The following is a 120016-nucleotide window of genomic DNA, read 5'->3' on the forward strand; positions in this document are numbered from 1 at the left end:
GAGGGTACGGCCAGCCCGATGGTCTGCGTAAAAGTCACCATAAGGGCTGGGAAGGGAGACGGTCACTCTACCCCTGTAAATGTCAAGTGGAACACCCAAAATGAAGCAGCTGATATGCTTCATGCACAAGCCATGTGGGATTGGCTAAGGTCATAAGGGGGCAGGGGATAGGAAGTTAAGGGGATTCTATAAACTGGGCCTGCTGTGCTGACCCCCACATGCTTTCTTTTAAAAAGCGATTTACCGGCAGCCCTGCTTAGCTTAAACCAATAGGAGATGTTACATTCTTCAGAAAACAACTTGTTACCTACAGGAGAAATTCAGGCCCAAAAGGCTTCTCCCTGCAGATAAGGAGAGCACAAGTTAGCCTGAAGGGTGGACTTTTGTGATCTTTACACAGACCAGATTGCAAAACGCAAGGAGATAGGATGATTAGGAGCAAAGCCCCTAACCATAAAATCTGTAAGAACAAGTTCCAATTAGAACAGGTCTGCGTGGGCCAAAGTGACTCAGAGTTAACGTGGATCTTTTCTCTTTCCATACTTTTTATGGGTGCATGATAGTTGTACATAATGGTGGGATTTGCTGTTACGAATTCATACATGCACACAATATAACAATACAATTTGGCCACTACCACTCCCAGCACCTCCCCCTCCCTCCCTTCCTCTCACCCCGGGTCCCTTTCCTCTGCTGACCTCTCTTTGGTTTTCATGAGTGCCTTAGATCTTTACCATGCACCAAGTTGGAAGTCTGATGCAATCCTGCTGTCGGTCAAAAAATCAAGAGGTAGACTTTGCCAGAACTCTCTGGAAAGTTCCCTGGGATCGCCTATAAAACTGGAGAACAGGAGAAGTGCATGTCTCCTCTCCTCCTTGAGAGAACCCACTCTCTCCCCTAAAGTGTTCACTTTCCCCCTGTCCTTTCTAATTAAACTCACGCCTGCTTCTCTGAGCCATATGTCTGAAATCTTTCTGGAATGATCACAAGAACCTGTAACCCTGGACGGTGGTGGCTGCCTCGGCTCGCAGCGCAGCTGGCCCTTGATCTGCAACAACATGGACTCCTCGTGGTAACTTACTGCTGCAAAACCGAAAGACTGTTCAGAAAGGCTTGCCAAATTCGCTGTCTCTGCTTCCCTTTGTGGATCTTACACACATTAATGAAAACAAAGGTTAGTTAACAAGAAAAAGGGAAATGACAAGGGGAGAATCAGGGGACTCTCCAGAAGAACTGCATGCTGTCTTCCTAGCAGTAAGGAAGAAATGAATAGTACTGAAGCCTCTGTGGTCTGGTTTCTAGAGACTCAAGGGCAACAGTACATGACCTGACCAAATCATCAGGTAGGAGGACAACAGAAACCAGCTAGCTATTTAAGGGAATGCCCAGGCCAGGCATGGTAGTGCACACCTGTAATCCCAGCAGCTCCACAGGCTGAGGCAGGAAGATCGAAAATTCAAAGATAGCCTCAGCAACTTAGCGAGGCCCTAAGCAAATCAGTGTGACCCTGTCTCTAAATGAAATATTAAAAAGGGGTGGGATGTGGCTCAGTGGTTAAGCACCCCTGGGTTCAATCCCTGGTACCAAAAAAAAAAAAAATGAGGGAAATGCCTAAAAGAGGGGACAATCCTGTGGAAATCACTGTGGAACACTGAGGATTATGTGCTGATAGGACATGTGGATGCCCATCCAAAGGACCCCGTTCCAGGTTCAGAAGGTGATTAAAAATCAACAACCAACCCGACCAGGTGCTTACCATCAGAGTCCATGAAATGAGTGCATAAATGCAGAGACGGGCTCAATCTACCAAACCTATTCCACTGGCCCCTTCATAGGCACAAGAGGCCAGTAGAAAAGTACTCTATCTGCAGATAGCTGTGTGGCAGATTCCCTGCCTGGAAGGTCTTGAACATACCTGTCAAGGCAGACTGATATTCAAAACCCTGAGGGACTATGTGGCTACAAATGGGTCCAGACCTGGGCTGAGCTTTGCTGAGCTTTGCTGACCTTTGGAACATGCATGTGCTCAGAGTCTACCAAAGAATCAGAATACAAGATAGAGTGCATGGATTTGGATAGCTGGCCTTCATTTCTTCAGAATGCACTGTACAACATGCAACGTCCCGTCCCCCCACCCCGCCTCCCGCCGCCAAGGCAGAGAGATAACCTCTTCAGAGTAACAGTTTGATGGGAAATTGGAACAGGCGACTATAACTTTGTCCCAAACAGGGCAGTCTGGAGGAGTGGTTGAGTGGTTGAGGAGAGGTTGAGCTTGCCTAGCATGCATGAGGCCCTCAGCATGATTCCCAGCACCATAAAATGTAAAAAATAAAATGGGGAGATAAAGGCAAGGGTTGTGGGATCCTCTGAATTGTAGCAGAGAGAGTGGGACAGAAGTCACGGGTAACCTGGGAATCTATTATCTGTGACTGGCACCTGAAGTGTGGGACCAAGCCCTAAGCCTACGAGATCTTCGCTAACTCTGGGTAGTTAGTGTCCACGTTGAACTAAACTGAACTGAACTGAATTGACAACCAGATGGTGTCAAATAAATGTTCAGTGTGAGAAAAACCCAACACACCCTGTCACAGAACTGGAGTACTGAGACTGATGTGGGCAGCAGTGGGAAACCAGCTGTTTTCTTTCACTGTACGTTGCTCACACTCGCATGGCCACCAAGGGGCAGGCAGGGGTCTCATTTCCTCACCATGCGCTGCTTGAGGGGCTTCATGGCATGCTGGTGGCTTTCCTCAGGGGAAGCAAGGCAAGATGCCAAGAAGAACCTGCAAGGCCTTTCCTGGCCCCTTTTCTAACATCACACACTGTCATTCTGCCAAGGTCCCTGTGGCCAGGCAGGCCATCTATGATGGGCTGGGGAGGAGAGCAGGAGGTGAGAGCCACCAGGGCCATCTCAGAAGCTACCTCCCACAGCACTGACCAGCTGTGTGATCTCAGGGAGGTTCCTCCAGGTCTCTGTGCCTATTTGTCCATGTCCATAAAATGAAGGAGATGGAGACAGATGTGGTAGCACACACCTGTAATCCCAGCAGCTCGGGAGGCTGAGGCAGGAGAATCGCAAATTCAAAGTGAGTCTCAGCAACTTAGGGAAACCCTGTCTCTAAATAAAATATTTAAAAAGGGCTGGGGATGTGGCTCAGTGGTTAAGCATCCCTGGGTTCAATCCCTGGTACCAAAAAAGGAAGAAGAAAAAGGAGGAGGAGATGGAGGAGGAGGAGGAAATAGAAACTTCAATTTATTCAAAAGATTCATAGAGAGAAGCATTGAATGGCATTATTTGCTTGATCCCTATCTTCAGTCAGGCTCTCTCAGAACCCGTCTTCCTGTCCCTAAAGGATGCCTTAGGCAAGTATCCAGTTTAGGAAACTTAGGTTTCATATCAGATTCATCACTGGTTTCCTTGGTCCCTGTCAGCCCAGGCCACGCCGCTGGGCCCTATACAAAGGTAAGGACAGATCTGCCACTTCAGCCCCCACTTCCCCTTTGCACAGTTTCTGTCTCCCATAGGACTTTGGACTGGGAGGAGACGGAGGGAGAAAGGGACGACGGTCACTTACCGTCTAAGTGCTGCTGTGCCTTCTCTTAGTGGTCACTGCTTCTCTGGGGAGGCCATCTGTGTGACCACCCTTCGGTGGCTCTCTGGAGCATGGGATTTCTGAGGGCCATGTGGCTGCAGAGTTTGCTGACACAGGCCAGTCCTGCCTTGTACCCTCTCCTGCCACCTGCTGCTGTCTCCTAGACAGACACAGGCAGTAGCTTAAACCAGATCATTTCTGCAGAATCCTGACCAAACCAAACATGGCCGGCTGCTCCCTGCCAGCGCCTCTCCACCTGCTCTGATTCCTTCCCTGCTTGCAAACACCCCAGCACGGAGAGGCCTTCTCCTCGGGCCCCCGCATGGCTTCAGAGAGGCCAGGACCCCCTTGCCCTTCCCCTGAGGAGAAGCAGGACAGCTGTGCTGCTTCCCCTGGGCCAACAGCTCTCCGCCCGCCCTTTTCTGTCTCCTCTGCTCACCTGGTTTGGGGGAAGCTGTCAGAATAAGCTTGTCCCCTTGTTAGTTTGATTTTTTTGTTTGGTTTGGGTTTTTGGTACCAGGGATTGAACTCAGGGGCACTTAACTACTGAGCCACATCTCCAGCCCTTTTTTATTTTTTTATTTTGAGAAAGGGTCTTGCTGAGTTGCTTAGGGCCTCGTTCAGTGGCTCAGGCTGGTTTTGAACTTGCGGTCCTCCTGCCTCAGGCCCCTGAGCTGCTGGTATATTCCCTGATTAGTAAGCCCTACAGGAACACGAGAGTCCGCTTCCCTTGTGTTTTCTGATTTATTTATTTAGTTTTGTATTTATTTTGCAGGGCTGAGGATGGAATCAAGACCTCGAGCCCAGGAGGCAAGCACTCTACCACCCAGTCACATTCCCAGCATTTTCTGTTCTTTGGATCACTTGGTGGGCGTTGGTCTTTGGCTTTTATTCACAGGAGTCCTTTGTGGGGTGGTGGGGAGCCCCATAGAGTTCGGTAATGCACCCTTACCTCGGGAAGCCAGTTGAGGGGAAGTGGGAAGCAGGTGCTCAGGAACACCTGGCCCCGCCCGCAGGAGCTCCAGGTTAAAGACATTAACAGGTGAAGATGGCAGTGGGACCATATGAAAGCAGAAGGTCCTGGACTCACCTGTGATTTACCCGAGGATTTCTTCAACTTTGCAATAGTGCCAAAGCCAGAAGCCCTTGGTAGAAACTGTACTTCAGAATTGGGATCTTTCCCCAGGTCAGCAGCATGCAGAGCATTTCCATCTCACGATGCTGCACAGCCTGGGTGAGCCAGGGCTCCCAGTCAGCCCCGGGGTCACCAGGAAGAAGTGAGAGACACCACAGGGCCCCGTGTGGCTAAGCTAGGGTGTTCTGGGAGGTTACAAGGACTCCACACACTTTTAACTTACAGTGGCTTCAACTTGCCACAGGTTTATTAGGACAGCGCCCCATTGTGAGTGGAGGAGTGTCCCCACAGGACACTGCACAAGGCCCACATGGAGCAAGCAGGAGGAGTGGGCCCTGCTGACAGGGCCAGGGGAGGCTCTTGCCAAGCTCAGGGCAGCTGGATCTGGCCGGTGCTCAGAGGATGGAGTCGAGTTTTTCCTTCCCTCCCTTGGCCTTCCCATCTTACCCACAGTACTGGTCATAAGGCTGCATCATGAGAGGAAGTCTCTACCGTAGGCTGCCAGAGGAGAGCAGCAAAACTACCTTAACAATAATAACACCACATTCACCACGTGCTGAATACGTTCCAGGTGCCTCTACATGTTTTATAAATACTAATTTACTTAATTTGCTTTAATAACACTGTGGGATAGATGCTGTTATTACACCCATTTTATAGATGAGAAAAGAGGTTCAGAAAGGGTAAAGAATTGTCCGTGGTCTCATGACCAGTGTGCAGAAGCAGGATATCAACCCAGTCAGTTCAGGGCCAAGTCTTTACCTTTCTTTTAATGGAAAGATCCAAACATATACAAAAATAGAACGATATAACGTGACATCCTGTACATCTCCGCCCAGCCTCAACAATTATCAATGCACAGCGTAACTAGTATCATATATACTGCCACCCATTTTACTCTGTTATTTTGAAGGAAATCTCAAGACATTATTTCATCCCATTAATGTTTCCGGAATATTTCTTGTAATGCCAAAAGGACTTTCCCCCTCCTTCTCTGAAGGCTCAAGTCATCTGAAATAAACCAACAATAGTCTAATAGAGGGGAAAAAGGACTCCCAAGTTTATTGCATGAACGTGGGAATCACAGGAGAGTGAGGGCTATGCCCCAGTGAGGTTCAGAAGTGTCTGTACCCTTGGGCTGGGGCAGAGGGAGCTCGGTGGTACAGTACTTACCCAGCATGCACGAGGCCCTGGGTTCCAGCCCTAGCACTGCAAAATAAAAATCTGAAAAGTTCAAACACTGTCTTCTTAGGGCAGAGGGATATGGAGAGGATAAAGGAAATTTACAGGAGTCATAATGATTTTTAAGAGAGTTGAATGGACCTACGTAACAGGTGACAGCTTGTGGCTGAGACTGTGTAGGTATGGTGACTGACATTCCTTAGTCTTCCTTCCTTCCTGGAATAGGATTTTAATCTTCCCCCTGAGGGAGGGAACCAAGGCAGTCAAGTTCCTTCTAGGGACCTTCGGAACTTTAGAGAGTGTTCCACCCTGAGCATGGGGTACAGGAGACGGGCAGATAGTCCTCGGTCCTGAGGCTACCTCTAAAACCTTTAACTTCCTTTACTTCAAGGTTCTCCCAGTGCCAAAATGCCATAGTTTGGGGCATCATTTTCTGGGCCCCAACTTTCTAAAAGATTAAGAACTCCTTCTAAAACTAACATAGGCAGAATACTTTTATCTTGTCTAAGAAGATTAACAGTAATTGCTCAATGTCATCAAATTTGGTCACTGTTCAAATTTCTAATTGTCTCATAAATGTCACATTATTATCACAGTCAAGTGAGTCAGAAACAAAATAAGGGCTTCCAGGCACATGCCTGCAATCTCAGTGACTCAGAAGGCTGAGGCAGTAAGTTCAAGGTTAGCATGGGCAATTTGGCTAGACCTACAGCAACAGCAAGACTCTACCTCAAAATTCAAATTTTTTTTTTTCTATAAAAAGGGCTGGGATAAAGTGCTCCTGAGTTCAATCCCTGGTATCAAAAGAAAATAGAAAAAAAAAAGAAGAAGAAGAAGAAGAAGAAGAAGAAGAAGAAGAAGAAGAAGAAGAAGAAGAAAGAAAGAAAGAAATCCAGGGGGGAAAGCAATGAAATAAAGTTCATGCAATGCTGCTGAATAGGTTTTGTTTGTTTGTTTGGTACTGGGAATTGAACCCCGGGGCACTTAACCATTGAACTACATTGCCAGCTATTTTTTTGTACTTTACTTAGACACAGGGTATCAGTGAGTTGTTTGGGGCCTTGCTAAATTTCTGAGGCTGGCTTTTTGAGTTTGCAATCCTCCCGTCTCAGCCTCATCAGCTGCTGAAATTACAGGTGGGCACCACTGAGCCCAGCTGAATTGGTATTTCTTATGCTTCTTTCAATCTATACATTCCCCTCAATTCCCCTTTTCCCCTCTATCCTCTTCTTTCTCTTCCCCCTCCTCCTTCTTTTTCTTTCTGTCTCAGCTCTGCAATTTAATTGCTGAATAACTGGAGTGATTTTCCTCTGAAACTCATCACAGTCTGGATTGTGTTGATTGCAACACCACGGTGTAGATTACTCATCCCTCTATGTTTCTGTAAATTAGGACTTGGAACTGGATCAGATTAGGGTTAGAATCTTTGAAAAGACTGTTTCAAGGCTGTTTCTTTTCCCCAGAAAGATGCATTTTGTCTACTTGTTCCTGTTTTGTGATGATAGACTGGTGCTTGATGCTCAGATCTCTAATTCTCTGGCTGTTGCTAAATGGTGATATTCCAATTCTATCCTTTCTTCTTCATCTGCTTTTCTAAAGAGAGCTAGTTCCCCTCCACTACTATTTGGTTATTCAGTGGTACCATTTAAACAGCAAAGGATGTTACTCTTTCCCTTTATTTATTGTTATTATCAGTTCATTTATTTTCTGCAGTGCTGGGGATTGAATCCAAGTCCTCTTGCACGCTAGGCTAGTGCTCTACCAACAAGAAACACTCCCGGCCCTTATCCTTGCCTTTATTTACCAGTTTCAGTGTAAAACACTAGTTTATTAGCATCCTCTAAAGTGATCAAGTAGGTTGGGGTCTCTCAGGAGATTTGCTGGTATCGTTTCAGTTTTGCAAGATGGGAAGTTTCTAGAGGCCTGCTGCAAGGTAATGTGGATTTACCCAGCGCCACTGAACCATGGACCAAAAGCTGGGCCAGTGGAGTTAATGTTGGCTGTTTCGTTGCACAATTTTTAAAAATTTCACCTCCATGATCCCCTCTGGACTCTGCAGATCCCTATCCTTTCCCTGAGGTTCTGTGTTTGGTGGCACCTCACTCTTCACATGGACGCTGTGTCCACCCTCCTGGGAATCCGACCCACTCATGCACACGATTGGCCCATGAGCCTGGAGTTGGCTCTCCCACAGGGCTGTGCCATGGTGTCTCTGAGGCCCTGGATCTTCCCTGACATGATCCAGGCTGACACTGAGACTCCCCACTGGCCAGCACAGTGGGTTCTGTGGTCCCCAAGAGGCCAGGCCAGCTTGCTTGGGATACAAGAACAACTTCCCAACAGAGGGTTGAAAATAGATGGGAAGAGAGAAAGTGGAGACAGGGAGTGCCGAAGAAACTTGGCTGGGTACAGCAGGAGAGGGATCAAGTGCAGCAATGGGGAGATGCTTGTTTCATTTTATTTCGGAGGTAGGGAAGAACCCAGGGCCTCACATGTGCTAGGCAAGTGCTCCACCGTTGAGTCAGACCCCAGCCTGATTTTATTTTTAATTTAATTTTTTTTAAAGAGAGAGAGAGAATTTTTTTAATATTTATTTTTCAGTTTTCGGTGGACACACATCTTTATTTTGTTTTTATGGGGTGTTGAGGATCGAACCCAGCGCCCCGCGCATGCCAGGAGAGTGCGTTACCACTTGAGCCACATCCCCAGCCCCCTGATTTTATTTTTAAATGAGACAGTGGTGGAGGACTTAGAGATCCACATGGAATAGAAACGCTGAGGGGCAAAGAAGCTCCAGGTCCAGGGTGCTCCCTACCACCCGCCCCCCCAGCAGAGCACACACTGGGGGAGACGGTCCAGGCATTCACTGCTCAACACCTCCCCAAGCTCCCAATACCAGAGGTGCCCACCTCTCCCTCAGCCAAGACTACACTCCTAAAAGAACCCAATTTTTATTTCTATAAAAGACATTCCACAAATACTGAAAGTAAGATTACAACCTAAGAAATAGACAAAGGGCAAAATGGGTTGAAAACAATTATTAACACAAAAAGTTTCCCATCTGCCACGTGCAATAATGCAGGTCTGTAAGACCAGTGGCTCAGGAGGCTGAGATAGGAGGATCACAAGTTCAAGACCAGTCTCAGCAACTTAGAGAAAGAAACCTTCAGCAATTTAGCAAGACTCTGTCTTAAAGTAAAAATTTTTAAAGGGTTGAGAATGGAGCTCAGTGGTAGAGCACTCCTGGGTTCAATCTCTAGTACTAAAAACAAAAAGTTTACCCCTTTACCATACTGAAAATTAGTCTTCTCTAATTAGTCTCCAAATAAACCATCAAAAATTCTTGTCTTCCTAAGTCTATAATAACTTGACAAAAAAAAAGAAAAGACCAGGCACAGTGTACATGCCTGTCATCTCATAAATTTGGGAGGCTGAGGCAGAAGGGTCACAAGTTCCAGGCTAATCTAAGCAATTTAAGAAGGCCCTAAGAATTTTTAGCAAGACCCTATCTTAAAATAAAAAAAAATTTATAAAATATATTATAAATAAATAAAAGGTCTGGGATGTAGCTCAGTAGTAAAACAATCCTGGGTTCAATCTCTGATTCCAAAACAATAAATAAATAAATAAAATAAAGAACCCTTGATACCTGATGCTACACATGCACATCTATGATCCCAGAGACTCGGGAAGCTGAGCAGAAGGATTGAAAGTTTGAGAGCAAAATTTAATAAGACCCCATCTAAAAGTTAAACATAAAAACAACTGGGAATGTGGCTCAGTGCCAGAGTACCCCTGGATTCAATCCCCAGGACTGGCAGGGAGCAGACAATGAGTTGTGGCTGGACACTTGGAATCTCACAACTCAGGAGGGTGGTAAATTTGAGGTCAGCCTGGACAACTTAGTGAGATGCTGTCTCTAATTTTAAAAATTAAGAAGGCCTGGGTGTGGGTTCCAGTTGTAGAGCACCTGCCTAGCATGCACAAGGCCCTGAGTTCTATCCCCAGCACCACAAAAACAAATAAAAAACACGAAGTGTGTGTTTGCATGTATATTCATGCATATACATAATCTGTATTGAAAGTCACTGACTTACTTTGGTTCAGATTTTGAGTTTTTGAGTTTGCTGTGGTATGGAAGGTATATGCACTCACTCGGTAGGAATCTTAGCTGGAATTTTGAATCTTGGTCTGTTCCTAGGCTAGAAATATGCAATATGCAAAATACAGATTCTGAACAGCAGCAGCAAGCCACAGTTCCCAGGCACCCCTGAAATCAGGAGGGAAAAGAACAGTCTACAGTGCACTATTTTGCCTAAATTCCTTCAATACAGTATTCAATAAATTCTGTGAACTATTCAACACTTACAATAAAATAGGCTTTGTGTCAGATGATTTGCACAGTTGGAGGCTCGTGCACATGTCCTCAGCAAGTTTAAGGTAGGCTAGGCTGAGCTATGCTATCTAGTAGGTTCACGTATGAAATGCATTTTCCACTTCAGGATATTTTCAGTTTAAGATGGGTTTATCAGCATGCAACCCCGGCAAGGGAGAACAACCTCTGTATCTGTACGTGTGCGCGCGCTGGGTATTTCTAGAAAAATGGACAAGAAACCAGTGGTATTTGTTGCCTCTGGGAAACAGATCGAAAACTGGTTGAAGGAGACCTGGCTTTTCATTATAAACATTTTGGAGTGTGTTAATTTTCTTTCATGTGCATTATTACTGTTTTCCTTTGGAAGGGATTTGGGTTTTGTTGGTTTTGCTTTGTCTGGGGAAGCAAGTTTTAACAATAACAAAATCAAATGACACTGACATTCATTCCTAGTCCCATCTCTCTGAATGACTCATATTGGCTGATTTACAAGTAGATTAAATAAAAATGAGGAGTGGCCCCAAAGTGGGTTGTTTAGCAGCTCAACAATATGACCAGTGACCTGGTCCTTTCTCCTTCATCTCTGCCACCTCAGTTTGTGGACTTTGTCCTTGGGCTTCCTAATCTCCAGGTTAGGGTCAAATCAGGACAACAGCAGAGGTAGAGAAGAGGCTCTCTCTTCCCCCTTTTTAGTGCCAGAGATTGAACCCAGGGATGCTTAACCACTAAGCCACATCCCCAGCCCTTTTCATTTTTTTATTTTGAGACAGGGTCTCACTAAATTGCTTAGGACTCAGAAGTCACTGAGGCTGGCCTTGAACTTGCGATCCTCCTACCTCAACCTTCTGAGTCATTGGGATTGCAGGCATGTGCCACTGCACCCCACCTTTTTCTGTCTATTTTTAAGGGTAAATATCCCGAAAGTCCTCCTCCAGACTCACTTCATGCATCTCACTGGCCAAACCAATCACTAACAAGAGAAAGAGGCCACCTGGACCTTGAATTTCTCAGAACAAACAGGCTCCTCAATCCTGTCAGAACAGCTAGCTTTCTTGCAAACCAGTAACCTTTTTCTTTTCTTTTTTCCTTCTTAAAAAAAAAAAAAAAAAAAAAAACCTCTTATAATTACCCTCCTTCCAGGTGCCGTGGTACATGCCTGTGATCCCAGTGGCTCAGGAGCCTGAGACAGGAGGATGGTAAATTCAAGACCAGCCTCAGCAACTTAAGAAAACCCTGTCTCAAAATAAATAAAAAGGGCTGGGGATGTGGCTCAGTGATGGAGCACCCATGGGTTCAATCCCCACTACATCATCATCATCATCATCATCATCATCATCCCCTCCTTCATTCTAGAAATGAAATTCAGAAATAACATAATTAACCTACAAGTACACATTTCAAGAAAAAAAATCAAAAAGACTCTCTGGCAGCGGGAACACAGGATGCACACGTGTAATCCCAGTTACTCCAGAGTCTGAGGCAGGTGGATCACAAGTTGGAGGCCAGTCTGGGCAACTTAGTGACACACTGTCTAAAAATAAATAAAAAGGGCTGAGGATATAGCTCAGTGGTACAGTGCCCTGTGTTCAATCCCTAGTACTGAAATAAAATGCTCCAGATGTAATGAAAGGAGAATTAAAAGCAATTTATGATAACTGGGAACATGGCTCAGTGGTAAAATCCTGGCCTATCATGCTCAAGGTACTGAGATCATCCCCAGTACCACAAAAATTAATAAATAAAAGAAATTTGTGAGCTAGGGATGTAGCTCAGTTTGTATAGAGTCCAGCATGTGGGTGAAGCCCTGGGTTCAATCCCCAACACTATAATATATATATATTCCATTTGGGTCTTCTGTCCTTTAAATAAAGCCTCTTACTTTCTTTTAATTTTTTTAAGAAAGTAAGAGACTTTATTTTATATATATATATATATATATATATATATATATATATATATATATATACACATGTATATAAAATACACATTACATACATATATAGGTTATATATATATAAATATATGTATTATGGGAAGTTCAAGGCCATATTCTTTGTATATTAAAAGAATATGTCAAGGGTAAGGAAAGGGAAGGTAACTAGAGAATGAGATGAGATTTGTCAAATTATGTGACGTGCAGGTACAGATGTGGCATAATGAGACCCACTATTGTGTATAATATAATGCACCAATAATGTTTTCTTAAAAACAGAGGGAAAATGAAAAACCAAAACGAACCAGAAAAAAGAATCTGTCTCTTAATAAGCAAAGGTTCAAGCCACGTGCTCTGTAGGACACAATGAAGTAGACCTGTGGAACTGCACAGGGAAATGCCCAGGCTGCTCTAGCCCCTAATGCAGATGGATAAGGGGGTGACTCACTCATAAGGGGATGACTCACAAGGCCATTACCACTGACAACACCATTCTCTAAAATGGTGAACCCATGACAAAGTTTCGAACAAAACACAATGCAATCTTCCCCGGACTGAAACAGCGCTTCCGTTCCTAGGAAACTCAGGGTATATTATAAGCATGCAAAAATGTAGTTGGAGCTTGTATGTTGAATGGAATGAAGCTTCCAGCTTAGAAAGGTTTTCCACTCACATGAAGGTCTCATGGGATGTCGACGAGCCAGGTGGGTTAAGGGGTCATTTTCTCAAAGACGCCCCTCACATTGTAGGGCATTTAGCATTCCTAGACCCCACTCATCAGCAGGGGCCTTTCCCCCCAAATGTCCCAGCCTCCATTGATTTCAGAACACCTTCTCGCAGTTAGGAAATGGTACTGTCTCCTTGAAAACAACTGGCTTGGACCACGCGGCTTCTCCCTGCCCAAGTGACTTCACAGAGTTGGCTGGATGCCTGCACAAAATTGCGATTCTTGTAGAATCTGTGCAAGGCGATTTGAGGTTGAATAATCAACAATCTCTTCACCACAAGAAACATTTGGAAGCTGGGCTTATTGGCATACACCAGCAACTTGGGAGGCTGAGACTGGAGGATCGCAAGTTCAAGACCAGCCTCGGCAAAATAGCAAGACCCTAAGCAACCTAATGAGACTCTGTCTCAAAATAAAGAGGGCTGAGAATATGGCTCAGTGGCAAACAGCCCCTTGGTTAAACCTCCCCAGTACCAAAAGAAAAGGGGGGGGGGATATATTTGCATCTGGCTTCTTAATATATACTTTTATTTCATTGTTCATTGATTTTTAAAATTTATTTGAGACAGGATCTCACAATGTTGCCCAGGCTGGCTCCAAACTCCTGGACTCAAAAAAAAATCCTCCTGTCTCATTCTCCCTAGTAGCTGGGACCCCAGGCACATGCCACCACAGCCAGCTATCTATATAAATATCTGTTAAATACATACCAGGACACCTGGGCTCCCGGATGGCAGAACTCCCTGGGCACATGCAAGAAAAGGCTTTATCTTTCTCCCATCACTGTTCTTCAACTCTGTGCAGCCAGCCCTCCTCCCCAGGCCCTGAATGACAGCTGGGGCAGTCGCTTTACATTTCAGTCCCTCTGTGCTGTCACAACCGTGGTAGTATTTCAAGCATGGGAGCACAGCCTTGTTGAAATCAAAATTCAGTCTCACGTGAGTGTCTTCCCTCGCCGGCTCAGTCCTACCCTGTGGACAGGGGGAGGATGGGTCCACCTGTCCCACTCCCTCCCCACACTCCTCCAAGTTCAGGGTGAGGGAAGAGGTTGGTGGAAGGAGACACAACTCAGAGGATAGGCCAAGGGTAATCTTTGCATATATCAGTTCTGTCTTGGCCTCTAGCGTGCGTTTTGAAGGGGCCTCCTCCCCACGAGTGTTTCTGCACCCCACAAGCAGTGCCTGGCTGTGAAGGAGGTGCTCATCAGCGAAATCATCTTTTGTGACACCCTTTCAGGCCCTCTGAGATTTGTTCTCCCCACAGACTTTCCCTAGAGCACCCCTTCCCAAGGCAGGCAGGTCTCTTGGGTGGGCTTCTTTCAAATAGCTTAAGCCTGACTTCTGTGGGGTTCATTTGGCTCCTAAGAAACTCTTTGCATGGACCAAGAATGGCAGGGTGGCTTCCAGAACACTGACCCCTGGAGAGAGAGGAAAAGTCAAGGTGTGTTTCCTACTCGCATGCCACTCAACACAGAACTTCCAACACAAGATGTGCTGGGGTGTTTCCCTGCATACCGAGCAGTTCCTTCCCCAGCTGACACCAGCTGCTTGTCCTCCAGTGCCACCCTGACCCTTTCCATCTGGAGATGGATCAGATCTCACAAGTTGTGGGTTCCGTTCTCAAGACTGCCCCCTTCAGGTGGCAACGTAAATCAGTGCTTTTGACCAACTGCCTACATGTTGGGGCTCCCCCAACACCCCTTTCGGATTCAATTAATTTCCAAGAACAGCTCACAGAATGCTGTACTTCCATTCACTGGTTTACTAATTAAGGACACAGATGAACAGCCAGATGGAGAGGTGCTTAGGGTGAGGTCTGGAAGGGTCTCACTTGAAGGAGTTTTTGTCCCCTTAATGTTGGGGCATGCCCTCCTACCCAGCACGCAGATGTGCTCACCTACTGAGAACCTTTCTGGACCCTATAGTTCAGGGATTTTTATGGAGTCTTAATGGATTACTAAGTCTCTTCCTGCCTCTCTCCCCTTTCAAGAGAATGAGAGAAGGACTCAAAGGTCCAAGCTTAGCTGGGCTGGTGGCACATGACTGTAATCCCAGTGACTTGGGAGGCTGAGGCAGGAGGATTGTGAGTTCAAAGCCAGCTCAGCAAAAACCAGGCACTAAGCAATTCGGTGAGATCCTGTCTCTAAATAAAATACAAAATAGGCCTGAGGATGTGACTCAGTGGTTGAGTGTCCCTAAGTTCAATCCCCGGTACCCTCCTAAAAAATGTATGGCTTTGTCTATCTGGTGACCATCTGGGCTCCACCCAGGAGTCCACCAAGAATCTCCTCATGAGAACAAAAGGTGTTTCTAGAACCCCATCAGTTTAAGTGACAAGAGTTTTAGGAGCTCTGTGCCAAGGACTCAGGGTAGAGATCAATATGTGTATTTTTTATGATTTCACATCCTCCTGCCTCCCCTGATATCATAATCTGCTCCAAGTCAGTGTCCCACCTTGAGAGTTCTCCACAGAGGAAGAGTTTTAGTCTTTTCATAGCTGTGACCAAAAGACTTAACAAGAACAACTAGAGGAGGAAGTTGATTTTGGCTCAAGGTTTCAGAGGTCTCAGTCCATGGATGGCAGACTCCATAGCTCTGCACCTGAGGAGAGGTGGAACATCATGGCGGAAGGGTGGGGTGGAGGAAAGCAGCTCAGGACATGCCACCAGGAAGCAGAGAGAACTCTGCTCACTGGGGACTAAAATATGCACCTGAAGGCACACTGCCAGTGACCTACTCCCTCCAGCCAACAGTTCACTTCACCTGCTAACAGTTACTACCCAGGGAATCCATATCAGTGGATTAATCCACTAATTAGTTCAAGACTCTTATGACCCAATCGCTTCACCTCTGAGCATTGTTACATTCTCACACATGAGCTTTTGGGGGGATACCTCACATCCACACCACAACAGGAAGCAGAGCTCATCTCTACTCATCTTTAATCCCAACTCAGGACCCTTGCCACATCATCCCCCATATTTTCTTATTGACCAGTCCCTCTGGTGCCCTGTGGGCAAGCACTCAGCTAAGGGAGAGATGCCAGTGTCTCCCTCTTATAGTGCTTTGATTAGGCTGTAAGGGCTCTGCTTTCATGACTGTTTAGTGTCTTATGAAAGGGGGGAAATTCACTCCTTTGTCCCTTCTGCCATGAGTACTTTTTTTTTTTTTTTGAGACAGAATCTCACTAAGTTGTCCAAACTGGCCTTGCCCCCTATGTCACCTTACATGGCCAGGTATCTGCCATGTCAGGAGGATGCTGGAAGGCACAGTAGTAAGACACCATCTTGAAAGCAGAACGTAATCCTCACCAGACACCAGACCTGTTGGTGCCTTGATCCTGCGCTTCCCAGGCTCCATACACTGGTGTGTGTGTGTGTGTGTGTGTGTGTGTGTGTGTGTGTGTGTGTGTGTTGGTGGAGGGGTCTATTGTTTATAAATAAACCAATATTGGGTATTTTGTTATAGCAGCATGAATGGACTAAGACGACGAAGGTACCCCAAACTCTACAAGCCATTCCCTTGAAGTCCCTTTGATGAGCATGATGTGAGTCCCTGTCTTGTTCCCCAGGAAGAAAGGGATGAGCAGGCAAATGCTATGAATTAACTTCAGGGAACTCTTTTAAATATCGAATCTTCAGTTTGCACAGGTTGAGGGAAAAAGAAAGTAGAAAATTACAGAAAAAAGTTAGCATTCTCTTAAGTGACCCACACCTCCAAGCCAAATCTCTTCCCTGGAAATGTATTATGTGTTAATCCAATACTTTTAAATACATGTACACATGTATATGTATTTAACATATTTGCAAATGTAAATACATGTACATACACACATGTAAATGATACAGTGTATATAATTGTAAACAGGCATGTGTATACAGTCGTGCATGGCTTAATGACAGTGACACATTCTGAAAAATGTAAAAAATTCTGTTGGTGACTTTGTTATTGTGTGACTATCACAAAGTATGCTTACACAACTAAAATGGCTACAGTGGCACTAGGCCATATAACCTTATGGGACCACTCTAGTATGTACTGTCCTCCCTTAATCCTACATTGTAAGGCAGTGCATGAAAATACATATTATTTTAGTGGTTTTGATATTTACATAAAGGATGTTTACTATGTGCATTATTTTGGATCTTGGCTTTCCCACTCAACGTGTTGGGCATCTTTTAGGTCCAGGTATGTCTTCCTTCCTGTCCCTGGCATCTGGAGCAGGGACAAATCTACAAGCCTCAGGGATGAATCCTTCCTGGACCAATTCTTGCTGTCTAGGAGATGGGAGCCAGTATATAAGTACCACACACTTCAGGTCTCAGGAACACAGTTCTAGGCAACTTCTACAAGATCTCTCTGAAGGTCTCCAATTAAATGATTGCCCTCTGCTACAACTGGCTTTCCTCTGCTTCCCTGACTCCTAACTTCTGATCCCCGGAATCACTTCCCATAATAAACAAGCTGAATACAACCCCTTATCCCGGGTTTTTGGTGGAATCTAAGCTAAAGCACTAAGCCTAAGACAATGTTAACAATAATCTACATTGATCAATACCAATATACTTGAGTGGTCCTCCAAGTGATTTGGAACTCAGTCCTTAAGACTGTTTCTGGGGGTCTACAAGGTCAAAACTATCCCCAAAAGCACACAAAGAGGCTATCTGCCTTTTTTATTCTCATTCACTCACAAGTATACAATGCAATTTTTAACTATTTATTTATTTATATGTGGTGCTGAGGATCAAACCCAGTGCCTCACATGTGCTAGGCAAGTGCTCTACCACTGAGCCTCAACCTCAGCCCTACAATGCAGTTTTTTTTTTTCTGTTGGTTTGCAATGTTGAGGATTGAACACCCAGGGTTTTACACATGATAGGTGATCACTAAACTACATCGCCAGCTGTCTACTTTATTTTATTTATTTTAGACAGGGTTTTGTCAGGATGATCTTGAACTTGGTGATCTTTCTCCAGATCCAGTGGGATTACTGGTATGGGCCACCATATCCAGCCTATCTCTTAATCTGAATGGAAGCCTTAGAGTTCACCTGTAAATTGTTAGCACACAGCTTGATAGATGCAGAACTTCTTTCTCCATATAAGATATCTCTATATTCCTCAATGCTTAATACCAGTCACCATGCTTGAAGGCATGCAGTAAATTTGAAGCAAGAAAACACTGCATAGAAGTTGGTCATGGTAGCACATGCCTGTAATCCCACCAACTCAGGAGGTTGAGGCGGGAGGATTGCACATTTGAGGCCTCAGCAACTTATGAGGGCTTAAGCAACTTAGAAAGAGCCTGTCTCAAAATAAAAATTTAAAAAGAGCTGGGAATTATTCTCAGTGGTAAAGCACCCACAGGTTCAATCTACAGTATCAAAAAGAGAAAATAAAATGTGCCTAGACTCTGGGTGAGCAATTGCTCCAAACTGCCAAGGACCGTAAAGGTACCAGCCTTTGGCAACGTTGGGAACAACCCTAGTGGAGAACTGAGTGCCTTCTGCTTAGCCAGGGGAGTCCCTGGTACCAGCAGGTCTCCTCCATCCAGAAGTGGGTTAAGGCCTGGCACACATCTGCAATCCCAGCAGCTCAGGAGGCGGAGGTAGGAGGATAGCAAGTTCAAAGCAAGGCTAAGCAACTCAGTGAGGCCCTGTCTCTAAATAAACTACAAAATAGGGCTGGGGGTGTGGCTCAGTGGTGGAGTGCCCCTGTGTTCAGTCCCCAGTAACACCCTCCACCTCCCCAAAATGAAGTGGCTTCAGAGATCCACTCTGAACAGCAGCCACATCAGGGCCCTTATCCAGTATCCTGGAGCTTAAAAAGTAAAAATAAGAAGAAGGAAGAACACACCAAGCACACAAGGAAACCATCACCTGTGTGGTCCACCTCTTGGAGACTGCTGTGGTTTAGATGTGGTTTGTCCCCAGGGGTTCCTTGTGGGAGGTGTGGGCCTCAGTGTAGTGATGGTGAGAGGCGATGGGCCCAGTCAAGCTGACACCTAAAATCAACCATGACAGCACGTGTGTCTGTCTGTGTGGGAAAAATGGGAGGCAGCATCTTCCCCTGGCTGTTCTTTCCTCTTCTAGGAGAGATGGCTGTGGAATTCCCTGGACTGAAAAGAATGGAAGTTACCAGAAAGGAGGGTGAAGGTGACATGGAGCAGCAGAAGATGACACTGGCCCAAGCAGGTTCTTGTCTCAGGAGGCAGGATTTCCAGGAAGTAAAGGTATCCTGCTCGAGCTGCGCCTGGGCATCCCTGGTGTGGAACCAGACCCTCTTTTTTGGATGGCAGCTGAAGAAAAATCCAGCACACAGGAAGCCCTGGGGACAAACCACAACACACTGATGTGTGTGCAAAAGCTTTGATTTTTCCCTCCTTTAAAAACATTATTTTTATTATTTATTTATTTATTTTGGTACTGGGCATTGAACTCAGGGCACTCAGCTCCTGAGCCACCTCCCCAGCCCTATTTTGTATTTTATTTAGAGACAGGGTCTCAAGGAGTTGCTTAGCGCCTCACTTTTGCTGAGGCTGGCTTTGAACTCGCGATCCTCCTGCCTCAGCCTCCCCAGCCACTGGGATTGCAGGCATGCACCACCATGTCTGGCTACAATTATTCTTTTTTAAATAACTTTTTTTTTTTTTTTGTCTGTAGTGCTGAGGATTGAACACAGTGCCTCACATGGGTGAGGAGGGTGCTCTACCACTGAGGCACACTCCAGCCCCTCCCTTCCTTTCTTCTTTCCTTTTTTTCCTCTCTCTTGCCTGACTAATGTTATGTTTTGATGGACATCGAATAAAAATGTAAGGAAAAAATGATTTTATGGAAAGTTCCCCTTCCTCCATTCAACTTTCATCTCTACTAATAAGCTGTTTGGCTCTCAATGTTGAACAAAACAAAAGAAAAAATCCTCGCATTTCTTGTTCAGAGAATTGCAATGTTTTTATTCTTTTGTAAAACCAAGGACAATTTGTAACCATTTCTGCATATAACTCTTTCATGCAGGGTAACCTATGTTTGGGTAGAGGTAGAGCACTTTACTTTATTGTATTTTCTTGCAGTGCTTGGGATTGAACCCAGGGCCCACACTGAGCTATATCCCCAGCAGGGAATATGGCACATTAAAGAGAGTTTTTCCTTCAAGTCAAGCATCTAGTTATTTCATTAAAGTCCTTGATTGTATGGATTTTATTTCCGTGACCCTGGATGAAGACCAAGAAACTTGAAGTAAGTCTGATGCTACCGCCCTCCCCCCACCTCCAAGCTTCCTGGTTTGCTCTTCCAGCTTAGAATGGGGAAATGGAGCACAGTCCCACTCACATGTTTGACTGAACTTGGGAAGCTTCATTTGGGACTGACCCTGACCTTTTAGAAGAAGAGAAAACTTTTTAAACATTAGCAGGTGCCTAATACAGTGCTTGCTGCCATGAAGTCACAAGGGGAGGAGAAAGCACCATTTCTATTGGTGCATTTCACAATCAGGTGTAGGGAGGGCTGGGGGTGGGCATTAAGATTGTTCCCCTTGAGTGCCCCTGGGGGTGAGGGGATAGATCTGTAACATCCAAATTTCCTTTCTCCACCCCCAATACTGGAGATGAAATCACAGGGTATTCCACCACTAAGCTATGACACCAGCCCTTTTTGAATTTCTTATTTATTTTGAGATAGACTCTTGCTAAATTGCCCAGGCTGCCCTTGAACTTGCCATCCTCCCGCCTCAGCCTCCCGAGAGCCACTGGGTTTACTGGTGTGCCCCATCGGGTTAGCATCTTTGTACAACACCATGAATTCTTCATAAAGCATCTGGGGAGACGGGAAAGAGGTGGGTACCCATCCATCCTACCCATACTCTCTTCTTCAGAAAATTCATTCTCCCTATCCCCAGGTCTGCATCCTAGGTAACCATCCCACCTTTCTGCCCACTGTGGTCCAAGGAGCTCCATCTGGTTGGGTGGGTGTGCTGAAGGCTGAACATGGGATGTCCACTGCAGAGGCCATGGCTGGGTAGAAGGACTTGCAGGCAAAAGCACCTGCAGCCCACACAGCCTTCTCCAGCCTGGGGCACTCCTGTCACCCCCGCCCCCTGGGTCTGGATCCCCACCCCCACTCCTTCCCGAATTGCTGGCCAGTGGGGACTCACTGTAACCATCTTCCTCCCACTCCCAGGGAACACTCAGGCACTTTTTCCTCCGGTCGGTCAGGAAACAAAAGCTCTTGTTACAGCCGCAGGTAATTTCCGGTTCTTTTCAAGGCACAGTTTCTCTTTGCTCTTGATCCTGACGTCCTTTTTTTTTTTTTTTTTTTTGCCTGGCTCAGGCAGATTACTCAGAGAGCAGGGCACGGACAATAGCCCAGGGAACAATTCCACTCCTTCTGGACAGGGATCCATTTTCCAATTATTTCTTTATCCCATTTACTTAATGACCAAATCTTCCATCATCCCGTATTTTCCAGTCATGAGCAGACCTGTGATGAGAGAAAATGGTTCATGCAGCTGGGCCCACTCCTGCCAGTCCGGAGGAGCCCAAGGAAGCTTCCAGATCTCCCTCTCCCTGCACCTGTGCACCAGCCATTGCCTCCAGGGTCAGCTTCCCGATTCCCCTCAGCCCACTCCTGGGCCCTCCCTTCAGAAACAAACCCCAGTGGAATGGGCCCCAGCCTCACAAAGCTCTTCCTGCCTTCCCTTCCCGGCAGTGACAGCAACTGCAGGCTACTGGCACTCCCAGTGGCCAGGCAAAAAGCACAGTGCCATGCAATTTTTCAAGTGTTGCATCCTTGTGTCACAGGCACAGAGGAGTCCATTACTCCACAGTTACAGAGAGGCTGCAAGTAAATGAGCTGCAGCCTGAACCCAGCACAACTCTAATCCTTACACCAGGGGTTTGTGCTCTTATACCAGGGACCAGGAGGCAGCCTTGCTAAAAGGGCTGACTCTTCCCTCGGGTCTACAGAGGTCTGATAGGTAACTAAAAGCAGGATAAAGCCGGACATCTCTGCCTTCATTCTGCATCTGTCCCCTTTGCCTTCGACTTTGGTTCAGTTCTCTTTCAACTCTGCACGTAGGCATGTTAATCATTTAAGGAGTGTGCATCTAGAGCAGGCCATCCACCTGCCTCCAGGCTGAGCCTGCAAGAGCAGCTGGGATATTTTCAGGTTTGCAGGAACCTTCAGTTGCCAGTGTTTACAATGTCCTCTTCCAGACTCCTGGAGTGGCACCTGGAAATCTCCAGATGAAGTAGGATAGAGAAGTTTAAAAAAAGGGCTGGGGTTGTGGCTCAGTGGTAGAGCACTTACTTGCCTAGCATGTGTGAGGCACTGGGTTTGATTCTCAGCACCACATATAAATAAATAAAATAAAAAGGTCCGTCAACAACTAATAAAAATTTTTTTAAAAAATTTAAAAAAGAAGTTTAAAAAAAGGTAGAAAGAAGACATAAAGGGAAGGCAAGGAAATATGCACACACACATGTATGTGTGTCTCTCTCTATATATACACATACACATACATTATATATGTGTGTGTGTGTATATATATATATATATGTGTGTGTCTGTGTAAAAAAAAATATATATATATATATATATATATATATATATATAGTACTGGGAATTGAACCCAAGGGCACTTTAACTCTAAGCTACATTCTCAGCACTTTTAAAAATATTTTTACTTTTTATTTGGTGACAAGGTCTCACTATGTTGCAGAGGCTGACCTCAAACTTGCTATCCTCCTGCTTCAGCCTCCAGAGGCTCTGAGATTATAGACATGCACTCCCATACCTGGTGGAAATATAATTTTAGTCCAAAATTCCACAAAAATATTCCAGGTCCATGTCTCCCTAAGCCGGTCTGTCTACCAGGCCTGTCACTCCCAAATCTCTGGGAAATCTGTAAACCATAAAGTCACTCACTGATGATAATGTTAATTAGCCCACCAATAAATAAATCAAGCAAAGAGAAATAGGCTATTTTGAAAAACCAATAATTTAGGGGAACTTTCCACCATTATCTACCAATCAGATATCTACCATCAGCCTCTAGGCTGAGCATGCAAGAGCAGCTGAGATATTTTCAGCTTTGCAGGACAATTGCCAGCTTTTACAATGTCCTGTTCCAGACTCCTGGAGTGGAACTTGGGCTAATGGCCAGACTACCATAAACCATCTTGTAATCACCAAACTGATGTCGTCCCTACGTACCTTCCCTTACCCAACCCTCACCAATTTTCCTTTCAAAGTAGAGCCAGGAACCCCCAAAACATTGAGACGACCCAGCTTCTCCCTTGAATGTGTACCCGTGGCTTTCCTAAATAAATCTCTGGGCCTCTACCGACATGTGCTGAAATGATTTTCCGCCACATACGTCAAGGACCCCACTTATCTTGAGTCAAGAGTCCCCCCTCTCTGGGAACTCCTCAGGACCTTCTTCGGGGGTGTCTCTTCTCCAGTGACACAGCCATTGCCCTTCACCTTCCAGGAACAGCACAGCCCTCCAGGCCGATCACCCCACCATGACACTGTCCCCCTAAGCAGGAGTAATCATCTCATGGGAACTGAATTGTCCCCTCCATAAGCACAGGTCTGATGATAAGCATGCTGTGAAGCACAAGGAGACTGTCCCCTCCAGTGAAAAAAAACTTCCCTGGAGCCACCTGCAGAACCGGAACCGAGGTAACAATCAACCAGACCTGTTTGACCAGGTGTCCCCTCACCCTCTACCCCAGTCCTTCCTCTGCATAACCCTAAAGCTCTGTCAGTCTCTGAAGACAGGGCTGAGAGGTTACTCCCGCTCCTCTTCTCAAAGTAGCATATTGATTCAACTTCCTTTCCTGTTCTTTGCCATTACTTTTTCCAGTTGGCTTTGGGGTGAGTGGCTGGACCTGATTTTTTGGAACCCTCAGATTCAGGCCTGTGGCCTGGGATTCCAGTAACACTCCCAACTGGTGCCCTAGCTAGCCTCTCAAAGCCACCAGGGGCCTCCCCACCAGGCTCCTTGTGGCCCAGGCTTCCTTGACCTCCAAGCAACATCGACTCCCCTAATGGAGACCACATCGGCCAAAGGAACTTAGGCAGGTCCTCCCTAATGAGCCCTCCCTCCCTGTCTCACAACCGCTGACTCCTGGCTCTCCTGTTCTGTCTCTGTTCCCCTACCTGAGTTGAATCAGGCTGTCCTCTCCCTCCACATTATCCAGGTGACACCTGAGGTTTCTTGTTTTTCCCCCCTATACCTGCCAAGTCTGTGTGTCCATCCAGCCCTCCCCAAACTTCTCCCCAGCTCCAGAGATGGGTTTGCAAGGTGTGTTTCACCCATTCTCCATATGCTCCGTCCACCAGAAGCAGCATCATGGACCACTGTTCCCCATCCTCCTGCCCACTCAGGCTGCAGGCTCCAAGGCCAACCTTGGCTTCTCCTACCCTGCCAGATTTCCCACTGAGGGACTCAACTACCCCCACTTTTCTCTGTGGATTCTCATCCTCACTGAAGCTTAGGAATTCCCTTGCAAGGCATTGGGAATTCATGATGGCCACCCTCCTTGAGAGCCTGATGGACACCAGTCTTGGAGTCCTTCACCTGAGCCCCTGTGCATGGCTATCCAGGCAAGTGGGTACATGCAGGGTGAGCTCTGGTCTCAGCTCTGAAGCCACCTCCACCAGGAAACCACTCTTCCTAGCTGGCCCATTCTTCTCCGGACTACCTTCATACTCTGTTGTTCTGGGCCAGGTGCTGAGCACCTAGTAAAAACTCATAGTCCCTGCCCTCAAGAAGTTTCTAGAACTATTGGAGGATGCAAATAAATAGTCAGATGTGGAGGAAATGCCCAAAGTGTATCTTAGGTGGGATTTTCATGCAGGGGACAGACATTTGCAAGGAAAAGACCAAAGCAAGACTGGGAAGAGGATAAAGCTAGACAGAAATGTAGCCACAACTAAGGCCTCAGCCGACCCCATGAGGTGCTCTGACACTGGATGGCCTTTTAGTGTTGTCCCAAATTGAGGCAAGTGGAATGGCCCCAACCCACTGCCAGAAGGTGGGCTGCCCTCAGAGGTGGGATAAACTGCCACAAGTCATCTGCCTTCAGAGAGGGATGCGGCCATCTCTTTATCCGTAGCTAATACCAGAGGCAGCTGGGAAATGTCCAGAAGGAGGGTCTGGGTGGCACGCCACAGCATCCACCACAGGGCACATGCAAGGACGCCCAAAGGAGGGACTGGTCAAGTTTCTTGCCTGAATGCTTCCCCAGGGTAAGGCCTGCCCTGAACCTGACAGATGCAGGTTTCTCATCTAGCTTGACAAATGGGGGCTTGCAGCCAGTTTAATTTGTTTTTAAGTAGATAAAATACTGTGACATTCTTTCATTCCCCCAGCAAGAGCTAACCCACTTTCTCCAGTGCTTCTAGAAAGTAGAAGGCATTTTCCTGATATGGGCCCTTTGTATGAATCTCCTTCCTCCCTTGAGACTTCAACCTCAGGGGAGACATACTGGGATTTTCAGCACGTCTGCAGCCCAGATGAGGCTTAGCAAGGACCCAGAACCCAGTGAGTCTGCCACAAATGATATCTATTGCAATCAACCTCCCTTTACGTCAGCGCATAAGACACTGAAGTGTTGTTCTTTTTTTTTTTTTTTTTTTTTTTTGCATTTCTGCATCCCCCGCCTTTCCCTCACCTCACAGGTCTCCAGGCACACATGAGCAGGTGTTCATTAATGATGCATGAAAGAAGGATGGATGGATGGACAGGTGGATGGATGGACACATGGGACAGTAAGCCAGTGAAGGGATGCTTGCCTCATAGTGATCTATTTGGGCCACTGCCATTTCCTGTTGGCTGAGCAATGAGCATGCCACAGGGCCAATCAGCTCCAAATGCAAGGAGTACATGGTCAGGGGACATCTCCTGCCACCCCTCAACAGCCACCACCCCGGGGGGTGGGGGGGGCTAACGGAGGCCCCTGAGACAGCTCTGCCATCAGGAAGGAAAAGGCCTGGCACAACATTTTGCATTCAGAAAATTAACATGTATAACACAGGCAGAGAACTATGAAAAGATCTCTGCAGCCGAGCACAGGGCAATGTCATGCCGATGGGCTCCAATAAGCACCGGCACACTTCCTCCTGCTCCCACCACCCCTATACCACAGGTGGCCACAGAGGCCCAGGGGGCGCAGGATAAATACACAGAAGAGGCTCAATTTCAGGAATGGGCCTTGGGTGAGTGTGGGGGAGGGGTGGGCCCTGTCTCCTTGAGGGGGGATAGGGAGGCCCTCCCTGCCTTGTTTTCCTTGGCCTGGGCAGCTGGGCAGCTGGGCAGCTGGGCATCAGGCCCACATTCAGAGAGTCAGATATTCCAGCCAGGGCTTGGGGTCTACAGTGACACCTAACAGCAGGGCAGGTCAGAAGTCCTGCTGGCTGAAGTAGTGTCACAGACCCTAGCTGCAGAGGCAGCAGGGCACATGGTGGCACCTGATGTCCAGGTCAATGGCCACAGTGCCCTTGCCAGACAGTCCCTGCCCTGTAACCTCATCTGTCTCTCTGACTACCTCGAGTACCTGCATGTTCCCTAGGTCTCCCTAGATTCTCGGAGGAGTCTAGGCAGGTCCCCTGTAGACAGAGCCATGGTGATCATTGAAGGGGCACAGGGAGGGGCACATGAAGCTGGCAGAGTCACTCCCTGTGGCACTGGGAATTTAAGGCTGCTTTCAGCCCAGTTCCCCATCATCTGAAGCTTCCTGGACAGACTTTGTCACACAGTTCTTGGGAACACTTGGGTTCCTGAAATGTACCTCTGCTGTAGCATTTGTCCTCTGGTAGTGGTTACACATCTGCCCTCTTGATTTGCTGGTGGGTGTCTGGAGGGCATGCCATATTTCCTCTCTGCGTGCCTCTGTCTCCCCATCTTTACAGAGGAGGTTGGGCTTGGTTATCTGGAAGGCTGCTTGCACTGTGGCCCTAGGGGCTGGCCCACGATTTCAGCCTGTCAGTCAAGGAGCAGGTAGGGCGAGGCTGTAACGGGGGTTATATAGGTGGAGAAACTGAGGCCCCAGAGAAGAAAAATCAATCACCCAAGGTCAAAGAGAGAGAACAAGAGGTTAAGGGCAGGAGTGTTCATGTTACTGTAGCTCCAAATTCTACCACAAAACTTGATGCCTATTGTCTAAATGGAACCCATACTTTTTGCATTTCAGCATTTATTCGCAGATCAATATCCATTAATAATTGGAGGAGATGGTCAAAGACTTTAACAAAGGTCCCCAGAGGTCTTCTGAGATGTGTCCAAAATAATGAGGACTCACTCACGAGTGGTGCCCTAAGTCAGCAGAGGTGTTTTGGAAGCCCGCCTCGCCCACTCCCACCCCATCACATCCAGCCACACTCACCGGCCCTCCTAGGACCTAAGCGTTCATCACACAGGGGCCAACTTTGGAAGCTGCTGACCTTCTCTCCCTTTTCCCTGTCATAAAATGTTGAACAAATGAATACATGTATTACCAGAGGGAATCCATTTACCTCTCATTGCTCCACTAAAGCCCTGGAGGCAGTTTGGCATGAACCTAGGTTTATTCATAGCTGACTCTGAGCAATGTGCAGCCCACACCTATAATCCCAGCAACTCAGGAAGTTGAGGCAGGAGGATCACAAGTTCAAAGCCAGTCTCAGCCACTTAGTGAGAACCTGTCTCAAAAGATTAAAAGGGCTGGGGATGTGGCTCAGAGGTGAAGCACCTCTTTGTTCAATTCCTGGTACCAAAAAAAAAAAAAAAAGAAAGAAAGAAAAAGAAAAAGAAAAAAAAGAAAGAAAGAAAATACTGACTTTGAGGAAGGTAGTAGAAATTTTTCTGTCACAAAGCTTATCTTTGAGTTTTTTTTTTAATATTTATTTTTTAGTTTTCGGCAGACACAACATCTTTGTATGTGGTGCTGAGGATCGAACCTGGGACGCATGCATGCCAGGGGAGCGTGCTACCGCTTGAGCCACATCCCCAGCCTATCTTTAAGTCAAGGGCACAGAAAGTTTTTATAAGAAAAGAGAAAGCAAGCCCGGTGCAGTGGTGCATGCCTGCAATTCCAGCTACTTGGGAGGCTGAGTCAGGAGAATCCAAGCTTGAGGCCAGCCTGGGAAACCTTAGTAAGACCCTGTCAGGCCAGGAGTGTAGCCCTTCAGCCTCTACCTTCAGGATAAGGAAACACAGAGGCAGAAAAACTGTTATCAGGATATTGCCTTTAATTTCAAAGAGACTGTTTCAAATGGATCTCAATTTTCCCAGGGGCACTTTGCCGCTGACCCACATCCTTTTAACTGTTTATTTTGAGTCAGGTTCTCACTAAATTGCTGAGGATCTTGCTAAATTGCTGAGGCTGGCCCCCAACTTGTGATCCTCCTGCTTTAGCCTCCCAAGTTCTCTGGTTGAGACACCACACTTGGCTCAATTTTCATATCTTGAAGTGAGAAGATTGGACTAGAATTAACTAGAGGATTCTTGGAATTCCTTTCAAGTCAGGCAAGTAGCATTCACCTCTAGTCCCACCTGCTAGGGAGGCTGAGGCAAGAGGGTCACTTGATCCTAAGAATTCAAGACCAACCTGGGCAACATAGCAAGACCTGACCAAAAAAAAAAAAAAAAAAGAAGAAGAAGAAGAAGAAAGAAAGAAAGAAATTCCTTTCAGCTCTGGCATCATCATGTACTGCTAAGTGGTTGTGAAACTGGATTTGGTAAGAGTCTCTGGCCTCACCAATTGTTTGGCACCTTCAGGCTCTTTCCTCAGCCTGATGGTGAAAGATGTGCCCAAGGGCAGGGATTGTGGTATCTGTGAGTTAATCTGGATGATGTGGTCCTTCTGGGACTGTCCCTGGCTGTATCAGATGTATTGCCCCATCTCACACCCCCTCAACCACCCTCTGAACACAGCCAAGCTGCCTGCAGGCTTTATTCTATTATTTTTATTTTTGGTACTAGGAATTGAGCCCAGGGGTGCTCTATCACTGAGGCACATGGCCAACTCTTTTTATTTTTTATTTTAAGTCAAGGCCTCGCTAAGTTGACCAGGCTGGCCTTGAACTTGTGATCCTCCTGCCTCAGCTTCCCAAGTCTCTGGGATCAGAGGCCTGGGCTGAGCGCAGCTCCTACAGACTTTTCACACAGCCCGTGCTTTCTGCATGCTTTCACTCCCTATGAGGCCCCAGAATTTTTCTGGTTTTGTGAGGCGTCCCTGGCAGCATGCAGGACCATCGAGGGTCCTTGTAGTAGCCCTTAGTCCAGGTGTGTGGCTGCAGGGTGAGGGGCAAATGCCTACACCCTCCCCAGAAGCTTCTAATGGAGCAGAGATTAACTCAACAATGCACCTTTGACTTGACTCCTTCATCTAGCTCCCCAACCTTCATGCTGCACGTATGCGCATGTGCACACCTGCCTCTAACTCAATGCACTGGGGCTGGGGCTGTGGGCTTAGTGGGACCACTGAGAATTTGGACTTAGACCAGAGAAGAAAGCTGGGTGTAGGGCTCCAGCTGTGGGCCTCAGCCAAAGGGGCTTGGGGAGCACTGAGTGGGATCCTAGGCTGAAATATGCAAACAAGAGATTCCTCTCAGACAAATTGAGAGGTGTTCTGAGTCACCACTGAGGCTCCCAGAACTCACACTCCGCATCCTGCCCTCCTAGTGTGGACACAGCCTTTCCCTGTTCCTCCCCCTCAGAGGACAGGGAAGGAACCCAGGAGGACCACAGCTCTAGGAAAGGCTGGCACCTGGGTGCAGAAATGACATGTGGGGCTGGAAATAACTCCTCGCAGAACTTCTCACATCATGGTTTCTAGAAAGAAGTGACCGGGTGCCCCGAGTTTAAGGGACCTCTGTGTCACAACATCCTTCTATCTGGCTTTGAGCACTAGCCTCTCATTCTTTACCAGATAGCCTGAAATTCAAAATCCCTGTCATTTTGAGATGCAGGACAATTTATGTTCCATGTGTCTGGCTCTCTACCCCAGGTATGGGCTGAGGGCCTGGAGGGGAGTCTGCCTTTTTCAGTTAAATGACTCCTTAGAGGCCTTGTCCCAAAGGAGCAGTTCTACCATCTCTCTCTAAAGGATCCTGCCATCTGCCTTCCTCCCAGACCCAGGAGCTCAACTTGCCTTTTAGAAAGAAGATTACAGCTGTCCTCATTTCAGAAACATCCACCTGGACCAATGCAAACAAGGCAGAGTGGCCGTTCAGTGGTGACATACTCTGGGAAGAGCAGGACAGTTGGGACCAAAGCTAGGGCTGCTGACCATCATGTAAGTGGCAACTTGGGCAGGTCTTTGCCCAGGTCAGGTGCTGGATTGTGTAAGTTCTGGTGCTGACATCTGAGGGGCTGGAGACGGCCCAACAAGGAGGGGCATGGCAGGTGGTAGGGTACCCCCTCCTCTGCATCAGGGCTCCACACCTGTGCAGCTCCCACTGAGTCCCCAGAGTACCCAAGGCAAGCCTGCCCGTCCGTCTTCTTCACCCAGACCCTGGCCAGCTCCAGGCAGCCCTGCCACACACACAGCTCTCTAGCCTCTAGTGGCTCATCCCTCTAACTGGGCAGGGTATTTTATTTTAAATTATGAATTCTTTCTTTTTTTTCCATGTATTTCTAAGTTACTCTGGGCAGGATATTTTAAAGATTGGAAAGAAAAATGGAACATGTTAAGGGAGAAGGAAGTCAAGTCCAGGTTGGGACAATCGCAGTGTGCCCTGGTTAGAAGGTTCATGATGTTATTGGCTCCACATTCCCAGTATTTAGATAAGGAGTTTGGAGTAGTGTGGCTAAGTCAAAGTGTGAGGATGGCTTTAGGCCCAGTGTGGCCTCAAACAAGTCACTTCCCCTCACCCTGATAACAGAGAGAAGCCCCTGGCAGCTGTCCTCACCTGGTAAGAGGGAAAGGAGAGAAGATCAGGGCGGAGACCACCAGACCAGGTGTTTCTGACCCCAGGGTAAATGATGTCTCTGAAAAATCCAGTGGTAGCTGATAAGGATTGAAAGGGGGGTCAAAAGCCCCCAAATTTATTATAAATGATAGAGCAAATGAACAGGGATTCAGGCAGCCGAAACAAGGATGCCCTCGAGCTGGAGAGCCTGTTGAGGACCTGACATCCCATCACTTGTCATGGTTTCCTGAGCCTCTGCGTGAGCCTCACCACTCCCAAAGTCTACCTCCCCGCCTGAACCTTGATGAGAGCCACAACTTCTCCCTAGGACCCTCTCCTCAACTGGTCGTCCACTCCACGCCAGGAAAAGCCTGCCTTGGTTCGGACCTGATCACTGTGGTCTGAGTGAATGTGCATCTGCTGGACTTAAAGCCTAAGGTTTGAGACTTTTGATCTGATATTTGAACTTAGTATAAAGAGGAAATGCCTGTCATTAGCCTGTCATGATTAAGTGTGTTTTACAGTGCTTAGAATTCATCTAGAATTATTTGCTGTGAATTGATTATGTCTATTACAGTGCCTAGCATTAAGTATCGTCGTTTTCTTGATTAAGAACCTATAGAGTGAAACTGTATTGAGTAATTTGAGTGAATAAAGCATTGAAATGGGCAGAAGCACGTGGACCTTCTTTATTTCTCCCCTCGACTGCGTACGTCACAATTTTGCCCCCTCTCGACACAGAGACACCAAGCCCTTTAGGGAATCCTGGATCCCTTCAGGATGCAAAGTGGATACCTCTGACCTAAGTGATCATTGTGTTAGCTTTTCATGCCAGAAGACCTGGCACATAGAAGAGGAAGTTTATTTTGGCCCACAATTCATAGGTTTCAGTCCATGGTCCATGGTCAGCTGACTGTGTTGTTCTGGACCCTAGGTGAGGCAGCATATCAGGGTGGAAGGGTTTGGGGGAAGAAAGCTGCTCAGCTCCTGGCCTCCAGGAAGCAGAGAAAGAGAGAGCAAGAGGCATCGGGGGAAAAAAATATAAACCCCAAAGGCACATCCCCAGTAACCTATTTCCTCCTGCCATGTCTACCCACCTACAGTTACCACCCAGTAAGTCAATTCAGATTATTAATCCATCAGATGGATTAATCCACTGATTAGGTTACAGCTCTCGTAATATAATCATTTCAGCTCTAAACATTCTTGCAATAACATGAGCTCTGAGGGATTGTTGCATATCCAAACCATAATACACGCCCTAGGGGTGCATGTTCAAAGAGAGTGTGCAATTGGGACTGGGGCTGTAGCTCAGTGGCAGAGCACATGCCTAGCATGTGCAAGGCACCAGTTCAATCCTTAGCACCATGTATAAATAAACAAACAAAATAAAGGTGTTCTCTCCATCTACAACTACCAAAAAAGAAACAAAGAAAAGAAAGTGTGTAATTGGCCCAGTGGCTCAGGAGGTTGAGGTGGGAGGATCATGAGTTCAAAGTCAGGCTCAGCAAAATCAATTCACTAAGCAACTCAGTGAAACCCTGTCTCTAAATAAAATACAAAATAGGCTGGGGACGTGGCTCAGTGGTTGAGTGCCCCTGAGTTCAATCCTGGGTACAAAAAGAAAGAAAGAAAGAAAATGTGCAATTGGGAAAATTCTCCATCTCTGCTTCTCATCCACCCAGGCTCCAGTATACACAACCAAAAAGCTAGAACCAACCCAGCACCATAATAACCATGATGTATGTCAAGGTGGCCACAAGCTGGATATGCAAACTTTGGTAACTATTAGAAAGTGTGACTGGTCAAAGCTGGGTGAGGTGGTACACACCTGTAATCCCAGCTATGCCAGAGGCTGAGACAGGAGGATCACAAGTTTGAGGCCAGCCTCAGCAATTCAGTGAGACCCTCAGCAACCTAGTGAGACCCTGTATCAAAATAAAAAATTTAAGAGAGGGCTGAGGTTCTAGCTCAGTGGTAAAGCACCCCTGGGTTCCATCCCTAGTATAAAGACAGAAAGAGAAAGATATGGATTGACAAGATTTCCTTTTATTGAAAAAGACTAAAGTTTTATAGCTGGGCTAATGGTATATGGTACTGGCATAATCCCAGTTATGCAGGAGGCTGAGGCAAGTTTGAAGCCAGTCTCAAAATTAAAAAATTGAAAAAGGCTGGGGATGTGGCTCAGGGGTAAAGCATCACTGAGTTTGATTCTCAGTACAGGGTAGGGGGGAAGTCAGATCATATCACACATCATAAGAGTAAATGTGTCTCATAGTGCTTTTTATTTTGCTTAAAGGTACAAAACATTTGATTCTGTACATATAGGATCAGGTTGTGCAATCACATGACACAAGCTTGAAAACCATAGTTTTATGCCCATTTGATAAACCAACCATCCAACAAAGGATTTGTGCGTGTGTGTGTGTCTGTGTGTGTGTGTGTGTGTGTGTGTGTGTGTAGAGAGAGAGACAGAGAGAGAGAGAAAGAGAGAGAGAGAGAGAGAGAGAGAGAGAGAGAGAGAGAGAGAGAGAGAGAGAGAGAGACACCCAGGGCTTCATGTATGCTAGGCAAGTACTGAGCTAAATCCCCATCCTGTTTATTTTATTTTGAGAGAGGGCCTTGCTAAGTTACCCAGTTGGCTTTGAACTTGCAATCTTCTTTCTTGAGCCTCTCTAGTAGCTAGAATTACAGGCATGAGCCACCACGTCTAGCTCTAACTTCCATTTCTTTACTGGTTGCAGTTCATGTTCTGCTACGCCATCATTTTTAATTCATGTTTCTTTAATTCATTAGACTTTCCTGGCTGTATAGTTTAAACAACTGAAAATCTCCTTAAAACTGTAGCAGCAGGGCTGGGCATGTGGTAGCGTGCCTGCCTGGCAAGCACGAGGCACTGGGTTCGATCCTCAGCACCACATAAAAATAAAATAAAGATATAGTGTCCACCGAAAACTAAAAAATAAATATTTTTTAAAAACTTAAAATTAAAAAAGAAACCGTAGCAGCAAGTCATAGTTCTAGCAAAGAGGAAAGTGGTGGGATCAAACTTTGGATTTTCTTTCTTGTAGCTTATGACAGACTATTTTTATATGGTCCTTTAAAAAATATACTGTGTACAACATTCAAAGCATCACTGTTGGGATCAAAACAAAACCCAGCTCATTTCCTGTTGCTGTGAATTAAGGAAACATTCTTAAACCAAAAACCATGATTTGATGGTTCATAAGGTGCCACCCATCACATGGCTTCCTTCCAGTCTCACTGCAGGAGATCAGTATTCACAGCTGCAAAATGGGCATAGGGAAGGGAAGGTCCTCCCTTACAAGAGCACAGAGATGTTAGCGACGATGAATGTGCAGCCTCAGCTCACAGAAGCGGTAAACCCACGAGGAGCCCAGGGTCAGTCAGAGGGAGAACGAGAGCCTTCAGCCCCTCACCCAGCATGTTTCCTGCCTCTGCTCCTATGGGGCCTCTGTAGTGCTGCAAGAAAGAGCATTTTTGAGGCTGAATGGGGACTGTGGGCCTGTCAGGAGGGAAGCCCTTCTGGTGAGAGATCAAAAACTGGCTCCCAGGCCTGAGACTCAAGTGGGTCTACACCAGAGACCCCCAGTCCTCGGGGTCACTGCCCAAACACACTCTTGAGGAAGTCTGTGTAGGGCAGGCTTCTTGTTTTCCTCCCCACTCTCCTTTTCCAAAAGGCAGAGAAGCCCTGGCTGCCTTATGCCCGCTCTGGGGCCACTGGCACCGTGTGAGCCCCCGAGGGGAGGCCCTTGTCCAAGGAACGTTCGAGGCCTGCGGTTCATCTGCCAGCACTCGCTCACCTCCTCAGCACTAATGGACCTGGGAAAGGACTGAGCCTCCCCCCTGCTAAGTGCTCGGGCCTCTCTGCCCTGCAGCCCAGAGGGCCACACCGCCAGCAGCTCTGGTTTGCCCTCTGCCAAGGACTGGAGCGTCTGCTGTGGGGTTTGGCGTCTTATTTTACTGGTAATTGTACCTGCTCCTTGTCTGATAGCTCCGGGAAGTGAGAGTTATGCCTGTTTCACTAGGGCCCAGTTGAATCCTGAAGTACAAGGGACTGGGAAAGATCCGCAGGGCTCAGAGGTCGGCGGTGGAAGAGCCTGGCTGCGGGGTCTGGAGACCCAACCCACCCTGGGGATCCTAGGTCCCTGGCCACCTTTGGCCATTTCTGCCCACCACACTGTCCTGAGCTGTGTTGTCCCACCACGCTCTGCCCGGCTGGTCCTTGAGACAGAGGGAAGTTGAGGTGTGTGGGTCCCTGAGCCTGTCACCTTGTGATGCCCTAATGAGATCACTCTTGCTTTCGAGGCTGAAATCTCTATAACACAAGCCCTTACCACCACCTACCCCAAAATCCATCCCCTCCCAAGGGACATAGGCCCACCCGCCCCACCACTGTGATTTCTGAATATTTCTCAGAAAACGGTCTTCCAGGGCTGAGAGCAGGGAGCCCTCCCCCTGCCTTGCATCTGGCCACTGCAATGATGTCTCGTTGATGTTGATCACATGAGATGAGTTCTATCCACTGGGGACCACTGATGTCCCCGCTGGCTTTGGAGAGGAAGGAGATGAATCCCTGATTGCAAACCAAGCCCAGCTCTGACTTTAAGCAAAACACACTCGAAACTGTACTTAGCCGAGTCCAGTCCTCTGGGCTCACTCAGACCTCAGCCTGCTTCCCTCAGTCTGTGCCTGTGCCCAAGTGGTGACTCCTGGGCCTGAGGACTAAATGATGTGAGCAGGAAGTAGGAAGGTGGCAGCTCCATCCCATCAGAGTGTTCAAGCCGAAGCTCTCCAGGCCCCAAGGGACCTCACTGGACAAGTCCAAGGCTCCCCTACCACCACTCCCACACCATTGATTTCTTTGGTAAATGACCGGAATACCCCTTCCCTGGGTGCATTCTGGCCTGGACCTGGCCAACTTAAGAAAATAGCAACAAAACCAACCCCCTACCCCACCCCCACACCTTTGATAGGCTTTGTGTACCTTGAAGTCCAGCTTTTGAGCATTAACATTTACAGAGCCAGGCACTAGGGGTCCCTGTGCCCAGCTGTATACACACACTCGAATTATTTATTTCCAACATTTATTTATTTGTTTGTTTATGCAGGACTGATGATGGAACCCAGGGCCTCAGGTGTGCTAGACAAGTGCTCTATGTACCATGGAGTGATAAGCCCAGCCCACGTTACTTATGGACCTGGTAGCACAGCGGCGCATGGCGAAGGCTGCTGGACTTGCCACCACAGGAGTTTCCGGAGAGAACCTCGACTCAGGACAAGTGGGGTTCTTGGCGTATGTGATGGAAAAGAATCTCAGCATGAGCCAGGTAGAGACAGATTTATTTAGGAAAGCAGGTACACATTTGAGAGAAAAGGTGAGCTATCTCAAAGGACGGACGGATGTCTTGGGGAGTAAGAAATACAACATTCAAGGGAGAATCTTCACTGCAAAGGAGAATGCCAGCCATCTTGAGAGTGAGAAGCTTTGGGTGTAAATCAAGAAAGAGGGGGGCACCTCCAGAGGGAGAGGCAGCAACCCATGGGTGTGGGTGTGTTAATATTTATAGAGGAACAGTTGCAGGGGCTGGAGGAGAGGTGGAGTTGGGGCGGAGGAATGCAGTTTTCATGCCGGTTTTCCCTGTGCTTGCAAGTTGCCCTCCTCTCACTTTTTGCAGGCAAGGGCATGGGTCAAGGGCATGGGCCAAGGTCACAGGCTAAAGACCTGGGCTAGGGTGCTCAGGAATGCTTATTTGGCATTTCAAAGTTCATGAGCATTTCTCGTATTCCAATGGTTCCTGGGCACTTTTCTCAGTTTATGGGTTTTTTGTTTTGTTTTGTTTTGCGTTATTTATTTATTTATGGTACTAGGGATTGAACCTAGGGAGCACTTACCACTAAGCTATATCTCTAAGCCCATTGCTCAGGGCCTTCCTAAATTGTGGAGACTGGCCTCAAGTTTGTGATCCTCCTGCCTCCACCTCCTGAGTAGCTGAGATTACAGGTGTGAACCATCATGCCCAGCACTTTATGCTTTTGGTCCCCCTCTATCACCAAATTGCTATCTCAGAATCAAAGCCAGGCAGCTGTGGATAGGAGCCCATTTCCTCTGCCTCTGGCTGTGGGACAGAGAAGTCCCCTACACCTCCCCTAACCTCACAGGCACCCCCTCAAGTCCATGGTGCTTTCTTGCTCTGTGGCACCGGTTCCTAGTAGGTGCTCCATAGCTCCTTGTTGTCCTGCTGAGAAAAGAGACCTATGGAAGAAAAGCAGGTGGGCGGGTCCTTGCCGAGTTCTCCAAGGCTTAAGGCAAAGTTGGAAGTGAAAAACAGGAGGGGAGCACCCCACCCGCAACCAGCTGCCATCCCAGGGCACCCAGCCTAAGGCCAGGTTCATTTGCATGTGTTTGCATAAATCTGCATACGTTCTATATTTCAAGTGCGTCCTGTAGCCAATTATTGTCTTCAGGCAGCTTTTAGTCCCAGGAAACGGGGCATCAGCGGAGAGATGGACCCTTGGGCTTCATGACAGTGGACCCCCAAAGCCCTTCCCCTACTCTGAGCAAAATGTGTGTCCTGAACTTGTCCCATGCTGTCCCCATATCATGCACACTGCCTTTGCTGGCTTCCATTTGGATTGGTGGGTTTTGGCATCTCTAATACTTCAAAAAAAAAATCTTAATTTACTTCAGGGATGTTAAACTCAGGGTGGACTTTTAAGGCAAAATCCCTGGTCTGGATAAAACTGGCTAAGGTTCAAGTCCCACCCTTGTTCAATCCACTTTCCTCCAAGGGCATCTGCAAAGGCCTCAGATATTTGAGACCCCCCTCATTTATATCTGGGAACATGAAGGGGATTGAGCGTTCAAAGAATCACAAAATGACCCCAAAGATTACTGTGCTGCAACAAGCTGAGAGGCAGTGGACATTGCCTCAGAATCAAGGTTCCTCTGACCTTGACTGGAGAAACTCTCTGGAATTTTCTCCTCTAAGGAAAGCTTCTTTCAAAAGAAAAGCAGTGGCTGGGGTGAGGCTTAGCATTTTCCTAGCATGTTCAGGAGGCCCTGGGTTTCATCCTGAGCTCTGCAGATGATGATGATGATGATGATGATGATGATGATGATGATGATGATGATAATAATAATAAAGCAAGCTTGAAAGCCTGTTCTTTCTAGGTGTCAAAGTAGGCCTGGGGTCTTGAAATTCTAATGCTTAATGCTTAGAACAGGGCCTGGTATGTGGCAAGTGATCAGACAAACGCTTGCCATTATTATCAAAGACACTCTTAAAATATCCCTGCCAGCATGATGAAGCCTGGCTTCTCACCAAAGGAACCAAGGCCTCCCCTGGCTCACCCCTCCCTCCCCAGCCCTGGCTCCTGCTGTGCCTCCTAGGCCCCCAACCTGTGCCCAGGCCACAGCCTCTTCCCAGCAGCTCTTACAGCAGTGAGGGAGGTTGCAACAACACCAAGGCCTCAGCCACCTCAAGCTGGCAGGAGAGAGAGGCCCAGCAAGAAGACAGCCTGAGAGTGGCCAGCCACCATGCCTGATTCCCATACCAGGGTCCTCGGGTGCTCACCAAGGCTGGTGGCCATTTCCTACCAGGAGTTCCTTGCCCTGGGCAGGTGCCAGTGGAGGAGAGCAAGTTCCCTGGGCTTCTCCCAGGAAGTCCTCTTCCTGGGGAGGAACTTCCTAGAGGGGCCTTCCAGGAGACACATGTCTTCAGGGAACTGACTTTTTCAGCAGTCTTTCCACTGCAAAGGTCTTCATTCCAGTCTTAGAAATCAGGATGGGGTCCTGGTTCCCCAGGTGTTGAACATTAAGCACTCAGAAACACCAAGACAAGCCTACAAGGCAAGTTCTATTTGATAGATACCCAGATAACTTCTCCAGAGACAAAGGCACCCAGAGCTGGGTATCCCCAGGAGTGGGTGTGTCTCGCCTTTTTATAGATCCCAGGTGTCCTCTCCCTACCCACCTGCCTATGTCTGGAAGGGCAGGAAAAGAGCAGCCCCGAGGATGATCATTAGCAACCCCTTGGGCTGGGAGGAGCGACTCCCAGGAGGTGTGAGCAACCCTGTTCCTTCTCCTTGTAATTAGCCAATTAGCCCCCATCTTTTCAACTTGATCATTTACTATCTAGGCTGACCACCTGTTCTGTGCCCCTGTCTCAGTCTGACTGCTTATTTTGCTATTGTTGTTGTTCTGAGATGAGATCTAGCTACATTGTGCAGGCTGGTATTACAGTCCTTTGGCTCAAGCCATCCACCTGCCTCAGCCTCCCGAACAGCTGGGACTACAGGCACATACCACAATGCTTGTTTGGTCTAACAGAGTTTTAATAAAAACCTACCAAATGTCAGGCACTTTCCTAGTGGTGTTTCACTTAATGTTCACAACCAGCTCCACATGTATGTATGTCCCCAATTTGCAGGGGAGGAAACCATGAGGCTAGTGGAAAGGGTGAATTTGAACCCTGGTTTGTTTGGCTCCAAAGTCCCCACATGTTTTTTTTCTTTTCTTTTTTCTTCTCCTCCCCTCCCCTCTCCTCTTGTTTTCTTTTCCTTTCTTTACAGTGCTGGGCATTGAACCCAAGGTCCCTGTATACTAAGTAAACTCTACCACTGAGCTCCATCCCACCTACTGTGAACGCCTCCAGAGGCCAAAGTCTTGCCCCTCCGCTTCCCTGGAGACCCTAAGCCTGGTTTGCTGTGACCCAGGACCCTGGGCACAGAAGCAGATCCTGGGTCATCATTTCCTCTCCATCCCCCCACTCACCTCAGAGGGACTAGGCTTCTCCCATGCTGCATTGATACTGGCCTTGGAAACCAGGATTGAGTCCTCATTCTGCCCCACCCCCACACCCACACCCACCCAACAAACACCAAGGCAAGCACAGAAAGCAAGTTTTATTTAAAAGAAGGATCAGAGATAGTGAACTTCTCCAGAGAGAAGCTAGGACCCAGAGCTGGTACTCATGGGAATGGGGGTGTCTTGCTTTTTTATAGACCCCTTCACCTCCTTTCTTTTCCTAGGGGGACCTTCCGGGAGACATATGTCTCTCAAATAGAACTTGCCTTGTTCAAAGGCAGGAAAGAGTAGCCACAGGAGGTAATCATTGTGTTGGAAAGTCTTCGTCAGATCCTTCCCCCTAATGAGGTATTAGCATCCCATCTCCTTTTCTTTGATAATTAGCTCCCATCTGTCCAACCTGACCATTTATTATCTACACTGACTTCCTGTCCTTTGCCTTAGTCTCACAGTCATCAATAGTGACTAAAGATGGCTCTGAATGATGACCCTCTTGCATGGTATCAAGAAGGCAGCCAGAACCCCAGACAGAACCAGACAGACCACAGGTAGATGCGATATGGAGCAGTCACCTTTTAACAGTGGTCCACATCATGCTTTGAATACAGCCCTTGCTGCTCTGCCACTGCAACTTATGTTTTTAAAAGAGCCTGTTTCTCTCCCTGCTCCTCCCTAATCTTTTCCCCTCCCTAATCTCAGGGGAAACAGGATTACCTTTCTTCCCATCCTAGGCGGAGGCCTTGAGCACACAGCCACCACAGGGAGGAAGTCATCCAGACTTTGGAGATGGCTCCAGAAGATCTCAGAAGTGACTATCTCCCAAACTAACGAGTGAATTACAACTCCAACAGAGAACCCATGGAATGTAGCCTTTGGGTCACTTCTTTAAAAACCTCCTGTTGGGGAGAAGAATAGAAGTTTATTGGATTAGACAAAGGGGAATAAACAGAAGGGAGGAGGCATGGGAAAAGGAAAGACAGTGGAATGAATTGGACAGAACTTTCCAATGTTCATATATGAATTCATGACCAGTGTAACTCCACATCATGTACACCCCAAGGATGGAAAGTTATACTCCATGTGTGTAAAATATGTCAAAGTACACTCTACTGTCATATATAATGAAACAGAACAAATTAAAAAATAAACAAATAAAAGCCTCCTATTCCCCTGGAAGGAAGGGCAGAATCAGCCTCTGGGACAGAAGTCCCCTGTGTTTCTCCTTTAAAGCAATAAACCTTCTTTTTCCTTTTTCTCAAAACCACATCCTTGTTATTAGATTGGCCTCAGGGACAAGGACTGAGATTTTGGTAACAGCCTTGCTAAGAGACTGGGGACAAATGGAGAGATCTCCCTAAGCAGGGTGAGGTGCATTGCAAGGAGTGTTTGGAAGAGAATTATCTCCCTCCGGTCATTCTGCATGCATTACCCTTGCTGGGGCCAAGCCACACTGCCCCCAGTCCTCAAGCTGTCACCAAAGGTGTGCAGGCCACTCCCTGCAGAAGCCTCTAGTTGGCTCGTGATTAGATCAAGGTGACCAGCCCAAGTGTAGGGAAGCTGGCCCAGCACCTTCAGGAAGCTGAGCCCAGGAGCAGCTGCTTCCTGTCTACGGTAGACATGGTCCTGCCTTTCCAGTTGGGGTAGATTAGGGAAGAGAGGTAGGGAAAGATCTGGGAAGATCAGGGGAACCTGGTTCAAATTCCAGATCTGCCATTTCCTCACTGTGTGACGCTAAGCAGGTAACATCCTCATCTGAAAAATGGAGAGTCTCTGCCAGATGAGCAAATGTCATTCCCTTCCCTTATGTCCCCTTGGGGGCCAAGACCAGGGGAGCAGAGAACTGGTCAGGTTAATCACAACCCCAACCCTGGAGGGAGGTTTTATCTCTGTCCTTGATCTCAATGTTTGCAGATGATCCTGGGGCCACTGACCTGCACGCCCGCCTGCAGAGTCCGGCTGTAATCTGCCTGCCCTTAAGCCTCAGTCCATCCTGGTCTCTACCACCCGAGCTGTGTTGAGTGAGCTCCAGCCACCCAGCCTGGGGTCCTCACAGCAGAAGGAGCAGCACTCAGAGACATGGCAGCTGAGATTCCTGGTGACCAGGGCTCCTGCCCTACCATCACTCCTCAGGACTGTGGAAAGTCACCTGATGAGGACAGCACCTCCCACTGCAGACCTGGTGAGCTGGGCTCTGATGGGCCGGGAGGCCGCAGGGAGTGGCATGTAGTCCAGCGGGAGCATTCTGTGCCAATTCCCCCACCAGCTGTTGGGGTTTCTTAACAACTTCTGGCAGATGTCCAGGGAGGCATGCTTCCTCCAGCCCATTCATCCTTTTTCCAGAATTTGGTAGAAATCATGCCATGACCGTGAAAGGATGACAGTAGTCAAAAGGAAACCGCGAGGGCTGGGGGTTTAGCTCAGTGGGAGAGCATTTGCCGAGCATGCAGGACACCCTGGGCAATCTCCAGCACTGGGAAAAAGAAAAAAAAAAAAAAAGGGAGAATTTGCCATTGTATTCCACACAACTTTCCTATTTATTTTGTTCCTAGTATTGGCTTGGGATAATTTACAATGGAAAGCTTAACAATAAGGCGATAGTCAACTAAACATAGAATCACGGATTAGGAAAAAAGAATGTAGAAATTATGTGTTTCATATGGATAATCGAGTCAGAAACATGGTTCTGAGTGTCCTAGCCACCGTGGTGGAAAGGGAAATAAGATCAGTTATTGGAAAGGAGCCCCGCCAATGGAATGGCTGAGCTGTCTAAGGAACTGCGTTCAGGAAAGAGTAAGTGTATTTGTCTTTTTTTTTTTTTCCTTTGAAGTTTTGTGTAACAGGCACTGAGTGCTATGAAGGGCAGGTTCATTTGCCTCATATTTATAGAAATTGTGAATCAGATTAAAGGAGGGTCTTTGGCTCCCGAGGACCTTCGGGAAAGCAGAGTGTAATACTGAAGTGCAACCTGGTGAGGGCGAGGGTCGTTCAATTACAGGCTTCTATTGACCCACCTTGACCCAGGTGTGCAATGAGCTGCCAGTTTCCTCAGGTGTACTGTGAACCAGTGCTTTCAATCTTGAATGTGCGTAATGTTCTAGGGGGGCTTGTTAAAATGCAAGTCTAATCCAGGAGCTCTGGAGCTGGCCTGACGCCACAGTTCTAAAACCCTTCCTGGTGTCACGGAATAGAAAGGGCTGAAGCCCAGACTTCTCGAGCTTTCTAGGGGTGCCATTCTAATCTCCCCCGACTGGTATGGCAATACTATGACGGCTGGAGATACGAAGCAGCTGTGCCTGGCCTTAGCAAATGCTTCCTAGAGGTACTGGGCCACCTACACTTGGTTGGTCACCTTGATCTAATCACAAGCCATGTTTCTTGAGTACTACTAAGTACCAGGGAGATCCCATAGAAAAATGGATCCTCCGTACGCCACCCGGTCCTTTACCCCACCTCCTGACAGCACCTGCCTGTAGAACCTTCCTCATGCTCTTGCGTCAGCCACCGTTAAATCTCCCTGTGGACTCACAGTCTTATTACCCTGAGCTCAGAGAACTTATCTTCTCTGGAAAGCCTCAGGTTTCAACAGAGGACTGCAAGGAGGGCCACCTTGCACCACAGCAGACTACTGACCTTGGGGTAGATTTAGGATGTGGATGGCAGATTTCCAATGTCCTGTAAGCCACACCATTCAATGCCGTGCAATATACAACACTGGTTCACAATCATGTGCTGTGGAAGACATCTGTGTATTCATATATATATTTTAGTTGTAGTTGGACTCAATATCTTTATTTATGTATTTTTATGTGGTGCTGAGGATCAAACCCAGGACCCTGCATGTGCTAGGAGAGCATTCTACTGCTGAGCCACAACCCCAGCCCATATTCATATATGTTTAAAAGATTTGTTGTTGTTGTTGTTGTTTGTTTTCTTTCTTTCTTTCTCTTTCTCTCTTTCTACCAGGGATTGAATACAGGGGCGTGTAACCATTAAGCCACATTCCCAGCCCTAGCCCCACCCCCACCTTTTTATTTTTAGAGACAAGGTCTCACTGAGTTATTTAGGGGTTCACTAAATTGCTGAGGCTCGACTTAAATTTGCAATCCTCCTACCTCAGCCTTCGGAGCCACTGGGATTATAGGCATATGCCACTGCGCCTGGGCTTGTTTTATTTTGTGGTGCTGGGGATGGAACCCAGGGCTGTGTGCATGCTGGGCAAGCACTCTACCACCACTGAGCTATATGTTTGGCACCACCACTCATATATTTAAATCCCAGGGCCCAGTACATTTCTGCCAGCTTGCCTCAAGGTCCAGTTGCCTGGCCCTCTCTCCGCTCTGGGTGTGGCCAACATGGGTGACACTGGGTCTTCATGAAGACAAAGACAATTCTCTCATTTGCCTGTCACCCTCAAGACCCTTCTGCCTGAGTACAGCCTCATCCCCTCCCTCACAGAAGGGAATCTGGGTGTTCCGTCTACTGGGAGAAGCACACAATTCTGCAAGGAACACTAGCTTCCTTGGGACACAGCCCACCCCATCCAGCCAGGCAGGAACAGATCCAGGTGGCCTGGCTCCTGGCCAGGGCTGTCAGAGTACATTGAGGCTCATGGCTTCCTGTGGACATCTCATTTTAATAGTCAATTAGAGGATTTATTGGGTGAAATGGATGTATGCTGTCCCAGCCTACAAATGCTGGATCAATCCAAGAAGCTGAGAGTGATCAACATCCCAGTTTCCTCTGGTCCAAGTAGAAGATAAATCTAGATTATCGCCCTAGAGACTCTTGTTTATTTAGTGGTGCTGGGGATTAAATTCAGAGGATGCTCTACCATGGAGCTACATCCCCAGCCCTTTTAAAATTTACCTTGAGACAGGGTTCCACTAAGTTACCTCGGCTGGTCTTGAACTCCTGCCTCAGCCTCCTGAGTCACTGGGATTACAGGCATGTGCCTGGCTTCATTCTGGATACTCTTGTCCTTATAGCTAAAGGGCTAGTCTCCTCTTCAAGGAAAAGATGATCCTAGGGCCTCTGTAAATAGAACATTCAGCAACCCCAGGCACAGAGACCCATAAATGCAGGTACAGCATCACATGGTTTTTGAGCACACAGGACAGCAGGGTGGGCAGGAACCTTGGTGGAAGCTTCCCAGAGCTGCTGAAGGAGTTGAAAGAGGGCGACAGGAAGTGTGTTCATTTGACAAATATTTGCTGAGCACCTACTACATGCCACATGCTACTTTAGCAATGAGTAAAACAGACAAGAATCCCTGCCCTGGAGGGATTCCATTTCCGTGGGAGAAAGTTACTACACAATAGACATAAAAAAGTATATGCTACAGTGTATTAGAAAATGATAAAGCCTATGGAAAGGAAGGGAGGAAGGAAGGAAGGAAGTCATCCCAGGATCCAGGGTGGGGGAGATGAGGGTAGGCTCCTGAAGGCCACATTTCAGCAAATGCAGGAGGAAGGGAGGGGTGGTGGGGATTTCTGGGTCAGCAGAAGGAACTGCAAGGGTCATGGCCCTGTCTGATCTATTTGAGGAAAAAGAAGGGGGCCAGCTCAGCAGGGTGGAGCTTGAGTAGAGAGGAGGGTGGAAGATGGGGTCCAGAGCCATTCATGCAGGACCTTGGAGGCCATTCCAAGGATTTGGCTTTTGCTCTAAGACACCCTTGGGAGCCAAGGGATGGTTTTGAGCAGAGGAGTGACATGATCTGTCATGTCTTGCAAGGGTGAATCTGACTGCTCTGCCCTTGGGTTGGTTCAGGACACCAGAGTCTGACCCATAGAAGGTGTTCAACGCACCTCAGTACATCCTGTCAGTATATCCTTGAAGAAGACAGGTGACAGTCCAGGCCAGCAGAGCTGGGGAGAGGGGGACACTGCAGGTAGGAGGAAGCCCATGGTGGTGAGAAGGCACAAGGTGCTCATTGTGAGTCTCATGAGCTGATGAGAGGACAGGGCCAGGCGGGGGCTCACATCAGCCTTTAGGGCAGAACTCTGCCTCCTTGGTTCTGCTGTACCTTTTGGGGTCCTAGGGCAGGGCCATTCTGGAAGCCTAGCACCCCCACCTCTGGCTCCCCAGAGCTTATCGCTCATGCATTTTGGATTCCTGGAAATCAGGAGTCTTACACTTCCTAAGAGTAACTGGAAGCTGCTTATCAGAGGTTGGTGGAATATGTGCCCCCTCCTCCCAGGGGTATTCTAGAAAAAGTTCCAGGGGTTAGAAAACCTCCATTCAGCCTTCCAGATGCTGAGTGAAATTGGTGTCTCCCCTTTACCATCAGCCCCCATTTCCTCACCTGTAAGGAAGAGGAGGCACTGTCAAACAGCTGATGTGGCCTTGCCGAGAAAGGACTTAAGACAAAGCACAAAGGTACCTCCACCTGCGAGCCACCTCCCTGTTGTGCCTGTAGGATGAGGGGTGGGGCAGCAGTAGGCAGTGTCTGGGGCAAGGGGCTAGGCAAAGGTCCAGCCCATCCTGGGGAACTGAGGCTGACCCCCAGCCCCCAGCCATAGGAACTGCAGACTATAAGGAAAGGTCAAAGGTCCACCCTAAAGGCTGACAAGAGGCAGAGATTATGAGAGGGCCATACACGCTTGGACGCGACCTTGTTAGAGGGAGGGGGCGGGGCCTCCTGCCCTCACTTCCATTGGAGGGGAAGAAAAGGGTGTCCACTCAGCCGGCTGGGGGGCCTCTGCCCACCTGTGCATGTTTAACCGGCCACTAGGCCTGCCAGTATGACCTCGGCCATGAAATGGACTTGGATTTGAGCTGGCCCTCAGGTCGAGGCTGGGGACGAGGTCACCTTGTACTCCATGCCAGAGTTCTGCTCGCTTTAACTGTGCGCGGACAGATAAGCTGCAGGGCTGTTTCCAAACCTCCCGCCGAGGGCACGAGGAGGAGGCTGGTTGGTCGCTTCCTCCGCTGCCGGGGTTGTAGGGCTGGGCAGGGACCGAGTTCTCTGCCACTCCTGATTGCGGCCGGGAGAGAGGTGGCCGAGCCGGATAAGCAGTGGCGGGCTGGCCGGAGGCCGCCTCCGGCGCAGCTCCTGCCCCCGCGGGTGGGCGGGGCGCGGGCAGAGGAGGAGCCTGGGAGCGAGCCACCGCCTCCGCCTTGGACCTGCAGCCACTGCCGCTGCACGGAGCGGCGGGCCGCGGAGGTGAGTGACCTTCCCTGTCGCCGTGCGCTGCGCCGCGTTACCGGGACCCCAGCCCATCTCCCACCCAGTTGCACCCCGAGCCATCGCCACTCGCCTGGCAACCTCCATGCTTTAGGACCGAGCCACGTGCGACCGGTGGTAGAAGAACCCGGTCCTGGTTCCCTACCCGGTGCGCTTCCTCTTCTAGGGACAGAAGCCGCGCCCACCGGGCGGGGTGGGCAGGGCCAGGGACCGAACTGGGGAGAAGCAGGCGATCAGAGTTCGGGGTGCACCTCTAAGCGCCGTTCCTGGCGGCCCCCCGCCGAGAGCCTTCCGCAAGCCCTCAGGCTCTGTGCAGCCGGTCCCAGGGGAGGGCGGGCAGCCGTGGCGGGACCTTCCTGGATCTTCCTCTCCCGGCCCTTGGCTCCAGCACTGTCCCAGCAGGGGCGCGGGACCTTGGTCCAGAGGAGGCTGGACTGCCCAGTGCCCGCCCCTGTCCACAGAGCCCTTGCCTGGGAAGTTCCCCCTCCTTTTCAGTTCCCTGAAATTTGGGGGCAGGCTGCCCGGAGAGGTGTGATTGGAACTTTGGTCACTCTGGCTAGATGAAGGAGGGTGCGACTGGCAGTTTTTTCCTGTGGGAGTCAGGAGGCGCAATCTGCTGGGAAAAGGAAAATTCCCACAGGTTCTTTTGAAGCCCTGGCACAGGACAGGAGGGTGTTCGGAGCCACTTCTGCGACAGGCTCCAGAAGTGGGGTTCTGGAAATGCCCCAGGGAAGTATTTATGTCCATCAGAGTGCAGTCATGATATAATTAATAGCAAACATTTATTGCACGTTTCTGTGTTCCAGGCCTCTTGCTAAGGGCTCTGCACACAGTATCCCAGCTAATCATCACAGCAGGAAGGCATCTTTATTATCTCTTGTTACAGATGGAGATGCTGAGCCTCAGCGAGCCTGGGTATTTTGCAAAGACACTCAGTTAGCAAGTTGCACAAATTTTGAACCCTGATTTATCTGACTTGGGAGCCAGGAGGAGCCTATTAGTGGAGAGGGACAGGCTGGGTCCTCAGAGGATCCTGGCAGTCCAAAGAATGCAATGCTAGAGGCCAGCATGTTCACAAGACAAAAGGGTCTCAATAGGTGTGCCCCCTCAGTCACCTGGAAGCTCTATTAAAAAATGCCAATCCGGACTGGGGCTGTAGCTCAGTGGAAGTGCACTTACCTAGTATGTGTGAGGCACTGGGTTTCATTCTCAGCACACATATGAATAAATAAAGGTCCATCGACAGCTAAAAACTATTGTTTAAAAAAATGCAAATCCCCAGGTCCCACATTCAGTGGATGGAATCAGTCAGGTGCACCTGGAGGGCCTGGGGCCACCTCTACAGCAGCTTGCAGAGGAGCTGTTGGGAGCAGGTGCTTCAATGCCTGATGGATAAGTGGATATAGTGGGGTAGAAGGTGTCTCTGGGAGAGGAGGAGGAGGAGAAGGCTCTCTGAGAGACCTTCAGTGGTGCACAGGTGGCCTCAACCAGGCAACCTGGGAGGAAGGTATGGAGTTGACATCAGGTAATGCTGGCCTTAGAGCCCACAGGGAGTTTTTAGGCCAGATCCCTGGTCAGTCACTTGAGAGTCAAACAGCCTTAGCCCAAGCCTTTTGAGATCTTGGGGGATCCTGTTAAGGTCTTGGTCAAGCTGGGACCACAGATGTGCCCTTTCCAGCCTAGAGACGTCAAATAGGTGGATTCCTCTCCCATTCATGTTTCCTGTCCTTTGTCCCATAGCCCTTTCCTCCCTGAACTTATCAGAGATCAGAGTGATAGGCAAATTAAAAAGTGAAAGTTTCTGACAAAGTCCAAAGTGGGACACCTGAGCGCCAGGTTGGGGAAGTGGTAGCTGACTGCCTATAGGGCAGAGAGCCTGAATCTCAGCTGTCAGTGAAGTCTTGAACTTGTTTCTTCATCCCATCAAGCAGGGATGATGATGGCGGCCTGTGGGTTCACTGTGTGGAACGTTGGGTTGTGGAAATGTTATGAGATATCAGGCCCTCTCTCTTCCCCTAGGATATGTGTGTTAATCCAATGGGACTTTACAGGTTCATTGCTTTTCTAGTCTGAACCCTGGGTTCCCTGGAAAAGGGTAACTGAAGCCCAGAGAGTGACCTCCAAGATTCTCTTTGTGGCAGAGCTGGCTCCAGCTCCAGGGTCCAGAGTTGCCAGTTCGAAGTCTTGGCCAGTGCCTCTCAGCCTGGAGGAGAAGTCTGCTTCATTCTGTGTCCATCCTGCAGAGGAGAAGCTCAGTGGGTTGGGGTAGTCTTCAGACAGTTGGGGTGCAGTAGGAAGCAGGTCATTCAGGAACTTGGGTTCCTCTGCCTTTCAGCTACGACTGGATCCACCTCTTCTTGCCCTCTCTACCATGCCTACTTGCCAGGAAGTCCTGGGCTGGGCAGGTGGGAGCTAAGCTAAGCACTGTATGTAACTGGTTTCTAGTTTGGGAATTAGAAATGGCCCCCTTGATTTAAAAGGAGGAAGTCTGCCAATTTCAGTAGTTATTAAAAATCTAAGGCCAAATTGGCTGTATTCTTCCTCCTGGAACTTAAAGGAGCATGTGCCTCTTCCACATTCCAGCTCCCCAAGCCCCCATCCCATTTCAGGAGACTATGGTGATAATAGAACTTGGAGACAGGAAGGCAGAGGATGGGGCAGGTGCTCTGGGTGGAATGCAAACATTTGACTATAGAAGTTTCACTTCATCCTGGCTGCCCTCTGCTACCTAGGCCCACCCACCTATCCAACTCTACCTCTCATGGTTCCCAAACCTCTTTGCATTTCCTCTGTCAGCCCTTCACACACCCTCAACATCACACCTGAAATGCAGTCCTCACCCTTGCCATTCAGCCTCCCATGTGCCAGGCCCTGGACCAAGCAGAGAACAGGCATGAGCTCATTTGTTCCTCCAAACTCTTAAGAGATGGATAATGCTGTTCTCTCAACCACATAACATTCTCAAGGACGGATAAGATTCCAGTCTCTTCTTTCATCCCCAGTCCTGAGACTCCTAACCACTTAACTATATGCCTATCCAAATTCTGCTTCATCTTTTATTCATTCAACAAACACTTACTGAGCACTCACTTTGTGCCAGGTACTCTGAGCCCCACTTCTGGCAGGGTGAATGTCACAGCCATCATTTGTCACTCCCAGAGGCTCTTACCATCCACATATTTCTGAATACAAGTGAGGAAACAACCTCAGAGAGGCCCAGGACCCACAGCTATTGTGAGCCAGGATCCAAAATCAGAGACAGCACCTCCCCACCCCCAAGTTGGAGATATTGACTGCTGTGTTGCTGCCACGGTCGATGGATGCTAGTGAATCATAAACTGCATGGTTTCTCAGTCCAGGACAGAGTGTCTCCCTCCTATTCAAGTATGGCCAGCTCTCCAGAAACATTGCTCTGAGTTGTCGATGGTTCAGTTGTTTCAGGACCACAGAAACCCTGTCTGTGTAATTCCTCCATACTAAACTCTTCCCAGTCGGTCTGCCCTGGTACATCACATTGTCACCTGCAACAGGTGAGCACAACTTGTTCTGTAATCAGGTGGTAAATTTTTCCTATCTGCATCTTCCACTTCATGATAGGTAGTTAGACTCTAACCAAGCAGAGCCATTTTGTCTTGGGTACTAGGAATTGAACTCAGGGGTGCTTTGCCACTGAGCTACATCCCCTGCCCCTTTAATGTTTTATTTTGAGTCAGGTTTTTACTAAGTTGCCTGAGACTGGCCTTGAACTTGCAATCCTTCCTCTGCCTCCCAAATTGCTGGGATTACAGACATGCGCCACCATGCCTGGCTGCATATTTTAAGTAATTTCTTACTGTGCTGGGGATGGAACTCCGGACATTGAGCATGCTAGGCAAATGCACTACCATTCAGTTCACCCCAATGTCAAACAGCTGTTTTTTAAGCCTTTTTAAGCAGTAAGATTAGGAGAGTAAACTGGAAAAAAAAGTTACAATATCAAGATTATAACACCAATTAGTGGTATAAATGTAATGGAATGTGGAGGGGCCTGCTAATCTTTTTGGTACCAGCGATTGAACCCAGGGGCACTTAACCACTGAGCCACATCCACAGTCCTTTTTTGTATATTATTTAGAGACAGGGTCTTGCTGAGTTCTTTAGGGACCTGCTAAGTTGCTGAGGCTGACTTTGAACTCACAATCCTCCTGTCTCAGCCTCCCAAGCCCCTGGGATTATGGGCATGTTCCACCAGGCCTGGCCCCGCTAATCTTATCATGAGGGAGTAGGCTACCTAGTTCACTTGCAGACAGTAGGGCTCCTAAGGCTGGTGGGCTGGGGTCTGGGATGGAGGGACCCCTCCTGTTACTATAGGCATTGTGGGATGGCTGTCAGGCTGTGGGGAGGTGGTGGTACCCACAAATGGAAAGGAAAGAAGCAATATGGTCTACACCTGGCCATGAAGGATTGTGATGCAAGGGTCAGAGGTGGCTGCCATCCAGGAAAGCCCAGCCCTCCCGTTGTCCTAGTTCAGAGAGCTGCAGGGTGGAGACCACATGCTCTGCTGTTGAGAGTTCCAGTGTGGCTGCTTTTTGTTCTTTCTTGCTACAACTCCTGTTGAACATCTGGCAGGGTATCTGGAATACCAACGGAGAGGGCTTTCAAGACCGGGGAGCTCGGGGTACAGCAGGGTCTCAGAACTCCAGGAGAGGTGTCACAGCTGACCTGGAGCGCTGAGGGACTGTGGGGTGCTTGCAAGCCCCTTTCCACTCGAGTCTGGTTGGCTATGTTTTCTAGGGAAGTGTGGCTTCTGCACACGGTGGCTTCTGATCCCCTGATCCCTGCCCCAGTCTACTGAATCAGGGACTCTGGGCTTGGAACTGCCCGCACAACTGCCCCCGAAGCTCCCTGGGCAATCTCAGTGGATTCCAGGGTTTTCGAATGTCTGAAAGCCCTGCTTGAGCTCCATAGGCTTAACAGGCATCTGCCAACCTCACAGGGAGCAGAACATGGAGGCTTTGGGGCAGTGTAGACGTGCCCTCAGCTGACACAGTGGGGTGATAGTAGTGCACCCACAGCCACAGAGGGGGAGGAGTTCAGAGCCACATGTGGTGGGTGGTAAGTGTTCCCCAAAGAGCAAGGACATGAGCAGTATCATCAGAAGAGAGAGGGAAAGCAACCTGTCCAACATCACAGTAACAGGTGGCTGAATCAGGCCTATCTAGTAGCCACCAACTAACACAGCTGCCTCTCTGAATTCAGAGTGGGAGAGATTGTTGGGAGACTCTTAGGGGACTGGCAGGCACCATATGTGCCCAAGAGCTTGGAATAGATCTTCCAGGAAGGGGGATTGGGATGGGCCAGGAAGTGGAAGTAATTGGCTAAACTGGAGAGGAAGCAGGGGACTGGAAGGAGGGTAGTTCTGGGAGATTCCAGAATTTAACGCGGTCCTCAGTTTTCCCTACAGTAGGAGAGACAAGACACAGGAGGTCATAGCAGTCAGAATGATGCAGCCTGGCTCTGGTTGGTTGTCATATAGAGTAACCCTGCCTGAACCCCAGCGGGAGGTATTCTGGCTATCAGATGCTCGGGGTTACTCAGATTCCATATTCCAAGATGGCTAGTTTTCAAACAAATTGAAAACAATCAAATATACTTGTCCGCAAAACAGGACTGTCCATCCATCTGCCTTTTTCCTCACCGTCTGTCTTGCAAGTAAAGATGACAATAAGCTTTTGTAAGTGCAAAATGATGAGAGAATTATCACTAAGCCCATGACAGCCAGGGTGATTGCAATAAATTACCCCTGCAGAAACTGATAAATCGCCCTGTTCTGCAGCCATTATGTTTGGCTTCGGATCTTGGAGAATCTCAACGCCTTCTCTCTTTCTCCCTCTCTCTTTCTGCGAGGTAGTCTGCCTTGTGCTGGATGCTGGATGACATTTATTCATTTTATGCACCTTGGGTTCTGCTGGCTGTCCCGCCTGAGTTCCTGTAGCAAAGGCACCAGAGTCTGAGCCACTAATTATCCCCAGCGAGGTTTCCTGCCCAAACAGGAAGTCTCGGGCCAGAACTGCTGTCTCTCAGTGCACTCTCCAACCGAGCAGCAGTCACCACCCGGGCCCTTCCCTGTGGCCAGCTGGAGTGCAGGCTGAAGGGGAGGCAGCCCTCAGCCATAGGGGAAAGGGGTGGCCCAGCTTGCTGTGGGGCTGCCAGGAGCTCCAGAGCTCCAGAACCTCTCATTCAGATGTCGCACCTGCCTGTTGTTGGTAAGTCCTGTTAGGGTACCGATCCTGGGGGGAGGTGGCGAGGGGAGGGGTGGGCTCCCTCCTCGCCGGCCAGTCCCCAGGCCTGCTGGACTGGGCCCTTCGCATCTCTAGGGAGTCCAAATAATTGGATTCCTCTTGAAGGACTGGAACTGGCAGCAAAGATCACAGTCTAATAGGATCCCCAAATAAAGTGGGAGATCATCTTGTGTGCACCTCTTTTGAGGGATGGGCGTCTTGGCGATTGTCAGGAGCACTTTCAAAGTAAAGGGTTCAAGTATTTATCGCGCAGGGAGCCTGCAGGTAGCGAGAGCAACAGCTCTGTGGGTTTGGGTGTGTTGTTTAAAAAAAAAAAAAAGTTAATGTTTACGACGCATTTCTGTAGAATACAGGCCCATTGGGAATTATAAATTTTACTTCTTGGTATCCATTTGTGTGCTGGTTTATCACGGAATTGCTGCTGCAAGTAATTGAACCGGATTTTTCTAGCATGATTTGAAAATCTCGATGTTTGTAAAAAGCCCTATCAATTATTCATTCACTTTTATTTTGCAAAGTGGTGTGGGGATAAAAAAAAAGTTCTGTTTTCTCTCAGACCAAAGGCGTACATATGTGGACATGTGGACTGGCCTGTGTGCCCGTCTGAGCTTTCTGTCTTCTCTCTGGTCAGAACATATCCGCCTTCCTTTTAAAAATATAATGATTTTTTTTATGATGTCTAAATAACGATTCCAGGCAGTATTACAAGAAATGTAACAGTAAAATGTTTGTAAGAGTCCCTCAGAAAGGGAAAAATGCCCACAGAGAAAATAGAAATGCACTGATTAACTGAATGTTGCTATTGCTGGCTTTTAAACCCTGGTTTGAGACTGGCATCCTCTGTCGCCTCTCCCCTCCTGTCAACTGTGGGAGGTTGGGGGTCCTGTGAGGAGAGGGACCTGGAGCACTGGACTCCTAATCCTGAGAAGGTCCAGGAAGGACAGCCTGGGGCCGTGCTGCTGTGGTCCAGGGTCTGGGATAGAGGGCAGCTCCAGGTTTGCAAGTTCAGCCTTGACCGTGAGGCTGAAGAGCGTTTTAAACAGCTCAGTGAGGAGAAGGGAGCAGGACAGGAAGAGAGCAGACCTGAGCCTCATGCTGACCAGGTGACCCAATGTGACGCCCACTTAAGGACCTGCCACCCTCACCTCCACAGAGGCAGCCTGAAGCAGGATGGATGAGGGTGCAGTACGTCCAGGCCAGGCAGGAGCCAACTGGGACCTGGAGGAAGTCCCTTAATCTGAGCCTCTGTTTTGAGATCTGCAAAGTGGAAGTAATGATAGGTTTCCACAGGTCACACCCGCAAGCCCACAGCCACCGTCCTGATCTTCCCATGGGTGAGTCTGGCCTCGCCCCGTAGCCACTTCTGACTTTTGACTCCTGGCACTGTGATTGATGTTCCTATGCCAGGCACATGCGGGGTGCTGGGATGTGCCTGCCCACTGCCTCTGTGCCCCAGGGGAAACCCGGGGTTACCACACAAGGGCAGTCATGTGGCAGAAGCATGCAACTAGGAGACTTCCCTAAGACTTGCTTCTATTTGCATAGCAAGTGCCCTAATTTTTACTTACATTGTATAGACGGTCCCCAACCTACAATGGATGGTTTGATTTAGGATTTCTTGGCTTTACAGTGGGCTGAAAGCAATGCATATTCAGTAGAAATTGCACACTTCATATTTTAGATTCGGATCTTTTCCCAGGCTAACAGTAAGCAAGTTACAATGTTTTCAATTTTTGATATTTTCAACTTATAATGGGCTTATTGGATGTCACCCCATCATTAAGTCAAGGAACTTGGGTATGTTTCAGTCAATAAAATGAGAGAAACTTTCTAGAAGCTATGATTCATCTTACCTGACTGGGGAAATGTGAATTATTCATATCAAAGGGCGTTAGGTCTAATATTCACATTGGCATGTGGGAGGGTTGATAAAGATTATGGGGGTAGGGGTAGGGTCCCCCAATACCTTCTTGGACCGATAAAGGAAGGTATCTGGCTTTATCCTGTCACCTGTGTGCAGAAAGCCAAGGGGGGGCAGAGGGGAGATCAATTCTGTTTTAAAGAGGAGTCAGGCCTTCCTGTTGGAACTTGAGCTTCATTAATTGGAGGGAAGAGACTTTGCAGGGAAAAAGAATAAGTCAGAGAAAAAGCAAAGGGTCTAGGTGGACATAAGGCTGTACACCAGACTGGCCCCTGTTGGGAAGGGCCAAGGAGACGGCACATCTGCCATAGCCCCCGAAAGCCCTTGGGCCCTAGAGCCATTGACCCAGCATCTCTAAGGCCTCCTTCCATGGGTACCCCCAGACCAGGCTGCATCTCAGTGCACCTCAGATCTGTTGTTTGATTTTCCACTTGGACCTAAGCTGCAGGAGTTGACTCAGGTTCTCATACTTACTGGCAGTATTTAAACTCACCTGTACATGGGCCTCTGTGTTCCTAGTTTATCAAATAGTGAAATGCTTGGCCATACCTCCAGGCTGCAGTAGAGTTAGAAGCTCCTGATGTTACTTCATTGGGTGCTAGGAGGCCCCGGCTAGGTTCTGAGAGAAGACCCACAAGCACACCCTGTCCTCAGGCACAGAATCTGGAAGTTTAATCTCAAACTGAAACATTAATTGAGCACCTACTGGGTCACTGATGAGGTGCAAGAGGCACAGAAATGAGAAAGAAGTGGCGTCCATCTGGCGTGGTGACCGACTAGAGAACCAGGGCGCATAGTCAATGGTAATGGCACAGAAGAGCAGAAGGAGTCTCAGATTTTGAGGTCCCCTCTGTTCTGGCCTAAGGGGAAGCCAGGGGCTGTTTCTGGGTCTATCCTTTTGAGCTCCCTGGGGTTCTTGGAAAAGTCCGAGGTGGCCCTGACAGGGCTAGGGAAGTGGCTGCATGATGCTCCCCACGCAGAGCAGCTGAAGAGAGGAGGCCAAGTTCAGTGTCGCTATGAGCCAAGAAGAGGCTGCCAAGGGTCAGGGGAGGGTCCCCCGAGGCTTACTGGAAAAGGCAGCTCATGACTAGGCAGCCCAGGGGGAGGCGTACACCTCCGAGCCCAAGACTCAGGTGAAGGGAGGCAGGCTGAGCCTGCTGGCAGATGCCCTGGAGCTGCCCGTGTGTGTCTTGGCCGCCTCTGCCCTTTCTTTGCTCCCACATCTATCCTTCTCAACAGCAGGGCCAGAGCTCATTCCTGATTCTGCAAATCCTGCACCATGGGAAGGGGAGGGGTGGGGAGGGACAGCCACAGCCCACAAGACCCACTGGCCCCAGGCTTTAGAGCTCCAAGTCTCCCTGGAAAGCAAGAAACAACCCAACCCCAGACGCTGAGACTGCAAATTCAGCCACCACTGCTGATGGTCTCTGGCGTGGCTGGATTAACCAGCCCACTGGGAGCTGGCTGCCCCCACATGCCCGTCCCTGGATGGAATGAAGTCCTTCCTCCCTGGATCCCCCAGTGCCTGCAGTACCTTTGTTGGAGCATTTTACTTCCTGCTGCACCTTATAGCAGATCTTAAGAAGCCAGGCTGTCAGCTGGGTGCGATGGTGCACACCTGTAATCCCAGCCATTTGGGAGGCTGAGGCAGGAGGATCCTGAGTTCAAAGCCAGACTCAGCAAAAGCAAGCTGCTAAGCAACTCAGTGAGACCCTGACTTCAAATAAAATACAAAGTAGGGCTGGGGATGTGGCCCAGTGTTCCAGTGCCCCTGAGTTCAATCCTTGGTACCCAAAAGAAAAAGAAGGCAGGCTGTCATCTGGCCACCTGCAGGGCCCCAGTGCCTTGCTCCCTGCTGGGAATATAGGAGGTCCTCATGCAATCGTGAATCAGGGCATTTCATGGAGAAGCCTCGGAAGGTCTGACCATTTCTTCATAGGCACCACCCACATGGATTCCAAAGTGAAAGATACCCTTGGGGATGTGTAGCAAGGGGACCCAAGGGCTTGAGCATCCTCTGCTGCCTGGAGCTCCTGGTCTTGGTGTTGAGCACTGGGCCAGCCTCTTCCCCTTCCTGCCCAGCACTGGTTGCCCTCCTGCTCCTATAGATAGTAATGGAGCGTTCCAACAAGAGAGTCTTCCAAGCTGGTCTGTCGCATTCTAGTTGGGAGGATGTGAGGTGCTCCCAATCCCCCAGGATCTTTATGATCGCCAGTGCCACTCTTCTCCCCCACCTTACTCTGGGCCTGGTGGCCATATGTGGCAGGGGAGGGAGCATACAATTGGCCATATTGGCTCACCAGAAAGACCCCTCTCTGAGCAGCCAAGAGGGTGCAGGAATAGGGCCCGTGCACCTGACCTTCAAGACCGAGAGGAACATAGGGAAATATGGGAGTCCGCATGGTCAGGGAGGGTTGATGGAGGTGGTGGGCTGGGAGCTGGGTTGGACTGTAAAGACCCAGGAGCACATCTAGATCTAGAGGGGCTCTTGCATGCAAGTGGTTTCAATAAGTCATCCCCTTTCATGGTCCTTTACTGAGCGCTTACTGTAGTAGTTCCCAAGTGTGGTCCCTGGACAGCAACATCGGGAGCTCCAAGGAAGGAGCCAAGCAATAGGTTTTAAGCCTCAGTGATGCTCATGCACCTCAATTTGACCTAACATGTGCCAGCCACCACTTTGAGTGCTGGGGTCACAGAGGTGAGTCTTGCTATTTCCTGTCTTTGAGGAGCTTGGAGTCCTAGGAGGAGATGGACAGGAAAGTAGGGACAGAGGTTGCTCTTGAGGGCAGTGGAGGCAGAGGAACAGCTGGTACAGGCTTGATCAAGAGCTGGAGACTCTGTTGAGGAGAGGTGGCCTGGGGACCCCATGGCATGAGGACTGTCCCTGGCAGGGAGCCTGTTGCTTCAATGCCAAACCACCCTGGTATCTATCTGCCCATTATGCTGCCTTCCCCCTACTCTACCTCTCTCCCCCCTGTACCCCTCTCCCCTGGGTTCATTGTGCCTCTCTGCTTCCCCAAGTCCCAGACATCTGTGTCTCCTCTCCTCCAGCTGTCATGGGGGGAAATGAGTTTATACCTCCAGGGCATTATCTCAGAGCACATGTTAGAAAGTTTGCAAGTAAATTTTTCCATTTTGCAGAATGCTATATTGATTTGGGTGCATCTATTTCTGCTTTATACAGACAAAAGCTTTTTTTAAAAAAAAATCCTAGAGAGAGAGGAATAAAATGAAAATTGAGTGAATTTAACGGTCCCAGAGTGTAGCATTTATCTCCTAGAACCCCCAGTACAACTGAATGAAGTAAGTGCTGTTGCCCCATTGTGTAGATGAGGAGATGGGACGCAGAGTAAAGTGATTTGTCCAGGCCACCTGGCTAGTAAGTGGTCAGGATGGGATATGAATCCAACTGCCTCCGTGCTGTGCCCTTGCTTGCAATTTACTAAAGCGATGGATCCTGAATAATCCAGAATGTTCAAATGCTTTCCTGAGCTCATGTTCTGATGGCTACATTGCGGGCAGCAATGCGGCCTGGTTGGGCAAGCTCCCAAGGACTGATTGTGACTTGGGGGTGTGATTTGGAGAGTCCCAGGGGCTGGTCTGATCCTCTGCCTAATTAGGGAAGATGTGAATTTGGGGAGAAAAGGAGATGTCTTAGTTCATTTTATGTTGCTATAATAAAATACCTAAGGCGGGGTACTTAATAAGAAAAAGACGTTTATTCTAGCTCACAATTCGATCTAAGGTTTAGGAGCTGCATCTCATGATGAGTTTCTTGCTGGCAGTATCCTGAGGGGTTGCAGGGTATCACATGGTGAGTGACTTTTATAGCAAACCCTCTGGAGGTGACCCATTAACCCATACATCTGCTAATCATATGAGTGGATTAATCCATTCATGAGGGCAGAGCCCCAGTTACCTCTCGAAGTTCCCACCTGATCCCACCTTTTAGTGTCTCCTAATGGGGATTACATTTCAACATGAGTTTCAGAGGGGACAAACCATATTTAAACCATAGCAGGGGAAGGAATCAGACCTATAGCCCAGCAAGCAGATTTGCATCTGTGAGCTGGCCTCCAGTCGCATGCCCTTACATAACCGCCCAGACATCTGGGTGAATAGAGGATGATGCCTCCCACCTCCCACCCACTGGGACACATCCGTCCAGTGCACTGACCATCCTGGGAATGGGTGGGTGGACCTCAGCCCTTAGCACATGTCTTCAATCCACACGGCCCTGGAAGAGCTGTCTACTTGTGTGGGTGGGAGCACAGAGAGGGAGCCGTGAGCCAAAGCTGAGCGCCCACCAAGGCCAAGAGGTACCCAAGGTACCATCCCTGTCCCTGCAGCAACAGCCTGCAGGACCCATGACATGAGCCTCAATTCTAGAGGCACGGGGCTTAGAGACCTCATCGGTGTGGAAAACAGCTAGAGAACAGCTTTAGAAGCTGCAGAGCCACCAGCACTGATGCTGCAAAATCCATGCATGGAGCTCACGGAGCGTCCCTAGGGGTTCATCCAGTCCTGCTTCCTCTTAGTGTATCACACACTAAGAACAGTCAGTGACATCTCAATTTCTTCCATATATATATATAGTTTTTTTTTTTCTTTGCAGTGCTGGGAACTGAACCCAGGGCCTCTCACATGCTGGCAAAGCATAGAAAGCTTTTTCAGGGTTTGCTATAAAAGTCACTCACCATGTGATACCTTGCAACCCCTCAGGATACTGCCAGCAAGAAACTCATCATGAGATGCAGCTCCTAAACCTTTTTTTTTTTTTATGATGACTTTATGGAGTTTTACTGCACATACTATACAATGTACCCATTTATAAAGTCTGCAAGTCAATGGTTTTTAGTCTGTTCAGAACTAAGCAGCCATCGCCACCATCAATTTTGTAATATTTTCATCATTGCAAAAATAAACCCTAGATGGTAAGCATTTGCTGCCATTTTCTGTGAGCCTCACATTCCCTAGCAACCACTGATCTTCTTTCCATCTCTGGATTTGCCTACTTTAGACTTTTCATATAAGTATGATCATATAATGTGTGGCCCTTTGCAACTGGCTTCTTTCACTGAGCATAATACTTTCAAGGTTCATGCATGGTGGAGCAGGTATTGACACTTAGTTCCCTTTTATGGTTAAATGTTATTCCGTTATATGGATAGGCCATTTAGTTTCAACATTCATTCATTCATTGATGTACATTTGGTGATTTATACTTTCTGGGATATTCCAAATAATGCGACTATGAACATTGGTGAACACTTTTTTTTTTTTTTGGTGGTACTAGAAATTAAACCCAGGAGGGTATTCTATGACTGAACTATTCCCCTAGCCCTTTTTAAAAATTACTTCCTATTTTGAGACAGTATCTCATTAAGTTGCCTAGGCTGGCCTCATATTTAAGATCCTCCTGCCTCAGCCTCCCAAGTAGCTGGGATTAGAGGTACATACTCTGCATATGCCCAACTCATTCCTTTTTTTTTTTTTTTTTTTGTACTGGGGGTTCATACCCATGAGCCCTTTACCACTGAGGTATATACCCAGCCCATTTTATTTATTTTGACACAGGGTCTGGCTAGATTGCTAAGGGTCTTGCTAAGTTGCTGAGCTCGAGGCTGGCCTCCAATTTGTGATCCTCCTGTCTCTGCATCCTGAGTGGCTGGGATTGCAGCCTGCACCTGGCCTGCACCCAGCCTGCACCTGGCTCATCTTCACTTTTTTCATGGTCTGCTCTGGGTATTTCTTGTCTGGAGCAAGTTGGAGGTCCTGGGGGTGGGGGACAGGCAGCTTTGGCAAAGTTCTGACAGTGAGAAAGGAGGTGGAGAACCTACAAAAATGTTTTCTGAAACCATTAGGGACGAGGGGTGTTACTCAGTGGTAGAGCGTGAGCTTAGCCTGCACAAAGCCCTGGATCCATCCCCGGCACCAAGAAAGGAAAAACAAAAAGATTAGTCAGGTACAGTGGCGCACTGTAACCCCAGTGGCTCAAGAGGCTGAGGCAGGAGAATCACAAGTTCAAAGCCAGCAACTTAGTGAGGCCCTGAGCAACTTAGTGAGACTATGTCTCAAAATAAAACATAAAAAGGGCTGGGGATGTGGCTCAGTGGTTAAGGGCCCCTGGGTTAAATCCTTGGTTTAAAAAAAAAAAAAACAAAGGATAAAAAAAGATCAAGGGGAAACCCAGCAGCTTGGGATGATTGCTGGGTCCTGGGTGAGGGCTTGGCTGCCTGCTCTTAAAGTGCATAATGCATTTTGGAAGGAGTTCTGCTCTGGCGTGGGTCTGAAGGGCCCTGTGTGCTGTCCTTACGACAGTCAATAGCTGACAGGCAGCCTCTGGGCCAGGTGAGTCTCCCAGCCACAATCACAGCCCAGGTTTTGGCCCTGCTAGGAAGTGAGAGGGGACAGGCAAGTCTAGGCAGAGACCAAGGTATCAGGACATCCAAACCTCTATGCCCTTTCCACAGATCAGGGCTGTGTGGGCCTCAGGCCTCCACCCAGCAGCTGCAATTTGATCCCCTCTCTGCTCTCTCACTGGACCTATAAATAGAACCTGAGAGCCTGGGCCCAGACCAGTTGATCCACCCTCATGCTCAGGCCACAGGCACAAGCAAGAGCCGGTAGACACCTCGGCCTTTGGAGCCTCCAGGACTTGTATCATCAGCCTGTCCCCACCCCTACTGGCCTTCAGACCTGCAGCAGGCTTCATGCTGGGCACCAGGAGGGCAGAATTTGACGTGACCACTGCCCATGAGGAACTTGGAGGACAACACAAGTCTGTGTGTGTGTGTGTGTGTGTGTGTGTGTGTGTGTGTGTGTGTGTACGCACATACACACAGAACTCTGAGCTCTTCCACACATTAGCCCCTTTGTCCTGGCACAACCCTTAAGGAAGTAAACCAGTATCCCTGCCTTGAAACAGAGGGAACTAAGGCACAGGGAAGCTACATAACTTGCCCAAGCTAGCTAGTGACCTTGTGACCATGACTTGACCCCTGCAGCCTGGCCCAGACCCCCTCAGCCACCTGCCTAATAGCTCCCCTGACTCCAGTCGCTTTGTCTTTGTCTTGGGAATGCAGAGGAAGGAGCGGCCCCGGGGCAGGGAGGTCTCACAGGGTGACCTGTCCACCCAGCATTTTCCTGTCCCAAGGACTGATGTCCTGGTAAGAAGTGCTTTAGAGGTGTGTCATGTTTGTGTAGGCGGGAGGGGAGTGGTAATAGGGATGGAACCCCGGGGTGCTTTTACCTCTACACCCCAGCCGTTTTTTATTTTTTATTTTGAGACAGGGTCTCTGTGAATTGCTGAGGCTTTCGCTAAGTTGTTGAGGCTGGCCTCGAGCCTGCAATCCTCCTACCTCAGCCTCTGGAGTAGCTGAGATTCCAGGTCCATGCCCAGCTGTCAGGGACTTTAAGTGGATTGCTAGATTGCCAGGACTAGGAGGGACTTGGAGAGGATCTAGTTCAGTGGCTCATGTCAGAGAAGCCTCTCAGATAAATTTGGTGATACTCCAGTGTCCCAGTTGGGCACAGAGATGGGCTCGGCCCCAGATTCCTGGCCTCCGCCACTGACATCCCTCTGCTGTGGCTGCCCTTCAACTCCCCAAAAGGAAGCAGATACCAAATCTGCTCCAAAATTGTTTGGAGCAATGACCTTGAGGGCCATCCCATACAATCCCTTCCCACCTGTGACGCTGGGTCTGGGGTATAGCGTAGGTAAGACTCAAGGTCTGAGTCTGAGAGCCTTCCCTAACTTTGGGTTGGCTCCATTTGTTTTTAGGCAGTAAGCAATCTGGGCTTCTTCATGCACCATCAGGTGGCACATGTGTATGTGTGTAGCCTTCCTTGGCTTCCCCTGGACAAGAGCCCCAGCCAGGCCTGCACCCCTCCGAGCTACCCAGTGTCCAGTCCTTGATGAATGTTCTTATCCGAGCCCCCCTCCCCTACATGCACAGATGAGATGGGCACCGGCCAAGAGTGGCCCCTGTGTCTCGCCCGTCTTTAGACTTCTCTGAGCATTCCGCACACTTACTTAGGAGACAGGAGGACCTGAGCAAAGACAAGTACAGGCTGCTGACCAGGAGGGGATCTACTTGGGATCCACATCCTAGCAAGTGTGGGAACACCATCTGGAAGCCCCTGTGTGCTCCCCTCCCCCACTCTCAGGGCAGAACTGCCCCCTGGCTCTGCACAGCTGGGATGCCCGAACCAGCCTTCCCTGACCACAGGGGAAGCCTCGACCCTCCCAACCACAGGGACCCTGGAATCTCTGGGAGGGTCCCTGATGCTCGTCTGTGGAGCCGCTGCCCAGGCTCCCCTCCCACCAGCTCTCATCCTGTTCCTGGGGCCAGCAGGGTTCAGGTGGGGTCTCCACCTCCTCCTCCTCCACCTCCTCCTGCCTGCTGCTTGTGCAGAGCTCGGCTTCTGCTGGCGACCAGTATATGCTTAGTAATCACTTGCCCTTTACCAAGTGCTTAACACGTGCCCAGTGCTGTTCTGAGCTCTCAGTCTGGCTTTTTTTTTTTTTTTTTTTGGTACCAGGGATTGAACTCAGGGGCACTCGGCCACTAAGCTACATCCCCAGCCCTATTTTGTATTTTTTTTAGGGACAGGGTCTCACTAACTTGCTCAGCTCCTCGTCATGGCTAAGGCTGGCTTTGAACTCGCCATCCTCCTGCCTCAGCCTCCCATGCCCGGCTGTCTGGCTCCTTCTAGAGCACAGCCCTTGCTGTCATGGTGTGTGACTCCAAGTCTGCAAGGTGGGGTGGGTCAGGAAGCCCATGGGCACTTAACAAAGGGTAGCTCATCTCCCTCACTGGGGAATGTCCCAGAACCAAGCAGAAAGTCTCCTTTCCCATTTTGCAGGAGGTCAAGTCTGGTGAGATGGGGTGCGGGGAGTGCCTGGTACTGGAGTCAGGAAGCAGGCATGGTCGCCACAAAACCACCCACAGGGCCTTAGCTTGGCCAGTCCCTGCTGTCCTATAAGAGAGAAGGGCGATGTTTTAAAACCACTTGAAAGAGTGAGAGGTTAAGGGGGCAGAGGCAGGATGGGAACTGTATCCTGTAACTCTCAAAGGACAGTCACTGCCTGGAACCAGGTTCTCAACCCTTCTGAGCCTCAGTTTCTCCAGTTTAAACTGGGACACGTCTGTAATCCCAGTAACTTCAGAGGCTGAGGCAGGAGGATTGCAAGTTCAAGGCCAGCCTGAGCAACTCTGTGAAACCCTGACTCAAAATAAAAAGTGCCAGGGATATAGCTCAGTGGTAAAGCATGTGTGGGTTCAGTCCCCAGTACCATGAAAGAGATGCATTTTAGTAATATGCATGCTTATTTACGTGCATGCACGTAGTATGCATTCACATAAGGAACAAGATCCAGTAGCAGACTTACTATCTACCTTAATGTGTGTGTGTGTGGTGGTGGTGGTGGTGGGGTTCTGCAGATTGAATCCCCACTCTACTGTAATTTGAAATTAAAGGTAAGTTTAACTAGTACTCAGAGAACTCTTTGACAATTGAATTTGTGATTTGACATCGATCCGTCCTGGTGACACACAGGTCCTGCCAATACTCTGTGGTTCGTTGCTTCATACGTGAAGGAAAGAGCCAATTTCAATTAGAAGTTGGTAGCAATTAAAATGTCATTTTCCCACCTGCTTCAGTCGTCAGCTTTTTCACTGCTGTGACTAAATGACCCGGCCAGCACCACTGAAGGGGAGGAAGAGTTTATTTGAGGGCTCAGGATTTCAGAGGTCACGGTCCCTAGACAGCTGGCTCCATTTCCTTGGGGCTGGAGGTGAGGCCCGACATCATGGTGGAGGAGTAGCAGAGGGCACCAGCTCACATCACGATCAGAAAGCAGAGAGTGTCTCCACTTGACAGATACAAAACATATACCCCAGAGCCACGTCCCCAGTGAACCACTTCCTCCGGCCACAGCCCACCTGCCTCCGGTTACCACTCAGTGAATCTCATGGGGGGGGGTCAATTCATGTGATTAGGTTAAGGCTAGAACCCAATCACTTCTCCAAACCTTCTTGCATCGTCTCATGAGCTTTTGGGGTACACCAGTCTAAACCCCATCAAAGGGCACCCACCGTATCTCAGGGTCCAATTCATTCCCATGTCTCCCCAGACCCTCGGAGGAGGGTTTTGGTGTTCATCCATTCATTCAGCAAACATTGAGCACCAGGTCTGTGCCAGGCCCGGTGACAAACAGTGACGGCCAGAGTCATAAGAGGAGGCCCTGCCCAGGAACATGTTAACCCTGCCAGTGACCACAGACAACAACACACACCCATGACGAGGCTGGGTTGAGTGGCCATTCCTGGCTGGTGACACTGTCCAGAGCATAATCCTTTGGAAAAGAAGTATGTGACTGCATAGCATTGGCTGTGTAAGCGCCATGTCCTCCTTCCCAGGATTCCCACCCCTGCTGCCAATTTGTCCTGAGGAGGTAATTCTGCAGGAGAGGCAAAGGGTGGGGGGCAGGAGACTGTCACCCTCCTCTTCCTGAGTCTGTGCCCTCCTCAGGGCAGGAGCTGGTCTTGCTCAGCATGTCCCCTGATGCTAGCACATGGTAGCACTCAGAGAATGCCTGCTCAGTGAGGGTGTGACCCTCCACAGTGGACAAAAGGGGGCATCAGGGGCAGGAGGGAACACTCAGTGATGGAGTTCCTGCTTTCTCTTACAGCCACCAAAATGTCAGGAGAGATGGACAAGCCACTGATCAGCCGCCGCCTGGTGGACAGTGACGGCAGCCTCGCAGAGACCCCCAGCAAGGCCCCCAAAGTGGGCATTCTGGGCAGTGGGGACTTTGCCCGCTCCCTGGCCACACACCTTATAGGCTCTGGCTTCAGTGTGGTGGTGGGAAGCCGTAATCCCAAGCGCACAGCCGGGCTGTTCCCCTCCTCAGCCCAGGTGACTCTGAGAGAGGAGGCGGTGAGCTCCCCAGAAGTCATCTTCGTGGCTGTGTTCCGGGAGCACTACTCCTCCCTGTGTGATCTCAGTGACCAGCTAGCCGGCAAGATCCTGGTGGACGTGAGCAATCCCACGGAGCAGGAGCACCTCCAGCATCGCGAGTCCAACGCCGAATACCTGGCCTCTCTCTTCCCCACCTGCACGGTGGTCAAGGCCTTCAACGTCATCTCTGCCTGGACCCTGCAGGCTGGCCCAAGGGATGGGAACAGGCAGGTATGTTCAGGGAGAATAACAACCATCATCACAATAAATATAAATGGCTCATTTTCTTTGAGGGCTATCAGCATGCCAAGCTTTATATGCACCTTATCTTAGCCAATCTTGCACATCACTGCCAAATTCCATTGTCCAGCCAGGAAACTGAGGCTTAGAGATGCTGATGATCTTATTTCAAAGCATATAGCTGATGAGGGATTTGAATCCTAGTCATATGGGTCTGAAACCTATTGTGTTGCTCAGCCTTTTGTCACTGTGACAAAATACCTGAGATAAATCAGCTTAAAGGAGGAAAGATGTATTTTGGCTGATGGTGTCAGAAGTTTCAGTTCACAATCAACTGGCTCCATTGCTCTGGGCCAATGCTAAGTCAGGATATGTTGGCCAGGAAGGCATGGTAAAGAAAATCTGCTCACTTCATGGTGACTAGTCAAAAAGAGACAGAAAGGCTGGAACAAAATATACCCTTCAGGGATACACTGTCAGCTATTTACTCCCTCCTAGAGTTTCTGCCACCTCCCAATAGTGCCACCAGCTGGGGACCAAACCTTCAACAGGCCTTTGGAGGAGTTTTTTGTTTTTTTTTGGTTTTTGGTTTTTTTTTTAAAGAGAGAGAGAGAATTTTAATATTTATTTTTTAATTTTTTCAGCAGACACAACATCTTTGTTGTGGTGCTAAGGATCGAACCCGGGCCACATGCATGCCAGGCGAGTGCGCTACCACTTGAGCCACATCCCCAGCCCTGAAGGAGTTCTTGATCCAAATCAGAGCACTCATGTTCTTTCTCTTATGGTGACTGGTTTCCCAGGGGATGAGGAGAAAAGGGTGGTGACTTTTTAGTATTTGGAGCCAAACAGGAGAGACTTTGCCTGCAGAACTGGAGTCAGGAAGAAAAAAAAGAACACATTTCCATACCAGGCCCTGAGAAGACAGGCAGGTCCCACACTTTTTCAGGTTTATGCCAAGGGCTTCTAAGAACTGAGAAAGTTTCTTAGGACAATCAGCAGCAGGTTTGGTGAGGGGAAATAGATCTCTGGAGAATAGTCAGAGCTGTGTGCATCTCTTGGCAGGAGGAGCTCCTACTCAGACAAGGTGGGTTTTAATGCCAAAAAGGTCACCAGCACCTTCGTGGGGGGAGGGCCAGACTCCACACCTGTGGGAGAATGCCCACCACTGACTCCAGCCGGGTGCCAGGCTCTGTGAGACAGTCCAGAGAAACTGGCCAGCCTGACTGTAGGTCTGAGTACACTCTGCATGGCAGAACTCCTGCAGTGGGTGAGAGTGGGGTGCAGGGTCTGGAGGGACCGGAGCAAGCGAGCTAGCTGGAGAAGACTAAAGTGGGCTTTGATCTGGACCTGCCTCATATTAGCAGAGAGGGCTTTCCAGGCTGAGGGGCCAACCTGAAAAGTCAAAAAGGCAAGGAAAAAAAAATGCTCTCGGGCCTCAGTATCTTCATCTGAAAAATGGGGACAGTTGTACCTACCTGCAGGCTTGTGGCAAGGCCGAGGATCATGTGAATAAAGGCAGCACAGACTAAGTGCTCAGTTAGTGAACCACAATGACCCCAGGAGTGCCTGGAGATCCAAGGACACTAGGGTGGACGCTCATAATAAACAGCTAGGCCAGGGGCAGAGAAGGGAGGCAGGGCTGGCATGGGAAAGGCCTCATGGGTGGGCTGAGGTCCTTGTGGAACCAAGGGACATCATCAAAGGGCACACTTCCATACTGAGGGATGGAGCTTGCGGCCAGGGGTACACATTCAGGCCCGTGTCTGGACCTTGTCACTGAGTAACTCCAAGGCAGGCTGCAGTCACGAAAGTCATTCTTCCTGGGGACCAGGGAAGCTACCTAGGTGGGCATTTGGTCTGTGGCTATTGATATCCCTGAGCTGGGCAGGACGCTCACTTGCAGTTTCCCTCCTTGAGTGGTGGACCTTGCTGTGCACTCTGGGCTTGAGCCCGGGAGGCCACAGGGGGCCCTGAGAAGACCCCTGGCCTGGGAGTCAGCCACCTTATGCTGACTGTTGATTGACCACTCACTTGGACGAGCCCCCTGTGCCTTATTTTTCTCAGCTGACAGTGAGGAGTTTGGCCCAGGTGGTCACTGAGATCCTGCCCACCCCTATAGCCTGTGACCACATATAATTGTCTTCTTTCCTCCTCACAGGTGCCCATCTGTAGTGACCAGCCAGAAGCCAAGCGTACCATCTCAGAGATGGTGCACGCCATGGGCTTCATGCCTGTGGACATGGGATCCCTAGCATCAGCCCGGGAGGTAGAGGCCATGCCCTTGCGCCTCCTCCCGGGCTGGAAGGTGCCCACCCTCCTGGCCCTGGGGCTCTTTGTCTGCTTCTATGCCTACAACTTCATCCGCGACGTGCTGCACCCCTATGTGCAACACGGCAAGAACAAGTTCTACAAGCTGCCCGTGTCTGTGGTCAACACCACGCTGCCCTGTGTGGCCTACGTGCTCTTGTCCCTGGTCTACCTGCCTGGCGTGCTGGCGGCCACTCTGCAGCTGCAACGAGGCACCAAATACCGCCGCTTCCCCGACTGGCTGGACCACTGGCTGCAGCACCGCAAGCAGATTGGGCTGCTCAGCTTCTACTTCGCGGCTCTGCATGCCGTCTACAGCTTCTGCCTGCCTCTGCTGCGCTCCTCCCGCTACGAGCTGGTCAACCTGGCTGTCGATCAGGTATCAGCCCCACACCCTCCCTTTCCCACCCCTTGGCCTGCACTGTCTGTCCAGGACTGTCTGTGTACCTGGTGCTGCTGGGCCAGTGGCTACCTGCAGATCCTGCTCCTTGGGTGGTGCCCACGTCCAGCTGCCCATGACTTTGAGTGTCAGGGTGCATTCAGTGGAAGCTCACAAGAAACATGTCCCTCAGGCATTCTTGAGGGACAGCTGGGAGGCCTGGGAGGCTGGAGCCAGGGGGGCAGGTGGTGCGCAGGCCCTGAGAGATGGAAGCCAGATCCCAGGGCCTTGAAGGTCAAGGAAGGGCTTGGCCCTTGAACCTTGGGAGGAGCAGGGAGCCAGTGAAGGGTCCAGTGACTCAGTCTTGCTGGTGATCTGCCTGATGCTTCACCGCTAGAAGTGGAGGTGGAGGAAGCAGGATGGAGCGGCACAGGGCCAGGAAGGGACCGGAGGCAGATTGGGTAGCAGGAGCGCACAGAATTGCAGATGGAATGGGCTTGGGGTCGCCGGCTACGAGGCAAGGATGTCTCGGGGGACTTTGGTCTGAGCACCTGGGAGGATTCAGCTGCCATCAGCTAAGTTGCGGAGGCCTTCTGGAGTGAGTGTTTCTGGTTTGTGGCTTTTTTTAATTTTGGGGGGCTGGGATTTTTATTCATTTGGAAAAGCCATATGGTGTTCCTTTGCCAGCAGCAGCCCTGGGAAAGGGGGGGCCTTTGGGCCGAGCCAGGTGGAACAGAGGCGGTGTCAGCTGGCAGCCGGACTCCCAGAAACAGGCCCGTGGCGCTCAAGCCCCGCTCTGCCGACTCCAGCTCCTGAACCCCACCTCCAGGCCCCCTACCCCTGGGCCGGCTGGTGCGAGGGTCACTCCCACTCCAGGACGGGTCGCACAGCAGAGCTGGCCCAGGCGCTGTGAGATGCTGCTCCTCCACCCCTGGTCCAGCCTGGGTGGGCCTGCAGCTCCTGACCCCGCTCTGGATGTCGTGACCCTCCCCAGGCACGCCCAGCACATGGCCTCAAAGGTTGGGGACCCAGGGGATGGGCAAGCAAGGCTGGCACCTGCCAAGGAACCACAGACCTCAGCCCCTGCTCCTCTCGGGGCTCCTGCTCTCTTGCTGGCAGCTTCTCAGGGGCCCTTGTCTTCCCCACCCACAGACACCTGGCACCATTGCCTCTGTGGGCTCAGTCTCTCCTAAGGGAGAGGAAGAACCCCAGACTTCAGGCAGAGAAGCGCGAAGCCTGCTAGAAATGAGAGGCAAGGAAAAAAAAATAATAGTCACGAACCCTTTAAAAAGAGCTTGTTGTGTTCCGGGTACCATTCTAAGAGTGTTACAGACATATCCACTGTGAATTCATTTAATCCCTGTCTTATCTCTGTAAGGCAAGTACTGTCCTAACCTTATTTTATAGATGAGGAAAACTCAAGCACAGAGAGGTTAAGTAACTGGACCAAAGTCACAAAGCCAATAAGGAGCAGAGCTAAGATTCAGACTTAGCCATTCTACTCCAGATCAATGCTATACCCATGGTGCTTTTTCCTGGGAAAACAGCCAAATTAGCAGTAGAGTATATGATCTCAGAACTGGGTCATTCATTCCTTTACTCATTCACTGAGCACCTACTCTACTAGGCCCTGGGGAGGGGGGTACAGAGAAAAGTAAGATTGACCTTAGCAGGTGTCGTGTGCAGGCCTGAAGGCCAAGCCCTGGATTCTTACCCTCCAGTGTCTTGACGTTGAGCAAATCCCAGGTCCTCTTTTGCCCTGTGTTGTGGTGTGTAGATCAAGGTCTCTCCTACTCTAATGTTGATGCTCTTAGATTTTTTTTCCCCTTGATACTGGGGATTGAACCTAGAGGTGTTCTACCACTCAGCTACAGCCCCAGTCCTTTTTATTTTGTATGTTGAGACAGGGTCTCTCTAAGTGGCCCAGTCTGGCCTTGAACTTGCTGCTTCAGCCATCCACATAGCTGGGATTACAAGTGTGAGACGTGGCACCAGCGGGCAGATACTTTCTGACTTCTAAAGAGCTGTTCCTCTCCACAGGAGGCTCTGTGGGGTTCTTGGGAGGACTGTGCTGCCCAGGACAGGGCAGACCCTGAGAGTGGAAGAACCTGAGCCCTGTGTTTGGGGAACGGGAAGCCCTCTCCTCTGAGTAGCAGCTGTTTCAGGCCTTTCTCTAAATTCCTCTTTTTTTTTTCTTCCCAGTACCACCACCACCCCCTTTTTAAAAATTTTGATACAGGGCCTTCAAGGCTGGCCTTGAACTTGCAATCCTCCTGCCTCCACCTCCTAAATTGGGATTACTGTTGTGACCACAGTGCCCTATGCCTTTCTCTAAATGCTCTACCTGGCCAAGGCTCTCTTTGATGTCATGTTAACCAATTTTGCTTTAATGCCAATACAGGGCACAGAGGGGCACAGACAAGGTAATTTTCCCCATATTCCAAAGCTATCTAGGGCCGCAGGCTCTGTGGAGGTTGCCAGGCAACCATCACTCTGCAGGATGGGATGGCATCAAAGGCTGGCCATGCAAAGGGGCTTCAACTTGTTCCACAAAGTTCTCAAGGTAGAACCGGACCAAGGGGCTATGTCTGGGGGCGTGGTCAGAGGGCAGATGTGTCTGGGGGCGTGGTCAGAGGGCAGCTGTGTCTGGGGGCGTGGTCAGAAGGCTGCTAGGGTTGACATGAAGCAGCCCAGAGCAGGGAGTCGCTTAACCTGGAGGTGCTTAATTAAACCTGTTGAATGCTCCGGGTCCTGTACGTGGGCACCTGAGTCTGTTATGCATCCAGTCCCCCAGAGCAGACCTCCCTGGTGGCTTCCCCTGCCTGCCATCCGCCGCCTCCCCATAGCACCTCACTAGTGCTGCTCTGCACCCAGGGCCCCACTGTGCTCTTTAGGTTAAGGAACACATTAGCCTGGGCGCGAGAAACTCCTCCTGGGCTTCCTGGAAGTCCCTGAGTCTGCAAATTTGGAAGCACAGATCCCAGGTGTCGAGCAGACCTTTGAGACCATGTTTGTTGACCGTGTTATGAGCAGCAGCGACTAATATTTAAATCAAGATCCAGTGTTCAACCCGCCCACTGTTTCCCTAGGCCCCTTTGCTCCAAATCTGATCTGCATGTGAGTATCAGAGAACAGTCTCAACCTCTCCTCTGGCCACATCACTGCTGCAAGGTGACTCCCCATGTCTTTGGGATAAGGGTAGAAGGTTCACAGTGGAGCCACACCTCCTCTCCAGCCTCCTCTACCCCACTTCTGTGATACATCACATTTAGGTCCTGTATTGTCCTCTAAATGGGCGGAACTCATCTCCCTCAGCCTAGAATACCTGCCCTGGGGCACCTTCACAGTCTGGCAAACTCCTATTCCTCCTTCAAAACCCTGCCTCTTTTAAGCCCTCCCAGCTTTTCTATCTGCTTCTCCATACCCACCTGCTGGGTTTGGTATACTCTTCTGTTATTTTGTCATTTTTCTAAAACAACAATTCATCAGCCGGCTCTTCCATACCTGAGGGCCAAGATTCCTAACAGAGTCCCCATGCACATTCACTGAGTGACCCTGAAAATGGCCTCAAAGCCAATGCCAGCCATCTCCTAAGAGGATCATGTAGAGCTCAGACAAGAGTTCTTTTTTTTTTTTTTTTTTTTGGTACTGAAGATTGAACCCAGGGTGCTAACCACTGAGCAACACCCCCAGCCTTTTTTTTTTTTTTTGTATTTTATTTAGAGACAGAATCTTGCTAAGTTGCTGAGTCTGGCTTTGAACTTTTGATCCTCCCACCTCAGCCTCCAGAGCTGCTGGGATTACAGGTGTGTGCCACTGCGCCTGGCTAAGTGCTCATTTAATTGCCCAACTGCCACTAAGAACCAGAGCCCCAGCCATTTGTTCTATCCAGCATCTCCTACATACCAGTCACATGCTACTCATTTCACACACACCATCCACTTAGTCCTTGGGTGACAGCCAGAGACACAGTGGTGCTCCTAGCAAGGAAGGCACTGCCCACGGTCTCATGACTGTCCCCAAGGCAGAGTTGGCATCTGAGTCCAGATCTAAGGAGCTGTGATGCTTCGTCTCCACTGCCCTGGCTGCCCCTTTCCCTCCCTGCTCCTCCTCTGACATGGCAGGCCATGGGCATCATCCTCTCCCCACCACCGCCCACCACGGGGGCTTGGAGAAGGGACACCACTGCAGCCTCACTGGGCCTCCTGCCCCTGCGTCCTACAGCATCCAATCCACAACCAGAAGAGAAAGAAAGTCCCATGACTGAGTCCCTCTCTGGCTGATGACCGCTCTCCTTGGTACCCTCAGAGTGACCATAGCAGTAAAAATACCCCTCTGTGGTCTCCTCTTCTGACTACCAAGAGCCCACATGGAGGTCCCAGTTGCAGGTCTGTAGTCCTTTGTAGGAGGATTCCTAGGGGAGCAGAGAGCCTCAGGCCTGGGTAGCACTGGGACCTTGGAGGTCACATACGTATTTCACAGGCTGTCAGGTGACCAAGACGCAGGTCCTTGGCCATCCACTGCTCCCTTGCCCCACCTCTCCCTTGCCAGCATCGCCACCGAATGGAAACATCCAAAGGAAAATAACAAGACATTTTGCAAGCCGGCGTGGTGTATGTGTGCAATCCTCCAAACCCTGACTTATGACATTAACTGCTTGGTCTTACCAAGACACAGGAAGGAGTGACTAATGAAGTGGAGTTGACGAACAAACAGCTTGCCACGTGGAGATGACTTATTTGGCAGCATGGTTAACACTGCCAGGAGTGACTCAGTCAGTCCCCTTTGGGCACTGCTGTGGAGGGGACCTGTGCCCTTCGTGCGATCCTAGCTGCAACCTACTAGCTAATGCTGCCCTAGCGGTTTCTGACACATGAGGAAAACCATAGTTTCAGACATGACTTCATCCGTGTCTCTCAGGTAGAGAAATTGAGGCCCAAGACAGTTTTCCAGAGTCACGACTAGTGGTCAGGACAAGAAGCAGGGTCTCCAGGTCCTTTCATGGCTTAAAGACATGGGGGTGGGGCTGGGGATGTGGCTCAAGCGGTAGCACGCTTGCCTAGCATGCGTGCGGCCCGGGTTCGATCCTCAGTACCACATACCAACAAAGATGTTGTGTCCGCCGAGAACTAAGAAAAAATAAATAAATGTTAAAAAAATTCTCTCTCTCTCTCTCTGTCCCCCTCTCTCTCTCACTCTCTCTTAAAAAAAAAACATCCTTTAAGTCATTTCTCTACCTTGTTGTCAACTTCTTTAGGTAACACTGTAATAATTTAAAAAAAAAAAAAAAAGACATGGGGGTGCAGCTCAGTGGTGGAGTGCTTGCCTAGCATGTGCGAAGCCCTGGCTTCCATCCCAACAGCACAGGGGGGAAAAGAAGAAGCAGAAAGCAAGAAAAAGCAATACCTCCAACATGAGCCATCTCCCCCTAATATCCTTAAATAACATAGAGCCCATAATTTTTGTTCTCGGTTTCTTTAAACTTCCCTCAATAAGCCTTTCAGCTGTTTTAACTGAGCCCCTGGATTCATTTTTTAATATTTTATCTGGTAACTAGGCTTACGTTATTTTTTCTTTTTTTTTTTTCCTTGCTGAAGTAGTTTCTCAAAAAATAAACCTATGTGAGTCATTCTGTTTTGAGAGGCAGGGACCAGCCTACTGAAGAAGAGTCACATTTTCTGTCACACTCACTGCTGCTGGTTCTGCTGGGAGATAAAAGTAACGAGCATCTCTCTTGGGGCTTCTCAGAAAACACACTGACTTCCAGGAACTCGGCTACCTGGGCGGGTTGGGAGATGATGGTCCCTAATGGAAGGACCTTGACACAAGGTCTTCCTCTTTAGTGTGCTCTGCCTCTGGCTGTCACCAGGCTAGGAGTGGGCTCCTCTGCAGGGGTGGTCCAGGTGGGCAGAGGAGGGGGAATCTTCAGGTTTGCGGAGAGTCTCCCGTGTATGAGTCCCTGGAGCTCAGTAAGGACCGTAGAGCTCTGTGAAAGCAGGTGTCCCTGCTCTCTGCAGCCCAGGGCTCAGCACACAGTAGGTACTTCCTAAGTGGCTGCTAAATGGTTTGGCGAATGGATTTCAGTCTCTGTTGCCTGGCAACAGTTGGACCAAAGTTATGTGCCTCAGACAGAAATGAAGGAGTAGGTGGGAAGATGGGGACTTGGGGACTTGAGTCAGGAAATGTTGGGGGGTCATTAACTCTGTGTGTCTGTGTGTCCTGAGGGGTGAGCCAGGGGCAGACGGAGGGGTGGGGGACCAGGAAGACCGAGCTTCCAGCAGGAGATGGGCTGGGAGAGGAGGCAGCCTGCAGAGGTGCCAGCCCACCTGGCTGAGGGGATGCTGGAAGAGACATTCTTGCTGTCCTGTGATGTAGGGATTGAAAATCCGTGTGATACAGTTTTGCTCAAAGTGTATTTCTTGTTGATCTCTCTGGCTCCTTGCTCTTGGCTGGTTGGCTGCTCCCAGACAGACATGTGTAAGACTTCGGGAACCTGTGACCTGGGGAAAGTGACTTGACCTCTGTGCCTCCATCTGTAAAATGGGTTAATAGTGATCTCCATCTCAGGGCATGATTGTGGGAATGCCTGAGAAGCACTTAGAACACAATCGGGCACTTGGTGGGTGTCAGGTGGGGTAGGGGCGGTAGCAGCGGCTATCTTTCTCCTGTTTTTTAGCACGCGCTCCCCCACTCCCCAGGGCACCAGCCTTTGCCTCTGTGTTCATGGTTTTCCTTCCGTCCATGTCAGGTAGCCAACAAGAGCCACCTCTGGGTGGAGGAGGAAGTCTGGCGAATGGAGATATACGTCTCCCTGGGAGTGCTGGCCCTCGGCACGCTGTCCCTGCTGGCCGTCACCTCTCTGCCGTCTATCGCAAACTCGCTCAACTGGAGGGAGTTCAGCTTTGTACAGGTAAAGTAGTGGTTTCTCTACCAGGAGCCTCAGCGGCCCCGCCCACCTGTCCCCAGCAAGAACCTTCCTTCCACCCAGTCAGATGCCAGGGCCTTCCTACCCTGGGGACCCTCCTGGCCTCCTGACAACAGGACTGCCAAAGACAAGCTCACCTTTAGACATCAGGGGAAGCCAAGTAGAGGAATGCAAAAAAAAATTAGAGAACAGCACACAGAATCCCAGATCGAGCATTCTCAGCTTCTGCAGTTCTTGAAATGTCCAAAAACAAAAAAAATTCTGTGCCCTGTAGTCATGGGACATTTTGCAGGTCTAGATGTGAATCACTGAAGCCAGCCTACCACACCGCCCCCATGCCCCAACCTGGCACTTTGGTTCCTTTTAAGCCTCGGATGCATGCAGGGCAGGTGGGGAGGTGAGCTTTGGGGTTACTGTACATGAGGGATGAGTCACAGCATCTCCAAAGGACACCATTCCTGGGAAAATCCAGAGAAAAGGAGGTCTTAGGGGTAGGGTATTGCTCAGTGGTAGCGTGCTTGCCTAGCACACATACCCCCAGCACCACCAGAAAAAGAAAAAAAGAAGAAGAATCTTTCATCCAATAAATTTGAGAAATGCTCCCCCCTAAGAGACTCATAGCACTCTTTGGCCCATCAAAGATTCCAACAATGTGTACCATATACAACCTGTTAACTAGACTGATGTGACGTTTAGCACCACCCCTGCCCTGTTTTTCAGGTGACAGCTCTCAAAGCTATCAGCCCCCTTCAGAGCATGCTCTGGGAAATGCTGCCAGAGGCAGAAGGGTTTTTGTACATTTGTTCAGGCAGCAAACATGGATTGAGCACTTGCTGTATGCAGGACATCACGCTAGGAGGAGGTAGGGAGCAGGCAGGCAGAGCCTTGTTCCAATGACCATGGAGACAACTGAGATGGGGACCCTTCTGACATTCCTCAGGCATCTCCCACCATTCTCCACATAGAGCACATGGTCAGTGTTGGTGGATTAGCCTATCCCCTCCGTGGATGGGCGCTGACTAATGCTGGATCCTGCCTTTGTATGGTATCAGGGCAGAGAACAGCAATGTTATCCACCCCCACTGTCAGCAAAAAAAATCTGTTGAGTATCTTCCCTGAGCAGTGAGGACTCAGGGACAGTGACAGTGTGTTGCTTTTATGTAATTGCAAGTAATTATTCGTGACTGGGGATCCTTAGAGTACCTTAGAACAAAACGGTTGTGGTTGTTTTGTAAAGCGTTGTCTGTGAATCTCCAGGGCTCTGCTCGTCTCAGAAGTCCTGGAGGAGTGCTCAGGCTGACACATGCTAGCCAAGAGGGCGGAGGGAAGGGAATTTGACTGATCTGCCACTAATCCCCATGTGTCTCACACTCAAATCTAGGATTTGCCTGTTCCCGCCTAGAGTATCCTGGGTACATGGCTTGTCCACAATTAAAACAGACCACAGGTTGCTCCTCTCACCAGAAAGTGGCTCCCTTAAGCAGCCACAGATTACTTGCCCTGGCTCTGGCTGCCAGAGAAAGCCTCTGGATTTGATTTTGTTAGCAAAAGCTGACTGAGACCCCAGTAGCTGTACCCTGCTTTACATATTAAAGAGTCAAAATAAAAATATGAAAGTCCTTCTGCCACTGCAGGAGCTGGGGATGGGGGTCGGATGGGTAGGAAGGCAGGATTTTGTTTGTGGAAACAAAATATCCTCACTGTGTCCACAAAACCCAGCCACTCTGTCTCCCAAGAGAGCTGACATGCAAGATGCCCTGGACCCAGGAAGCCTGGCTTCCAGCTCCACCGCCTGTGTGCCCACTCTGAGCAGATCATGTCCACCACCTGAGCCCCTGAGCTAGGACTACAGTCGTGCACCACTATGGTGGCTCCTGACCACCCACTTCTGATTGGAGGTTGCAAGAGAGAGGCCAAGAGGCTTCAACCCTGGGTAACCAAGCAGTTCAAGTCGGAGTTTGCCAACTATGGTAGACATTTTGAGTGGGTCATGCAATCCACCCAGTGGGTGCTCCCTGCATTTTCTAAATGAAATAGAATAAAACATCTATCCTTACACCATGCAAGCCCTCAATGTTTCATGGTGTAAGGATAGATGTTTTCAGCTATATTGACTCAGGAACTACATACATGTTGTTTCCTGTGCAGTGATGTAAAATGCCTTTCTTACTGGCAAGCCACCATTAGAAAGGTTTGAAGACACAGAGCACTCCTGGAGAATAGGGATGCCCAAACTTGCCCCTGACCTGTGAACTCATACTGAGGGATGACTTGGAAGTCTGGGTGACCCCTAGGTGCATGTGCTGCAGTGTGTGGCGCCCCCTGGTGGTTGGAACACAGGAGGTAGAAACACAGATCTGGGGTCAGTGCCAAGACCCTCCCCTGCCCTGCACCATCAGACAAGTTTCTCAGACTCTTGGAGATTCTGCTTCCTGGTGTGGTGCCTGAGTTCACTCATGTGGTCATTGGGAATATGTGAGCCCAGTACATGTCAACTAAGGACCCATGCACCCCATAATAGCTGGATGATTTTTTGGAGGGTTACTGGAATTTGAACCCAGGGGCACTCTACCACTGTTTCCTGTGCAGCTACACCCCCAGCTCTTTTTATTTTTTATTTTGAGGCAGAGTTGCTAGACTGATCTTCAATTTGTGATCTTCCTGCCTCAGTCTCCTGAGTCACTAGGATTATAGGCATGCACCACCATGCATGGCTGGCTGGATGAATGATTTTTTTTTTTAGCAAAGTTGCAACCCAAATCTTGTCAAGTTAGTGTGGCCAGTGAGGCGCTACCCAGATTCTATTCACCCCCTCCCCCCCTCCCATGCACCTTCACACAGCCGCCAGGGCTTCAAAACCACCTGTGGTCTCAATGGGCCTGACCTGACCCCTGGGTCAGAATATTGTGTTTATCTAAAAGCCATTGGGACAGTGCAACTCATATTTTCATTTGTCCTTTTGTTTCCAAGGCTATTTTCAAAGTTTTAATTTTGGGCTGTGTTTCTTTGGGCAGTTTCATTATTTTGGTGTGGGTTTTGGCTGCATTAAAGGATTCCAATTCAGTCAGCTAAACATCATTAGATTGCAAAATTCCCAGGTTGGAGCAGCTCACCTGCATAGAAAAACTAGGGTTCAGCTCTTAGCACCTCAGTCCTGCCCCAGAGTTTGAGGAGCTTCCTGTGACCTTGTTCACTCCAGCCACTTGCCTGAAATAATGACAGAGAACAGCCTGACCCCAGCTTGATGAGCGATTGTCCAAAGCCCCTTCATGCTGCAGTAATTGAGCACCAGCAGGAGCCACCGAGGACCTGGCTGTTTCTTTTTTACTAACAAGCTTCCACAAAATAAAAATGGCCCTGGCTTGGGGGGTTATTAATTGCCCTGTGACAATCCCTCCCCTTTGTTGGGTTTCCTTTGGCCATTCTGGGATTATTAAATTGCTCCCAAGGAGAGAAAGTTTTAGGGACAGAAACTCGCTGGAATCATCTGGGCTTTCCACCAGGATTGGGAAGTCAAGAGGCCCTTCGTTATTGGCTGACCTTTGGCTCTTGTCCCTTGCTATGAACTCTTTGCCCGAGGCTAGTGCTTCCTGGCACCTGCATCCTGGGACTTGGGATGACACACCATGAGAATGTATGAACAGGAGGAGCTGGCTGCCTCTGGTGGGCCTGGAGGCTGCTGTCCCAATGCAAGACCCCATCCCTCCCTCTCCAGATTAGAGATGGGGATAGTGGCCCATATGTGTGAGGCTCTGGAGTATAGGGTATGTCACCCAAGGGAGATGCTAATGCTAGGCCTGGGCAGCTTCTTGTTGCTGCCCCATCTAGAGGAAAGCACAACACAAGCACACAGGCACTGAAAGGCCTCAGGGGGGTCTTTGTCTAAGGAACAGATAGGTCCAAGTCCTCCCCTGTCAGACTTTTTGGGCACAGGGACCCATGTGGACTTTTCAACCTCAAGTTAGAAAGATGTGGGTGATGTGGGTTTCCAGAATTAGTGCTTTAGTCCTGGCTGCACATTAGCATCATCTGCTGAACTCTGAAAAACAACAGATGCCTGAGCCTTGCCCCAAACCAATTTAATCTAAATTCCTGGGGGGGGGGGGCGGGGCTCGGGCACTAATATCCCCCCCACCTCACCCCGGAATCTCCAGGTGATTTTAATGTGCAGCGGAAGTTTGAAACCAGTTTCAGACTGGTCAGCTCAGGGATAAAAGACACTGTCCAGCCATCTCTGCAACTCTGGTGCCTCCACAGAAAGCAGGGGCAGGCAGGACCTCCCGTTGGAACTGGGTCAGTGTCTGTGGGAACTAGCCCCCGGGAAGAATCTGCACCGTCCCTGTGTGGTCCAGGGAATGCTGGCATGCAAAAGAGGCCGAAGTTATAGGAATCAGCCCTTCCTGAGCATGTGTTGCACCTGGCAGTGACCCACAAAAGCCCACCTGTGGCTCAAGGGGTGGAGCCCTGATATAAGAAGGCCATTTCCGCTTGGAGCTGGAATGGTCTTACCTCCCTGTGGTTTCGGCTGCATTAAAGGATTCCAACTCAGTCAGCTAAGCATCATTACATTACAAAATTCCCAAATTGGAGCAGCTCACCTGCATAGAAAAACTAGGGTTCAGCTCTTAGCAGGCCAAGGGAAAGATTAGGGGGTGCTCATAACTCAGCATGGCAGGAGGTGAAAGACCAGCCTGCACTGAGTGCATCTGTCTGGTGTTTAAGGCTTTCTGTATAGTGTCAGGTCACCTTCAGACCACAGGTCCCTGGAACCCCCTTAACTGTTGGTGCCATATCCACATACCATCTATAAATTATTTATTTTGTGTTTCTCTTTAAGCCAACTCAAAATCAATTTCATTTTTTTATCCAGCCTTAACTTAAGCCAACTAGTTGTGAAATTATGATTTCAGTATGCTGGCGGACACTTGTTACTCTTCATTAAAATATACACAAAACTACTAAAATGTTTTTCAGTTCCTTTGAACATAATTCCATCCAAAATTGTCTGGCAGCTGTCAGAAGCACAGATAACAGTTGGGGGCAGGGGAAGCATTGTTATCTTATTGAATCTGCATTAATCAACCCTTATATCCCTTCAACACAGAAGTCTTATTTTTCTGCTAGTGACACGTCAGAGAGTTTAGATGGCACCTGTGCTGAGTGGTTGGGCTGGGACTGGAAACCACAGCCTTGAGTTCTACAGCCCCTCCCCGGGGACCAGGCTGGCAGGAGCGCGGGGTCCTCCGCAGGCGCTCATTCCTACCTTTTGCTCCCGCAGTCCACGCTGGGCTTCGTGGCCCTGGTGCTGACCACGCTGCACACACTCACCTACGGCTGGACCCGCGCCTTCGAGGAGAACCGCTACAAGTTCTACCTGCCGCCCACCTTCACGCTCACGCTGCTGGTCCCCTGCGTCGTCATCCTGGCCAAAGCCCTGTTCCTCCTCCCATGTTTCAGCCGCAGACTTGCCAAGATCCGCAGGGGCTGGGAGAAGGATGGCGCCATCAAGTTTGTGCTACCCACAGACCACATCCTGGTGGAGAAGACGAGCCACGTGTGAGGTGCCTGCTTCAGCTCCAGAGGTGCGGGCGGGTCGGCAGCCCGAGCCCTGTTCGGGTTTTCTTTTCTGGATGGAGCAATGTGGAGTGTCCACGCACAAAGGGGTGGTTTGAGGTTGGAATTCCTGGGATGCAACTGTGCACAGTAATATTCAGAATGACGCACGTGTGCGCGTCATAGATGTACGTGTATTTTACATATATAACAGGACTTCCCATTGTATTTACTTAGCTTAAAAAAAAAAAATTGGGTCTCTGAGATTTCAACTTGTAGCTAAAAGCAAGTGCCAGATGTTAAATAGCAAGATCATGCTATTGTGACCTTTGCGGAGATATACCCATTTTTTGTACAGAAGAGGCTTTGGCCTTGGTGAGTACCGGCCTTTATCCTCCACCCTAGTCCCCCTTCAGCTCTCCCAAGGCTCATGCGGAGCTGGGACTCATAAGTGACAGGGAGACAACAGCTCTACCTGCAACCTAACGGGCACCTGGAGATGAGGAGATGTCAGTGGGCAGGGGCTGTGGTCCCTTCTCTTCCTCTCCCCTGGGCAGTGGTGGGAAGGGTGGGAGCCAAATGAAGGTCCACCCATTTGGCGGTGGGGTGGGGGTTGCTTTGGGGCTGAAGCTGCTGCACCTGGTTCTCACTGAGCCAGGGAGATTTTTTTCCCCTTGAAAGTCGGGAGTCACCATGGAGCCTGCAAATGGATCCTCCTGTGAGGGTGTGAAGGCACCTCTTTGTGGAGCCACTAATGAACTGTCTTCCGTGCAAGTGTAATTGCTTTCTCTCCATTAAGTAGGTGGTGACCGTTCTTTAAACCACTGTGCCTTCTCACCTTTTCATTGTTACTCTGAATGTCTCCCTGGAAGGCTTAGAGTAGACGCTTTACAGATCAGTCCAGTAGGAGGGGGACACACACCTGCTCACTGAATATCATGGCTGAGCCTCTTCTTGAACCTGCCTTCAAGGCTGAAGGACTGTCTTCATTAAGTTGGCTCTGTGGAAAAATAACGGGGCGCCTTCAAATGTCCTCAATTGATGCAAGGCAGAGAAACTGCCTTCCTTCCCAGCACCCTGAAAATCACAGTGGCTCGTGGTTCCCCCTCATGGGTACAGTAGTCTCCTCTTATCCATGGTTTCTTGGTCCTCATTTTCAGTTCTCCAGGGTTAACTGCAGTCTGAAAATATGAATACTTGTCTTGACTTTTAATAGAGAGACCACACATTTTGTTACAGTAGGTTGTTATAATTATTCTTTTTTTTTCTGTTCATCTCTTCCTGTAATTTATTAAGTAAACTTTATCACAGGAGTGTATATGCATATGAAAGAATGTACGTATAGAGTTCATACCATCCGAGGTTTCAGGCATCCACAGGGGGTTGGGGTGTCCTATAAGTATCCCTGAGGATAAGAGGGGACTACTGTATTATGGTTCAGAACAGCTAGGAGGGACTTTTCCATTAAAGTTACCACTCTAAAACACTGCTGCCCCAAAGCACAAGAGGCCAGACCACAGCCAGGGTCACAGAACATCTGTCCCCCAGTCCCAGGCCACCCATCACTGACTCAGACTAAAACTGGTTTACTCTCTGTTGATAAACAGCCGTTTTCTGTTGAGTCTCCCCTTCGGCCCTGCCTCCTCTGGTTAGAATGATCAGCCACCAAAAAGTCATCTCTGAACCCAAAGATCACAGAGGGCTCCTAGACCAGGAGGCATGTTTTGATGAAGCCAAGAGAGTAGGGCCTTCAGAGGCCAACAGAGTGCGTGAGATGCCCCTGCCAGCGCGCAGAGGCTTCCCGTACTAACGTCTACAGACTGCATTAGGGTCCTTAAGTGATAAGGAATAAAAACTCAGTGTAGGAGCCTCTCATTAGGCCTGTGGCTGCTGGAGGAGGGCTGTGTAGGGGGTGGGGGTGTCTGTTTTCTAAGGTGCTCCCCCAGGCTGGAGGCAAAAGCGTGTCACATAAATTGGTCCCGATAGAGTGCCAGAAATGGCCTATGAGAGGTTCACCTAAAGGCGGAGGAGCAGAGTAGAGATTGGCATTTGCTTGGCACAGGGAGGGCCCGTGGTCTCCCTACTAATGAGAAGCAGGGAAAACACTGACTGGCACATGAACCTCCCACCATCCCAGCCCCAGTGGGTGTCAGCTGTTCCTTCTCCATCGCTCCCTGGCTGGGGGTGCCTCCTTACACCAAAGAGGATGACACCAGACAAGGTCCTTCCTTCCTTCTCCACCCGTGTCCTGCCAAGGCTGTTCAGGTCAGAAATGGTCCCAAGGTGGGTGACAGGAGGAAATAGGCGTCGTTGTCATCTGCCACCAGACAATCAGCTAGTGAAGTGGCCCTGGGCTTGGCCCTGACCCGTGTCTACTGCTGTTCCTCCCTACCTCACTAGGCAGCTGGCAACAGCATCCTCAAGAGAGCGGGCCACTCCCTGCGGCCTGGGAAAGTCTATGTGCCTCGGTACAAAAGTGCCTCCACCGACGTGCTCTGGAAATCCTAAATGCTGTGGTCCGAGGTGGATGTTTAATATCTATGCCATTCAGCCTCTCTGTTTTGTTTTTACCATATGGAGCTTGTCTTAAGCAACAGAAATAAATACCTAACCTTCCAAGAATTTCAGGCTTTACTTTCTGGTGTGTGGACCATGTGTGAGCTGGTCCAGTCATGGACTTGACCAGCCTTCTGAATGGAGCTGGCTATCAGTCAGACAGTGCCCAAGGGCTGGGGGCTATCGGGGTGAACACAGAATGTTAGAGCCTGCCACTGAAGAAGGGCAGACAGAGAGACCCACAGGGATGGACCTGTGGGAAATGGATTAAGACCCAGGTGACAAAGTCTGAGTTAGGCCAGCTGGACAGCAAAGGGAGGCCTCTTGGAGTGGTCTGAAGGCCCAGGCCCTGAGTGTGGGTTAGAACAGTGGTGCTTCTTGCATGATAACATGCCTGTAAGTCACTTGAGAATTTGGTTCAAATGCAATTTCTCATGCCTGGTGTGGGGTGAGTCTTGAGATTGTCCGGAGAATAACTTCACTTAAAAAATGTTCAAGGTGAAAGCAATCTCATGCTTGGGGCTTTGCTCTTCTACTCTCTGTCCTCCCACCCTTAATGCTGGGTGATGTTGGCTAAGAAGTAGTAAAATCTGTGGGAAGTACCCACTACTCAGAGAGCTCACACGAGAACTAAGGAATGGCCACAATGCTCCCGTCAGTTGGAAAGGGAGGTACCGTTGGGCTGTTGGGCAAGTGGAAACTTTCCCTAGAACAGTGGAGTTGGCCCTTGGGAGTGCAGCTTTCTGGTATTGGGTTGCTTCCCTGGTCTCTGTATTAAGAGTAAGTTGTTACCACCAAAGCAGAAATTCTCAATCCCAACAGACCAGCCCCGGCCTTTTCTAACAAACATTGAAAATCCCTGCTAACTCAGCTGGAGTGAGTAATATAACTTACAGAAATAATATAACTTAGCTGTACATATGATTTTTAATCCAAAGGTCTAAAACATAAGCTAGGAATAAAGTTGATTTATACTAAAATATGCCTTTAAAATAGTAATAGCAACTATTATACTGAGCAATAATCTTACAGTAAGTTGGTTTTAAGATGAACACAATGATATTCAACTAAACATCGTCCATCAACCTAGAAGAAGAAAGTTAGGTTGTTGGGGACATGCCCTTAAAGAATACTATCAAGATCTCGGCCCCTTCCAGTCACCTCCATCCCCCCTCCCTCTCTCCTGTTTCCTGGCTGCCATGAGGTAAACAGCCCTCTCTGTCGCCATGATGCACTATGTTAGCACAGGCCCAAAAGCAATAGAGTCAACTGACCATGGACTGAAACCATGAGCCAAAATTAATTTTCCTCCTTATAAATGAATTACCTCAGGTATTTTGTCACAGTGACAGAAAGCTAACAACCCTCTTGCTCTATAACTGAAATTTTAAGATAAAGGGTAAAGAAACGTGTGTGTGTGTGTGTGTGTGTGTGTGTGTGTGTGTGTTGAAAGTTATGAAGAAGTCAAGTAGAGCAAAACCCAATCAATATCATCTGGATTTGGAAATACAAAAACTTAATGGCACAGATTTCAATAGATCATTGGTGGTAAAATTTCAGATTGAAAATGAGTAATAAGAAGCAAAGAAATGAAGACAGGAATTCTGGACACCTCTTTTAAAACTTGGCTAGAAAGAAGGGGAAAGAGAAAAGATGGTAACTGGAAAGATAGAGGGAAGTCGAAGGAGGGTGGTTATGCTCTCCATGGTTCTAACCTGAACACGTTTTAAATATGTCTGGAACATTCGATGAACAGGAGTGGGTGAAGACATGAGAGACAGAGACAAAGAATGAGAGAACATCAAAGTCCTAGAGGCCACCGGAAAGGCTGAGAGCCAGAGCACAGGTGACGCGTATGTTGTGTGGCAGGTGGGGCATCAACAGCTTGTCCTTTAAAACTAGGAAAGAAGGAGGAAAGGGGAGGTGTCAATGGGGGAAGGGACTGGCTTTGACTATGGCAGTTCCCTTCCAATGGCATCTCTATCCTTTATGGAAAAATAAACAATGCATCTGCTGAGACTGACAGGGAAAGAAGGCTGGGCTTCAGGGGCTTAGAGGTTAAAGATAATTGTTGGAGAAAGTGAAAAGGGAGTTGGTAAGAGACACCTAGTAGGGTTTTTAAAAAACTTGATTATAGGTTTTGTTCATTTTTCTTTTTTGTTGTTGTGTTGGTTTGGTTTTATGTTTTTGGTTTTTGGTTTGTTTTTTTGGTCTAAAGAGAAATGCATCTAATTGTGTTTCCTGGGAAGTGTGCAAAGCGGATTTTGTTCAGTTAAATTGTTTTCTCCCACAAATTACCATAATTCCAGAGAGTTTATTTTTGCTGGGTTTAGTCTCTAATAGTTACTCAAAAACACTTTGGCTATGTTTTTGTTTTCCTGGATCAGAAGTGAACAATCACAAATGGACCCTTTGATGCACTAAGCAACCCAGTCCTCCACTGCCAGCCCTCCCGTGAAGTCAGCCATCAACCCGTGTCTACTGAGTGTTATATTATTTATGGGACCAGAAATCTACCTTATTTCTATAATTCCCATCCTGTGCGGAACCTACTCTTGAAAATTTAATTTTAGTCACTGGTGAAAACTTTTCCCTGCCCAAAGAACTCATTAGGGCTTCCACTTTCTAAAGGGTCTTCCTGCTGCAAAACAGCTATAGTTTCTGAACAAAAGACATATTTAGAAAGCGCTGCTGAACTCTCAGGATAAACAAACAAGACAAAGCTCTCTTTGGCTCATGGCAGGAGCAAATTCAAGTCCTTTCTGGTGAAAAACAACCTGGGTTCATGCCAACGAAAGAGGAACTTGGCATCTATGATCAACAAACCGTTGATGAGAATCCACAGAAACCACCACCGAGGACTTCAAAGGAGAATTGTCAAATTGAAAATGATGATATATTAAATATCTAAAGAACTAGAGTCTTGAAAAATAAGTATCAATAAGACACTATGAAGAACCAGGCATGATGAAAAATAAAACCTTCAGAAATGAAGAATTGTTGGAAACAACCCAAATTTGTTGACTGGAAGAAATTAGTGCATTCAAAAATGGAGCTGAATCCGGGCACAGTAGTGCTCACCTGTAATCCTAGTGGCTTGGGAGGCTGAGGCAGGACGAGTTCAAAGCCAGCCTCAGCAACAGCAAGGTGCTAAGCAACGCAGTGAGACCCTGTCTCTAAATAAAATACAAAATGGGTCTGGGGATGTGGCTCAGTGGCCGAGTGCCCCTGAGTTCAATCCCCAGTATCACCCCTCTCCACCCCCACAAAATGGAGCTGAATAAACGACTCAGAATACAAAAAAGGACAAATATATTGAAAATATAAAAAGAAAGTTAAAAGAAAGAGCTATTAAAATGAAATAGTCTAACATAATAATAACTGGAGTTCCAAAAGAAAGAATAGGGATAGGCAAACTTTAAAGAAGACAAAAACTTAGGATTTTTTAAAACCAACAAAAGACTGGATTCAAAAACATAGAAAGCACAACATATAACACAAGGTGGAAAAGTGAATTTAAAAGTAAAGCCACACTTAGACATACTGAAAAGCTCTTAGAGGCAGCCAGCAAATTAATGAGATTGCCTGGTGCAGTGGTGCATGCCTGTAATCCCAGCTGCTCTGGAGGTTGAGGCAGGAGGATTATAAGTTTGAGGCCAACCTGTGCAATTTAGTGAGATCCTGTCTCAAAATAAAAAATAAAAAGGGCTGGGGATGTGGCTCAAAAGAGCACCCCTGGTTTCAATCTCTGTCCTGCAAAGAAAATAAAATCACTATTTCAAATAGTTGAGGATGCAGCCAGAATTCTACTTAGAAGGAAATCAGTAGGCTTGCTAGGAATCAAGGCACAAAGAATCCAACCCACAGATGTAAATAGAAAGATATACTAAATATAAGAGCAGAAATTAGTGACATAGGAAACAAAGATAGAGAAGATGGCAAAGTCACAGGTTGGATTTTAGATAACTGATGGATGACTCTTTGATAAGACTGATCAAGAAAATAAAAGAGAGAAGAGGCTCAAATAAATAATTTTAGGTATAAGACAAAGGTAAAATGATAGAATAAACAGAAATTTAAAAGATAATGAGAATATTACACATGAGGTTATTAAAATAAGTTTGAAGATTCAGATGGAATAGACAAATATATAACTTACCAAAACTGTCTCAGGAAAACAGAAAGCTTTAATATTCCCTGAAATCACTAAAAAACTTAAATCAAGAATTTAAAACCCCCACTAAGCCCAGATGATTGTGCAGCAGAATTCTGCTAAACTTTCAGGAAATGAGTACTTCTATCTTTATAATTTCTTCCAAAAAAATATTTTCTTGTTCTAATATTTCTTATTCTAAGAGGCTATGAGAGATAATAAAACTAGACAAGAAAAATATGACAAAGGAAAAATCACAGGCCAAAGTCACTCCTTACATAAATCCAAAAATCCTAAACAAAGATATTAGCAAACTTAATCTTGTGATAAATATAAAAGATCACAAGTTATGACTCAGTTTGAGTTTTATTACAGGAAAGCAAGTGTGGTTTCCCATAAACTCTATGAATATCACATGAAAATTTTTGATTGTTTCAATAGCTAGAAGAGAATAAAATTCAACAACCCTTTTGCTAAAGGTTTTCATGATTTGAAGGTGTCTTCCAAGGGTTCAGGTGTTGGAATTGGTTCCAAATATGGCACTATTAAGGAGAGGTGCAGAAGTGCATGGTGGCACATGCCTGTCATTCCAGCATCTTTGGAGGTTGAGGGGGAAGATTACAACTTTGAAGCCAGCCTGGGCAACTTATCACGGTCCTAAGCAATTTAGTGAGACTCTCTCTGTCTCAAAAATACAAAGTAAGCCGGGCACGTTGGCGCTGTAATCCCAGCGGCTCTGGAGGCTAAGGCAGGAGGATCCTGAGTTCAAAGCCAGCCTCAGCAAAAGCGAGGCACTAAGCAACTCAGTGAGACCCTGTCTCTAAAAAAAATACAAAATAGGGCTGGAGATGTGGCTCAGTGGCCAAGTACTCCTGAGTTCAATCCCCGGTACCACCCCCCTCAAAAAAACAAACAAAAAAAGAAAGAAAGAAAAAGTAAAAAGGATTGGGGATGTGACTCAGTGGTAAAGTGCCCCTGGGTTAAGTTGCTGGTACCAAGAAAAAGTGGTGCGGCTTGTTAGAGGAGAGGCCTGGTGGAAGGTGGTTGTATCATCACTGGGAGAATTGCTCTTGGAAGGAACTAATGTAGTTCTTATGGGACCCCAGTTAGTTTCTGCAAGAACAGGTTATAAAAAGAGTCCCTGACCCCTTCCAGGTCTCTGGTTTCCAGTCTGACCATGGTATTCTTCTCTCTACACATGTGCCTGCCATTGTGATGCCATCCATCATGAGCCAAAATTGATGGAGCTGCCCGATCATGGACTCTCAGCCTCTGAAACTGTGAGCTAAACAGACCTTTCTTATATGTAAATTACTGAGCCATGAGTATCTTATTATAGCAATAGAAAATAGACTAAGACACAATTGTGATTTTTTTTAAAAGCCTCTTAGCAAATGGGAAATAGAAGGCAACTTCCTTGACCTGACAGAGGTCATCTATTAAAAACTTAAATAGCAAATACTATTCAATTGGTGAAATATTAGTAGCAGCTCACCTAAAATAAGGATTGAGGACTGAGAATATAGCTCAGAGAGATAAAGAGCTTGCTTAGGCAGTGAGAGGCCCTTGGTTTGATCCTCAGCAGCGCCACAATAAAAACTACAACAAAAAATCAGGAACAAGACGAGGATGCCACTATCACCATTTCTACTTAATTATACCAGAGGTCCTAGCCAGTGCAAAAGAGGAAACTAATAAAAAAACAAAAGATAGATAGAACAGGAGAGGAAGTTATAAAACTATCATTATTTACCGATAACCCGATTACCTACACGAAAACCCAAAAGAATATAAACCTTATTGGAAGTAAAAGGAGAGTTAAGACAGGTAGCTGCTTTAAATGCATATGAAAATATATTGAATTCTCATACACCAGCAACAATTGGTAAGAAAACATTAAAAATAAATGCCCGCTGGGTATAGTGACACACACCTGTAATCCCAGCAGCTCGGGAGGTTGTGGCAGGAGGATCACAAGTTCAAAGCCAGTCTCGGTAACTTAGCAAAACCCTAAGCAACTTAGCAAGACCCTTTCTCAAACTAATTTTTTTTTTTTAAAAAAGGGAGGATGTCGTTAAGTGCCCCTGGATTCAATTCTCGGCACTAAAAAAATAAATAATTAAAGTAATTAATTAACTAAACACCTTTTATAATAGCGATAAAAATATAATTCCTAGAATAAATCTCCTACATCTGTGGGAGGACCATAATGAGAAAATTATAAAATTATACAAGTTATATAGTTTTATTATAAACAGTAAAGAAGAGCAAGATATATACCATGTTCCTGGAAAGGAAAACTTGATACTTTAAAGTTCTCAGTTTTCACTAAAATGATCTATAGACTTAATACAATAAAAATCCAATAAGCTGTGTGTGTGTGTGTGTGTGTGTGTGTGTGTGTGTGTGTGTGTATGTTTTGCTGGGGATTGAACCCAGGACCTTGTGCTTGTAAGGCAAGCACTCTACCAACTGAGCTATATTCCCAGCCCCCCAGTAAGCTTTTTTTAAAAAAAATCTGGTAAGCTATTTTAATAGGCTTATTCATTATTTAGGTACAGCACAGCCAATAGAACAAGAGAACTGCTGTTGTGATCCTCACAGAATCCCTGGGGGCCCTTGGAGAAGCGCTGGGGTGGGTCAGGAGATCATGGGGTGAGCGGGGTGTGGACAAGCGCCCTCACTCTGGTTTCTGTGGGGTGGAACAGGCAAGGCAAGGCCAGCAGGTTCAGGATTGCAGAGGGTCCGGGACACAGGGGCTGTCTCTAGTTGTCTGGTACCTGGCCTAAGGTGAGTAGAGTAGTTGTTCAGAGCCCTGAACTGTGAGAGCCCAAAGAAGGAGTATCTGGGGGTACACCCTTTTAAATGTGTTTTAAAAGTGTACCCCAAAGAAGAGAAGTCCTCCCAAGGCACAGGTGACAGAAAGGCAGGGGGCCAGGGCAAGGTGACTCAGTCATAATATCAGGTTGTCCAGAATTAGGTGCATTGTTCATGAGCGTGTAGGACAGATATGACAGTTTTGGGTTTATACAAGCTAGAAACATGGCTAAGGCCTAAACTTATCCCAAAATTTCTGTGGAAAAGTGAAATTCCAAGACACAAGCTAAGGTAACTCATGATGAATAAGATGTGGAAACTTGCCCTACCAAATATCAAGATGCATTTTAAAGTTATACTAATTAACACAATGTGGTAGGAGCCCAGGAATAGATAGAACAGAGAACCTAAAAACAGACCTGCATGACATGGAAACTCGAGACACCATATTTTATTGATTTTTAAGACACACATTTTGCATATTTTAATTTCTCTGAAATTAGAATGCCACTTACAATTGATAGCATCTATCATCACTACTGGCCAGAGAGCAGATGCTTCATTGTTATGACCCCACAAATACTCAAACTAGACTTTGATTCCCATTGACTTACTTGGTCTTTCAGCCAACAAATGATTTAAAGAATATTAGAAAAAGAAGTATGAGTCCTGGTGGTTTTTATAGCTACCTTCTGGTAAAACTGAGAAAGTATTTTTACTACAGCCTTCAGAATAGGTATCAGCAACATGGAAGAAAATTCCAGAAAAAGATATTGCAAGCACTCTTCTAAAAAGTCCTGCATTATAAAAAAAAAAATGGACTATTAATACACAACAGCAGCTTTTGTGGTCCATCCACAAAAACTTCATGCTGATACAAAAAAATCCAGATATAAAAAAAGTACATATTGTGAATCCCATTCATATAAAATTCTTGAACAGGTAAGTTTAACCTATATATAGTAAAATGTTAAGGGAATAGAACTCAATGGGGAGAGAAATCAGAAGGGAGGACAGCTCTGGGAATAGAGATTGACTGGGAATGTGCTCAAGGGATCTTTCTGGGGTGAAGTAAATGTTCTGAATATTGATTCGACTGTGTGCTGTGGGGGGGTGTACAATTGTAGAGCATCAACAACTCATAGATTTCATATCTGTACATTTCAGTTGTATGCTTATTATGCTTCAAAAAATAAGTTTGAAGATTATGTATCAACAATGTTCTTGATGGTTCAAAGTTTCATATTCTGTGGAAAACATGGAATCAGTTACTCCAAGGAATGTCAGGGAAATGGTGGATAAGGACCTCTGAAATTCTCTCTCCATAAAAGCCAGGGGATATGAGCAAATGTGGTCAGAATCAACATTTTCTGGACTCTAGGAATTAACCAAAGGCTTACAACAATCTAGGGAATATTTATTCTTGGAAATTGATGAATCTCCGTGAGAACAGAGAGCTGTGTGGTATTTGGACTTGTCTTCCCCCCAGGCCTGACACTCCAACACTGCACTTGAAAGTCAGCAGCCCACAAACACGCTGAAACCAGCGCCCGGCAGCCACTGGAGAGTCTAGAAGAGGAGTAGAGCTCCTTGGAAGCCACCTTTCTGGAGAGCAGACAGGAACGTGATGAAGACTTCTAGACAGCAAGACTGCCTTTATTTGACCTGACTCCAAGTGCCCTCCGTGAAAAAAACGCTCTTCCCGGGCATTTGTTGATATGACTACAGGCAATTATTTAACTTTGTGGCTGCCTGACAAATTGGATAATAGTTGGATCAAAAAAAGACACAAATCAAAAAGCTTAGACGGGGCCAGGCATGGTGTCTCAGCCCTGTAATCCCAGCAACTTGGGAGGCTAAGGCAGGAAGATTCGTGAGTTCAAAGTCAGCATCCGCAATAACGAGGCGTTAAGCAACTCAGTGAGAAGCCATCTCTAAATAAAATTCAAAACAGGGCTGGGGCTATACAAATATAGGAAAGAATTGACAGACCTTGAGACACTGTATAAGAGTGAAGTAAGGGTTAAGACTGGGCTATGTGACTGGGAGACTCATTGGTTCCAGACATTTAAGCTATTCCCTGTCCAATCATTAGCTGACAACTAAGCTAACCAAGCAGAGACTTCACGTGCAACAAAGGATACAGTCTTCACTGAGTTAATTCAGATGGATCACCAAGCAAACAACAAGAAGAAATAGCAACCATAATAAACTATAGGTAAGGGGAAGAATCCTGTCTGTCTGTTTGTGCTACTATAACAAAATAACAGAGACCAGGTGGCACATACCTGTAATCCCAGCGGCTCAGGAGGCTGAGGCAAGAGGATTGCAAGTAGCAAGGCCAGCCTCAGCAAAAGTGAGGTGCTAAGCCACTCAGTGAGACACTGTCTCTAAATAAAATACCAAATAGGGTTGGGGATGTGGCTCAATGGCCAAGTGCCCCTGGGTTCATCCCATTACTTGCCCCCCACCACCAAAAAAAAAAAAAAAGAGAGAGAGAGAAAGAAAGAAAAGAAATGTATTTCTCACAGTTCTAGAGGCTGGAAATCCACGATCAAGATGCCTGCGGTGTCTGGAGAGGGCTGCTCTCTGCTTCCAAGATGGTGCCTTATTGCTGCATCCTCCAGAGGGGAAGAACACCACATCTTCACACGGCAGAAGGCAGAAGGGAATTTGGGCTGAATGCTATGTTAAGCCTCTTTCCTAAGGGTCTCAATCCCACTCACCAGGGAAGAGCCCTCCTGTCTAATCACCTCTTAAAGGCTCCACCCCTTAGTACCATCACATTGCCCATGAAGGATTAACACTGGATTTAGAAGTAGACACATTGAAACCAGAGCAAAGTTGACTTACAGAGTTGACACATTATATTATTTAAAATATGGAACCTTTGAGAAAAAAAATTATGAGACACATTAAGAAATGAGAAAGTATAACCCACATCGTGGGGGCAGGGAGGCAATGAATGGAAACAGTGTTTGAGGAAGCCCAGGCTTTGGACTTAATGGACAAGACGCTCCCCATCCCCGTTCCCGGTGCTGGAGACGGAATCCGATGCCTGCTGGGAAAGCATTCTACCATTAAGCTACATCCCCAGTGCATAGACAAAGACTTTAAATCAACTATTTCTAATAACAAAGAACTAAAAGAAAAAGTTTTGGTTATTAAAATAATTTTTGCACACAAATGTGTGCACATAGTGTAAAACAAAATGAAAGGTTAATGAAATTAAAAGATGAATGCCTTTAAATGCTCTCATGGAAAGGAAACCGTCCCTGACCCCATAAGCCTGCCACCTCCCCTTCCCAAACACAAGCTCTCTTCTCCACCAGGAGTCACCTCTAGCCTGGCCTTAGTGTCAGACGCCTCATTTCTAAGCAGTTGTGCCCTCCTTTTCTAAACACGACCGTTTCATCCTTCCTGTCCTCGATTTCCTGTCCTCCCCTGTCATCTGCTGTCCATCTCCCCTCCCCGCCCCTTGCCATTCCACAGTGTCCTGAGCAGTGTTGTTCATAATTGCTCCAGACTGGAAACAACCCAGATTCCATCAGAAGGGGCTGTGTGAATAAATGGTACTATTCAGAGGATGCCCCGTTTTGCAGCAAGGAGAATAAATGACCTGTGGCTTGAAACCTATGAGCTGAAGCAAAACTTAGAAACATGGCGTGGCACGGGGAAAAGGCAACATGAAACCATTGTTATAAATCTCAGACACCAAGCAAAAGCTGAGCAATATCTTGCATAGGGATAATAATTGTTACTTTTTGTTTGTTTGTTTGTTTTTTGGTTGATTGGTTGGTACCAGGGATTGAACTCAGGGCACTTAAACATTGAGCCACATTCCCAGCCTATTTTTTTTTTAATAATTTTTTTCTTTTGTTTTCTTCTTTCTCTTCCCCCTCCTCTTCCCCCTTCTACTTCTTCTATATTTTTTAGACAGAATTTCGCTAAGTTGCTCAGGTACTTACTAAGCTGCTTAGTGGCTGGCTTTGAACTCATGATCCTCCTGCCCCAGCCTCCCAAGTCACTGAGAATACAAGAGTGCACCACAGAGCCCAGCTTTTAAAATGATTTTTAGAACTATATTTTAAGGAAGCAAGACTAGTAAGCACAAAATTTGAGATAGATAATATACTGATGATTCTCTTTTTATAATGATCTTAGAAACAAGAAAAGACTAATATTGTTTAGGAATATGCATATGTGGTTTTTTTAAACTATATACAAGTAAGGGAATGTCAGACTCAAAATTAAAGACAGTTTTTATTATTTCTAGGGAAGCAAGGAGGATATAATAGGAGAGCCACACACAAGGTTGTTTTTCTTAAGTCACAGGCTGGGTTCACAGCACATTTTTTATTATCGTGTTTCAGAATTTACAAATGTGTTTTATATGAAGAGCTTATTGGATCTGCACACAAATCATAAAAATTAAATTCTCCTTTTCACCAGCCATTCAGTTACTCCGCTCAACAAATAGCTCTTGTGAGCCAGGCACTGTGCTGGGTTCTAGGAGCAGGTAACAAAACAGATACCACTGTTGCCCTTCCACAGGGCACAGCCCCCGGGACTTACTGCTGGAGAGGATGCTGAGCATGAGGGAGCTTTTGAAAAGTAAGAGCCAGGACAATTCATAATCAGAACCATCAGTTTCAGGAGACTTGGGAGATATCTTCTTGGTATCACTTGAAGGAGGTAATTTTAAAATTAGGATAATTAAGGCAGCCAACAGGAGATAGCAGAAACAGTAGACAAGCACTCTAAGGAATTCCCAGACACTGCCGATTCACTTCCATGAAGAAGTCTGAATTTGTCTAAGGTATTTATTTACCAAGACGGGATCTTGCTGTGTTGCTCAAACCAGCCCCAAGCTTATGGGTTCAAAGGATCCTCTGCCCTCAGCCTCCCTTGGAGCTGGAACTACAGGTGTGTGCCACTGGGCATGGCTTTCTTCGTCTTAAGCAACATGAGATCTATGCATGTATACACACATATACACACCCATACACACACACACACACACACACATACACACACACACACAAACTTCCATGTTTACAGTCTCTCTCTGTGTCTCTTCATTGATGCATTAATAGTAGTAATGGGCGGTTGCTTTAGGAAAGCAGAGTTTGTTTTTACTGTCCTTACCTCCTGGAGTACATGTGATGGAATTCCTCATCAAAGCAGGGGTTAGGATGCGGGCCTGGTGGGAGGCGCTTGGGTCACGAGGGCGGAGCATTCTCCAGGAATGGTGGGTGTGGCAGGAGTTGCGACCCCTTCTCTAGCCCAAGCCCACTTGCCCTTTCCCTTTTGGTGCTTTTAGTCGATGGGGCTCTCGGTAAAAGCTATGCATATGTATGCACCTGATCTTGAACTTTTCGGCTACCAGAATCTTGGGCTCGATAAATGTCTTTTCTTCATGATTCCCTAGTGTCAGGATTTCTGTTGCAGCAAAAGCAAATGGAGTAAGACACTTAGTAAATTAAAGAGGGAAACCCAAAGTTCTGATTTAAATTCTTGAGTATTTAAACCCCAAAGTCTGAGAATCATGGCCCAAAGTCATGCTAAGACCCACACTTTCTATTTTGAGAGAGAATACTGGAAACCCGAAGAAGCAGTGTATGTGTGTGAGTGTGTCTGCGTGTCTGTGGCTGGCATGTGTGTGTAGGCACGTACAGATTATGACCAATATGGTGACTCCTACCAGACGTCTCTACAGCAGACTCCACTGCAGGAAGGTTTATCTGAAGCTCCAAGGACCCTTTTGGAAGTGTGCTGTGGCTGAGGTCAGCTGCTCAGTCCCATCCACGTTCCTGTTAGTCTGTGTCCACAATATCTGCCATTGCCACCAGGTGCTTCCCCTTGTTTTCTTATTATTAGTGATCCCTCAATCAACTCACTTCCCCCCTTTCCTGCAGAGAGGCAGGCAGCAGGGTCAGAGGTAGAGAACACACAGCCTGGAGCTGTGCTGCCTCTGCCAGAGATTCAGTGTGGCTTCCGCCCCTTCCCAGCCCGATCTCACCCCCCAGCTACCTCAGTTTCCCCATCTAGAAAATGAGGGTGACTACAGTTCTCACTGCAGAGACTTGTTATTAGCATATGAGAATCACAATTTCTTTTTAGAAAACATTTAAAACAGACCATTCCCAGAGTAAGTGCTGTAATGTAAATGGAAACCATATACTTTGCCACAAGACTTGGAAAGAAATACAATCTTAAAATGAATTTTTAAAAATTATTTGAATCTGCCAGGCATGGTGGCGCACACCTGTAATCCTACCACCTTGGGAGGATGAAGCAGGAGGATCACAAGTTTAAGTCCAGTCTCAGCAATTTAGCCAGACCTTTAGGAACTTACCAAGACCTTGTTTCAAAATAAAATTTAAAAATAAAATAAAAATTTTTATAAAGGACTGGGGAATGTAACTCAGTGGTAAAGTACCCTGGGTTCAATCCCCAGCACCTACTCACTCCCCAAAAAAAGTTATTTTAATTTATTGAATATTAAATTCTAGCTAAGTATTTACCTGCTTGGGGATGGGGACCCCCTTGAAGACCTTTTGTCTCTTTTAAAAAAATAAAACAGAAAGTAGAAGTCTAGGCAAGTGTAAAGATTTGCCTTGCCAGCACCAAACTGTGAGATGGTCTTTTCCCTCAACAGGAAAACCTGCAAGAGAATTAGCAAGAGTAACTTTTGCATTATACCACCACCCAAATCACCCCCCAGACCCACTAGGAGTGGGTAGTACATGTTCTGGAAAATTCTAGAAAAGCCATTAAGATGTAAAAAGTTGCTGAAGTGAGAGGTGTCCTAGAGTAGCCCATATAAATGAAAAATGAAAGCAGCCATCCTGTGTCGATCTATTTATCACAAACATCCCGAGCTGAGAGTGAAGTATCTTGCACTGGGAGGTTGAATCTGTTTTCACTTTGAATTTGAAGCTGTGTTGTCCTAGGCACCGCCAGGGTGGGACTGTCACTCACCAAGCCTCCTTTCTGTCCTTGATCTGGGGTGACTCAGCGCTTCCGGGAGGTGATTCCAGGTGACAGCCTACAGCCAACTTGCCTTCTCTTTCACAGACAGAAGAGAAGGCTCTTCATTTCCATGCATTTATTCTTTAGCCACCTGAGACAATGGCTAGAGGGGTGGGAGGCAGATTTGGGATCTTGGCCCCTCCAAGCCTCCTGTCTGGCATGTTCCAGGTTACAAGCACCTGTAACGCGTCAGTCTTGGTGCGCCCTGACGGACAGGGTGAGGACCCTGGTGCATCTTCCCTCCTTAAGAGGATTAAGGGGGATGTTTCGAAAGCAGAGCTCCATCCCTGGAGGGCAGGTGCCACAGAGCCATCAACACACAGTTCTGCATAATCAGTTCAACACCAGAACAACAAAAAATGGGATGGGAAGATTAAAAAATAATCCAAATTTCATAGCACTGAGGGGTATGATGAAATGGGGAATCCGTGGGAGCATTAAACCCAGAATCACAAAGCACCCTCATTTCACTCTCATAAAACCTCAAAGCTGAGATTGGAAACAACACGCGTGCCCTTGAGAGACTCCTTCTCAGTCCCTCCTGAAACAAAGAAGGTCCACTCCTGAGGTTCTCTCTGAGGATGAACACAGGAAAAGCCCCGAAAATCCAGTTACCTTGAAAGGGTGTCACAAAAAATCAGCTTGACCGTTTTCAGTTAGGCAGGGTCCTACTTAGTCCCCTTCCCCAGGAAGTTTCTCCACTTCCCTTTGTGAGATACTCAGGTACCTGAAAGGCACCACCTCCTTTGAAGTTTTGTCTGGGTGCCAGAGGGGACTCCAGGGAGCTGCTTGAGAGCCAGGGCACACAGAGTGCTCAGCCTGCTGGCCTCCTCTTGCCCTCCTGCTCTGTGGTTTATATAATGTGCTTGGCCCAGGAAGCATGGAGCCCGCCCCCCAGCGCTGCAACCTCCCCACGCTCCTGGGCATTCAGCCCAGGGTCTGCCTTGGTTCCAACTTTCTCCTCCCTCCATCATCCTTCTTGAACTCTTTTCTCCTGCTCCTATGGCTCCCTCATCTTCTTCCCAAATCCATTTCTATTTTATGAAGTCTAAATAACTAGACTTCTACATTCTTCCACAACCAAATCCAAAAACCAGAAATAGGGCTTTGGCAACACGTCTGAAGTCTGGCTACTGGATCTGCCCAGAAAGTCCACGTCCGAGCTGGCCCCCAGTGAGTGCATGATGAAGTGAGCACTGCTGGGATCTTCCGTGTTGGCTTCCTGGCAGAATCTGGATTTCATCCTGCTCATTTGTGAGAGGAAAGCAGTTTCCTCTCACAAAAGCACGTCCTTTTTTCCCCCCTCCAAACACTGAGGTTCCAGAAGCTTCCATGATTAGCCCGCACCAACAGCTGCACGTCCTCAGTCTTCACAGCCAGGAGAGTGTATCTCGTTAACCACGAAGGGTGCAATCCTGCCATGACAAGAGCTCCCGTCCCTGGCTGGGACACGCGGTGGACAGGAATAGTGCCAAGTGCTTGACAGACATCCCAGCATTCAATCCCGACGCCCCAGGAAGTAGGAACTGGTAGCTTAATTTCACCAATGATGAAAACGGGGCTCCGACTCAATTACCCACAGTCATACAGCTCGTTAAGGGCAGAAAACATTTCCACAGCAGGTCTCTGGCGACCCAGGGCCTCTGCCCTTAATTACGGCACCATCGTGTCATTGTGCACAGAGGATCCCCAAGAGGCCCTGATGGATCACTGGGCTGGGGTAATTTTGATTTAGGTATATATAGCCAAATTACCTCCACCCCTAAAATATTGTTCCAGGTTTCCTCACACTGTTGCTGAATAGAAATACTGATATAAATCAGTCTGTGTTTATTTTGTATTCTCTCTCTCTCTCCCCCCCCCCGTCTCTTTTCCTCTCTTTTGCCACCTATTAGCCACAATATTTTTCATGTTTAAAACAGAAATATACATGCATGGGTAAAAACACTTTTAAAACAAATATATCACAGATATTTGCCAACTGGCTGACAATTTTCTAAAGGATTTAACCCATAATTTCATGTGAATGGATTTAGATTTGAATATAGATGGCATATTGCGGAAAACCTAAAATTTGAACTCATACTCTGTGGCATGGGGCTATGGAAGGGACCTTCGGCAGATTAACCTGAGTTTTTTTTTTTTTTTTTTTAACCTGCTAGGAGGGGACATAGTATCTATGGAGATCAGACAAGGACATAGACAAAAAGCCCATCACAGTTCCTCACTGAGCATCATTACTCTTCTCAGGTCCTTTTTGGGTTTCCTTAAGTAGGGAATACATACTTATTTATATGCTCTTACTAAATTCTTAAAAATTGAAAATGTGGTTCTATCCAAATTATACAAATATATATAAGATAAAATTATCTACCGTGCATAAAATCCTTTGAAAAGAATGACACAATAACTATCAACTGACATTTTATTTAACATGATATAGTGCTGTGGCCTCAGTATAAAGTGACCTTAACTGCTTCCAATTCCTTCCTTATTTTTACTGCAACAAATCATATGGTGAAGGAAGACCTTCATCAGGGTCACACAACTCAGAAGAGCTTCTTGGAGATGTGTTCGGGCATCTCTGGGGATGGTGGAGGAAATCCTCGTTAATTGACTTTAATGAGGCTCCTCCCCCCACAGGATCTGTCCTGTCTCCCTTTTGACATGTCAGATCCTCCGTAGCTGCGACATTTCCTCTGTCTTTTGTATCCTTCCCCCAACACCCAGCCAACCCCAATCAAATAAACTATAAACAGGTAGCTCATACCCGATACTATATCAGGGCACACAGAGAATAAAAGAGCAGCAATTGCAGTTCTACCTGGAGGGACAGATAATCCTGTCAAGCACTCTGGGCAGAGGCTGAGCCTGGATATGATTGCTGGTATCTGAATTTTTCAATATAAGTTCTGCAAAGCCCAGAAATTTTTAGAAGACTACATAATGCAACAGGAAGAGCCAATCCACTCATTCATCCACAAATAAATAGAGCTGTACAGTTATTAATTTCCTGTATGTGTCAGCGAGTGGAAAGACAGCAGCAAACAAGGCTTGATCCCCTGACTCAGGGAAAGCCCCATGGGAAGAGAGGAAAGCAAGGTCACAACCTGTTACAAGTGCGATGGCAGATGGCCCAGAGCATGAGGAGGACCCAAAAGGGAGCAGAATCCAGGCTACAGGCCATGAGCTAGAGGGAAGGATGGGGCAGGAAAGGACTTAGGGGCAAAATGATTCTTGATAGTGTCTCCCAAGATAAACTTGAATCTGAAGGGACATGGACAGAAGGATAAGTCCAAGGGATGTGATGGCCCTGTGTGTCCAGAGGGGACAGTAGAGAACTATGAGAGGCAGGAGAGGAGTGCTAAATCATACAGCAGGAGAAAAAGTCAGTGTGGTGCTTGACAGTAGTCCCAGCTCTAGGGGAGGATGAGGCGGGAGGATGAGGCAGGAGGATGGTGAGACCCGTGTCTGTCTGTCTGTCTGTCTCTGTCTCTCTCTCTCTCTCTCTCTCTCTCTCTCTCTCTCTCTCACACACACACACACACACACACACACACACACACACACACACACACAGAGGCAGAAGAAAGGGGGGAAAATCTGACTACAGATTAAGTCAAGCATGTCCCCAAGCCCTGTGTGCACTTGATCCAGAAGGAAGCAGTGATGGTCAGACAGTTTTCAACAGAGCTGGACAGTTGGAGTTGCATTTTTAAAAGATGGCTGGCGCTGGCAGCAAGCATGAAGGATGGACTGGCCAGAGTCTGCAGGGAAGGAAACCAGACAGGAGCCTGTCTCCGTGGTCAAGATGAGGAATGAGAGGCCCCAACCAGGACAGGGGAGGAAGAAAGAGAAGGGGAGGGCGCTCTCGGGAGACAGACGTTAATCCCAGCAGGCAGGCAGCAGCGGGTAGTGAAAGGCGAAGGACAGGGCAGTGGTTCTGGTACCCTTGAGGTCCCTCCCGATAGCTGGTCATGAACAAGGCTCAGTCGCTGGGTAACCTTGTGCAGGTCCTCACCTTGCAGTGCCGGCTCTGCATCTGTGGGATGGAAACGGGGTCCAACAGAGCCCACCTCACAGGGTGGTGTGAGCACCAGTGAGCATGCGCTGACAGCTCTCCCTGTCCGCAGGCTGTGCTGGATTCCACCAACCACAGATAGAAAACAATTTCTTTTTAAAATTGTGTCTATAAAATAGATACAGACTTTTCCCCTTGCCATTAGTCCCTAAAATGATACAGTATAACAATTATTTGCATGGTATTTACATTGTATCAGCTAGAGATGAATTAGAGTATGGGGGAGGGTGTGCGTAGGTTATATGCAGATACTACATCATCTTGTAAAGGGACTTGAGCAGTAACAGATTTTGGCATTTGTGTGGGGGGCAGGCGGGGGTGATCCTGTTACCAATTCCCCTGGACACCAAGGGACAACTGTATGCACAAGGGCTTTGGCAAGGCTGGGCCTAGGAAGCACTCCATAAATGCTGCATGTTTTACCTCGTCTCTCTTCCAATAGCTTAGCCTGTTAGGGCTTGCTGAACTTCACTGTGGGGCAGATATTAGGAATTTTAAAATACATCTTTTGTCAGTTTCAGAAGGCCTGTCCAAGGAAGTCCCCCAGAAGGGAAGAGAACCTCAACTCAGCCCAGCAGGTTCTTATGCCACAAAAAGGAATTTCAGGACCCATCGGAAGAGGCACTAAAGTTTATTTAGGAAGGCAAAGCTATTTATTCAGAAAAGCAACGGGGCAGGATATGCACTCAAAGGGAGGAGTGCAGGCCCTGCAGAGTGACAGGCACTCTTGGGGTCACAGACTCTTCTTTGTAAAGGCAGCTTTGAAGACAGTGAACCTGGGAGGCACATGGGGTGACCTCAGACTGCTGAGCTCAACTCTCCTGCCTGCGGAGCACAGGGCAGCCATAGAGGTCTGTTCTTTCAGGATCTCTAGGTTGACTTCATCCAGGCAACAGACAATGTTTGGAATACACCCATATCATAAGTCTCTAATGATACTTTCCCTTGGCCTTATTAAGAAAATATGTTGCATAAACTAGCAATGTGTGCAGGCATCAATCATCTGGACTCATAGTAAGATTCAAGGGCTTTTTATAACTTGGGGAATAAAGGTGGGCTGTTCCTGGAGCTTTCTAGATTTAAAGGTACAGCTTCTTTCCTCTTCCCTTTAGTCTCCTTTCTAATTATCTTTATTTCTCTGTCCTACCTCAGGTCTACAGGAACCTGGTAAGTGGGACATCTAGGTCCTCAATGGGTTGATAGTTCTGGTTCTGTCTTATGACCAAAGATCCACTCACCCCAGGGGGGACCTGTACTCACATTGCCCAGACCACCACACAGTGCAGATGATGATTTGAAGGGAAGGCTAATAATGTGGGTTTTTTTTTTTAATAAGAGGTTAGGCATACATTTGAGTTCAATCTTCCCCCACCCCACCCCCAGAAATTGAACCCAGAGGTGCTCCACCACTGAGCTATGCCCCAGACTTTGATACAATTTGTGAAGAATGAAAGTGATTGGAAGAGTCCGAATTGATGGAGCGGAGAGAGCTCCCCCTACAGGGCTGACAGAAAGCCACTCCTGCCTGAAGGCAGCCTCCTGCCCTCAGAATCCCAGGAGCTTCAGGCCTTGCCTGGGTTAGAGCCTGGGTATTCTCTGGAATCCAGGATTGAAGCATATTAGAGAAAAGGGGTAAATCTTATGCCAATTCCCTGACCCTGCTCTCAGAGGGTAAATAGATAAATAGGATTGTTCTCAGGAGAAACTGATTAATTGCTGAAAAAAATCTCCAGAAATGAACATTAAAAGTTTATAAGTTGATCATATATTAGTCAGAGTAGTCTTAGCTTTGCTGTGATCACAGATTAATTTTCAAATCTCAATGGCTTAATCATCAGATGCATTCCGTGAAAGCAGAGGTCTCCTCTCTTCAGCAGCTGTCTTGTCCATGCGGGGCCTCAGGAATTCAGGCTGCTCCATCTCCTGGCTCTGTCATTTTGTCACTTCCACGACAGACAGAAGACAGAACTGTGCTCATTGGCTTGTAATTGTTGCACTGGGTAGAGCCCAGTCATGTGCCGCCCAGCCATGGTCTGCCCACCAGCAGGGAGGTGGGGAAAGGGGGGGAGCCAGGGGAGCATGTGGACATGCTGATGGTTACCATCCCTGGTGAAAGTGTCCTGGCCCCAAGTGCCCTGCAGCACACCTGCCCTGCAGCAGCCCACCCCTGACTCCCTAGTGCGTACACAGACCAAGTTCAAGCAACATTTGAGAAAAACCCTCCAGTACAACAAAAGACGTGACCAAAAAAGATGGAAAGGAGAACCAGAAGAACAAAGGTAATGCAGGAAGCAGATGAAAAAAAAAAACAAATAATATAATCAGCAGGTCCTAAGGAGCATTTATTAATTTAAGCTTAAATATAAAGAGACAGACATTTGAGAATTACCTCTACCACATAATAAAAAAGCCAAAGCAAGCAACTGGGAAAAGGAACCCAGAGGAAACAGAGAAAACACAAGGAGCAGAATAAGATGTTTTAATAAAACAACATCCTTAGTAAAGAGATTATAGCCAGGTGCAGTGGTACATGCTTATAATCTCAGCAGCTGGGGAGGCTGAGGCAAGAGGATTTGGAGTTCAAAGCCAGTCCCAGCAACTTAAAAAGGCCCTTAACAACTCATTGAGATTCTGTCTCTAAAACAAAATAAAAATGTATAAAAAGAAGAAAGAAAGAAATTACACCTATAAAATAAGCAAATGATTTTTTTTTTTTTTTTTTTAGTGGTACTAGGGATTGAACTCGGGGACATTCTACTACTGAACTACATCCGCAGTCCTTTTTAGTTTTTATTTGGAGATAGGCTCTCATTAAGTTGCCCAGGCTGGCCTTGGAACTTGCAATCCTTCTGCCTTAGCCTCCTGAGTCACTGGGATTACAAGTGTATGCTACTGTACCCAGCAAAACACATGATACTTTAAAAATTTGAGAACTAGAAATAAATTGAAAACATAAAAGCAGAAATATTTACCAATCAATGGAAAAATAGGAAAATAAAATTCAGTAAATTTCCTAGACAAAAAGGAAAACCAGAAGACAAAATTAAAAGTTCTACAAGAACAATCCAGGAAGTCCAACCTCTGGCTAACAGGAATGCCAGAAACAAAGTAAACAGAGGAGAAAAAAAATCATCAAAGAACCTCTACAAGAAAATTTCCTCAAACTGAAAGCCCTATTTCCAGAGTGAAAGGGATCACTAAATACTAAGTTCAAAGCCTGAAAACACCCCCTCACTAAAGTATACTTCAGCACCAGGAAAAAGAGAATATCCTAAAAGTTCTTAGGGAGAAAAAAATTGTTTATATACAAGGAAATGAAACTAGAATAGCCGTGGCCACCTCAGCTGCTTCCTGTAAGCAATGGGCCAGGCCTTCTACCTCAAATTCAACACTCACCAAAAGTATCCAAGAGGAACACACATTTCAAACATGTAGCTTCCATGTGTTCATTATTAGGAAACAACTAGAAACTATATCACAGTGAGTCAGTGAAACAAGACAGCCAAAAATGCAGGACTCGAAACCAGAAGCCAAACAAGGAAGAAAAGCCCCAAGAGCAACACAAAGTCCCAGGGCAGCCTGGTCTTCCAGCAGACCAAAGGACCAACCCATCCAAATGGGAACACACAGATGTTTCAGAAAAGGGGGTAGGTGGTGTCTGACAGGCTTCAACAGCTGGGGATGGGGGTGGGGAAAGTAACAAAAGTCTTATGACCAGTCTCCTGGGACAAGCTTGTGTAAGTATATCCACAACTATGCAAGTGAGGGGGAAAGCTTATTTTTTAAATGTCCAAGAAAAGGCACAACCATAACCTGTAAACACTGACTGTTAACTGAAAACCTTCACAATGTAGGGTGAGAGCAGGGGACAGGCCTGTGAAAAGAGTGTGGGCTAAATCTTCACCCACCATAACAGGAAGTCAATAGGTTCCTCCTGGAATGGACAAGTCAAACAATGGGAAAGTATCAGGTAAAATATGGAGAAAGCAGAAGAAACTGCTAAGAGAAGTATAAAATAGTTGCTTTGGAACCCTGAGACCAGGGAAAGGAGTTAAGTTAGTATTATTATTTGTGTAGTGCTAGGGAAGGAACCCAGGCCCTGGCACATGCTAGACAAGCACTCTACAGCTGAGCTATATACCCAGGCCCAGGAAAACCATTATATGAGACTTTCAGTCCTATTAGATTTTTAACTGGGTAAAAATGAAAAAGGTATATATTTTTTAATTCTTAAAAAAGGGAGATAGATCCTTTTGATAATTTGGAAGTAGAAGTTTGTACTACTCACCATTTTTATTAAATTATTCTTTTTGTTCAAAAGTGAATCCATGTGTATGTGTTACATTGCCCTCCCTCAACTACTAGGTTAGGCCAACTGGTACCTTGTATGTGAATTTGCAATTATAAACACATGTATGAAAGAAAATTCGCATTTTTTAAAAAAAATCTGATTCCAAATTCCCATCTAATTTGTAATTCAATATGGGACATAATTGGCCTTCCCTATCCACCTGCACCTCCCCCTTATGCAAAGATCCTGGGGCAAAATACTCCAGGGGACTCAAGTGTTCAGTTCAGTTTCCCAGAGATGCCTGTCATCTCAATCCATAGGCTGCTCCCATGCTGAGCAGAGGCCTGGAGTCTTGGTCTGAGTGGGAGCAGCATAGGGGCAAATATTAAACCCCTCTGATGTTGGTCCACTTCCCCAGAATGCAGACACCCACCAATGGTGGACCCCACAGGCCTCCATCCCCTCCCAGCCTAAGGGAACTACACCAGCTCCCATCCCTCCTGTCCCTCCCCTCTACCTCAAGTCACTCAACAAAATCTCCCTGACTGGCTAAGACTTTCAGGCAAGACTGAATTTGCCTTCAAGCTGCTTTAGCTTTCAACCCTACAAGCACCCCTGGGCTAGGACACCAAAGAGCCTAACTTCTTGCAAAGACAGGAAGAGAGAAGGCAGAAAACCACATGCAAACTGTTGTCTCATAAGCTACTCTGCCCCCATGAACTGGGAACCCAGAAGAAGATCAGTACCAGGAACTTGCCCAGCAGGTCCCAATACATTCCTGCCAAACACTGGGAACTTGAGACTGTAGAATGTGTACTAGGTAAGTGGAGTCCTCTTCAACCCAGGATGGTAAGAATTTGGAAGACAGGGACCTGAGAGGAGTTTGCATACTGTGTTCTGCACCTACCACAAATAAGCCTTCTGTGATTCTCCTTTTTAGCTTCTATGTTTTGTTTTACACTTAACCTTGTTTTCCCCCCAGCATCTTAATCTAGAAGCATCTGTAGCTGTGGAGTATGCATTAAAGAGCTTCATGGCATTGCCAGGACTGGGACTGAAGCTACATACCAAAGGACCCTCCAAAACTGTAATGAGGCCCTGCCATCTCAGACTTATTCTCGGGTTCTGCTCCTAGCCTCAACTCAATCCTCTGCCTATAATAGTTCTATATCATGCCCAGAGTCAAGCAGAACCAGGCAGAAAACCTAGGGAGGCACTATTTTGCACTCTGACAGATTAGTTTTTACTGTGTTCATGACCTAAAATGAAATATGCTTGATTTTTACATCAAGAAACAGACACAAAGTCTTATGAACTTATGTACTATGCAAAGAGTTAATGGCATTGCCTGATCTCACATGAAAGTGTCCAGTCTTCAGGAGAAAGAGGAACATCTCCTTCTATAGAGTAAGTCCTATGTCCCTGCAGTGGGAGTCACTCTGCTCCCAAAGCTCTGGCCACTGCTTGAAGGCTTACTTTGCTTGTACAAAAAGACAGCTCCCAAGCCCCTCTGCCACTGTGCAGAATACATTCTGCAATTGGTTTGGGACTGAATTTATTTAAGCATCTCACCCCGGCCAAACAAAGCAAGCTGCATATAATGTAGTGTATTTGGAAGCATTTAGCAAAAGATCTATTAAAATTTGCTCAATGCCTTTCAATCCTCAGCTTTAAAAAATAATCCTCAACAAATAAGCAGGGGCATTGTCTGAAGTGTTAACACGTTATTGGTATTCTACAAATAAGTAAGATGATAGAGGTACAATGACTACAGTAAGGTATTGGATTTGAAGTAATTAGTAAATAAGATTTTAGGCAGTAGAAATCTGCGATGGCTTTAGAGCACTAGTACAACATGTCACACCATTTATAAGCTGAAGGCTTTGACTTTTAGCTTAAGGACTGACTTGCAGGCGGACAAACCTACCCTACCATGCACTGTCATGAACAAATGACTCACCATCTCTGCCACCCTGTCCTCCAGGCCTCGGCAGACTCTGCTGCCACCTGGTGGTTGAAGTTGGAACAAAAGGGTGAGTCCAGAGCAGATTTCACTCCACCTGACCTCATTGCCTAGACTCTATTCTACAAAGAATATTGGCTAAAACACCAGGAAAAGTTGTCATATTGGAGGAACAGCCAATTTATACTATCTGTAGGTTAAAGGCTAAGCATTTGTTGGCTGGTACTTGGGCAGGTATCTGGAAAATTCAGGCTGCCAAACCAGTCTTTGCAAGACTTTTTTTTCCCAAAGAGTCTATCTGGACTCCTCTGCACCCATTCATTCTTCCACTACACTCCATAGTGGTTGAAGCAATATATGCCCCAAAATAAAGGGGTAGCGGGGCACGGTGGTGCATGCATGCGATCTTAATGACTAGGGAGGCTGAGGCAGGAGTTCAAAGTCAGCCTCAGAAATTTCGTGAGGTCCTAAAGCAATTCAGTGAGAACCTGTCTCCAAATAAAATATTTAAAAGGTCTGGAAATATGGCTCTGTGGTTAAGCACCACTGGGTTCAAACCCTGGCACCAAAATAAATAAATAAAGAGGTGACCTTATTCTTACAAAAAGGACATTTAATTTTTCTGCTGTTATTAATGAGCCCACTAACAACTGGCAAACATTCCTAGCAGAAGAAGGGACATGTAAGAGAATCACTTGACAGGTAGCATGCTCCTGGTTATCCTCATCCAATAACAAGCCACCTCGTCAAAAGAAGGGGGAAGGGAAGGATTCTTGGAAAACAAAATAAGTCCTTCCCTGGGTCCCAAGAACATTGCTGGGCTATGTGGCAAAGCTGACAGGTAGAAGAGAAAGAACTGTCAGGCAGCAGAATGCACCTGCCTGGTAGCAGAAGGCCTGTCTCCACTACAAATGTTCAATGTGAGCTATAGCTCAGCATCTAAATTTTCTGTGTGATGGGATTAATATTCTTTCTAAGCAACCTATCATTGTAGGAAGATCACAAGTTCAAAGCCAGTCTCAGCAACTTAGCAAGACCATGCCTCAAAATAAAAAATAAGGAGGACATGAGGATGTAGTTCAGTGGTAGAGCACGCCTGGGTTCAATCCCAAGTACCAAAATAAAAATTTAAAAGGCTTCTCATTATGATAGAAACTGTCCCCAAAATAGAGTACACACATGTTAGGCACCATGCTAAGTCATTTTGCTGTAGCCTCAGAGCAACTCTGTGAGGTCACTGTTATCCCCATTTAATGGAGCAAGAAACCAAGTCCTGGAGAGGCTGGGCTGCCTGCCCAAGGTCAGACCTCTAAGCTAGCGACAGTGTGTGCAGGCTTCCAACCAGGGCTGTCTGATTCAGAGCCAGGGTTCTTTCCTCCTCATCACGCCTGCCTAAAGCAAACACACTAAGATAAATAATTCCAACCCATGCAAAAGCACACCATTTGCCTTTTCCAATTTGTATAATTTTAAATGTCACCGCAAGTTCACTTCTAGGTCACTTTTAAAACAAGCAACTTTGCTTTAAGGCAAGTGGGGAAAAAAAATTCTGCTGTAATTTGTACGGTTGTAGAATCCACTGTTCAGTTTTCTACTCAGCTTTCCAGGGACAGTTCAAACGGAAACAAATGACAATGTAGGACACTTATCTTGTGAATAACCGCCATGGCGGGGATTTTTAGATTTTTTTTTTTTTTTTTTTACTAGCTGGTTAAAAAAAAAAAAAAAAGTCTTCACAAAGCCAGGATTGCCTCTGGGCATACACAGGAACTCAGCAGCAGAGAAGCAGTCAGACACGTGAAAGTGCAGGTGCCAGAGTACAACTGGATTCAGAACAATACAAACTAGCTTTTAACATGATTTTAAATCTTATTTCCTTAACTCTGAAACACAGGGCTGCTAACCCATTTATTCCAGAGCCCAGTCTACATCAGTTTGCAAATCCAATGATTATAAATTTATCCAATGTACACAGATCTACTGCATATACTGGGCTATTCAATGAGCTTCAAGAATCTGTAAAGTTTTGCTTTAAAATTCAAATACAGCTGGTTACTGTGGTGCATGCCTGTAATCCCATGACTCAAGAGGCTGAGGCAGGAGGGTTATAAGTTCCAGACCAGCCTGGGGGAATTTAGTGAGACCCTGTTTCAAAATAAAAATTAAAAGGGCTGGAGATGTAGCTCAGTGGTAGAGTGTCCCTAGGTTCAACCCCCAGTAACCCCCCCCACACACACACACACAAATTAAATTCAATTTCAAAATACAAAATAGGTCAGTATTCATCTAAGAGATATGCTGGTCTATTAAGGACCAGCCACTGTTCTATTCACTGGGAATGTTGTAATAGCAGAAGTCACAGCAGAAAAAGATTTTTTTTTAATACTGGGAATTGAACCCAGGGGTACTTAACCACTGAACCATATTTCCAGCTCTTTTTAAAAATATTTTATTTAGAGGCAGGGTCTTGCTAAGTTACTTACGGCCTCAATAAATTGCTGAGGTTGGCTTTGAAGTCACAATCCTTCTGTCTCAGTCCCCGGATCCACTGGGATTATAGGCGTGCACCACTGCACCCAGCGAGAAAGACATTTTTAAAGAGTAACACAGAGTTAAAAGATCAGGAAATCCTGCAGGATGTGGGTGTAAGCTATTTTATATAAGGTGAGCAGGGAAGGCCTTTTTGATGGCATTTGAGCAGAGAGACACCTGACAGAAATGAGATGACAACTCATGTACATAGACAGGGAAAAGGCCTCACAAGCAGAAAGAAGAGCAAGTGCAAAGACCCCAAGGCGTGAGTGTTTAGTGTATACTGGGAGAAGACGAAGGCCACGGTGCCCACTGTAGGGCAAGGGGAGATGCTATGAGATGAGGTCAGAGAGGTGATAAGGGCCAGTCACCTAGGACCTTGTAAGCCTCAGCAAGAAACTGGCCTTGACTCTGGGTGAGAGTTTTGAGTGGAGGCAGGATGGGATCTGACTTATGTTCTGGAAGAAACACTCTGAGGGATGGAGGAGAACTGTAGTGGCGGGGGTGGAATGAAGAAGCCCAGTTAGAAAGCAAGCTTGACCATAACCCAGAGTGGGATGGTGGAGCCTCAGGCCAGGTGGTAATAGTGTCAAGGCTGGACACTGGGTAGACTCTGACAGTGGAGCCAATAGGTCTGGCTCACGGACTGGATGCGGCTCTAAGGTTTGGGGCCTGAACAGATGGAGGACTGCAGGTCATTTCCCTTCATAGGGAAGACTGAGGAAGGACCAGAGGCGGGCGTGGATGTTCAGCAGCTCAGTATTAGTGGATACTTAACAGCCACCTTCACAGAGACTTAGCGTAGCCAGATGGACACAGGGGAGAGATCTGGGCTCTGGTATGAAACAGGAGTCCACAGCATCTGTTTGTTATTCAAGGATGGAAGACTACATGAGGCTATCTAAGGGGTAGATTCCATTACAGGAGTCGGAGGATTTTGGGGTGGTCCAGTGTTTAAAAGTTAGAGATGAGGAAGAACCAGCAGGGGAAGTGAGGACTGGCCGGTGAAGCTAAGTGAAGAAAGTCTTTGCAAGAGGAAGGGTATCTTGGGTTTCTGCTGCTGTAACAGAATACCCAAGACTGGGTAATTTATAAAGAATAGAGGCTTATTTGGCTCATAGTTCCAAGGATAGCTAGTCCAAGAACATGGCCCCAGAATCTGCTTGGCATCTGGTGAGGGGCATTTTGCTGCATCATAACATGGCAGAAGGTAGCACACAGCAAGACAGAGCAAGCATGCTAGCCTAGGTCTCTCTTCCTCTTAGAAAGCCACTAATGCCATCATGGGGACACACCCTCATGATCCCACTTAACCCTAGTTACTTCCCAAGACCCCACCTCCAAAAAACATCAACATAATGGCTTTGGAGATTAAGTTTCTAACACATAAACTTTTGGGAGACACATTCAAGCCATAGCAAAGAGTATCCACTGATTCAATCAAAAGCTGCTCAGGGGTGAAATACTTGAAGCATGTTCCTGTGACAACATGGGTGACTTTGGCAAGAGCCGTTTCAGTAGAGGGCCGGGGACAAAAGCCCAAATGGGGAGTTCAAAAGATCACAAGGAGAAAATGGAACTAGGAATGTGAGGATAACTCTGCTAGGGACCTTTGCTGGGGGGTTAGGACAGAAGATGCTGCCTTGCATGTGCATGCTGGGGGAGGGTGGGGGAGGGGAAGCCCTCGATGCAGGAGAGCTGGAGTGGTGCTCATGTGTATCCAAGAGATGGTGGCCTCTGTGCACACATCAAGGCTAGATTTATAAACAGGCACAACCGATTCACCCAGTGGCTCAGGAAGGCAGACGGGGCACATGGGTGCCACCGCAAGAGGGGACACAGTGGTGGAGTAGGAACGTGACATCTCCTGATAGCCTATACATACCCAGTGAAATAGGATGCAAGGATAATAGGTCAGAGTGAGAAGCAGAGGCTGATAGACGAAGGCCCAGGAGAACCCAGGACAGGGAGACAGAACCAAGGAAAGACAGCACCACTGGGTGGCATCAGGAACCCCCTGGGGCTTAGTGGTTGCAACTGGAAGCACCACTTCAGCATCTTGGCCAGCTGATGTGTCCTTCTCCAGCCACGTACAACTCCTCCAGGGCAGGCGTGAGGAAGATGGAGAGCAGCAGAGGTGATCCTGGGGCAAGGGGAGGTCAGGAAGTGAGGTTCTACACAAAGGAATGACAAAGGACCAGAGACTTAGTTAGGTTAGGGGGAAGGAGAGTGAGAGGACAACCGGATGTGAGGAACCGCTGGAGGAGGGGCCAAAAGTGGAGGAAGGGGGAGATGGAGGCAGCAGAAGGAGAAGAGGCCTGATGCTGCATGCTGTGGATGAGGGTGTGGTCAAGGGAGGTGACCTAGGGAGCAGATGGCCAAGACAGAGGAGACAAGATGTCACAGTTGTCAGTGACCCAAGAGGTCCCAAGACACAATAAGGCCTGTCTATGTCCACCCTGAATTATAGCAGGAGTCTTGTCGAAGAGAGTGACAGAACCATCATCAAGTCCTAGGGAGGTGCCAGAAGAGTCTACAACAGTGTGGCGGGTGGGTGGAACGAGGTGTGTGGCATGATGATAGCCTAAGACTCAAAGCCAAGGCTTAGAACAGGAGGAAGGGGCAAGATCAGGATATCAAGTGAGGGGGTGATTTCTGCCAAACAGAATTCAAACTAGCAGAATTGAGGATGACTGTCCCTGTCTTCCCAGCTCTGCCACGTCAAGAAACGAGGGGAATAAGCCCACTGGAGATGCTGGAAGTGCACAGTCCTCATCCCTGAGGAGAGTTCTTCTCAGCTCCACGAAAGAATCACAGCCTTCGCCAGGCATGGTGGCTCACACCTGTAATCCCAGTGACTTGGGAGATGGAGGCAGGAGGATTGCAAGTTTGAGGCCAGTCTGAGCAAAATTGAGACCTTGTTTCAAAATTCAAAAAATAAATCAATAAAAGAGCCGAGGATGTAGCTCAGTGGTTGAACACTCCTGGGTTCAATCTCCACTACTAAAAATTAAAATAAAATAAATCAGAGCCTTTAGAGTACTCTGGTCACTGCTGTGATTGCCAGGATTTGAATGATCACAGAATATCATCACCAGCGGTGGCGTTTTCCCTGTGTATTGAACTGAGTAGGAGGAAAGCCAAAATCAAAAGTGTGAGTCTCTCAGGTGGCATTCCCCAAACAGTCTGCCTCTACTTATTTCAAAGGAGTCACACGACATCCTTGGGGACCCGAGATGGGTTTCTCTTAACTTAAATCTTGCAGCCTATGAATGACTGTTCATTTACTGAATCCTCACAGGGAGTGCCACCAGAGCGGGATAGAGAAGGGTGGCTGCCCTTTAAAAAAAATACCGTTAACAGCAGCATGACACACCTCCTGAATGTTTCTTTTAAGTCATTACACGTTATATGATCCTCTCACTGAGTAATGATCAAAAAATGAGTCTCCAAAGGCCATTATCTAAACTCTCATGTCTGTATTCTAACCCAAAATGCACATTTGGGGATGGGAGGGATGGATCTCAGGTCTGCTTCATTGAATAAATGTGTCTCCCTTGATGGAAAGAAATGACAAGGCTGTGCCTTCCTCCTCCACACCCATGCCACTGGAAACACTGGAAGCGCACAGTGGGTTTAATGCTGTGGGGTCACTTTGAGACATGGGAACTTTCCAGAATGCTTTCCAGAGCCCCCCATCCCCTGCCAGGATGGTGGAGTTCAAGACATTAACCTCAAACCCATTCATCACCTTCATGAGTCTGATTTATCAGGAAAGTTTCTGAGTAAAATAAGGCAAAGCCCGAGCAACCATCATCAGCACTCAGCTCCCAACACGCATGTGCGCACACAGTGATAAAAAGATGAGTCCAGTCCTTGGACACTGCTGTACCAGGACCCCTCTGCCCACTAAAGAAATGGTCCAGCAATTTCAGACCCTAAAATCACACACACACACCTTAGCAGAAACGAGGACGCTCCACTCCTCTCTCTCTTTCCTGTCTTTAGCAATCAGCAGCCATTTCCCAAAGGGGTCAGGGCCAAGCCACTTCCCAGCACATCTCATACGGGGGGCATCATTGTTCTCCTACTTGTGTCTGGAGCAGGAAGAAAAAGAAGGGAAGCAAGCACACTTGCCATGGCCAGAAACTTCCTCCACCTGGCTAGTCAGGGCCTGCACCTACCTTACTGTGGCCCAGGAAGCCAGCACAGGTTTTCTGCAACCGAGAAGCACAAACATGCATGCCAAGGTGCCAGGCCACACAAACAGGAACTGTCTCTTGGTGCCTGGAGACAACCTTCCTACCATGCCTCTCCAATGCCCCAGACCCCAAGTTTTCAAAGAGTGGCAGAAAGCGGAGTTTGAAGCCAGAATAAAGAAACCTTTCTTTGACTTAACATGTTAGGGGCTGACCATCAGGGAGAGTCAGAGTTCTCTGCTCAGAAACAAAGTGGATGCTGAGCACTGCCCTGCTCTCTGTGAGCACACAAGTCAGGTAAGGAGTGCTCACTCTGTGCCAGGCCTGTCTATCAAGTGCCTCGCAGGCAATGTCTCATTTAATCCCCAAACCCAGTGAGTGGTCTTGTCTTCTCCATGGGGAATCCAGGCTTCCCCAGGGCTTGACCACAGGTCTATGTGAGAACTGAATGAACAGCACCCTGGCACACAGTGACAACTGGAAAAAGAGAAGACTTCTCATGTTTCAGATTATGACAATTGTGGGGTATGATGGTGCATGCCTGTAATCCCAGGGGCTCAGGAGGCTGAGGCAGGAGGATCTTAAGTTCAAAGCCAGCCTCAGCAATTCTCAAGGTGCTAAGCAACTCAGTGAGACCCTGTCTCTAAATAAAATACAAAGAGGGGCTTAGAATGTGGCTCAGTGGTTAAGTGCTCCTGGGTTCAATTCCTAGTACCAAAAAAAAAAAAAAAAACAGATTATGCCAATCCTTTATATCCACACACAGAGAAGTTTTGGAAGGAGATCTCTTTATGTTGCCCAAGCTGGTCTTGATCTTGGGTTCGAGTGGTCATCCTGCCTAAGCTTCCCAAGTACTGGTATTACAGGTGTGCAGCACCGTACCAAGTTCATACCTACATATCTAAATAATAATATATGTGGAGAAGAACATTTGAAAATATATAATCAAGCTATGGAATGGAGAAACTTTTGAGAAAGAGGATTTTCACCTCTAAGTTGGTTATTATTTTTTTTTGAGAGAGAGATATTTTTTTAATATTTATTTTTCAGTTTTCATTGGACACAACATCTGTATTTTGTTTGTATGTGGTGCTGAGGATCGAACCCAGCGCCCCACGCATGACAGGCGAGTGCGTTACTGCTAGAGCCACATCCCCAGCCCAAAGTTGGTTATTTTTAGCAAGCAAATATAACTTAAAATATCAAAAAGATCAGAAACACTAAAAATGCAAACAATCTAGATACAAATATGCCAAAAAAATATTCATGGAAATTGCCTGCTGGGTTTTTTTCCTGATTCTTTTGATTTCTATATACACATCAGGCTTGTTTTTATTAATTTTGGACACAAATACATTCTCCTGATAAAGTTAAACATCATAGCAAGGCTTCCTACCACCCCACCTCCCAATCCTATTCTCCCCACCATAGGAGTCACTGTCATAAGTTTGGTGTGTACCCTTGTGTGGACATGTATCTCATTATGTATATTCATGCTCACATGTATTATGGCTGCAAGCAAAATTCCATAGACTGGATGGTCTATAAACAACAGAAACTTATTTTTCACGTTTCTGGAGGATAGGAAGTCTAAGAAGGTGACACTGGCAAATTCAGGATCCAAAATGGGCTAGTCCTCATGGAGAACCAACTTCCCACCCTAACCTCACATTTGGACCATAACAACATACATTTCTATATGCATGTATTTACCATTCGGTGCTTTCTCTTAAACAGTGACATCACATTTTATGAGTCCCTCTGTCATTTTATCCATCAATATCTCAAGGTCCATGACAGTGAATGACCTGAATGTCCTTCATTATTTTAGATTAGAAACCCAGACACATGCATGGCATAGTTTGTTTAACCTCTCTTAGTAATATCATCTAGGTTGTCTCAGTGTTTTTGTAACACATAGTGAATTCCCTTATAAATGCCTCCTTCTGCAGTCATAAGAGGGTTTCTCTGGAATAAATCCTAAGCACTGGATCTGCTGGGTCAATATAATACACATACCTGTTATTTCAATGGATAGCATACCAAATTGCTTGCCTAAGTGACGGCGTGCAATTCATGCCCCCCAGCAGTGCAGACACAACAACGCTGCCAACGCCTACTGCCAAACCCTTCACTTTTTGCCAATTTGATAACTGAAAATGGTACCCTGTACTTCAATGTGAATTTCCTGAAAAAACGGGATGTGCGTCTTTCTACTTATCCGTAAGGACTGTTTCCTTTTATATGAATTTCTTTGTACGATACATTTGTTCTTCTGTTATATGCTTGTCCATTCTCATTGATTTGTCAGAGTTCTTCATAGATTCCAGAAATCAATCCTTTGTCTGTTTGTATGTGTGCAAGTAGTTTCTCCAAATCTTTACTTGTCTTTCAGCCTTTGTGATTTTTTCAATCTAGTTTTTCAAATATGGCAAATTACAGCAGTCACATCTTGTGTTTTGAGAACGCCTTCTCTATCCCAAGGTTCTGACATACTCCATATTGTAATGAGCTCATCATTTTTTCCTGTTTCTTTAATCTGTCTGAAGTGTTAGGGAATGACATGAAGTAGGGCCCTCTACCTGTCTATGCCTAGCTGTGTGCCAAGTGGTTTTCTTTCCTCCAGTTATTCAAATGCTACTCTTATTATAAAGTGTTGCCATACACAGTGGTCAGTTTCTATCCTCTATTCTGTTGATCTTTTTTAATTAATTTTTTAATTTTGTTTGAATTAATTAGTTACACATGATAGTAGAATGCATTTATGCATTTTGATATATCAAACATAGATGGGGTATAATTTCTGATTTCTGATTATACATGTTATACAATCACATTGCTCTGTTTCCCTATCATTACCAAGCTCTTTGGATTACTATAAATTTAAACATATATTGTGACCTCTAAGCAACACCCCACCCAACTCTGCTTTGTGTTTTTCCAAATTGATCTTGGATATTCTTGCACATTTCGTTTTCCAAATGAACTCTCGAGTTCATTTGTCAAATTCCATGATAAAGTTCCTTTGGGATTTTGATTAAGATCACACTAAATTGCAGGTTAGGTACAATTCTATATCTTTATATCTTCCATTTATGAACATGTAGTATCTCTCTCCCTCTCTCTCTCTATTTAGGTCATTTATAGCCCTCTAATAACACTTGATAGCTTTTGCGAACAATTCATTTTAGGTTCATTATCTAGTGCTCCTGAAGTCTCCAAGTTCTAATAACTTGTCCCTTGATCCTCTCGTAATCATGCTGTCTGCAAACGATTGCTTTTCTCCACCTTTCCCACCTGCGGTTCTTATTATTTTTCTTACTGGCTATAACGAGACCCAGAGAACAACACTGAGTGGCATCAGCAGTATTGGCCACCCTTGTCCTATTGTATTTAATAGATTTAATAACCACTTCTCCATTAAGTAAGTCTTCTATGCATAGAACTTGATCAAGCTAAAGGCATTTCTATCCATTGCTAATATGTATTCATGCATGGAGACAAATATCATTAAATGCTTTTTTATGAAGACAAGCATAATTTTTTTCTCCTTTAATCTATAGATTTTATAAATTACATAGGTAGGTTTTCTAAGTTTGAACTAGTCTTCCATTCCTGGTAAAAGTTCTTTTTGTCATAACATATTTTAAGACTCTGTTTACAAGTAAAACATATATATCTTTCATAATAAGGAAAATACACACCAAAAAGGCTTTTGATATACACACACAGAAATTTTTGTATTATTTCTTAGAAATAAAATATACAGGTAAAGAATGCTTAATGTCATATAAAAAGAAAAGATCATATGTAAACTGAGTATCTGCAAAATGAAAAAAATAATATATTTGAACTTGATCTACTTACTGAGTTCCTGTTTGAGTTAATGCTGTCACCATCAATCCAGCCACTCACTCCAGCAAGTCACTTAGTCTCCACTCCTCCCTCCCCACTGTCCACAGGTAGGAACTCACCAAGTCCCAAACTTCCCAGGTCACTCTACCTTGCATCCTGGCCATAGGCTGGAACAAGCAAGCTCAGAATTTTAAGGCAGACTTGGCTCCAGTCCTCCCCATCTCCAATTTCCCATCTATAAATAGACACAACGCTATCACTTTTGGAGAGCTGTGGTTAAAGTTAAGGGTATAGTTAATGTGTTAAGCACTGGCCACCATGTTTGCTCTCGTGCATGATCCAATGTGAGCACTCTCAAGATCATCTCCTCTCCTCAACTCGCCCTCTGTCCTGACCCTAGGCCAGGCCCTCCAGTCTTCACCTTGTCTGTGACAACTGTCTTCTAGTCTTTCTACCTTCTGATGCTGTCACCAAAGCTCACTTTGCTTTTTTTTTTTTGTTGTTGTTGTTTTTTCTTTTCCCAATATTGGGATTGAACCCAGTGGTGCTTTACCTCTGAGCTACATCCCTAGCCCTTTTCATTTTTTATTTTGAAGCAGGGTCTCACTAATGTGCCCAAGTTGATCTTGAACTTGTAATCCTCCTGACTCGGCTTCCCTGGTAGCTGAGACAACAGGCAGGTACTGCCATGACCAGCCCCAAACTCACTTTATAGAATTAAAAACTGAATCATGTAATTTAGCTGTTTAAAGTTTGCCTTGGCTTCCAACTACCCACCAGATAAAGTTCTAAGTTCTCTGCATCACTTGAAAGGCAACTTAGAGAGAAAATGGGGGGTAATTTTAGAGCTAAATCTTTCTAGGAGATCCCATGAGACACATGCTGGCTGAGAGGCCCCCACAGAATTACTTCTGCTCAGACACTGTCCCTGTCATCAGCCACTCAGGAACCAACAGTATTACATTATTTTGAAAGAATGTATCTTCCAGGATGTAGACTTGTTTCTGAACACTTTGAGAAGTACAAATATCTGGCTACCTCCTCTCTGCAAATAAATTGCCTTTGGATGAATTAGAGTTTGCTGTAATGAAAGTCAGAAAACAGAGCTCA

The 120016-nt window shown here is 47.4% G+C and overlaps 1 protein-coding gene and 1 long non-coding RNA gene across 3 annotated transcripts; one reads left to right on the forward strand and one right to left on the reverse strand.

The window, feature by feature from the left end:
* The first annotated feature begins 46582 nt into the window (after positions 1-46582).
* Steap3 (STEAP3 metalloreductase) lies at positions 46583-113880 on the forward strand. 2 transcript variants are annotated; one of them, XM_078017242.1, is made up of 6 exons: positions 46583-46829; positions 65749-66248; positions 68419-68946; positions 75695-75856; positions 81150-81453; positions 113564-113880. In XM_078017242.1, exons 2-5 carry the CDS (start codon positions 65757-65759, stop codon positions 81429-81431), a joined length of 1464 nt encoding a protein of 487 aa, XP_077873368.1. In that variant the 5' UTR covers positions 46583-46829; positions 65749-65756; the 3' UTR covers positions 81432-81453; positions 113564-113880. The 2 variants fall into 2 exon arrangements, with proteins under 2 accessions (XP_077873368.1, XP_013211199.2); XM_013355745.4 differs by lacking the exon at positions 113564-113880 and having other exon boundaries at positions 46584-46829; positions 81150-84046.
* Positions 91387-110043, reverse strand: LOC144365516 (uncharacterized). Its single transcript, XR_013424036.1, has 2 exons — positions 97478-110043; positions 91387-96392 (listed from the first exon to the last, which is right to left on the reverse strand). It is a non-coding gene; the product is annotated as an uncharacterized LOC144365516 (long non-coding RNA).
* Positions 113881-120016: the final 6136 nt, after the last annotated feature.

Source organism: Ictidomys tridecemlineatus, chromosome 7, assembly GCF_052094955.1.
Source record: "Ictidomys tridecemlineatus isolate mIctTri1 chromosome 7, mIctTri1.hap1, whole genome shotgun sequence".
Classification (NCBI taxonomy): Eukaryota; Metazoa; Chordata; class Mammalia; order Rodentia; family Sciuridae; genus Ictidomys; species Ictidomys tridecemlineatus.

What these genes read in the sequence shown, in the direction of transcription:
- Steap3 (XM_078017242.1), top strand. Translation starts at nt 65,757, where the DNA reads ATGTCAGGAGAGATGGACAAGCCACTGATCAGCCGCCGCCTGGTGGAC. An exon ending in TCAACCTGGCTGTCGATCAG is followed by an intron (nt 68,947 to 75,694) that starts GTATCAGCCCCA and finishes CGTCCATGTCAG; the next exon opens with GTAGCCAACAAGAGCCACCT. An exon ending in GGGAGTTCAGCTTTGTACAG is followed by an intron (nt 75,857 to 81,149) that starts GTAAAGTAGTGG and finishes TTGCTCCCGCAG; the next exon opens with TCCACGCTGGGCTTCGTGGC.